Source organism: Callionymus lyra, chromosome 6 (assembly GCF_982586985.1).
Source record: "Callionymus lyra chromosome 6, fCalLyr1.hap1.1, whole genome shotgun sequence".
In the NCBI taxonomy this organism is placed as follows: domain Eukaryota; kingdom Metazoa; phylum Chordata; class Actinopteri; order Syngnathiformes; family Callionymidae; genus Callionymus; species Callionymus lyra.
This window is the reverse complement of record NC_141823.1, coordinates 28,296,688-28,440,866: the sequence shown is the minus strand read 5'-3', so window position 1 is coordinate 28,440,866 and position 144,179 is coordinate 28,296,688. Positions and strand designations below refer to the sequence as shown.

The 144,179-nt window shown below is 37.8% G+C and overlaps 1 protein-coding gene across 2 annotated transcripts; it reads left to right on the top strand.

Annotated features, from left to right (window-relative positions):
* The first annotated feature begins 60,840 nt into the window (after positions 1–60,840).
* On the top strand, positions 60,841–129,395 carry shisa6b (shisa family member 6b). 2 transcript variants are annotated; one of them, XM_087794594.1, is made up of 11 exons: positions 60,841–60,900; positions 61,116–61,875; positions 63,905–64,065; positions 77,785–77,886; positions 108,741–108,779; positions 120,076–120,138; positions 121,915–121,935; positions 124,986–125,138; positions 127,277–127,380; positions 127,629–128,304; positions 128,356–129,395. In XM_087794594.1, the coding sequence occupies exons 2-11, from the start codon at positions 61,355–61,357 to the stop codon at positions 128,535–128,537; spliced, it is 2,022 nt and encodes a 673-aa protein (XP_087650720.1). In that variant the 5' UTR covers positions 60,841–60,900; positions 61,116–61,354; the 3' UTR covers positions 128,538–129,395. The 2 variants fall into 2 exon arrangements, with proteins under 2 accessions (XP_087650720.1, XP_087650721.1); XM_087794595.1 differs by lacking the exon at positions 60,841–60,900 and having other exon boundaries at positions 61,058–61,875.
* The last annotated feature ends 14,784 nt before the right edge of the window (positions 129,396–144,179 follow it).

Below are 144,179 nucleotides of genomic sequence, written 5' to 3'. Positions count from 1 at the left end.
CTCCATGTCAGGTCGTCCTCCAGCTCGATACCCAGAAACCTGAACAACGGAACCCTCTCCACACAGGCCCCACCGATGACGAGTGGTTGAAAGTCAATTGTCTTCTTCCTTAAGACAATGACCATCTCCTTCAATTTTTTGGTGTTAAAGAGCAGGTTGTTGACTGAGCACCGTTTCACCAGCCGCTCCACCTCGTCCCTGTATGCTAGCTCACCCACCTCGCCCAAGATGAGTCCGATTAACGTCGTGCATACTCGTAGCTGAGGTAGATGGAGACACAGTCATGTGTGTAGAGAGTGTAGAGGAGCCAGTCTAGACATTGTGAGCAGGCCTTGGATGGACCGTCCCACCAATTTTATGGCATATAACAGGAAGAAGCGGAAAAATGTTGCAGATGATACGGGAGATTAACAGGAGACTTTCAGATTGTGTCGGACGATGTTGTACAACATGGGAAGGTGCTGCGAGCCCATAAATAAACTGGGCTGACTTTTAAAAGACTTTTACGAGCCAGACTCACTTTTTGAATAAGAGTGACTGAAGACACACTAATCATCCCTCAAAATCCCCAGCTGTAGCTGGGAACAGAGCAATCCTGTGACCTCTGCGTGACCATCAATGCTTCACCTCAGCACGTGTTGTCAGGATGCAAAACTGCCCTGACACAGGGCCGTTTCTGACATGGCAGCAAGACCAACTGCTCAGGAAATTGGCAGAGGTGCTGGGGAAATGTTGCCAGGAGGCCAACAACCTGAGATCAACCAAGAGCAAACAGAAATCAGCACCACTACATTAAGACCAGATGTGGTGCTGTGGTCTGCAGCTGCAAAGTCAGCACTACTAGCTGACAGTGCCATGGTACAAGGGACTGGAGAATACATTTGACAAAGTATGTAGCCCTAGTTGCTAAGTGCACGGAGAGCTGATGGTGTCTTACCCAGTGAAGGTTGGAACCTGAAGCAGCTACACAACAACCCTACTCAAGGACGTGGAGCTACGAGGAGCCAGACCAAGCTAAGCCGTCTAAGAACTTGAAACGGAGGCAGAGCTACTAGCTACTAAGCTACTAGCTCTGGATAAGAACCCGAGAAACTACTTTTGAGATATAAAAGGCCCAAGGCCGAGCAGAAAGACTATACCTTTGTATGAAATAGTGCTAAATAAATATTTTTAGTTTAATTTATTTTTTAGTCATTAATATTTATTTACACAATCCGAAAACTAATCCATCCTTATTTTAATGGTATCTTTCTGTGTGTGTCTGATTTTCTTTAACACTTTGATTATACAACTCCAATTACACAACAATGCAAGAAAAGACCTAGAGACTCTTGACTGAGATCAAAAGTCTTATTGCTGAGAGTCAAAATCCCAGTTCCACCTGCCTAATGTACAACATCTCATTAGAGTAAATATGATATTTATATCAATATGAAATGATCCCAATTCATGGCCACTCCTTCAAAATTAAAAAAAAATGAAAAATATGGTTAAAAATATAAAAGCATGGAGTCGTTCCGGCGCTCAAACACAACGTCACATCCGTCCCCGGTCTTATACCTCGATTCGTGGAGAACGATGACCAATCCAGAGTGTGTAACGGGTCGTTTATTCGCCGCTTCAAGTCAAAGAAAATACAAGCTTTCAATAACGATCGGACCGGACCAACTTCTACCGGGGACTTTACAGATCGGTAGCCCCGGACAAAACGGTGGTTCGCTCTAGAAACATCGCTCTATTTAAGTCAAATTTCCTGTCCACAGGGCCGTCTTTTTCCGTCCAAATTGTTCTTTCAAGTTCCCTATGTCACCGATCACCCGCTGAGAGACATCCTAATTTGTCTTCCTGTAATATGATTATTCAAATGTGTTCGGGCAGGGTTCACTTTCGCTTCAGTCTTTCACTCCCCCTTTCCCGGGTGTATCTTGCTTCGTGCTTTGATCTACAATTTAAGGTATGCTTTGCAGATAAACAGATGTTTGAATTTTCCGATGTCGTAACTCTTATTCTGTTCCAAGCTTATCTTGAAACCGTGTGAACTAGTCTGGAGTGGAATGTTGATTGTGAATGTGTAGTCAAACGTTCCCGCTCTTAGATCAAGCGAGTAATTTATACTTTATATTTTGATTATCTTTTAGCATTAATTTAAGTATGGCGTATACGTATATTATCATTTTAATCTAACAGGTGATGAAAGTCACAGAAGTTAATTAATGATATAATACTAGAAGATCATCTTAATTATGAAGAGACAAATGATCAAAGGCAAAAAGCCACTGAGCAAAAGCGTTAAATGCATGATGGATGTGCATGTAAATTTAATAAGTCTATGACATTACAAGTCCTCAAGTGCACTCTTGTCGAGGCCTAGTACTTTATTCTGTTGGACTCAGGTTAACAATAAATCTTCTCTTTGAGTGGGTGATGCAAAACATGTCGCGGTAATAAAGATGACAAGCTTAAACACTTTGGATCGTTGGATGGAAATGAGTGCAGTCTCAAGGCAGTTAAGAGACAAGTTGACAGTTGTGAGCAACGAGTATGAAGAGACAATATTAGTGGCGGAGAATAGATTTGGACAGCAACAGAGACAGTAAAGAAAAAGATTGACACGCTGTTAAAATAAATAAAGAGGATGAAGGAGAGAGTAGTAGTTCAGGTAAAATCTTGGAGGGTGAAAGAAGGTGAAACAGAAAAGAGAAAAGTAAAGGTCGGACAACTGCAAAAGTTTCATAACAAGTTCATTAAAATGTATCACTTGTGGTTATACTTTGACTTTCTACTGAAAAATGAACAGAGTGGAATTGCCATCCTTTTTAATGACTATTTTATAAACAAATGTTGGCACAAGTTACCGCATAATTATTCCAGTTTGCTTAGACAGTAGAAGTAAGCAGATGTTTTGTTTTTTTTGCTTCTCCATTCAGTAGATTCTTTTCCTGTCAAATTCAGTTGGAAAGCCAGTTAGGGTAATTGTGTGTTCTACCACCTAATCTTAAATTTGTCTCCTGAACTTTCTTGATAAGACTTATCCTAAACATTTTAGTTAAGAAAGATGTTTCCATTACCCAACAATATTTTTTATTTTCACATTATTTTTGCAATAGAACAATTATTGTTCTTTAATTGATCACAGTGTTTTCAAATGCTTTGCCAATTTTGTTGCAAGATGAATAAAATGACTAAGCAAAACAGATGTGTCCCTCTGTCTTTGAGTTTGAAGTTGAGTTGTATAACAATTGTTATTTAAAAAATGTTTTTCATACCTTTAGTACATCTGGTAAAAAATGTTGTGTAAAAAAGGTAATAGTCGGTAATAAAAAAAGTACCATAGGTGAAATGAATGCCATTTAATGTATATTCAACAATTATAAGATAGATTTATAAGCTATTGACAGTTGGTGCAGCGCTGTCATCATTAAAGAAGTGGAACATTTTCTTTAGTTTAAGTTTGAGAACTTGGTACTCTCGCGAGACCACCCGTTTCCATGCCAACGCAAACACACTCAAACAATGACTGATTCCTTTTTGTGGCTTAACTTAAGAACTACAGTTATGAACATGAACTACACAATTTGAAAAAATTGAAAATACTTTGGCAACTGCAGTGCTCTCATCCTAAATGTTTTTAGTTACCAAAGCAGGTATTCTTATTAAAAACAATGTCAGTACATCAGTGCTTCGAAAAGAATGCAGTTAGTCAGGGCTGATGATTATGCGCTAGACTTCAGAGCAGCTTTCAGCCGATGAACCTTGATTGGTTTATTTGCTGATGAAGACTCCTTCATCAGCAAGGTCAGTAAACTCTCAGCATGGGACTTCAGTGTTGCAGCACTTATGCTCTCAGCGGCACATAACAACAGATTTTAGGGGAGTAGACCTTCAGTGTGACCCATGAGAGGAGTGAAAAAGCTCAGTGAGCTAAAAGTTAAATAGATAAATAATCTTCGGTGTTGCTTGTTGAAGATCACACAGAGGTGCTTGAAATATAGACAAGCCTATCCACTCAAGTGCTCAAAGGAACAAACGGGCTTTCATCTCACCTACATGACATCGGGGTAAACTTCACCTTCAACTTCCTGTCTACAAAGTTATACCTCACTGCGTGAAGCAGTGATCTCACCTTTACGGTCTTTGCAGATTCCTACACAGATTTAAGACTTGATTGTAGCTAATGGATCAGTTTTTTTTTAAATGATAATTTATTGGACAAGGTGAAGTTTTAAACTCTGAAGCTTTCAATGGGTTATGAGTTTGGCGCCTTCCCAGTCACCCTTGTATTCCCATTGTCTGTTTTTCCTCTGCCCTTTTTGTGCCTATTTGCTTAATGGTTGGCCATTTCTTATCGATTCACCAGCTTCAGCAGTAATTGGATCAGTTTCTTTCGTGTCAGGTCAGATAATAGTTTTCTACATAATTCTATGATCAATGAACTTTCCTAACATAAATGCTAATATATCTCGGATAAATAGTTGAAAATCTAAACATGTTTTACTTAATAATGTGAGTTGTAAAAGAGACAATTCTGTCCAGGAGGATGGACTTGACCTGAGGGAGGAGATAAATGGTTGCGAAAAATCGAGTGTAATGAGAAGCTCTTAGACTTGGAATGTATGGGTTTGGTGTGAACAAGAAGGAATTCAGTAACCAGGGTCCAGAGTGTGAGTTGAGCAGATGTAGAAGTGAGCTTCAATTTTCTCTGAAGATGTTATGAAGAGGATACATGATAATAAGTAGAATCATGAATAGAGTAAATTATGGCCCTCACAAATGTAGGATTTGCATTATTTGTACTAAACAAATCTACAAAGGTATGAGGTGAACCCCAGAGAAGGCGATTTTGTATAGAGAAACAGGAATGAGGCAGGTTAGGTGGATGTAGTAGGAGTTTGCGTTCCAGACATCTGTGAGCTTTATGAAAATACATATAGTGAATTTGCAATTAGTTGGTTGTTATTCTCACCGCAGTAGACAAGTGTTCTGGTTCGGCCAAAAACCAGGTGCTTCATGTAAGATATTTATATTATATTAGTTGACATAGGCTTTATTAATCCCTCTGGAGACCTTCTTTGGGAAATTGGAAAAGGAAATTTATGAATTTATGAACCTGAGCTGCAATCCTTTTGTTCTCTCGTGTTGGACTCTACTTGAGGTGACGTTGTGGGACTGTACTTAAGTAGTCTATCCATATCATAATCATGTTTAAGAATGTTCGAAGGACTACTGTGATAAGTAATTGATTGGTAATGTATTGTTTGATGCCCCATCTGGATTCACATTAGATACATGTTCACAAAACATTGTCTAGATGGAGAGTATAGCTGTTTGAAACTAACCAAAACTGGTGGAACTACTATGGATTTTAGACACCTTTTCTTAATCTGACAGATTAAGAAAACAACAAAAATCAAGATATTCACTTAATTATTATAGTGGTTTCGATGACTAATGCAATGTGTAAAATATCTAAAAAATATATCGAAATATTGTTCTACCTGTGTTTCGTGGGTTTACTCCAGGCACGCCGCTTTCCTCCGACAGTCCAAAAACATACAGAGGTTTATTGGGAATTTGGGGAAATTGTATATAGTAATGAGTGTGTGTGTGAATGGTTGTGTGTCATCCCCCTGCGTCCCTCATAAGGGAACAAGCGGAACAGAATATAAATTAATGAATCAATGAATGAATTTGGCAGAAAAAAACAATTAAAAAGCTCTTGTATTATACTAATTGTAGATGTTTGTGCATATTTACGTTAGGGTTGGGATGATGCATGTTACTCATAATTTGATAGATTTGCGATATTTGGCCCACGATAATGATAATATGACAATACAGAATATTCGATACATTGCAAGACATTTCATCAACAAAATATCACAATATATTTGACTGAAAAAAATAAATAAATTATTAAACACTGTATAGTTTGAAACCTTAAAGTGTGATCAATAATAACATGTCAAACGTTACCAGGGACAGTGCTTTTTGATACTGAAAAGTCAGAAGCAACTTGTTTTATGTAAACATGTAAGATTTTTAATTAAAAACCATGAGACAGGTTGAGAATTACATAGAAATCTAAAGGAATATTGGGCACATTTCTCTATGTAACCAATTATGTCCAGAGTTTAATTCAAACATCAAGTATCTGGTAAGTATAGGACATTAAAGTGCGTTGGATCAACCTGGACACATTATGGCATATTAAATGTGTGGTAATATAAAAATATATCAAACCTTGATGGATAATGGTACCAATGTTTAATGTCAATTGGGACAATGCTTTGTGATTCAGAAAAGTGAGTAGTAACTTTCATACTTTCATAAAGTATGCAGAGATAGCAAACGCTTTTCAGATTCATAGTGTTATCGTTTTGTCGTATTTACCTTTGCAAAACAGTTTATATTCACATCGTTTTATATGATATCTCGTACAATATGGGTCCATGATTTCCTTTTCATATTTTTGCCACTTTTGCATTAGTTCTTCTCCTACGATTCTTCTTCTGTCGTTAACTTATCGTCTCTACTGCTCGCTGCTTATGCTAACTTAACTCTCTTAACTCTCTCTTTATGGGATTAACATCCCTATAATACTATAGTTCAAGAGAGATTAACTACTGACGGTGAAACAGGGTAAATCCATAATGTGATGTAATAATTTGCGAAAACATATCTGATTTAAAATAGTCTTTAGATTCTCATGAAACATATATTCTACCTCCTATTACACATCTCTCTCTAGTGGTGCATGCTAGACTTGGTGTAATTTAATAACTCTCCTCATTATTGTGCACTCCTGGTTGAAGATTCACCCCAAAACAAAACTTTATTCCCCTTTCTCTAAAACTTTGTTTTCCTGAAGTGCTGGAAGACTTACCTATAAGAGCCAACTGAGGCGAACGGGCAGAGATATCTCAGCTGTTTTTATTGACTGCAGTAAAAAGTGACATCATATATTTTTAATGTGTCTAGCTCTCCTCAGCTTCCTTGTTTGCAAAAACTTTCTGATTATTAACAAGGCTCATTATGCTTTTCTTAACACTTGAAATGCGACATTAATAATACATCACTTCTCGGCAGTTTGAGTGCCTTTTTGTACATTAACGTCGTTTGAATACCAAGTTGATTCCAGTTCCTTTTTGTGTGAAGAAAAAGGAGCTACCAAGAGGTTTTTCCATCATGACACTGTATTGTTCGACAGGCTGCTCTGAAAGAGGGTTTTGTCTGGATCCATTAGTGAGTTTTGTAACCTGCAGCTTTCAGAGTGAATATGGTGGCCCTGCTGTGGTGAGTATAGCCCCCATGCATAGTCACTCAGTGGGGGAAAATAAAGCTTGAGGTCAGCTGCCACACAGATGCTGTTAGCAAAAATGGTGACCAGCAAGCTGCTTAAAGGTCAGCGTCACTGTCAGTGACTACATTTGTGAAGGACAATTCACCAGGAGAGTTCATCAGATACACAACTGGATGATCAAATGGTCCGCAGCTTCACGGCAAACTGTCAAGCTGTTATTCCTGTCTGGGCGAAGAGACCTGGTAAGTGGTGAAATATGGGACAGGTCATCCAGTGAGTGGGAGCATTTGCCTTCAGGGGAGATTGCAAGTACTGAACTAACACACTTCAGTGCTTCATCTGACCTGACAGTCTGTCTGCTGCTCACACCAGTAAGGCTACTTTGAGACTGTCATAACTGTTCTCATCTCAGCTTCTTTATACTTCAAAGGGAGGTTTATTAAGATTATGCAGACAAGTTTGGAAAACCTATAAAGTGTCATTGGGTTTTCAAAAATTACTTTTCAAACTAAATCTCACAGTTTCCAAAAATGTTGATTTGAAAGCTGCATCTTGCAGGAAAACATTTCAGTTCACCACAAAGTAAGGTCCCCAGACATATTATTTATACATACTGTATATATAGTTCCGTACCCAAGGATCTCAGGGTGTTTTACACTTTTATCACAATATACACTTAAACAAAGCTGACCCAGCAAAATACAGATCAGACTTCGCAATGATGGCTTCAACGGAACCATATTGTTTATTTGTGCTTCAGCTGTCATAGGATGGTATTCTGTTGTGCCTGGCATCTTTCCAACTTCATCCTTTAATTTAATGGTGAAAATCGCTATCGACTCCCTCCAGACCACCCCAGCTGGTTGTACAAATCCTTTCCATCCCTGGTCCTCTATATCTCAAAATCATTCTTTTAAAATGGATATTTGATGGCTGTCACCACTAGACTGTCTACCCTTTAATGAAGATTTGAGACCATCAGGTCTCTTAGCATGCTCTGATTTAAGGTGGGTTAAGGTAAGCCTTTGACTTAAATCCAGGCGAGGCTGGAGGTGCAAGTATGATAAACTGCTTGGTTTTGTTGGTTAACTGTCTAACATTTCAGCACCTGGTTGTGCGGCTGTGTGAATCTGCCTTAGATTAAAGAATGAAGTTAGAATCAGAGGTCAGGCACAACGGAAAATCGGATAGAACCAAAGATGTGTTTGAAAGTAATATATGTTTTTTTATTACCTGATTACCCGAGCTATAGATAGTACGGGTGTGTATTGGCAAGAATCTGCCGATACAATATGTATCACAATACAGGGGCAAATATGTGATATATTAGGATATAGTGCGATACTGTTTGAACAATGATATATTTGTAGTACTTTCCTCTGGTTTTTTAAAATTGTAAACAGCAAAAGACTCTTGACAAAGTCATAACTGATTTAATTTGTTTTGAAACCAAAATATGTCCAAACATCAGCTTTTAAAGCTGCTGGAGTCAATTTTTTCCCATTTCCGATTTTGTAAAACCCATAATAATGTCTCCGGTTTTGAGTTGCTATTATTGTCATATTGTTTTTTCCAACATCCCTAATAGATAGTCATCCAACAAGAAATTTTGGAAAAGGCTATTTTATCATTTAATTTCCTAACAGTATCAAACACTTTCCTGATTTCTTCAATTCTGACTGAGAATAAATGACAATAAATAAGATGAACCTCAGATATTATCTTTCCATCTGTTCCTGTGTCTGGTGTTTAATCTTCAGTAAGATTAACTGGCTAGTTCCCTTACATAGAAAAGCTCTAGTGAATGAATGAGTTTTACTTCTGATGTTTCCTAACCTATGAGATCCAATTTCATCGCCGTTATCTCAGATTTCTTTTCATTCCATTATGACTCGGTGATTCCGATACAGATGAAACGTGGTAAGTATTGCCCTCTTTTTGTCCCCCTCAACAAAATACATAATAACCTACAATAAGAAATGCAGTGTAAATCTACACAAACTCATTTGTTTAGTTTATTGTTCAATTATTTCTGAAGCTGGTTCCAAGAGTCAGCATATATGTCCAATGACAAATGACTTCAGCCGTACACATAGATAGTATAGATATAGAACTGTTAAGCAATATTATATTGTGATAAGCAGAATGATTTGTATTGCAAAAGCCTCCATGTGGTGTAATGCAAATGTATTATTTAAACCCATATTACACATTCACATATTAAAATACATAAGTATACATTGATGAAATTAATAGACTTATATACCTATAAATATAAATGTTGCCAAAGAATGCTTGTTACACGTTAATACTAGTAAAGACCAAAACTGACATAACCTCCCTGTTAATCATCAAATGTATCACAATAGTAGTTAAAGTTGTAAAGATCAAAAGCAAAATCATTTTTTCTCAAGCCTCTGCCACATGATGTAGTGAACTGTGCATCTTCATTGATTCCACTTATGCGACTCAGAATTCTTTTGACACTCATCTTCGGATCAATGTGTCAATCAGATGAAATCCGAGATTTATTTCTTTTGCTTGCGTTCTATCACAAATTGACTAATTTTACAAATACTATGAGAGTCAGTAAAATGCACTTTCTTTTATCTGGCATTCTTTTTTTACATTCTGTCACCAATGTTCCTGTACTGAAGACAAGTAAAGACGACACATTTATGCATCTATTAGTGTCAGATTTGTGACGTATAACTTTCAGACACATTTAATTTCTAACAAAACGACATGGTGCTTTAAATACTGTTATATTCTCCACAGCTATTTAAGTAAAAGAACATCACACCCAGCAGCCAGAGCAACAGCTACAACAAGCAGAGCTTCGCCTCAGACAAAGAAGCAATTGTTGTTATTCCTTTCACATAAGCAGCACTGCATCAAACCCCAATTCTCTTTGACTTTGTCTCTGAACAAAAGTATGTTTCTTTGACAGCAAAACTGTAAATGAAAAATGTATCTTTGTGCTTTGTTTCAGGTTGCAAGCACGGAGACTTGCGGAAAACTCTTTAAAGTACGCGTGCAGCACTTGCTCTCTGCTCTGAGTTGTTAGCCTCTTCTGTTTGAGTCGCCTCAACACGTCTATTTATCACTGCCTCGCTCCTGCAGCACAGACATTTCTCAGTGTGAAAATATGGGCTAAATGTTTTTTGGGACGAAAGGAAAAGCAGCAGGCAGCCTGTTGTTTATGTCCATGTGATGTTTGAAGCTGGAGCCTTTCGGATAGAAGAAAACATTTGTCAAGTGTTCACACATGCTTCCAAAAAAATATCAATCAGACTTCAAAAAGCATTTTTCACGCCCAATGGAATCCAAAGGTCACGTCTAAAATTACAAACAACAAAGGAATACTAATTAAATAGGATGGAAAGAAGTACAACAATACCAGAAAACTGCTCTCTAAATAAGGACATAGTTAGAAGCATTAGACTTAGTTTATAATACAGAAAGCGATAAAACACCTCATTAGTTGATGCTCAGAAAAAACATCATCCTGGTTGTTGAGTTGTGGAACAGCTCAGTATCTTCGGCAGGATCATATAAGGTTGACAGGAGTTTGGCCGACCAGACAATACGTGTCTTGTTGATCTTCAGAAGGCATTTATAATGATTGGAATCTGTATGAAAATGATTGATTAGGTGCACCATTAAGTGGGGTCTGGTTTTGTTGTCTCAGGATTAGGTCACAGCTTTCTGCAGATGACGTGGTCATGTTGGCTTTATCGAGCCAAGACCATCTGTTATGGACTAGTTCACGACCGAGATTGAAGCAACAGGGATGAAAATCAGCACCTTTAGAGTCCATATAAGGGGTCAGGATGAGATCGTTTGACCGATCTGTGGTAGTAAAAAGAGAATGGAGGCATAAGACAAAGCTCTGTATAATAATTTATGGATGTTTTAAAAAATGCAATTAGATATGTACCATAGGAAGGTACTCTAGGTTGTAGAGGAGGAAGAATATGCTTTTACTTCAAAACCTTTCCCAATGAACACTACCTTAATATCTTTCTTTTCATATCCTAAGGTCAGCTGGTGTGAAGCAAACGCTGGCTGAGAAAATTAAACTACTATAGATAAAGTGTGTTGTTGCACCACAAATATTTTATACAAACCATTCTAGCCCAGGACGTTCTCCACCGCCAAAATGGAGTGTGAGAGAGATTAAAAGGAAGTAATTATCTTAAGGTTGGATGTAATTTTGGACTCGTCTCATCATGTCTACATCCGCTTTTCCAGGTTCGAGTTGCGGGGACAGCAGCCTTAACAGGGAGGCCTAGACAGTCGCCCCAGATACATCATCCAGCTCTTCCCCTGGGACATCAAGGCGTTCCCGGAAAATCAGAAAGACGTAGTCTCTCCAGCGCATCCTGGGTCTGCCCAGTGGCCTCTTCCTGTGAGACATGCCCTAAACAGCTCAGCAGGGAGGTGTCCTATAGTCATCCTAATCAGATGCCCAAACCACCTCAACTGACTCTTCTCAACACGGAGGAGCAGTGGTTCTACTCTCCTCACTGACCTTGCTTTTATCCCCATCTCCAAGAGAGAGCCCAGCCAGCCTATGGAGAAAACTCTGCCGGTTGTACCCACGATCTTGTCCTTTCGGTCTTTACCCACTGTTGGTAACCGTAGATGAGGGTAGGGGCGTAGATCGACTGGTATACAGAGAAATGTGGCTTTTGGCTTAGCTCTCTCTTCACCACCACGGCTTGGTGTAGAGTCCGCCTGATTGCTGACACCCTTCTAATCCGCCTATCGATCTCATGCTTCATTCTTTTCTTACTTGTTAACAAGACCTAAGATATTTAAGCTCGTCCAATTGGGGCAGAATCTCATTCTTAACCTGGGATTTGGAGGTGCTGATTCTACTCCCTGCATTTCACACTTAGTTGCAAAACTTTCCAGCGTGACATTTGACTGCTTTTAAACAACGATAAAAGGTTTGAAATAAGCTGCACTTAAACCTTAGAAATATACTACATTGTATATATAGCTATTAGTAATAAAGTACATTTACTTTAAAGAAAATAATTAATAATAATAATAATTCATCAAAGATTTGAAATAACAGATACCTACGACCATGTACTAGCTTATCAACTCACTCATTAAGAACATGCGGTTTTGAATCGGCATTTATTCTTAGAATTTCTGTCTTAAATCATCTGGCTGAGACCCTGGAATTGGAGAATATAACGTTAACAAGTCAAAAGATCTAAGAATAACTCCTCAAGCTGTTTCAATGTGCACATTTCAAGTTCACTTGAAAGCACTTGTTAAAGAGCCAGAGTGTAAATAATTGATTCCTCTATTCATCGACTTCTATTTATCTTAAGAGGATTCCAGACATCGTGTAACAGGTAAATAGACTGTTACATGCTTTACTTGTATTTCACCTCGATCCTGGAATTACTCTTCGATCTGTCACTGAATACAGTGTTACAATGTGTGTGTTTGTCCGTGTGTGGTTCACCGTACACTGGAAACACCAGCAAGAGGATCAGGGATACATGAAAATAGATTAAAGGGATTCATCCAGTTATCAAGCTGCTGCAGCTAAATGATAGCAAGCCCGCTCAAACAAGAGGACAACAACTCCCCCCACTCAGCTGTCCGGTGCCTCTGTGTGTGAGCGCCAAAGTGCCTCTACATCAGTAACTATAGATTTAATTAAACTCGGAAGCGGATTACTGATGAAACGCTGCAGTTGAGTTTAGCAGAGTCGCTGCGTGCCGATGTTCTCTGTTTCACTTTGAAAAATGTGATTGCTTTCAATTTGGACTATCAGTCTGTTTACTGCGATCCCATGTCCCACGACTGGGGTGGCTCTGCTTGATGGAATGTGATCTTGCTATTAGAACTGAGGCCATGCTGCAGAGTGTTTGCACACATTTCAAACAGAAAAAAAGAAAACACAGTTAATAGGGAAAATGGCCGTTGCTGCAGAATGCAAGACTAATTCCTCTATTCGCCAGCCCAGGGTCTGCTGAAATTACACCAAATAGTTTAAAGCGAGCTCTGATCACGGAGTCATTAAGGCTTCATTTTACCATACATTTTTCATAATAAAATACACCGCTGACAACGCTTGCCATCACTTTATATATCCTCAATGTTTTATGGATTTTAACATAGGTGGGTCAACTGGATGTTAATTGCACATTGCATTCTGGGTCGATGACGTCTATTAGTTGCTTAGTCGTCTATAACATTTACCAAAGAGAAAAGTCCATTTATTGGTTTCTCCATTTTGCTGACGAGACACAATTAAATTAACAATACTTACGTGGTTGTAAGTAAGTGCGAAATTGTAAATTGATGAAAATTCTCGAAATCTGAAATCCTAACCACGGGAAACCACACAAAACCATCAAAAGGTAATGTAGTTACTACCTATCTGTGGTCTTGGGTTCTCTCTGTCTCACCTTACATAATAGTGCTTTTGCACCTTAACATGCTTTTCTTGGCCTTGACTCGGTCTGGTCATGATATCGAAACTATCTGGTCATCGTAAGCGGCTTGAACTTCAAGCTTAGTGCTTACTATGACAAGCGTATCCAGTTACACTGAACTGTTACTTACACATTTCCCACAGAACTGGTCTTGTCCGACCGTTTCATACCAGTGCTTACTGTAAATTAAATCTCAATGGTCTGAAAAAATGGATGTGGTAGGACTGTGTTGGATGTATTGGCCTGTAAAATCATATTAACCATGAGCCGTGTTTAGTTATATTACTGTGGAAACTCCAAAAACACTGTGAGAGGGAAAGAGAGCGGTATTTTAGTCGATAAGAAAAAGAACATTTGACTACAGATTAAAACAAAATTCCATTAATGACAATAATTCACATTTATATCATTATTTATTTTAATTGTTGTGTATATTCCAAGGCTTAGGAGGAAGACAGGGAATTTAAAACGAAATCAATGCTTTAATCAATAAGCCTTTAGTCAAAATAAAATATGTAAGTCTCAAAGTCATTCTTGAAGTCAAATCTTGAAGGATGAATGAAAAGTAACTTGTTTTTGATTATACATCATTTATATTTTAGAAAACATACATAAAAAAACAATCAAATATATTTTGAGCCCATATGAGTATTTTATAACGTTTCAGTTCATCACGCCACATCTCAATATGAATCGCGAGCCTTTTCTCTTAATCTAATAACCAACATTGACTGTTCTAATTATTCAAACATATTCAGCTTCTGGTGAAACGACTTAACTATAGTCTTTTCAGTCAACCACATATCTGGCAAGGATGACGTGTGGATAATACATCAAAGCAATACAGATTGGCACATTCTACAACCGCCTATGGATTTTTGTGCGAATACACTTTTTGTTTCAATGAAAAGAAACAATGCCACATGCATAATGTTTTTAGTACAAGAACATATATAAATAAACATTGCTATTGTGTTAATTTACCTGTTCAACCAAACATATGTATGTAAGAAGTCAGTCCTAGACAACATGTATAAGAAAGTTCAGAGTAGACTGTACTTTCTGAGGAGGCTCCGATCATTTCACATCTGCAGGAAACTCCTCTGCATGTTCTACCAGTCTGTGGTGGCCAGTGTCCTGTTCTATGCTGTGGTGTGTTGGGGTGGGAATGTGTCCAAGAGTGTCAACAGGTTGGACAGGTTTATCAGAAGGGCTGGCTCTGTGGTTGGCATGAAGCTGGACTCACTGGTGACAGTTGCTGAGAGGAGATCATTGGACAAACTACTGTCCATCATGGATGATGACAGTCATCCTCTCAACACTGTCATCAGTGAGCAGAGAAGCAGATGGAGTGAACAAATGCTCCTTCCCAGATGCAAAACTAATAGACTCAAGGACTCATTCATTCCTTGTGCTATTAGATCTAGAAAAGGTGCTTTACAAATAACTATTACTTACTTACTGACTTTATAACTCTCAGTTTGGGGGCAGGAGCAGAGTGAAAGGATGATGTATTCTATGCTATGTTAATCTTAGTATCATTTTCTTTGCGTTATTTTCTTTGATCTATGTTCTTTATATTTGTACTTTGTCATTCCTTGCACTTTATTCTTGTTTTTATTAAACTATTCTCCACCTGCCCGTCTGCCTGCCTGCCTGCCCGCCTGCCTGCCTGTCTGTCCTAGAGGGAGGCTCAACTAGCTCACACCCTGCTTGGCAAGGATATCTATTAGTTGATGAGGCCTCATGATACAACACCAGTTGTTTGATAAACTTTATTTTGCAAGGCCACTAGATGGCACTCTCAGTTTTAAAATGATTCCAGGTTTCATTGAGTTAGTAGATGAGCAAAATATTACAATGCCACGGTTCATATCTGATGCTGTATCATGAGGCTGCGTCAACTCATCACTATCTCACAGATATCATCACAATTCAATCCAAGGAAAGAAGTATCAAAGTTTAAATTAACGCTCTCCAAGGCCTTTCAGTACGTGGCTACTTTAGGCTTAAAAGATCAAAATATTAAACGTTGTTACAAGAACGACGCCCTTGAAAAGATCTTTGGGTTTGTCCTGCTGTTGGGATCAGTTGTCAAAAAAACCCTTCTTCGTGCACATTGTAAGCTTTTTTATGGCAGCACCGAGAACTAGCAACCGTGACAACCATCTTTTCATTAATATATTGCAATTCTTAAAAGGTATTTCAAAAAGTCAAACCGACTGAGTAACAATGTGACTCATCAGTACTCAGTAATGTGACGTGTCAGCTGTCTCTTTGATAAAATGAAGATTCAGAGAAAAGAGCACTTTTGCTGAACACTTCTGCATGAAAAGGTGCATCCCAGTACATCAGAACATCTTTTTTTAAATAGAAGATCAATCTGAGTGATTCCGAAAATAACATGGACCCTTTGCCTCTACATCTTCCAACACTAAGAATGACCTAAAATCATGTGCTAAATCCAAATATATTTGAATAAGACAACATAGTAATCTCTTTAAGATATAATAGTCCTCAAACATGCCACTGACTTCTTCATTCAGTACCTTATGACCGCTCCAGGAACTCTGTCACAGGCTTTTTCTAGATCAACAAAGACAGAGTGCAGCTCTATCTGACGTTCTCTGAACCTCATGATCAACATCCTCAAGGCAAACATCGAATCTTACATCCTGACCTCAACACCTCTTTCCCACATCTTCATCGTGTGACTCATGAATCCCTCTGTAGTGTCTACAGTTCTGAGAATCCCCTAAATAAATTCATACCAGAACTAATTTCCTCTAACAGTCTTTGTGTATGTCAAACAGTCGACAACGTTGATAGCTCTCGTTCATATAGAATAAACAATACTACAAAAATAACAGATTGAAGAACTTTTTTACGCACACTTCTATGATACCCTACCTGAAAGCACCCCAAGCTATCAATTCATATAGATAATGTGAATATGCTGAGACATCAGACAACAACAAAAAAGTATGACTTTTATTTATATTAAATAATGTTTATTATAATGATAAAGTTGTGCTAATGCTAATAACTTTACTCTTGTAATATTTGACACCAACATTTACAGAAGTACAAAAGTCAAATGTATTTTCTGAATTGTACAACAATTTGTTTGTATTAAACTGGCATATTGTGTTATTTGAAACAGTATTGGATCAAGTTGAAAAAACACAAAATGTGGAAGTGTTTTTAACTCATCCGTTAGGCTGAAATAGATCAACTTATCTTTCTGATAATCTTTACTGGATAAAGTCATAACATGCTTAACAAAGCTTGACCTCTTACACCTTTACCTTTACACGGAAGCCTTAGGATGACCTCGCTAAATGTGCGCACATTACCCAGGTTGTGCTCCATCAGGTGTCAGCTTGCACATCAATGAACTTTGACCAAAAAAACCTTTTTACGCTGTTTGATTCTGGCGTCTCGCTCAGCTCCACGTGTCATCAGGCTCCCTTGGCAACTGAATCCAACTCTCTATGTTTCATTCACATATTTCCTGTGACCCAATTCTCTCTGGTTTAGGAGGCATGAAAAGAAGAGGCACAAAGACGATTTTTCACAGGGCTTAAAGCCCTTTCATATGAAACAAATTGTGCTGATGGATAAAAAGATCCCAAATTGCTTTAATGTAATCATCATGGGCACATGAATTAGGTGAGGTTGTATCACATGATGACGTTTACCCTCATTATGATAATCCAATAGTATTTCTGAGGTATTTCAGTCACGTTTTCTCAATGACTCATAGAGAAAAGGTTTACAGTTACAGATGTTATGGGCGTTTCACAGCAGGATTAGTTAACAGTGTTTATGATATTGCATAATTTTGAAGAAAATAAAATCGTAACATAAATATGAAAACCAACCTTTGATTTTCTGTTTTTTCTCGAGTGATCCAACCTTTTACGTGTCTCCTTTTGCAATAGGTTGAAGGATAATGTTTTCATTATTTTTTATTTTATTTTAAATTGAACAACATTCAAACTTTTACAAATAAATGTATGTTCTTTGACTTCTAAAATGCTCCCAATACAGACTAACAACTAAACAACAGACGGAAGTTTGAATGAGTGTCTGTGAGGAGATGTTAAGTTTTACTGGAGCACCCGATGGTACTGTCCTCGAACACTTTATTCTCTCTGTAAATTTTTATTTTAAAGATCAAATGAAGAGCATCATGTTTATCTCTCTGAGGAACTATGGCAGACGGTTAATACCTTCAGAGATTAAATGCTTCTGATGTAAATTTGGGCAAACAGCTATAGGAGTCTAGGTAGAACTTTATTGATCCCTCATGAGGTCTCCTTCGGGACATTGTTTAAAGTGTTATAACATTCTCTAACATTCTATATATATATATATATATATATATATATATATATATATATATATATATATATATATATATATATATATATATATATATATATATAAGGCGAGCTCAGGGAGGACGGAAACCTCCCGTGGAGCAGAAGGGCAAAAGCTCGCTTGATCTTGATCTTTATATATATATATATATATATATATATATATATATATATATATATATATATATATATATATATTATATTATTATTGTTATTATATATTATTATATATATATAAGTCTGTAACATTGTTCATGGACCATGAAGCCATGTTTATGAAACAAACTTCAAACTATTTGTTGACAAGGGTAGTTATGAGAAAGTTTGAATTCAAACTTTCTCATAACAGTGTGACAAAATTATGTTATTGTGAGAAGAAAACATCAAAAATGTAAAATGCTACTACTATACTATATAAATTGGCCAGAAAACAAGACAATACATTTAATCTAATTGAAAAAAAACACCAAACATATAAAAGATATATAGAGGGACTAGAACGTAAGTAAAATTCAAACAGGCTGACAAAAAAACAAACAATTGTGTACAATTACTAGATCTGTTCTATACTTGTCCTGTCTTGGTCTTTGTCTAAACACTATCTGCTATTGAGGTGGGCTTAACTACGTTAACTATGTGTAGACCCTTCTTAATAGGTTACATTCCAACCTAATAACAATAAGAATAATACAAATAGTAACTATTATTATTTTGTATCGGTGCAAACGCAACATTAATGGTTCTATGGTACATCCTATTGGTGCTCACTATAAAATCAGGCTGAATAATATCGGTTCATGTCAGTTAAAAAACTAACATATGCAGATTCTGGGTTCGCTCACTAGATACTGAGCCTCAGTTGGCTGAAGAATTAGAATGAGGCTTCACTTCTTATGCTCTTTGGCCCCCGAAACAAAATGATTATTCTTCACATTTCAGCTAATGACTTTGGCACATCAGCACTCTACGCTCTTGAACACATATCAATTAGCTCAGGCTGCATAAATTCTTAAAACAGTCTTGTAGAAAGAATGCTGACACCAGCACTGTTACCAAGTCATACTGGCGTGACTCTGAAGCAACTCTCATAACTGATTGCAGTCCAAAGTCGTAGGGTCCCAATTTAGTGAGCCAAAAAACAGTCCATTGGAGAGGGGAGTCAATTAGTGTAACTAATGAGGGCTGTTAAAGGTTTTAAATACCCATCTATTTTTAATGTAGCTGTATAGATGTATACGATCTTAACAGACCAGAGTTCTTGTCAATTAATAGCATTAATATGTTGTAATGTGTTGAGCAACTTCTTGTTTACAGCTTGCAGTCTTGTTGGAATGCTAAACCATTATCATTAAGAGTAATGGCAATGGTTTAACACAGCAAATAAAGCAGTGAGGGAGCTATACCTTACTTGTCTGGGAGCTTTCACCCTTGTCTTGCAATGCTCCCCCAGCTTACCGTGTAAAAGTCTTGGACCTTTGTCAAAAACATAACTCTTGTAACCATAAATCACCTTTGATCCCCGCCTTTAGGAAACAGTCCAGTCAGTTCTAAATAATATCTAAAATCCAACCCATATAAAGTCTGATAAAAACATATCCATGTGTTTATACTTTATCGTCTGTGCTACTGTAACTCTTTCCTGGATGTTAGAGAATAATAATGAATACAGGGCATGTTGCAAAACAGACAGTATGCTACAAATTACCAATGAGACATTTTCTTCAAATTAGTGACAGGAGCTGAGCAAGATTTTTAATTTGTTTGAACAGTAACTTCCTTCTTTATTTTTAAACCACCCTTGGCTAAGTACCCAAGGCGGTGAGTTATGTCTTTGCAATTCCTACAAAAGTTCCAAGTAGCTTAATTCTACAGACTGTTTTAGAGGCTCAACAGTGTGCTCAGACAAAACCCTGTATCGTAAAGATAGAAACAACCTAAACCACTTACTCTGGGCGATTTCTTCGGTCATCAAAATAGTCTTTCAATGTGTTTTTCCTTAAAACAACTGACAAGAAACCTATAGTTAGAGCCAGTTTAACATGAGCAACAGCCTGAAAAAGTCGGTTGGGTATTTTATGGAATTTTGCCTGTCAATCAGGCAAGCCCCGAATTGGTGCCTACAATTGTAAGGTGCTGATGGTTTAGTATCTGGGAGAGGATACATTTGCTATTAAAGTCTTCTATATAATTAACCCCACACAGTTTAGGGATCAATGTTGAAGGATCTTTTCAAAAGCATTAAAGGTATTTGGCCCCACAGACACCCCTATATATATAGAAACTATTAAGCAATGGATTCAACTTTAATTCTCAGCATTTATCGTGAAACATGCTGAAGCACTTCAATAAAACAAAGCACAAAAATCCACCTGAAACATTTATGAAAAAAATCAGGACAAATGAATAAAAAAAACACAAATTTAAAGATTGCTGGTTGAAAATCATATCATAGTGATGGTTAACTAACCCAGTTATTAAATGTGGTAATATGATTATTTATATTTAATGGAATGGTTTTTTTTTAAATTTCGTGTAGGATTATTGTTCATTTGGCAGCTCGGTAGCTAGCGAGCACATCATTGCTCCTCACTGGTGTCTCTGAAATAGGGAGGAGAGGCGCTGAGGGATTTTCTCTCAAATTGTCTCCATGACTGATCATTGCATTATAGAAATTTTCTGATGTCCCTATTTTCTTTAAAAGTATTTTGATGCTTGAGATAATGCTTAAACTACACAGACATAATCAAACTTCACATGCCACGGCAGGAGCAGAAGGAGAGCCTATTCAAACAGGCTCTGCCATAATTTTTTTTATTAAATATAATTTATTTTTGTGTCATTATGAAGACAGGAAAATAGTTTAGATTCGATTTCCTTTATTAGTCCCACAATGGTAATTTTTTTATACACATATTTTATTAAGTAAAAAGTACATTTAAGAATTGGAAAATAAGTAGGTGGGTAAAGTTTACAATGGCTGCTATGACAAAACTCAGGAAGAGTGTTAATGAGAACAGCATTTTTCATATAAAGAATTAAGGGGTAGTCTTCCCTCTGCAGGAACTGCTTTAATCTCCATTTCCATCTCTTTTAGTTTAGGCTTGATTGCCTTCAGTAATGTTTTTGTGTCATCTCTGTCGGTCTTTATCACTTCAAAATCTTCTGATAAAAATAATAATCTTTTACTTCAGATAGGAAATAATGGGACTCTCACAATCTCACAGGATTTGCCAATTATCTTTTAAATAAAAATAAAATCAGTCGTCTTGTCAGTCATCTTAATTAATTGTATCTAGCCAGAGACTAAAAAAGACAAATACAAAGCATAAATAATGTATCTGGGGAGTGTATTAATAGATGTGGAATTGGTGAAAAGCAAAGCAAAAATAGTAACTGTAGATGTAGCTGCGTTTCTTTTCCTTGGCTATGATCTTTCAGCTTCTCACACTGTGCCGGTGCCTGTTTCTTTTTTTGCTGGTGTATAAGCTCTATCTCTATCTATCCAAGCAACCATCAAGTACTTCCTTCAATCCATGTGTTCTAATTTTAAAAGACAAGACCAAGACAGTCGAAAAAGCGGGAGTGAAAACAAGTGTCAAGAGCGGAGATAGACTTTCGACATGTACCAGGTTTTAAGGAGGTCAGTCTTGTTCTTGTCCATCTTTGTTAGTGCAACAGTCTCTGTTTATAGCTTATAATAGCTTGAGGAAGAGAGGACGTAAATAAATCGTTACAAAGCAGTTTAAAGAATATTCATGGTATCTAACCGAGTGCAGAAACTTTTTTTTTTGTAACCTATATTTGCTTTTCAATAAACAATTTCTTGATTAAGACTTTATTCCATGCGACATTTTTTCAAGTTTACAGTAATGAAATTGCCGATAATGAAAACGATTGTTTCTTATAAAAGCCTAAAGGTGAGGACAACAACACTTATTGTGTTGCTCTAAATCCTTATTAGACCACATGCTACGAAGACAGTAAGCTCACACTTCCCTCTCCCCTCATAGTGTCTCAAACTGTCAACAGGAAACACCATTAAAACCGAACCATGTCTCTTTGGTAGTTTCTAATACCTTCTTAAAGATATTCCTGGAACTGTTTAACAGGTGCCAGATTCTTCTCAGTACAGAGTGATTGAACTCTTCTATTTAGAATAAACAGAAGAAACACCTTGTGGGGTGAATTTATTATTCTTGCAATAATTTGTAATTGCTATAATTGTGTAATTACAATTCTCATTAACCGGGAGAGAAGAAACATATACTGTCGGGTAAATCAGAAGCTTTATCTTTTCACTCGGCTGTCTTCTTTAGGAAAGACAGGGTGCCACCAAGACTCAACCCTCTGGCAAGTTCTTCCCGTTTCTTTCTTTTCATTTTAACATGAACACGAGCCGAACATATATGACGTCTTCCACCTGTGGCAAGACCCAATTTCTAACCAGGACAGGACATTCCATCCTTTTCCAGCTGAGGTAATGGTCTCTGACTTACACAAGGACAACACTAAATGAAGAGTTTGATGCCTTGACCCCATTAGTTTTATCATCTTAGGCATAACTCACACTGCTTGGGGGCGACTCACCACTATAACTTCATTGTGCACTAGTTCGCATCAATGCTAATGTCAAATTTAATACCAACTGTCTCACCGACTTGCCTTAAGACAAGATCTTTTTCTTCTGTCTGTCCCAATATGAAATTTAGATTCATAAAGCATTGGGATACTGACAACTTCAACAATAAGATAATCCTGATTGTCCAGTGAATATTCTTCACAATCGTCACTGTCTTATAGGCTAACGCATCGCAGATTGTTGCTCAAGACTTTTCATCCAGAGCGTAAGGTGACACCAATGACCGCTGCCCAAACCCTGCACTCCACATACGCCTCAATTGTGCTTCTAATACCTTCATGACGCCTTTATGACATAAACCATTCACTCCATTGGTGTGAAGACTCCTTTAGAGAATCTGATCCTCAACCTAGATGATTCCTGGGTTTATGTGCAGTCCCGACACAAGGAAGTCAACAAGACAACATCAGGGGAAATTATGTTGTCTTGTTGACTTCCTTGTGTCGGGACTGCACATAAACCCAGGAATCATCTAGGTTGAGGATCAGATTCTTCATCTAGATTTTACACGAACAAATGACACATTCATTTGAGGTAAAACATAAATCAATCTGAGCCAATTTCGAACTAGACATAATAAAAGTTAATGGGTTTTACCTTTATTTGTTCCACTACTCATTTAAAAAATAACAGTAAATGCTCTTTTCTGTGATCTAAATAAATTGATTTCGTACCAATGTCATCCATTTAGTTTTTACTTCTTGTTTTTATCAAAGTCCAGATTTGCAAATAAGTCACTGGGACTAATTGATTGATTGTGAGAGAAAAAAAAAGTCAAAAGACAAAAAGACAAAAAAGATCAGAGTAAAATGAAAATATATTAAATATTCATTGCTCCTTATCTACCGTGAGGTAAACTAAGATTGAAATAATTTAAATTACTATTTTGGGAGATTAAAAAAAACAACGTTTCAGTCAGATCCTTATTGCACTGCAGAGCAACATTTTTATCGGTGTTGTGCGTAGCGAGAACAAATATTTCAAAGAGATTATTACTCTAGCAAGGGATGATGGGTGCACTGGGAGCAGACGAAACAATTGAATTTGAGCTGTGTTAAACCTCAACTGACCCTCTGAGCTTTCAGAGAATAAGAGACGGATGATCAAAGTAACCAGGATAAATGATAAAGGAAGAGATAGTTGAGACATCTGAAGTCTTTTATATATTCCCCTACCATGCCAATTGCACATTTTTAGTGATACTACTCTTGAGGAAATATGACAGTTTTAAATTTGCAGCATTCATGCAGCGCCACCTAGGCTTCTCACTTGCCCGATGGTACCAGATATTTAATTTCATATCACCTTATTGCGAACTATATTTATTGGTCAATTTTACTATAGTAGAGATCAATATTGCATGTTGGTTTGACCTAAAAATCAAATGGCAAGATAACAAAATACTAAAACATTTCAAGATCTTCACAAATTGAATCTACTCCGCTTCATTGTTATCAAAACAAAGAAGTTATAAAGAGTTGTACGGCTACAGAACTTTCAACCCAAACCTTTTAAAGTATCAAGCGTAAGTGTTTATCAGTATATAGAATTTCTCCCATGTTGGTGTATTCCTGTGAGCTCTGATCCTCAGCGATGCTTGACATTGTAATTTGGAAGTGGGAGAGCTGGACGACAGTGAGAGTGACAGCAAGAAGGAGACGCGGTAATGAAAATGAAGAGAGGCAGACAAAGTAAGGACAAGGAGAGACTGAGGGGAGTGGGCTGATGTCTGAATGGCCTGTCAACCGAACAAAAGTGGAGCTGCCGTGTTGGTCACTATTTCAAACGCGAGCAGTAACCAACATCTGAGAAGCCACAGAAGCTTGAAGATAAAAACACAGGTAGTTCTTTTGTTTGCAGACAACAACATGGCAGCCCTTCCGCTCCCGCCTTCACTCCAAATGGAGCAGAAAGAGAAGTAAAGATTGGTCTGAAATCTCCCAAGCATCATTGAGCTGGCCATCAGAGTAATACACTGTCTGGCTGCATTATCTGGCTGCATTATCTCTCCCTGGCTGAAGCTCAGCTTGGATCCCATCCCAGAACAAAGTGATTGCGGGGCTGAGGTTGAGGGCGAGTGAGACACATGACAGGCAGGTAGGAACAGATATTTGATTTTTGCGTGAAGGAAAAAGTTGCAAGTGACTACGAGCATAAGAAAGAAGACGGTAGAATAAGTAGGATTCTTGGATGCATTAAAAACACATCATCCTATCAGCCTGAATAACTCCTTTCCTCTGCAGGAGATTTGAAAAGATAAAAGGAAGGCTTTTGTCTTCAATGTAATTGTTCACAAGCATTGTAGTCGCTGGCACCTATTTGGGCATGTCCTAGTGTTTGGATAGCAGGAGGATCTTCTACGATATTAATAATGAAGCAGACACAGAAACAAAAGCACTTATTTATAAGTGGTTGTTTACTCAGAGAAAATGAAATATAGTTTTGAGCTGAAGGCAATGCAAGAGAACGTCGTTTGTGCAGTGAGTCAAGAAACTCTTGCAGACATTTTAAGTAGTTGGTTATTCTAACTCAAGAACCTACAACATGCAGGTGCATTCATTAATGCAATAACACATTACTTGGAGCTCATATTTCTATGCAAGCTTGTGATTTCCGGCAACAATCAGATGAAAATGTTATCTTATCACGATTGAAATAACGTCCATGGGGTGATGATAGTCACACAAAGTTTGCTCCTGGCTACCTCCCACTCCAGCAATCAAAATAGAACGAACGTGGTCAAGAAGGCCCAGAAGGGTCTCATCTGACTGACACACAAGCTTCTCTTCAACATGTGTCACTGAACCTTCGAGAGCATCGTGACATTCAGCTGTGCCGTTTGGTACTCAAGCACCACTGCAGCGGAGAGGACATATTTTCGAAGAAAAAGTCTAAAAAAAGACTGCAGGCATCCTTAAGGACCCCCGACATGCTGTTGACTACCGGTATAACTGCAATGTGAGCAAGAACAAATGGGTTCAAGATAAAGCATCTTCCCAGCAGCTGTGGTATCACTATAAATTCCACTTTCTATACACCTGGAGTGCAAAAGCTTTATAAACTCAACTTTTGGTTCCTGTATAATATGAATTGACTAAGTATTTACTTCAATTCATTGAATATTGCATCTGCTTTGTTATCTTTTATACACAAGTGAGTGATTCACGATGTCCATCTTAAATGATACAGGGACTGAGTAGATCTTTGCAGAGGCTGCAGTGTGTGGGTGAGCAAGTAGAGCACAGACCACCTAAACAAGCTTGGGTGAGAGTTCATTGAAGAGTAAGATGGTTTGGACATTTTTCAATAGTAAACCATGCAAATAAACAGTATATTTTTTAGACACAAGACGCCAAAAACAACAATAAACAATCTTATCTCTCTGCTTGCCTACTGGTGCGTTCAGGTACGGTGTAATTTCTTGTAGAGCGTTCAAATAACAAAAATCATAGTTTCTGCTTCTTTAAAATGACCAAAAAATAATATCTAACATCATTGGAGTTTTGCATCAAAGTCTTAAACGGTAAAATGTGAGCGTGATTGGGTCGAGTTGAAACAATAAATGCTCCACAGAATTGGCCACGGACCGTATAAAACTTCTTAAATCCGGCAAGCAAGAGCCACTCCCTCGTTGAGAATAAGTTGCAGAGCTTTATAATAACCTGTGTCTGCAACAGAGAAGTAATAAGAGCAAACCTGTGGACTGAGACAAGCAGCCATTTTATAATGAGGGATGGAGGCGCTCAGCCATACACTCCTCCTGTTAAGATCCTTAAATTAAAGAAGCAAACGATGCGTGCCTCAAATTCTCTCCCTAAATATCCTGCGCTACCTTTTCATTCTGGCTCCACTCTCATCTGCTTCACTGAATCAACTCCTCTTCCCCAAAAAAGGAACAACCATCTCCGTCTCAGGTCGTGTCATTGAATTGGAGTTGTAAGCATCTCCAGTGGGCCGACGCATTTCATTATCCGCTGAAACTCAATGCGCTTGCAGAGGAATTTCTTCTTGCGTTGAAGTGTTTACACCAGTGCTCGTGGAGAAGGTGCTAACTTAATTTGAGACGCCAACAACACTTAGGCTGAGACGGCTGAGAAATTAAAGAGGATTCAGAACACAGTCCAAGTGAGTCCAAGTGCAGATGATTAGTGGTGGTATATGATCTCAAGTAATTAATCCAGACGTCACATTTATCCTCTAAAGTGCTGCAAGGACACCAAAACTGACATGCAGAAGAAAGTATTAACATGAGTTAGGACTGTCTAACAGCCTCATCTTCGCTGGAATGATGTTTCTGGCATCCACCACGGAAACCCCATTTACACAGATAATGTGATTTTTTTAATTCACCATGTAAAGAGTGCACCAGATATCCTATGATGAACAGATAATAATTACCTGTTGGGGCTTTTTTATTTTATTTGTTTCTTCTTTGTACATTTTAAATCAATTTATATTAAATGAAAAAAAAAAGTTGAATACATTTAAAGCAGTTCATCAAGTAATTGATATACTCTTTTTAAATCATTAATTCATTTTGCTTAATTTTCATATTTATTGTTTATTTTCTACTTCAAGACTATTATTAAACTGGTTCTTTGAGAAGGAATGGGGAAGAATCTAGGGACATACAGCCGCACCAATACCTTATACTGTGATTACTGTAGGAACAACAATATAACTGTCATTTCTTTTAATGAGTTTGGGGGCAGGAGTGGAGGAAAAGTATCATGATGTTCTGTTCTATGTTAATCTTTGTATCCTTTGTCTTTGTTATTTTTCTTTGATATATGTTCTTTATCTTTATCTTTAGACTTAGATTGTATCATCTTGTTATTTATCTTTATTTCTCTTTGTTCTTGTTCTTATTTTATTTTGATTATTTTTTATGAAAAATTACTGTATTTGCTGTGGATAATTTGGAAAAAAAAACAATTTAGTTCAATAAAGTTCTACCTAACCTAACCTAACCTAACCTAACCTATACAGTGCTGTCAAATATCAATACAGTATAATTTAAAAGAGTAATGCAATATATCGCCATTTTAAGATTTTATTTAACACCGCTACTTGCGAGTCGGTTAGAAACCACTTCCCCGATGAAGGTGCCGATGAAAATAATTTACGATGGGTAATATCGTACCCAATTTCCCGAAGGAGATCTCCAGAGGGATTAATAAAGTGTATCTTTCTAAATGGAAAACTGTAAATAAATAAACAAGTTGAATAAAGGGCACTATTGTATGTTCAGTTTGTCAAGTTGAACTATACAGTGGAATTTTATTTAGTTCTTCTTTTACATTCAATTTAATTAAGAGGAGGAAATTGATGCTTCAAGAGCTGAATTATCAGACAGCTCACGCATAAAGACTTTTCCTGAGTCGATTCATCTGATTTTTCATGCTCCTGGGTCAGATGTGCTGAAAAAAGGCCATCACCTCTGTCATTGAGGACTAGTTAAATCTTTTCAAGAATGACTGATTTGGCTGTCTGGGCCTGTCTGACGGGAATAAAAGCATAATAACTGAGGGAATCAATACTTCTGACTCTTATAATGGATCTCTTGATATTAAAATATCATATCATGATATTGTGGCTCACCTTGCTTGCCATTAATATTATGTCAGGTTGAATCACGTCAATATCCAAATGTCAGAGCATTTAGAGGAGAGTTCAAAAGGATTTACTAAATAAATCTGTGTACTTACAGTAAAAGTAATATAAGGAACAATTCCTCACGGACCACATGAGTGCACTTTAATCTGCATCCAATCTGACAGTCCAGTCTTAGATAGTTTCAAGTCAGTTCTGTGCGTTTCATGCTCAGAGCCCAAATACACATTTTCAAAGAAAAACTATAACATGTGATTATCAATTATATGTATCACATGACTATATCTATCTTATTGATATTTGACAACGCCTATTTATCTGCAGATTGAGACAACAGTGCTCCTCGTAAAGTTATTCCCTGAAGTTACTACTGACATAATGACCACAGTAACAAAAATGTTTATCTTTAAAGATGTTGTGTATCAGAGCAAGAACAACAGAAACACCTATTTTATTTATCAATGAACATCTTATTCCTCTTGATCTCAAATTATTTTCAAAGATAATTTACACTCAGTGCTTTTACTTGTCAGACAAAGGAGGGTTTTTTAAACGCGCAACAATCTAGGGGAAGAGGGATCAGGTGAGACCAAGACACAGGTGAATCAGGACAATCATGAGCACAAGAGGAAGTAAACAAGACAAGTATCAGGACTTCAAAATAAAACCAGGAAAAGGAGAAGAAAGGGAACATAAATGAAAGGACATGACAACCGTACCGTACTTTAACAAACCATATCGTACTTTACCGTACTTTTCCATACTGCATCATATTGTCTAGTACCCAACCCTACCATACTGTTCCGGTCTGTGGCGTACTGTACCGTACCATGCCGTAATGTAACATACTATAGTACCCAACTCTACTGTACCATATCACACTATTCCATACCATATCCACATCCACACTGTACCATTTTGTGATGTACCATACCGTACCATGCCTTAATGAATGTAACGTATCATAATCTATCATATACCCAACTCTACAGTACTGTACTATACCATACCATATCGTACTGTACCCTACTGTTCCATACCATACCGTAACTTACCATACCGTATCATATGGTTTAGTACCTAACCCTACTGTACTGTACTGTTCTGTGTACCATACAATGCCATACCATACCATTTTTCTTTATGAATCACTTCAAAACAACTCACATTGGCCACATAGTTATGTTCAAAAGTTAATAAAACAAGAAAAAAACACAGAGAGCAATAATAAATCTAATTGAAATAAGAATCATAAAATACCGAAATTCATTCTATCAAAAGCAAGTTCGTAAATGTTGCTCTGTCTAGGTGTGACTGGGCCTCAAGGCAGTCGTTTTTGTATTGATTTCATGGTAAGGAAACCAGAGAAGGATGTGACCAGCGAGCCAGCGTGTCATTCCGATCCTGTAGTTGCAACTCATTAAGTTTGTTAAACCTAAACCGTGATTATCAATAATCTGACAAATGAGACCAATTCAAAAATATTTACATCTGTTATGTTAAAAGAGGAATTTTATTTACTCTCTGCTGCCTAATGAAATTTTGGCATTTCACCCTCCTAACCCCCCTAATGTGAAGGCAGCACCCTAATATTCCTGTGGTGAGTAGTCCAAGAGGTGGACTTCTTCAATATGACTTGACATGTTTGAAGAGTTGCGGAAAATGTGGATAGACCAATGCGGGACCAATCTCACAGCAATCCACTGCTTTTCTGGAGGTGCTGACCTTTAGCAGACATCTTCACACCCGACTGCATTTTTATTGGTGCCTCAGTAAGCAGCAAGTTCACGTCGCACTGTATTTCCTCCATTGAGAAGTAAACCCAAGCTTGTAGAGCTGACACCTACACTTGATGTTATGATGAAAAATCAAATAGTCATTCCATTAGTTGACCCGAACCTAATTCTATTTCCCACCACCTTGTATTAATAAAAACGTTTTCTCCTCTAACCCCTTGCACAACAAACCTCTTTGGAGTTGGATAAATCTGCAGACGGTGGGACTAATGGAAAATCTTGTTGTCATGCATCACAAACTGTGAAAGCTCAAACCGTGGAGAAAGTGAGGAGAATGAAAATAAATGAGGTATAAACACCGCATGGATAAATGTGTGCTTTTGGAATCAGCATAAACACTGTTATTCATTATGGAATGGGCAGTTTAATTGGTAGCAGGAAACATGCCAGCAGACGGGAGTCGTCATGATTTAAACCGGGAGTCAAGTTGCCAGCAGGAGTTTACAAATAGGCTGGCATGCATAAATATGGTTTTATTGCGAATTTGCATCTGTTATTGATGTTAGCCTGGTATTAAATAAATAACAACTGACACTTGCTAAAGTTGAAGCTAATTACCTACATTCTTTATTAAGGACTGTGTGCAAATCCATCTCAAGATTTACCGCAGAGCAATCTGTCCAGCACACGCTCCAACTGTCAGCCAATCAGAGGCGACGAGTGATTGTTTTCTTGGAAGCACTTATTCAAACAACCAATTGTCTGTGCAAACATGTCTCGATGCTCTGTTGAATGAGAGCAGTCATAGTCAGAAACATGGAGCAAGTTTTCAAGTTTATTTCTGGTAAAAATGTAAGGAGTTTGGGATGTAAAAAAAACAAAAAAATATTTTCAGAGACACAACTTCCTGGTCATCCTGACAAAAAAAGAAAAAGAGAAAGAGAAACAACATTATTTTGACTTGTGAGTTATCAGTTTGAGTGGCCTGTGTGATTATTGTATGTAAAACCTTTATTTTTATCCTTCATGAAGTTTTGATACCTCAAGTTTACCTTGATATATTATTATTTTTCCTTATTTTTCTCATTCACAATTTTTTTTATAAATGCTTCTCATATAAGAATATTATAGTCAAAACAATGATTTCATTAGTACTTGGGCCAGTATTTGAGTTATTTGTCTTCATTTTAAGGAGGTGAGTGTAACATATTCTTTTATTTGTCACACAGTGAGTGAATTTGGAGATAATACGAGTAAAAAAAGGAGCAGCTTTTATGAGACTAATACTGAGAATGACTAGATGGATAGATAGATAGAAGAGATAGATTATACATTTATTATTTTGATAAAAATATTGCATTGTTAAACAATATGTTTTTCCTTTTGTCAGTGGATAATCAAAGCAAGTCCACAAAAAATGGTGAAAAGATCATTGTTAACCTCTCATATTATTGCCAAGGTGAGCAAGTTTTCATTTTTTCAAGGAGTTGTTTTTCCTTATAAAATAAAATGTATCCAGACTGGTCCCTGCTGGTTGCACCAAAGTCCATACTGAAGCCGAGGGGCCAGAGATCCTTCTCAAAGAGAGCACCTTTATTTACCACATGCAGTATAAATGAAGTCTTATTAATATCCATTAATAAGATGACAAAGAAGACCAGAATGACAAGCTGGTTTTATGATTATTGTTTTATGAATATAGCCTATTGATGCAAGCGGGTTCTAAAGAAGCAATGATAACACATTTTGCCAAATAATGATTGTTCTCTGAGCAAATTCATTTCAGAATGATAGAGTAGCCCATCAATATGCTAATGTGAAGATGTATATTCCTTAGCTGTAATCATCAGTAATGCATCAGTCTAATTCACCTTCTTATTTAATTAGCACATTTGTCATAACGTAAATCAAATTCCTTTTTGATTGGATAATAATAACCTTTTTTGTCTCTTAGAATACAATATGTTTTTTTTAACAAGGTTATGTTGATTTGTATTCATTTATTTGTATTGTTTTTTTCAATTGTGTCTTCACACTGCTCTGCTCATAAACACCACTGTGCCTCGATATTACACAGCACCACATACAGGCATGGCATGTGAACTACAGCTAAAATGTTTTAAGTGGATCATTAGAGTGCTCCACAAAAAGACCAGTAAGAAAATAATCAGATTGGGAAATATGTGACTGTGTTTGAGCTAGTGTGTGATTGCTCCATAATAAGAAAGGTGAGTTGCAGAGACATGAAGGGGAAATGACAATTTTACCATGATCAATCATCTTGCTTTAGTAGATGTTTAAATTATCGTTTGATTAGCTGGTTATGTTTCATATTAAAGTCAAATTAAATAATTTTGACCTTCCATTAACTTAACAGTCAAATGATCTCAAAATATCTCTGTACTCAGCTATAATTCAGTTCACGTCAGGCCTACACACGAAGAGAAACATAACAAATCGTTAGATGGTGCCAGCAAGTCTCTGCTCAAGGACACCATCAGCATAAGTCAAGTGATAAACAGATTCTCTCTAAAATAAATGCCATGTGGCACAGCCATCTTAGAAGCTAAATGTTGAGAGATGCTGTCCAATCATACAATCAGGAATGACCAGGAGCTTTCATCTAACCATTCATACTACTGTATAAAGGATCCAGTATTCTGTTATAACGTCCCCCTTAGCACCTGAAGACGTATCTGCGATCTCTGTTGGTTGTTTCTCTGACTTTCACTAAACAAGCATTTTCTTTTAAACTCTATGGCTGTGCCCTCTTTACCATCACCACGAATGGAGACTGGGGGAAGTTTCTCTTTACAATCACCAGCAGAAACCAGGCATGACCCCAGGTGTCAGTGGTTACCAGACCATATTCATGCAGAATTCTACCTACCAACAAAAATAAAATAATTGTCCTCCAGTTAAAGAAGCACATGATCTCTATCTTTCTTTCTGAGATTACTGTAGAAACTGTTGCATCCTGTGGATCACAGCCAGTCTTGACCCACATCGGAAGAACACTGAAAATCAACTGGAAGCTAAATCTCTGCCATGAAAGATGTCCCATTCAATCACAATCAAGAGCTCATTGAAGCTGCTTCTGTTAGTTTGTTTTTATCATTGATCCTATGCACAGACAGTTAACTTAATACAGATGTATATAAAGATTGTTTTTAATGCATGTTTTTGTGTTTAAAGAAATGCATATCATATTCTTGTGTTTTTTATGCATATCATGTTTTCGTGTTTAAAAAAAAAGCATATCTTGATGGGATGCAAGACCAGCCTTACCCCAGGCAAGTCAGCGGACAAGGGTAAATGCCATTCCCCCCAGCCTGCTTTGTTGGGGAGGGCAAGGGCCAAACCAGACCAACCACAACTCGACCAGACACCGGACAGCTGAGCAAAACTCAGGACTGGAAGCTGTTGGCAGATCAGGGCAAAAAGCTTTGTTTCCCAGCCCAGATGGCAGTCACCTACCTGTGACCAGACCTTGTTCTCTGGTCAGCCTCGCAGCCTCAAAGTTGTTTACGTCATCGAGCCCTGACAGGGTCCAGTGGAAGAGGCCTACAAGCGATAAAAATCTGAGGTATGCTGATCTCAGCAGGGTGTGCATAGTGCGCCCAGTGGAGGTAAGCTGCAGAAGGTTTGTGGCCACATCAACATCCAGGCTACACAGAAAGATTGATAAGCGAGGGGAGAGCCACAAAAATCTCTCCAGCGCTGTTGAAAAGGGCGGCCAGTGGCTGTGGATAAAGAAAAAGGACTCCACCTGGGCCTTCAAGTGAGCCAGTGGCATCCAGGGAGTGAACCTGGGGGATTCACTGCTAAACCCCCTGGAGGTGTCGTGGGTCTATCAGCGAAGAATCCAAGAAGGACAAAGAATGCCATCACCCACTTGACCATCCCACAAGAGTCTCAACAGTGCCAAAGGTGCAAGATGAGATGGATATTAACATCCAGTCCTCCACAACAGATCTGTGTTTTTTGTTTAATCTGTGTTTCTTTCACTTCTCACCTGTTGATGAATAAATGCACCCGTAACGTGAAAAACACAATAAACAAAAAGAAGAAACTCTTGTCAGATACAAGAATATTAGAAAGAATACAATGATTTAAATCAGTACTTGGGCCAGTATTTGTTTAACTTGAAAGAAAGAAAGAAAGAAAATAGTAGTTTAATACAGGTGGATTGTATCCAGACATTCAGGCAGACAGAAATACAGACAGAGATAGTACTTTTTATCATGCTTTGGATGTTAAATCACACTCAATAAAACCTTGGAGGCCAAATACCAACACGTATCACTGAGCAAATTGTCATTTGAGTTAAAAATGGTCCCATTTGCGAGTCATCATGGCTGCACCCATGGGCGATCAGTTTGAATAATGCAAGTTTCATTCACCAGGGAAAGTCTGTGTCTTCAAGCGATTCTCTCCCCTTTCTCATCGCTGCCATAAGAGATACTATCATCTACTTTGGTTGGGACTAAAGAAGCGTATAATCAACAGATTTGACAAGATGTATATCACACATTTCCTCATTATGGATTGATTTTCGAGAGCCACGCCTATTGCTTGAATTCACACTTTTGCATTTATCACACTTGCATGTTCAATGACGCCCCTCAACCATCTGCTACTTGTGGGTGTTTTATATCCCGGTGATCTCTCACAGCATGGTCGGCCCACCTGTATTCATCTACATATAGTATATTTCTGAACATTTCAACCAAAAGCAAAAGTTAACATTTAAACTGAAGTGATTTACAATAAGTTTTGCTGACGGCGATGAAAGGAAGTCCACACGTCGCCAACCTTTTCCTTTAGGAACAGATGGCAAACGTTGGCTCTAAAATTGTTGGCTTCAAAACTCTGCTTTGATTGAGATACCCGTCTTTTACATTAAATACTTGATGTATGCGAAGTATTAAAGACCATCTGGAGGTTTCCGGATTCAATGCATTTCAAATGTAGAGATATTAACTATTAACTGACTTAAGATAAGACTTTCAACCTGATTTGTACTTCCATTTATTCCCATATTGACCTGTCGTCATTTTTTCAACTTTAGTTATGAACCTGAAGGATTACTTTATCTGGCTGCCTTTCAATGGATCTGACTAACTAAGTTGAAAACTTGAATAAACAATGGCCAACCTGAGCTTCTCATTTGTCCCGTTGTTGTTGGCTTATTGATTAGTATGTCTTTGGTTGTTTAATTAAATCAAAAGTCCAAAGCCGTCTCAGGTTGCACTTAAGTTTGCTTTAAACATTACCGTCCAATCGGCCTTAGGTAATGTAAACATAATTCTATTCTCTTCTGACATCATAGAAAGATAGGCAAGGCCTACAATTGCTGTTAATGATACATTCAATTCATTTATCTGGTGCAATCTTTCCCACTGGGGGGGATAGTTCTTGATATCCATCCTGTTTTCTGGTGTCAGAGGTACTGCTTGTTGGCTCAAGGTGTTATTTGTATTGTGCAATTGTGGATGCTGGCACATTGCAGTGTGAGTTAGCTCAGAGATCATTTCGGCATGAGTGATCCAACACTCTTGATGGGATGCAATCTGTTTCCTCCCAGGACTCTTTGTCTGATTCTTCCTAATTAGTGGGAGCCAGAAAGAGGTCATTGGTTTCCCCGTGTTTTCTGTACAGTCTCCTTATTAACAACATCTTGTTCTTTTTTTTTCACATTTTATGGCATAAGGAGGTTGTATCTTTCATTTCTAATGTAAAGTATGTTACAACTGAGAATGTTTTCCCATTCATTTTCATTCGGATATTATTTGTTTCAAGACTCTTTCCTGAATCTTTGCCAAGCGGGCCATACAACAGACTTCATCTTCCTATACTGTGAGGATCAAATTGCTCAAGGAACTCACATCTGTTTGCTGTCCATGCCCCAATTTAGAGGAATGAGCTCCCCATTGAAGTTCTTACAGAATATTCACTTATTCTAACTTGACCTTAAAGAGAAAGAAACAAACTAAAACAAATGGTTTGATACCTGATGTTCTTCATCTGAAACTCCATGCTGGTTTATACACTTAAGTATGTTACTTTGGATAAATATGTCTGACAAATAACCTGTATGTAATGCCATTTCTCTGAATGAATGATTCACCAACTCTCATCTGTCTGTTCTCTCACTCAGTAGTTTCCATAAAATGCTCCTTCCATCGTTCACTCTCACCGTCTTCATTTAATAGCACATTTCAATCCCTGTCCTCGATCAACCCGACCTGCGGCTGCCTTGCTGTCCTGAGTCCTTCAGGCTCTAAGTCTCCACAACTTTATCCCCGCCTCAACTTCCAACATTTAATGCCTTGCATTTACTGCCTTCCTCTCCCTATTCACTAACACAGATCGACAGTCTATACTGCCTGGCAACACTCACAGACAACCACAGTATATCTTATCACATTTGCCTTTTTACATGTGATGCAATCTTTTTCACAGTTTTATTTACCCTTCTGTTTTCACTACCGTATATTCATCTCCTTTTTGCAAATATACATCCATATACCTCCCTCAATGTTTGACATCAAATCCTAACCAAACCTGCCTTATCTACCTTTTTTGTCTTAATCATATACGCTAACCTTCCTAAATTCTATGTCCTCACGTCAACTACTCTGTCCACCCATTTCTTCTATCGCCCTGTTTGTTCTGTCCTCTGGCAACAGCAGCCTGATTTCTGTACAGTCCTCTCACCTGAAATAGCCAATGGCAGACTTTCTTAATTTTGAAGGAGTAGGGGGTGAAGGTTAGCCACCACTTTGCTGACTTCTCTTACAGTGAGGACATGGCCAATGCCATTAAAAAGTTAAACCACAACTTACAATAAAAAACTATCAGCTTTTTAAATTATTGCACTATAAACCACACTAGTGTCAGCAAACCTGGGGAATGATCCCTATTCTGCCAATCATTTGTTCAACATAATAAAAAAAATAATTGAATCCGTATGGAATGCTACTCGTTATCACTCTACAACCCTCTTCATAATGTCATGTCATGCAAGACTTACTTTAATTGGATTATAATAAAGTTATTATTTTTATGGAAATCATGTGTAGCATTGACTTCCTGGCCCCGTCAAAACAAAGCTCAAGCTGCTGCAACAATGATCCGACTACAATTCAAATATTTGCTTTTGTCATATTTTTTTTTGTAATCTCAGTAGAGTGGTCAGAGGGGGAGATTTAAATGAAAGAAAGTGATGTTGCATCTAGCTGGGTGACCTTTTTCAAAGGAACTAATAAAAAACTAGAAATAATAAATGACTGTTGGGTGGGTGGTACACTTTCACACATCTATTCAGGAACTATACAAATTACTTACTTACTTCTATTTATTCATCCATTTTAATTTAAGTTATTATTTTGACATGATGTATTAACTAATTATGGTACTGCTCTGATTTTAAACATATGAACAAAATGACGCCAGAAAATTGTGACGGTTTGAACTCAGAAAAATGTGATTTAAAAAAAAAAAGAACAACCTCCACTATAAAAATCTTTAATTGTTATAATGCAGGAGTATGTATAGTACAGAGGGTTCAGTAAGTTTCACTGGCGCCTTCAAGTGACAATACTCTACAGAGCAGGTTTTCGGATGCCTCCCAGGGGGATAGATGTTTAATTTAAATCTCATTAAATGAACCTGCTGCACTTGTATACCTTTGTAATCAATTCATTTTAAGAGGCAGTGAACCTTCTACATTTAAAGGTTATTTTTCTTTCTTGCCAAAACACTTTCAGAATTTAAGGGATACTTATAATGAAGTTGCAAAGTGATTATCAAAATGGTATTGGCACGTGGGTCAAGATCGACAAATTTCATTTATTTACCCAAATCCAATTTGACTGAGCAGCTACATAGTGAAATGATATATAAATGAGAGTAATTCAGGAAATAAAATGACATGCAACTTACTTTCGATATGATCTTTCGGCTTATTATTCTGGTCTGGTGGGGAAATCATTACATTTAACTTGAATTTACTGCCATTAAGCTTTAATATGGTTCCCATATTGTGAAATGATATGATTTTTTTTAGGTTTGTACATACTTTATATCTGTGAGATTCAGTGTTTCTTTTGTGCATGAGAAAGAAAAAGAATACTTCAGACTACATATTGCTTGAAAAATGGTAAAATAGAAAAACTAAAGAATGAATAAACAGTTTGCAAACAGTGGCGGTAATTCAATGTACTGTGTTCTAGATAAAAGTGTCAGGTAACAGATTGTCTCACATATCTCTAACTCTCACCAATTTTAAGCTGAAAGGATTGCGGATGAAAGTGAGCAGTATCTGGTCACACATGAAAGGTGCCAGACGTCTGTTTTCAAGTGGATGAACAGCATACTGAGTAAGTGAAGGTTATCAATCTTTCACCCAGTGAGAAAGAACAGAGATCTGCCAGGTAATGTACTTTCGGTGCACGGAAGCATTTACAAACAAAAAACATCCCTCATGAACTGTAGATGATCATTTTAAGAGATGGATACAGTAAATCCAAGGACAGCACATTTGCTAGAGTTGTCCTCGAGGCTGCATGTGACTAATTCTGCATAATTTCAGAAAAGAGGGATTAAGAAAAAAAACAATTAATAAATAATAAATGCTTGGACTTAGGGGCTCTGTCTTTTTTGCCTGTTTTAACTAAAGGTGAAACTCACATGCATGTATTATAATTTATGTAATGTGTAAATGAATATGTTGCATTAATTCAATTGTCAATGAGTCATTATCCTATCCTACCTAAAATTAAAACTCATTTTCGACTCACGCTCATGTCTACAGGCTTAAAATATAGAAAAAAATCAGAAAATTTCTAATGTCGAGGCTTCAATACAAGATGGACGTTATAAAAGAGCATCATGGAGGTATTTGGATGTTCGACAATGAGTAAGAATTTCTTCTGCTACATTTTGATGGTAGGGTAACCATAGATACATCAGGCGTTTTTCAGAGTGGTGGTGGCGGCTTATGGTGTGAGGGATCTTTAGATGCACATGTTCTCTGTGTACCCATCATGTGATGGCTACTTACAGCAATATGATGCACCAAGGCAATTACTTGAATGACCCTCCGAGTAACAAGATCTCTATCCATTAGATGAGCTTTAGGATTTGATGGAACAGGGGTTATTCATCTCCAAGACATCTTGTCTTTTCTTATTCTTGTTCAGTCAGACGATGGTGATTTACCCGCTGAAGAACATATAAGTTCTCACTCTAAAGCGTAATGTGTACACCCAACCATACCATATCAAAGCTAAGCGAAACGCTCCCTATAAGGGTTGTAAAAGGGTGCCTCGGGCAGAGAATAGCGTGCAGATAGATGTACATGAGTGTGGGGGTTTTCTTAGTGTTTGTATGTTTACTGTGTGTTTGTGTGTGTGTTTGTAATATCCAGTGCTTTATTCAGATATGTGGCAGTAGATCCTAAGAATCCACAGGAATTATGTATACTTCCTATTTAAGATCATGTGTCTGTGCTTGGAAGTCGTACTTTTTTCAAGCGTTTTCATTGTAACCAGTGTTTGTTGTGAGTGGGTTTTTTTTTTTGCCAAAATAAAAAAAAATAGAAAACCTTGAATATTGAAATATATCCAAACATTTTCTTATATTACAATTCGTCGTTTACACGTTTGGTTAATTTTGGAAATCTGGATGAGATTTTATCTCTCATAAAATAATCTTATCTTGTCATGCTTTACCACGCTATCCCATATTTGAAAGTGCTGAAGAAGATTCCTGGAGGCTTATAGTGCGGGATGGGTTGGGGGAGTTACAACAGCAGCACTTCCATACCAATGACATTGATCCCACAGAAGGCCCAAGAGAATGCTGAGCTTGCAAAATGGGTGTTTTTATTCTGATAAGAAAAGTGCGTAATGTTCTAATTCCAAGTCTTCTCTGGGGGTGTTTTGATGAGCAGCGCGGTATTTAGGATGAGTGGGCCACTTATAGGTCCTTCAGTTTTAACCCAGCAGCAGACCTGACCAAGGACGTTATAGAAAAGGGCCCATTATTCTATTAAGTAGCAGTGATCCATACAAAAGAAGGCTTTGTGCCTCTGTCCCGGAAAAAGCCCAAATAATTCTATACCAAGCTTTTTTCTATAAAACGCTGATACAATGCTTTTATTAATAAAAATATATATACGTTTCCCCAATTTAATAATGTTCTTTCTGCTGCAACACTAGGGATTTACTGTCAGCAACGTGAAGGCCGCAAATCTTGGTAAAGGTCGATGTATTATTTCCTCACACAAGTACGGCATGTCTTAATAATGGACTGCACATTGACTCAGTCCCGATGCTCCCTCATGCATTGGAAGCAGTGCAGAGAATTGCATTCAAGATAAAAGTGTCTCGATTACTCACCTGTGACCAAAAGGCTCACTACTGTGAAGAACTTAAAATAAGGCTACTAGGAAATGCATCACTTAACGCGTTACAAAACGGCATTCAGGGCTATTTATGTGTTTTTACTTTTTTTTTGTTCTTGTATCAAAAAAAATTAAACATTCAGCCATAGGCTGCCCTAATTTTGATAAATTGTGACTCTGTTTACGGTTACATTAACTTTCCCCAAAAATAATTATATTCATGAGGACTGTAACATAGGTTACATCTTTATCACACATTCTTTATCACAGGGTTTTACTTTAGAGAAAATAATTGTTTTAACCTCTGCTGAAAAGAGACTTCTCATTGATTATGTGGATCTCTTTGATATGCATGCCTCTGGCACATTCCTTAAAGCTATGAAAGCAGTCTATCAGGGGGCCTTTTGTTTTATCCTAAACGCCAAATCTCTCACCCATTACTGTTTATTTTAAGAAGTCAGCTTTGACATCACGTTCATATCAGAGATGGTTGCATTGACACACTTTTATCTATGAAGCTATCTTATAGCTACTTCCTAGTTGGAGAACAGTACTGTAGTTTGTAGGTTGTGTCTTCCCTCGTATAAACAAAGCGGGGCATGATGATCTTATTTGTGCAGGCTTTTCCATGATTTTCTGGGACTTCTGTATTTGTCTTATGTGTCTTGGCCTTTTAAAGTATATGTTTTATTGTATTGTTTTTGATTGTTAAAGCACTTTGTGACCCTGGTCTAGAAAGGCGCTTTACAAATAACCTTTACTAACTTACTTACTTACTAACTAAGATAACAGCTGGCTGGAGGAGGAGTGAAGCATTATGCTCCTAATTGCCAAGACTTCAGAATGGGGAGAATTGTTTTAGTTATAACTTCAAAAATTCATCATAATGAGGGACTAAGTATATCTTGGAGATTTAAATCATGTGAGTAAGTCAGGGAAGTTGGATTTTGACATTAGTTGCCCTTTAACCAGTGTCACAATATTTTGTCCAATATGTATAAAAAGTAATGCATTACATTTGTATGATATTATCATACACATTAACAATACATTGTGTTACATTGTGTTAAACAGTGTTTAACGATTGTTTCCAGGACAACAATTAACCTCTACACCAGCTGGATTTCTGACGTAACTGTTAAATAATGGCGTCGATTACATGCAGAGTATGGAGGTCAACTCGAGACTGTTGTTTAACACAGAGAACTCGGTGACATACTGCACATTCATATCTGCTAAAAATGTTCATGCATGAATGCATTTGACTATGATTGAATGCAGACAGATAAAAACACAGCCAGCTCAGCACAGCTGGGTCTTGTTTTGATGTGAGCGCGCACGTCCACGCAGAAGAGCTTGTTTAACAGCATCACTCATGGGTGTAACCTTTGATCCTCCAGCACTGCTCTCTCTGTCACACTTTTCCTCCTCTCTCTGGCTATGTGCCTTTATCACTGTCCCTCACATTTAAACGGATCCAACACGTGTCATTAAAAGGTCAACTGATGCCGAGTTTGGAATGTTGGTATGTGTTTACTTTCTCACAAACGAACAAATGACAATAATCCACTATACGTATATTTTTATCCAGTGGAGTTGCATGACTAAGTAAGTAAGTAAGTAAGTAAGTAAGTAATTTGTATTTATATAGCGCTTTTCCAGACCAGGGTAACAAAGCGCTTAAACAATCAAAACAATACTCAATAAAATATATACACACAAACACAGTCAATATTTATTGAAAATGGTGTCTCCACGTTTGTTACTTAACCAAAAGAACCAAAAGAAGTGTTTGTCAGAGTCCATCAAGGCCAGAAAAAAGGTTTTACAGCTGTAGTGATCCACTCATGGCCGGTGTGATTTGTCGTCCTTCAAAAGATGAGTGTTTGTATTTGGTTGCATTTAGTCTCTTCCTTTCGTGTCCCTTTTTTCCCCAGTGTGTTTGCTTGATGAAACACGGCTTGAACCAATCTCATATTAGCAGTTGCTATTAAATCATTCTGGTTCCAGTCCGCAGTGTCAGTGACTCCAATTTCTATTTAGCTGTCTCTCATCCCCCTCTTGTGTTTCACCATTCCTTTTGAGTTTCTCTCGGTAATCTATAATCTGTGAATATTCACATCCTTTTGAGTTTTCACCTCTGATTTTTTTTTTATTGCCGCACGCTTGTGTTGACAGCCAACTTACATTTGGTCTATTCCTAAATATATGATCTTTGCATGTGTCCTGTTTGTTTTCCTTGGTGGTTGTTTTGTTTTACGGTTCTTGTATGTTATAGGTTTTATACCTTGTTTGGTTTCTTTTTACTGGTAAGAATCCAAGTTCTCGACGAAAAAAGAATGGTTTACAAAAGGGGATCTGTGACAGAAGAGTTGTAGCTACAGTGGAATGAAACTTTTATACTGTAGCTTTTTCACATCCTATTTTTCCAACTTTTTTGCCTTCATTTAAAAAGAGCAAAAGTAGAATGAACAGCAAAAAACAGACTTTAGTTGCATGAAAAATACAATAATACTAAATCAGTGGGGGCTCACGACAAGTTTTCTCTGCCACAAGATAATCCCTGATCCCATTTTGAGTTAATGTTTTACTCATTTTAATTACAATACAATACAATATTTTCAGGAACATTTTTTAGTTAACTTGACAGAAGAGGTGTCTTGATGTGTTAAGAGTCATAGGGTAATGTTACTTTGGAGAAAAGCCTGTCTTATTTCAAAATAAAACTAATTTGATACATCAGTAATCAGCATAATTCCGTGGGGTTAGGTAGCAAACCTTTGCGGACCAGCCTGGTGGTTGTGGACCACTGCTCTATAGGACAGAGAGAGATTTACCGTGATTGACTGGTTTAGAGATGCTGGCTCTGACAGGAAGCAGAGTCAGAGGTGGCTACTCGGTGGATGTGACAAAAAAGTATGGAAACAAAGTTTTTGAGGAGAGACTCTGAATAGGAAATACATGTTGATGTTGGATGAAGAATAATAAATGTTGAGGTGAAATATGACCTATGAAGTTCACGTATACAACAAACGAGGGCATGAATGATACAAGTGTGAACTAGGGAGATTGGATAATGCCGAAAAGTCAAAGAAAAAGAGCAGATGAAATATGGCTATTATTCTTCAATCCTCTTTGGTATGATAATGATGTAGTCAAACATGAATGCTGCATAAATACGAGCTTGTTACAAACACAAAAATGAACGTCCTCTTGTGCTCCTAGAGCACAATTACCATGCGCCCTCACCCTTTCAAACCCAGCCATCAGCATTCCAAGAGAGTGATCCACAGCGGCAAACATCGTCTCCATGTTGACAGCGGGGGCTCTGAAAAAAGTCCATTAATGTTAATATCCAAGTGAAGGCCAAAGATTGCAATCCATCTCATCCACTTACAATAAAGTTATATCCATCTATCCCTCTACAAGAAAGGGAAATACTCTTGTCTTAACCTCTGAAACACCTCAAGGTTAATAGGTAGCATTATTCATTTTGTGAAGTAAATTATGCAGCTTTTGAATATACTGTTTCGTTTTTTTTCTATACACTTTCTTTTTGGCTGTTATTTCCACGGCCATGACTCTGCAGCAATGTACTGCACATCAATGGCAATTTGAAAAAATGCCATTTAAATTTATCGGTAATCAAAAACGGCAAAGAAACAAAAATAAAAAAGACTATTTCAGAGCTGAAAAGTGTGACCGTATCGTAAGGAAAGAAAGTCTTGCCAAGTTGAGGCCATATGGCTGTTTGTAATATCTGTTTATCGCAGACAGACAGGCCTCGGGCAGATTTCCGTCCCAATAGCAATGAGGCAGAAGTGCTTGATGGGAACTACAGTAGCTCAAGCAGTTTCATCATGTGGATGTGGCCCTGAACATATGGATGATGCAGAAGTAGAGAGCCTGGAGTGCTCATTAGTATCTAACTAAACTTAACGTTTTCCTCCAAGCATCCATTCCTCTATTGTCCACGTCGTGACAAAGTTCATGTTATTTTCTGGTGGCCGAGAAGGACATACGGTCGTCTCACGAGAGGGACTGGAGATTGAAGTAAAACTGGCTAATGAACTGGAATAGTAAAGTAATGTTGACCACATCTCACAGTGACTGACGCGGCTGATAAATAATTTGCGAGGTGTGGTCCCACTTTTGTGGATGCACACCTCACTCTTAATATTCTGCAGTGTACCAAGGCTGTTTAATAATGCAAATGCATGGACAGAGAGATGCTGATGGAGGGTGGATGGAATTGTGTCTATAACTAGCTTAAACAACAAATGACTCTAAAGGTTAATTAACAGAAGATGGATTGAAGAAGATAAAGTTTTATATAATATATTACAAATTGTATTTATATAAGAGTAGTTGACCAAATCTGAATGTGCTCCACCAAATGTGCTGCAGTGGAAATACTAGATGAATTAATACTGGCTGTCATCGAAAGGTTTCAGATCATACTTTGCATTTCAATGCAGAAGATGGCTGAGAAGTTTTGTATCAGTCACCATGGCTATGAAAGCAGAGCAAGTCGACACATACTTGTTCTATGTAATACACAACAACGGCATATCAACAACAAAACATGTAAAGTACATCTAATGAAATACAATTAAAATCTATTTTCAACTTATTTACTCGGGGCATATCTACCATCACCAAGGCTGCATTAAGAGCACATTCATTATAAGAATTAACAACCAAAACATCATCGTGAAGGGTTTTTACTGAATGTTCAGCTGTATAAAAACGTTTTCAATTCTAGCTCATGTTCATGTTTATTTTAAATGATGCTATATCTAAATATGCCTCACTGTAAAGATTTAGTGATGACGAGGGGTTTCAACAAAAAATACTAAATCAAACATATCTCCATGTTTCCAGCCCAGTCATGGGTTGCCCTTTATGTTATTTCAAAGAAAAATATTTGGAAAAAAACAAAAATGGTCACAACAGCGAAACAGAAGAAAAAGAACAAAAAAACGAAAAAACAATTATTTATTTAAAAACAAATACTCTATTTTAAATGCCTTGCAGTTAGCAGATGAATTGAAATGAAGCATATTTATTGCCTCTCTTCAATAAATATAGAATGGATTTCCTGGAAAGTAATAACATGCCTTCAACACTCTTCAGATAAGTTAAAAACATATTTTCATTAAATAACCCTAGTGTTGCTCATCAAGATTTTACTTAGCCATACTGCAATTTCTGAAATGATCAATGAAGGTATACTTATAGAACAAAATACACATCCTTCAAACTTTTTTTTGAATTTAGGATTTTAAGAAACCTTTTCTTGACATAAGAAAACTAGTAGTGTTGTTTATTTACTCAAAATTATATATTTTTTTATGATACTGAGGGAGTTTAAACTGTAAATAAAATGAAAAACTTAAGTAAGGTATCATCTTTGTTTCTTGATAGGTCTTTTTTTTTATGATTGTAAATCAAAACTAAGTATCGCTTAATACTTCCTCGCCTTTACTCCCAAAAAGTAACGATGGGCTTGGTATTGTTACAAGATTTGACCCTGAACTGAGGAAAGCGTCATGTATTTTTTATCATTTGATTGTGATAAACATCATCATTTACTTCAGCCTCTGTTTTAATTCCTAATAACAGGGTCTCTTGTTCCGTTGTTGTTTCTCCGTTGAATAAAATGTGCCTGTGAAACCTATTATGCATGATTGGGTAATGATTACTTTTTTCACTTATTCCAAATAACGTTGCTTTAGTTTAATTGCACAACAACCTATTTAATTAACTTGCATTTGAGAAATGATGATCATTCATTTAAAAAAAACAAAACACAGATTTTATTATGAAGGCATTTTTAGTGTGTAAGTTAGATTGTTTTTAGATGAACAAATGTGTGTGTAGCCAGGGGCCACATTACCAAATGTCACATAAACCGAACATTCTAATGATAAGTCATAATAATGCACACAGAGAAACATCTCAAAATCGATTTTCAGTTGACGTTAAATCTTCAACAAAGAATTTCTGTTACCTGAACCAAATATTCCATGCTGCTGTATGTTCAATATTCAACAATCAGCCGGACAATCCGAGGTGAAATTGAAAACGTTCAGCAACAAAATGAATTTTTCTCAGCAACAAAGATATGAGAGGCCTGGGAAACAAGACGGAGCAGATATCTAAGAGGAATGGAGCGGCCTATATGCAATAGAGAGCAGGAAACAGAACAGTATGACAGCCTATTTGGAATATTTATGCCTTTGGATTATCGCCGTCTTCCTTCGGGTTTCATTGCAAGGAGGATGTGGTTTGTCTTAAGTCTGGACTGACTGGGACTACTATGATTCACTTCTCTGTGCTCAACAAAATAAGGGTATTGAGCAAAGACTGGACTATTGGCAGCTGTGACCCACATTCAGACGTTAGCTATGAAATGCACACTTACATCCCTGCGCCCACACATGCACTAATGCATCAGTGAAGAGGAAAACACAGGCATCTGGAAAAGTCGTCCTCTGGGAGCCATTGACATGATTTGCGGGGGCTTGGTGTGTTTCCTATAGCGTCGCTTCTGCGTACATCTCCTAGGTGACTTCCAATGTTGTGGTGAGCGAAGGCTGCGAAAGTAATTGGCGGAACAAGGCCGACCTGTGCAGAGATGTTGTACAGTAACACGTTACGAGGAGGCTAAAGAGACCCTTATTGTATTTAAAAAATGGCATTTTAATGTTAAACGCTCATTTACGAGTCTGCACAGGAGGTGGATTTGCTTAAAAGTGACTCTCTGGAATAAAGTAGTGACGGTGTGGTTACATTTTTCAGTTCATCAAAAGCTCAGAAATGACTTTTAACTTCAATTATGAGGCTCTTGATATGAGGATCTACATAGTATGAGCCTCATGGTAAGATCAGAGGATCTAAGTCTCACCATATCTTGTTTATGCCAGATCATAGGCTTCTTTTTTTTATAAGTTGCTGGCAAATTAGCATTGTATGTAATAAATAAATAGAAAATAATGATTTGATAGAATCAGATAAATATCAAGCAACAAATGTGTCAACCTTTTAGAAAAATGTTCCATGTTCTTGATCTATGTTGATCAATTTTTGAAATCAATCCACCGTCAATTTTCTGTTTAACCTCCCACTTTTCTTAAAAATGTAATTTATTGAGTTACATTTAAAAAAAAGAAAGACTAAGTTATCCATTTCTAAAAATCTTTATTTTATTCATAATAGTTAGTTTTTTTTTACTCATTTTGTACTAATGAGTATTTTATTGTCGCCCATTATCAAACTTTTCCCTAGAGTGTTTTAAATACGGGAAATACAAATACTGGAAAAACGGGAATTCATTGTTTCCTTTCATATAATTGAAAATATATCGATAATTTTCTGTATCAAATTTCGGGCTCAATAATCAAAACCACTTATTTGGTTAGTGGTCAGCACAACATTTCCAGAAATTCTTGACAAAGCACTTTACAAGTACAGCTCAGCAGCACGCTAAGTTGAACTCAGGGGGACAGTTTATCTTAAAAGCCCTTGTACTGGCGCAGCAATTTGGTGAACAGTCCTCAGAAGAAATTGGGTCATAGCACCGGCAGAAGAACACGGCATGTAGGAAGAATCAGTCGCGGATGAGGAACCACTTCATTTATTATGTCACTATGTAACAGCAAAGTCTTGTCATGTAGAGAGCAGGAATTCCTCTACCGCCTCAGGTAAAACAATTCAGTGCAGGGGCAGGTCCGGAGTCATGTTCATAAGTAACACAAACATAGGAAGGTTGCTTCGTATGGAATCTCTACTGCCTTATTATTGATGACAGTCTGCCTCAGCTAATACAAGCACCTATACACCTGCTGGAAGTCTCTCTGTTTGAACTGTCAGCTTATCAATAGTTTAAAGAAACAATGAGCTTTTGAACTTTTAAATATTTCTTTGTTACAAGGAAGTCTGTTGAAAGATACATGATGACATTTTTTAAAATATTTGAATGGCACTTGTTATTCACAATTGTATTGTGGTTTCTATGCTCCGAGATAACTCTTTCAATTAACTCTCAACTCAGCATAAATCCTTTATCTGCCCGTAGTTCATTCTAAATAATATCCAATGACTACATAATACATTTCTTACATGTTTTCAATGCCTAGGCTAGAAATGAAATACCTGTAACACAACATTGATAAACCTTAAAATCCAGTTCAAATCCAGTGAGAGGAAATAGGTGTATATTATATGGTAGTACTATTTGTGATCTGTCTCCTGACTGAACAAAAATGTTGAAGGCAATCTTGGCAATCTTATCATGCAAATTGAAGAAAAATGATTATTAAGAGTATAATCAAAGAAGAAATGTATTTAAAAAATGCACCCACTACTTAGTTATTTTCACTAAGGGGATAATGTTGAACAAGACTGTAAAAATGTTTTTTAATGTTGTGAAAGTCTATTTTTTTGGCTAGGCCTGTGACGTCTGGTCTTCCTCATTGACTTTACTTTTTGATATCGGATGTTGCCCCTTGAGTACATTCCACTGCAAGTCTTCGGAGTAAAGGGTAGATTTAATTTTAGATTACAATCGTTTTATTTAAGAACAGTCTCCAGCAGACAGTTGACAATAAAAGGGTAATACCTCAAGAACATATCTCCCAATACTGTGCAGTTAGCAACAACACCCCATGAAGGAGAAATGAGAGATGACATGAGAAAAATAAAAAACCTTTTGACCAGAATGGAGGCTACAAGATGTGTCGCCGGATAACTGTAGCACAATGGTACAAAGATGAGACTGCAAAAAGGCCAGGTTGAACGTTGAAGTTAACAGTGAAATGAGCATCTGTGTTCAAGAAAAATGGAATGCCGTTTCTTTTAAAAAGCCAAATGAGGTGACTAATTCCCATGACACATTACAGCATGTTGAGAAGTATCATGCATGGATGCCCACTACAAAAATAAGCCTCTACTATAGTTTTCTTACAAAAAAAAGAAAAAATAAGTTTGTTTAAACAGATTGATGCTGCAAAATGTTGCCGACTTGATCATCCCATAACTAGATGACTGTAATTTAAGATCTTGGAGATAGTGAAGGGTTGATGAAGCCTAATGATAGAGCATCAGGTTATAAAAATCGCAAGGCGGGAACTTTTATTATTATTTATTTTAATGTACCACCACTCATTGGTGTGTACCTCTATTGGCCTTTCAAAAGAAAAACGCTGCATCATGATACATCATCAAACAACTGATACTGTATAATGAGGCTTCATCAAACCATTACTTAGAGTATCAGTACAGGATTGCACATTTTCCTAATCACTATGGGTCTTTTTCAGCTGAAAACTCATCCACACCACGGACATGTTGACTGTATATACATAGGCTAGCATGCCCTGGTCATGCTGGATGCCATCTTGTGAATATTATATATATATACCTGTATATATATATATATATATATATGTGTGTGATACAGCATCATTTTTTTAATGCTGTATTTAAATATTGGGCATATTGCATCATAATACAACAAAAAACAACTGATGCTGTATCGTGAGGCCTCATCAACCCATCACTAACTATTACCATTAATTTGAGTTTCAAAATGTTGCATTTCAAAAGGTGTTAAATATTGACATGGAGGAAAAAAAGGAATGAAATGATGAGGGAATGACATGAATAATGGCACAATCCAATCCAAAGAACCTGACCAAGTTAATTTCTGTTGAAATGTGACTGGAATGTTAAGGATGGACAGCAAAACCGAAAGGTTGCCTAATTGACAATTTGCTAAAAATATGCAAATCTGGCCATATCCTTTTCAACCAGACAAGACCAAATTGCAGCCTCAGAAAAGAAAAGCTTGTAAATTGCTGCGATTCCAGGGATGGCAAAGCTGTTTATAATGCATGGTGATTGCACAGGTGTGTTTAACTGCCACAATAAAAGGCCTCCGAAAGATTGCTCGCATCTTTCATACAAGTCAATTTCAAAGGGGCTGCAAGGTTTGCGGGAGCGTGTAATTGTCATGCTAAGTGGAGGAGTAGCCACCAGGGCCGTTGCAAATCAACTGGATTCTCATAATCTGCCTCCTCTGCTGTTTCAGAGACACAGCGGCCCGTCCAACCGAAGACACCTGGCACCTGGACCTGAGAGATCAGTGACAGCTGACAGAACAGTTGGTTTTCAATAATTAAGAATATCTGGACAAACCAAGTGAGGCTTACCTGAGCCCTCATCAGCATCATCGCGTTGGTTAATGGTACATACCGCCATTAGCCACAGATAATAAACGGACGATGACGGAACTCTCCTGGTCATTGTCTTGACAATTATCATTTGCTACACACACATTATCACACTATGAGACTGCATTTTGTTGTGTTGAAAACATATTTTTTTTAACTATTCTCATATTTCAAACCTCAGAAAGATGGTGTGAGGCTAGAAGCACTAGTGAATACAAACGAAAGAATAACTGGATTAGATACATGTTGCATTACAATTGTTAACAGATGGATTATTTGTGTGCACTTATGATACTGTTACAAGACAGGATACATGGTTATAAATACGTTATAATATAGAATGCATGTCATGCTCAAATAGAATACATGTGTGTGTCTCACCCTAGAAAATCTAGATACATAGAAAATGGGCGTGTCAATAAAATACATTTTAGTTCATTGTAAGTCGAGGCAAATACCGTTAATCTATTTGTGTGGTGAAATAAATGCAAGATAAACTCATCATGTTAAAATAATCTTTGTTTATTTTTCAGACAGACTGTTGCTGCATTAATTTTGAATAATAGTAACGTTCAAGGGCAACTGATGATTCAAGTGTCTCTTAAATAGATCTCTATTGTATCATCAGTATGTTTGTACAAAATTCTATTTTCATTCAGATATTAACATAAGAAAATGCCCAGAGGAAGCCCTATGTTTTTTGGGGAGTTTAACTCTTGGTTACCCCATACACACCAACTCTGCTGTGATTGGTCAAACATCTATCCAGGAAGTCTCCACTTCCAAGGGGCTCGTTTTATGAACACAGCAGTGAGCGTCCTTATGAGCTTCACTCTCGTAACCTCTGGGTCACCGAGATTTAAGACACGGGAGAACTTTATAAAGTAATACCTTCAAAACATGGTCATGATGAGGGACTTCATCTTAGAGAGGAAGACTTTGAAACCTGTGAGTGAGTCAGGAGAGTTGGGTTTTCACATTAGTTGCTCTTTGACATCTGCATTGCATTCCAATCCATTACCTTTGAAAAAATCTTTCAATATTGAAAACAATTAAATGTTTACAAATGGCACAAGATATATAAAATCACATAGGTAAGGTATACATTTCTTTTTATTAGTTAATGTCCTTGTACTCCTGTTTGCTCAGACAGTAGTATGAATCTATACAGTAATCAAGCTGTGCATCAGGAAGTGTTTAAAGATCACAGATACATAAGTGCAAGATGCAGTAAAGTGACAGACACAGATTGTCACCTCTATTGGTGTTTGAATGTTGTCTTTACAAGTGAGATCTCAGATCAGCCATGGTACTACTGCATGCTTCACAAATTTCCAGATTTTTATCTAACTTCCTATTCTTCTATAAATATTTGGTTGGTTCATTGCTAACTGTGCTATGTGTTCTCTCTTAATACGTCACATGGAAGTCCTGTGAGATTAGAGCGATCCAAACAACTGCCAAATGATATACGGTGGTCCCTCGCCACATACTTGTTCACCTTCTGTGGTTTGACTACTATGAATACTGCATACATCAATATTTTTAGATTCTAAGTCCATGATTATGTCTAAATCCTACTGTATGAATCGGCACACTGTGTTTTGTATCATGATTGGGTCAGTGAACATCAAAGCTGTGTTCTAAATCTAAATTATTCAAGTTACTCCAGTAAAAAATACAGGAGAAAAATAATATTCTGCGGAAAACTACATTAAAGACAAGTGTTGGGACGCAGCAAGCAGAGGAGATGTACTTTTTTGTAGCGTTCTCAACTACTGAGGCTACAAGACTGTCATTAGTTTTAATAACTTTATTTGGTAACTGATGCCAAGGCCACAACCTTAACCAAGACACAGACACTCTGTCGCGGTGTGTCTCGTCTTTACGTTTAACTAATTTGTTTATGCTTCCTATTGTTCTTACTTGAGAGGTAATCGTTCTGACTGGAGCCAACCGGCAGTCAACGTAACTGCAGTTACTATCTAAAGTGACAGTTCATCCAAAATTCAAACTTTTCCCATTTACCTGTCGGTGAGCTTTTTTTTCAGTTTAAGCATCTATTTTCTCTCAGATTGTTTACTTTTATTGACCGCTGTGGTATTTTTGGTTTGTCTTTTAGTTCATTTTTTTTTCCAAGTGTGTTTCAGCTTTGTGATCGTCTACGATTGTTCACATTTCCTGGTCAGTGGACTGTTTTAGGTTTATTATATCTGTCTCTGTCGGTGTGTTTTCCTCCCAGTCTCGGAGGCGCCCATGGTCATGTTCTTTGACCACCTCCCGAGCTTTATCGTTCAGGACCTCAGGCAGCAATGTTCCCCCTTGAATTTCTGAAACTAATGCATTCGTGCTCTCACAGCATTATCTGCAAAGGCTGGATATGCTGCGACTTGAGCTTCAGCTGTGGCCAGGCTCACCTTAGAGTCATAAAGCAGACAACACTGAATAAGCTGATTCGACATCTCCATGTTTCCCGGCAGCTGGTTGAACCATGTCTGATCTATGTGTGCCACACACCTATAGTCATCAAGAGCAATACCTCCAAACCTCTCCACAGCCTTTCATCCACCTACACACTTCTATTAGAAAACAACAAGAACCTTTACAGTTACCTTGAAGTATCTACCTATTTTTAAGTTGTATCATAATATCCCAAGGGTTTAACCATACCACATTTCTTTCTTCCACTATTGAACCGTCGGAAAGCAGCACAGACTGTATTATTAAGAACAGTGTGTGGTGTTGGTATTCAAATCCAACATCACACAGGGCACATCCTCTGCCACGAGGCAGGAAGAGAAATGGATTTGAAACATTTATGTAAACTTATCCCAGTTGGATCCACAGATGTAGTCTTCCCTGGCTAAAGCAGTTCTCTCCCTTTAGAAAAAGACGCTGATTATGGAGCCGCTGGTATCTGGGACTATACTTTAATGGTTTATTTACAAAAACAAATGTACGTATGCATGATTTTTTTTGGTACAGATGGTGAGATTTTAATTTAACTCTGCTGCGGTTCTCTCACTGCTTCATCAAAAACCTCTCATGTTGAGGTCCCACAGAATATTTGTGTAGTGAGGAGTAAATTTTTCATTACAAGTACATCGTAAAACACGGTTACTTAGCAACTGCTTCTCAGCCCCCCCAATCAGCCGGTGTTGATGCCTTTGCAATTCAGGCACCAATATCGTCACATTCTCTTTATCTACTCGGCGATTTGCAGCAAGTGTGAATGAAGGAGTTTGACACGTGGTAAAATCTCCAACAAAATGTTGTTGATCAGAGTGTATTACAGTTCAACCTCCAGCTGAGTGAATCATCATTTCAGGTGAGGAAACTTCAGCCAGATAAATAGAAATTGTCTAAGTCATTTTAACAACACAGGAAGTTTTCTTGAATAGGCTTACACAGCAAAATAGGATCTGGTGAGTCCCACAACTAGTGGAAAGTCAGAACACCGTGGATGGATAAAGAATATGCAGATAATTTTTCCCCAACTCTTTCTGTCAGGGAGTTTTCTCTAATGAGAGCCAGCATAACACCTGCTCCGGATTCTCCACCATAGAAAGGGCTGGGTAGCCACAGCCAGCCTCAGCTCAGCTCATATATACAGGAAACTATGACATATGACATGGTGACGTGTGAAGGGGTATATGACTTTGACATCCCTGATTCTACTAGCCTTGAGAAAATAAGTTCCACCCTACTCCTTAAAGTGGTTGAAGTGCATTTTCGGATTTAATAAATTAGTGGAAACAGTGTCTGATTAGACATAGGTGTCCATCTTATTTGTCACATGCGCTAATGCTAGATATTCAGTTTGTACAGACTTTTTTTTAATGATATTTTGAAACGTATCTTGGTTCCCTTTTAAAGCCACATCATAAAGCACTAGATGATCTTCCATTATGTGCAATAATAACAATGGCTCTGCGTCTATAGATACAGTATTCATGCATTTAAGAGATACAGGGATAGCTTAACTCTATGTTCAATATGTTTACTTTGATCCATAATGGAAGCCAACCTATAACCACATAACTGAGATGAATACAGGCAACAACCTTGACATCTCTTTGAAAAAATACTGTGTTTGTTATTAATCCTAAATCATATAGTCTTTCAATACCACATGAGTTAATGCATATTCATATTTGGTAATTCTGTTGTTTTCTAGCTAACAAAATATGTAGCACATCTAACAGCAAGACTTCTAATGCTAGGGGGGGAGTTATAATTAAAAGGAGGTCCCTAAATTGGTCTAAATATGGATATCACCATGTCTTAAGTCATGATGTAATCTGATTTTAAATTTTTGAGCTGGCTTAGAATCTTTTAATCATTGTTCTACTTTAAATATGTCCTTAACATTTGTGTCTCCTGTATAAAAAAACGGATTATTTAATAGCATAACAGCATGTTATGGTAAGAAACCAGATCAGGACAGTTTACTAACCCGAGTTACCCTTTTTATTGTGATTAGTTTCTTGGACTGGACTCCAGGGGCCTTTTTCAGGAAGTTTGACACTCTTAACTGTGAGGCAAAAGGAAAGTTTCGAAGTCAACTATAGCCTGAGTCAATCCTGGGGATAACATAATAAAAAGTCTTGCTCCTCCAACTTCTCCCAACAAAACATATGTAGAAAGTGGTCATAAATAAAGGTAAATCATATTTTATTTTTTAAATGCTCATTAGGTCAAAATGTGAATATTAAGGTTACAATAAGCAAAGTAAACAGACAGCTGGCCTTAACTAAATATGAAATATAGTACAAATTAAAATAATAAGATCATTTAACTACAATATATAGTGTTGTTAAGCCTGCAGATTATCTTTGTCATTGATTCAAGCTAGTATGATGGAACGTGTTTTGTTTATACTTTCGGTGTTCTTTTTAAATTTGCTTGTAACATGTTTAAACCTGCTCGTAACAGATATAAACTAAACCACAAATCTCTGGCCCTTTTTTGTCAACAGATTGAACATTAGCTCAGAAAACAAAAGTGGCTGCTTGTGTTTTGATCTAATGTTGTTCAACGTGGATGCTCCATTTCTTAGCAAGTGAGATAAAACAGCTGCTCAGACGACTACGCTTCCTCTAAGGGATCCTGAGCATGCACTCAACATCATGACGTTTGTATCGGTAAAACGAACTTTGACATGAACAACTGTGAATGCATTGTGTAACAGGGCAGAGTCAAAATGCAAATGGGAATAAAATCCTCCAATTTGATCCCCAGGCATCAGCTTTGACTGACCTCTAGTGCAATTGCAATTCATTCAGGTTGCATCTTTCTTCAAGATCTTCTGCAAAAGCTGATGAGATCTTTGGTAACACTCATGCTGCTATTTCCATATGTTTGGGGAAAAGAATAAAAAAGCCCGTGAGATGGTCAAAGCCAGGCCATAGGCCAATAGTCGTCTGTGCACACGAGCGAATGGGAGAGCGAGTGAGAGCAAAGCTGCTGCTCCTGTGAGAAATAGATAAAAAATGGCACTCCAAACCTTCTGACCCATTACCATGCTTAAACACACAACCAGGAGCCTGCCTGTTTTCAGATGTTCTTTTTTCAGTTCGCAGGGCAGAGATATTCAAAAGATGGGCTGTTAAAATGGAAACAATCTATCTAAAAAATATTTTTTACACCCAGTCAAGGGCTGGATAACTCACTGTCCTGAAGTCTTTGTTTCAGTTCCTTAAAATGGACCACTGAAACTCTAACCACACCTTGACTCTGAAATCACAAGGCTATGTAGTGTGACAATTGCTTTTCACACTTGTTACCCTCGATTACACCCCCATTCACACCTAATCTGTAATTTGATTTGCAGCTGGTTCATCTATTGTGGAACACATTACAGGTTTTAATAATATTTGCATTGTGCTGATTGTGCTTGAAAACATGCACGAGGAACACCTACTTTAGCGCCTCCGTACAAAGTGAAAACTAAAGTTTTCTTTCTTGATTGTTTCTTTCAATAGAATAGCTCATAGTTACAAACACAAACATAAACTTTGATTTCCTTGCGCTCAGATTGTACACATGAATATTCATTCTGACACAGCACCACAGAAAGAGTTTCTTATAACCTGCTTCACGTCGTCTTGTGGTTGGTGAACAAAAGTAGATAAAAAACAAATCATACTTATGATCATTTAAAACCGCAGGCACACTTTTACAGAGAAAAATAAAATCTCGGCTATGATCATTTACCACAGCAGCTGGTGTTCAAAACCCCTTTTCTAGTAATTGAATGTATTAGTAGTGACAAGAACAGTATTGGAAATTGTATTTATTATTATCATTTGCCATTTAAAAATTTTAGCATTACTGTGCTAATATTCCAAGTTATGTCATTTGTAAAATAAGGTTAGCATTATCATGTGGTTGTTCAAAGTATGGGTCCTTGATGAATAAATGAATACTCTAGGGGTGCACAGTGGTATAGTGGTTAGAATAACCACCGCACAGAAGGGAGGTTTGCGTCCATTTTTAGGCAACCTGCGACCTTTTTGTGCCCACACCCCTCTGTGGTTTCTCTTCAAAAGTTGCAAAACAGACAGAGGTTAATTGGCTTCTTTAAATGATGTGACTCCGATAAGCATATAAGCGGTAATAAATAAATGACTGAACGAATAAACATTGTTAGGACAGACCTGCATCTAAAAAATATTCTTATTCGGAGTTTGAGTATAAACTTTTCTACTTATAGTGCAATTTGTGTTAAAAATCAACTTTCCTGACTCACTTTCTCACTCACAAGTTTCAGTGTTAAACTCTTCCTCTCCAAGATGCAGTAAGTCCCTTATCATGACCATGTTTGGAAGTAACTACTTTTTAAAGTAATGGTCTTCACTCCAACCCCACGGCCAGCTGTAATCATAGCCGCTTTGTTTATAAAATGAGTCCTGGAGGTGGAATCTTTCAGAATTGATGCTTTACCAATCACAGAAGAGTGGTTGTGGTTATGGTAAAGATGATTCTATTTCCAGAAAAATTAAATGTTTTCAGTGGGCGTGGCTTAAGCACATTTTCTGATGTAAATATAGATATAAATAAAGAGTTTTGTACAAACAGACACATACTGATAAGTAAAATAGAGGTCCAAGATCAATCTAAGACAGACTTAAATCAACACATTAGTTCTTCTTCATGTCTGCTCAATAAAATAATGGAGGCTTGTATCAATCCTTGTATCAAACCCAGTATAAAAAAGCAGAATGAAGTTAAAGATAACTACAAGATATGAGTATGAGATGGTGCTCTTTCAACAAATAGAGTTATGTTGTACAGTGTTTGGTCCTTGTTTATTGTCCGTTCATTTTTGTGAGCCTTGTGAGGAGTCAGAGTTCAAGATGCTCAGGAAGGACGAGGATGGACAGGATGAGAAACGAAGAAATTAAACTTACTGTGGAGGAGTTTAGTTAGTTAGGGTCAACTCAATTTGACACATGGAGAGAAGAGGCAGTGGGCAAGGAATGTTAAAAAATGAGGTACTGGATAAAAACGGGAACTGCTGTTCAATTTACGCTACTGCAAAAACACAAAAATAATTATCCACTTCAAATGTATTAAAACTTGTTTCCACACCTTTAACAACACATACATGATGTTAATGACAGGTCTCAACACGATATAAATGTTGCATAAACAAGAGGTTATCTAGTGAAATTAAGTCTTACAAAAATCAAAATAGAAAAGTCAGCAAAAAATAAATGCATAAAGATATCAAACAAACAAATGAGCTCATGGAGCAAATTCTATCCCACGGTGAAGTTGACACTGCTTTAATTAGTGTGCTCACATATCCTGCAAACACTATAAGTGCAAATATTTTAATTCTTCCGGGCGAACACAATCTCGCTAAAGCCTCAACACATAACTGGATGTGCAGCTGGGAATGACGAACTTAATCCTGGATTAATAGTTTTTTTTTCCCCACTTGAAAAAACATTGACACAATATCAATTTATAATACGCCCAGCGGCCTCGGAGCAACATTAGCATTCATCTGGACTTGTGCGTTTATGTGCCTAATGGATTTCTGAGAAAAATCTGCTTGTTTTGAGCTCTTCTGCACTTCCTGAGGGAAAATATTCCAATGCAAAAGTTTCACTTCATCAACTGATCTGTCTGTTTGCTGCATCGATGTTCACGCTGCTGCACTTGTACTACCTACATGTCGTGGGGAATTGTATGAGGAAGTCAAGAGGAGCAGAGAAGTCTGTTGTAGAGAGGCTGCTGGATTTTTGTGCTAGCGTTGCAGTTTATGCTTAAAACGAGTGAAACCTTCAGGTGGATATAAAATGAACTTAAGGACTGAAACTGTTTGAGAGTGAGTTTGTACTTAACATCTACTCTTTGCGACCAAACTACAGAACTTTGATTAAAAAGAAAAGAAAAGAACCTTTATTTAAATCAATGATTTGCACAAAGGAGTTAATCACACATGTTTTTTTTAAACAAAGTGATACTCACATTTAAATTAACACAGAAAATTGAAGGGAAAGATGTAATGTCATTTTTGCTATTAAAATACCTTTACTTATCTGTATTTTCCTACTTTTTCTTTATCAACCTGGATTTATTTACATCATCCAAATAAAAGAATGCCTCTTTTTGTTGAATGTGTGAACATCTCTCTCTCTCTCTCTCTCTTTCTCTCTCTCTCTCTCCCTCTCTCTCTCTATATATATACGTATATATATATTTTGAACTATTTTCATTCATTTTTTATTAATTCAGAGAAAAAAATTAAGTTTGACATGGCTTCACTCCTAAACTGTCCCATGGTAGGTGTCATGCTCGCACCTGGCTGTACCTAAAGAGTTGCTTGCCTAGAGGAAGTAGAAAATAGATTCAGTACAACTGGGGCAGAACGCAACAGAAGCCAAAGATTGCAATCTGCTCGTGGATAGAAAGACGGAGCAGAGAAGAATAGACTTCAGGCAGGTAGATAAGCAGTGAGTGGGTAAAGGAATCAAAATGCATTCACCAAAAATCTTTTCCCAAAAATATAATAATGCCTCGAAGTTTGAATGTGGAATTTAGAAAGTTAGGGATCGTTTTAATAGCATCAAGTGATTTTTCTGTGTGTTTTCACCTGCAGCTGCTGCCTTTTTCCCGTTCCAACTCGTAATGTTCAAGTGTAACATCCCATCGAACCCCTGTGGTTTAATTTCACACCTGACTCTAACAGTGTTTGCTGTGAATGTCCTTCTTGCACATTGATGCTGTTCAATATTTCCATGTCCACAGCTGCAACAACAACAACACCTGTGGTCGAATGTGTCCTTACTCTTTCATCACCACTTTTGCTTTCTCAGCAGCCATCCTTACAATCACTGGGCAGAAAACGTCCGGAAATAATGTGAAATATTTCCCATCCCGCAAAAGCCTATGATTAAGCTCTCGACCCTTTTGTATGTGACACTCTCAGTGGGTTTGATCGGAAAGCGCTGTAGCCGACAGAAAATCACTCCGGCAGATAAAAAAAAAAGAGGAAAAACACACATCCATCAAACCAATGCTTTCTTCTGCGGCTCAATCGGAATCCACTTCCATGAGTAAATGACAATTACAAATCACGAAATATGTCAAACTTTTGGTTCCTATAATGAAAAAGGAGCTTTTTTTTGTCTCTAGTGCGGGAGCCTCTGTTTTGATTATTCCAACAGAACGGTGTTAAAACATTGGATTTTCAGCACCAGAAACTCACATTTTAGGTTTTCATCTTTAATAACATATCTAACTGAAGCTAGTTATGCCTTTATCCTGAGAAAGAAAACGTGTTTTAAAAAAAAATATAAGCTCCTTAAGGTCGACTTTAAAATATTGTTCTTATATTTTACTAAATAAAGGTAATATTTCTTGAAATCTCATTCAAACAATATGCCTTAGTCCAAGGAGGAGGACAAGCAAGGGAGTCTGCCAATTCTTGACCGAGTTCTGACGCCAGCAGAGGAGTGATGTAAGAAGAGCAAGCGAGAAGAGAGAGAGGGAGAGAGAGAGAAAGATAGAGTGGAGGGGGCTCTGGTCCAGAGCTCTGATCGTCCCCTCACTTTCACTGAGTCAGACTGAGAAAGACTTCCCTGCGGGAATCCTCATAGAGGTAGGCTTGACTTCCACACCCCTCCAATATATTAAGGAAAGCAGACTGCAGTCAACTTCAGTCTGAGAGAGCATCAGGGAGGAGGTGTTGCGAGTTGTGTTTGCTGTACTTTATTACCTCTGAAAATGTCTCATGTTGTTAACTCTATTTTGCAGTGATGTGGTGCACTATGTACCCTGAAGTGGTATTTAGTTGTGGTTTATTTGCATCTCCAGCTCAGACGTGATTTTGGGTTCAGGACCACGGACAGCGACGGTGTCCAGCGCGCCCTCAGCCCGGGGTCTCCTCCTCGCGCCTGCATCCGTGAAGATGCTGCTCCACCACAGCGGACCCTCCACACGCTCCCCCCGGCTGTAGTCCACCAGCAGCTGCAGACATGTCTCTGGCCACACAAACTTCCGTTCGGTACCAGAGTTGAAGCGCAATCTCAGAGCAAGTAGATCGACAAACGACCATGTGGATCGCAAACCTGCTGTTGCTGCTAGTTTATCTGGACCCTCTCTGCGTGCTCGCCGCCGCCCCGAAGAAGCCCAAACAGCCGACCAAGAAGCCCGCCAGGACCACCCCGGTGCCCACGGTGGTCCCGCAGAAGACGCCCGCTCCGTCACCCGTCAGCAACCACGACACCTGTCTGGGTTACTACGACGTCAGCGGCCAGTATGACAAGATGTTCGAGTGCAACAACACCGACCACCGGTACTGCTGCGGGACCTGCTACCTGCGGTTCTGCTGCGAGTACAAGAAGGACAAACTGGACCAGAAAGCCTGCAAGAACTACCAGACTCCGGGGTGGGTGCAGACGGCGACGCCGTCCCCGGTACCGACGGGCGAGCCGTTCGAGTCGTACATGGACCAGACCAACACCGCAGTCTATATCACCTGTGGGATCATAGCCTTTATCATCGTGGTGGGAGTGTCCGTCAAAGTTGCGTACGATAAAGCCACGGAACCTCCGCAGGAGATGAATATACACAGGTGAGATCACGTAGAGTTTTCACTTCAAAACGAGACTTAAATGACGTTTCAGTGCACATAATCTCTACTTTGAGCATTAAAACGACGCGTTTTTCGCCCAAACTGTGAAAAAAACATTCACTTAAATGCTTTCCATGATCTATTTAAAAAAAAAAAAGTACGTCTGTGTTCAGGATAGTTATTAATAAAATCCGAAAAGTCTCAAGGTTTTTGCTCAATAATTGTCAGGGGGAAAAAAACGAAAAAAAAACGTACTTTAACCCCTTCATTCAAACGATCCGAACAAAAGTTTTAATTAAAACAAGCTCTGTCTCCGAAAATATATTTGGTAACACGCATTTTTTTCAATGACTTCTGAAGTTAACACATTTGCAGCAGTTACACAGAAAAGTGTTCTGTGTTCCATCAACCTTGACCTACGCTTTCTACGTGTGCTGAAATCAAGATCGTTTGACGTCACGAGCCAGTTAGTCACAGTGACATAGTCAGAAAAATGAACAGAAAAAAAGCTAAATTATAGTTCTACATGATTGTATTAATCCACAGTTAAGTAGCATTTAAGAGCATTTCTTAATATTTAGGCCAAATAAAACTGGAATTTATGCATTAGTAGATAATCAGACCATGATTGACATCAAAACCGAAGGCACCACTTACATGGACTCCTTCTAAGATGTGTCGTAGAATAAAACAACCAAAATTAACAAGTGAATTGTCTTTGAAATTATAGTTTTATCGAGATATCATGTATATACAAATACAGATTCAATCTCATGAAGTGACCTTCATTGTACATTAGATGAAGGACATTTTCAGCTCAAGACCTTCATTCTTGACAGATATCTGGTCAGTAACACAATGAAATCATTAGTCAACTGAACACATACGACATCTGTGGAATTCTTTGTTAGCTATCATTTGTAGTATCCTGCTTGGTAATACATAATTAACAAAAGCCAAAAATATTTGAATAGCAAATATACCATTTATACGACCATACAAAAGGATCAAAATTAGAACACAAGGTTGTAACATCCAATATCCATCAGGACTTCATTCTTTGTAAGACACTTTAATTAAAATAAAAAAAAAAGGCTGTGCGACTTAATAAACCACTGGTGAGCAGCTCCGAGGTCAAATTTCATTAGCAAGCCAATCCAAATTGAACCTGAATTAATCACCAAGTGTTCATCCGACAAAAGCTTCAGAAGTTACAATCTTCGTAGATGAATTCATAGAGTGGGCAGACAAGCTTGTCAGATCCCACACCTCAACTAGATCATCAAACATCAGCTCATGGCTGTTGCAGGGATTCGGCATATTTCATCTTCCTCGCTGCTCCTCCACATCAGTGTTATTGCCCCCGAGTGTCCGGCAGGATGAACAAACGCTGACACACATTATTTCCTCATGATTGAATAGTTTACAAATGCATTATTCAACACTTGAGCAATCTTAAGACGGTGAATAATGGATGGTGTTAATGTTGGGATGTATCAAGGTCGTGTGACATGCACGCACCAATGCACTTTCAATAAGGAAGAGCCAGACAAGACGAGTTAAAATATTCATTCAAAGGCAAAAGAGTGTTCTGCCGATACATTTGCCGAACAAAAGCTGCTCGCGTTGCAAAAGGAACAAGATCTCTTCTTCGAAATACAGAAAAAAAAGAAGGATTTTGAACTTTCTTTCATCATGAATGCTTCTCCCTCTCTTTTCCCTCGAGAGGGGAAGGCTTCCATATGCACCTGGTGCGGTCTGAAAAACATTCAAATCAACCTAATTAGTAGAGATACTCACACTACTAATGTGGTTCATCCTGCAAGTGAACGTTTTTTTCATGCCGCCCCCAAAAAATACGAGGAGCAGAAGAGCAGTGAATCAGACGGAATAGCTTCACACTGTCTTAACAATTAGCAGCTACTGGACAAGTGGAGAACAGACTTGTTGTCACTTCAGATCGGACATGCTTCATCTGCCAGTGTGAAAATGTTTTTTTGTTTTCTTTTTGGCTTTCTTTGACTTGCAGGGCCCTGGCTGACATCTTACGGCAGCAGGGGCCCATCCCAATATCTCAGTACGACTGTGAGAATTTTGCAGCCATGAATGGTTCGCCCAAAGACAACACGCCGGTCAGAACCTCGTCCAAGAACCACTACACTCCCGTCCACAGCTCTAAATCCAATCACGGTAAGAATACTTTATTTTTTTTGAAAGAGTTTATCCAGGATTTGTTGGGAAATATATAGGAATTGCTTCTAAATGATGTCATCATGGTCCAGACTGATAGATGAAAAAAGAACATTGTGTTCAATACAAGATATTCCTCTTTAGTATACATAGAATTTTGAGAGTAGCAATGCCTACATCATGGTAATTACATATCTAGCATAGTTAGATTTTAGTTTAATGCATTGGAAATAAATGAACAATACTGCTGTATTTGGTTAACTATGCTTAAATAAAATAAGATAAATCTCTTGTATTGAAGCTATCCTAAAAAATGACATTTTTTTCTCCGGCTTTCATTTCTCAGCTGGAGTTGAACTCAAACAATGTAGAATACACTCAGGGGTGCTCATGTAAGGTAATTCAACTTTAACCGAATAAAGACTGTCTTACATAGCGCTGAGAAATTCGGTTACACTCAGGTTTGAATATGAATTTCCTTGGACTGACTCACAGGTTTTTAATGATGCTGACGCACAAAGTGTATTTTCAGCCGCTCTAATCTATTAATTTAATCAATTCCCACATGCAAGAATTCGACTTGGAGTGAATCACGAGGAAGTAATTGGTCAAACCTCCAACATTTTGATACAGCTCACTTCTCAAAGACCTTTTCAGCAAAAGAGCAGGAAACTTAGTTCATCATGTTTTGATGGTACACCTTAAATTGACTTTTGTGTTATCAAGCTTACACATTTCAACCATATACAAACACGTGTGTGATAATACTTAAACATTTAAGAGTCAATACAAAAGTCACACAAACAGAACAATCAACCCAACAACCCCAACTATTATTCAATAAGCATGTATTCTTATAAATAAGTGGTTTTCTCTGGATGGTGACCAGCGATCAATTATTGATGCTGAGTGAGTTTATCTGCTCAGTGTAATCATTTTGATAAGCTGTGTATCTTTTAGAGGCAACAAACATATCAGGGAATCGCTTACTACAAATATTATCTCTCCAACCTTTACCGGGTTTTCCACTAAGCTCCTCATTCTTCCCATTATTAGAAACGAGATGTCGAGCGCCCTCGCTCACTCGTCGTAGTTTTTTACCTTAGTTTTTCAAGAGTGGACTTTGTGACAAAATGTCTTGCGATTCATGACAATGTACAGTTGTGTACTACCCATCGATACACAGTTATAGGTACTCATGTGGATGGAGAAAAAACAGTCCAATCAGTCCTTTTTATCTAAAAAAATGTTTTTTTTAACTAAAAATGTCTGATTTAGGAGAACTTACAACAATCTTGTACAAAATATTTTTTGTTAAAAGAAGCATATGGGTATTAATGAAATAGTGCCCATTACACGTTGCAATGTTTCAAGTTGCAATAGTTAAACATGAAAATAATAATCATATGAAAAAAACAAGGAAAAACTATTGAAAATCACAAAAATGTCACCTTAACCAAAGTTGGCATTTTATTGATTGGATAACTTAGCATTACAGAGTAATAGTTGGACAACAAAACAGAATTTATATAAACATGTTAGCATGGTATGTTAAACTGCGGAATCATTAATAACATGTGCGGCCCAAATGTGGCCCTTTGACTGTATTCATGTTGCCCTTATGAGACCAACTATTTATCTCTTTTACTTATTACACGTCCCTAAATATGACTATAGAGTTGATGTTTGAGGAATATTGTCCTCCACTTTCTTGATTTCTGTCAGTATTTATTAGACTTCAAAATGTTTTCAGTGAATATGAAAAAAGGTAACGTTTGTAACTTTGCACTCTACTGTTCTATAGAGATCTTTCTTGACATGCCATACACATACCTGACTGAAATAAACGTTCGGAATATAAATGAGAATGAAATATATATTATTAATTCGCATCACACAGCTCATAAAACATCAAAGAAGACACTGCTTTAGGAAGAAAATATCATCCATATTGAATGAAAGTCACATTTAAAGGTCACCTGAATGTCTAGATCTGGTGAATATATGAGTAATAAGAAAATATTTGATCAACATAAACAACCGCTTGTTTGTTGAAATGTAAGTAAGAGAGCAGGATCGCAATGCTATGTCATGACTTGTAGCAAAAGAGTGGACGAATCATCAATGTTGTCTCAGCTAAATAATACACAATAACACAATCTTGATCAAATTAAAAGTACATTGCGATCATCTTGAATCATCAATTACTCACAATGTGTTTTTTTTTCTGTGAAAACTGAAATCTGCATTCCACCTTCAAACACCACCCACTGCGCTCGACCTTTCCGCAGCGTGCTCGCTCCTGTTAACATCCAGCAAGCATTAGATATATGCGGCTTGAGAGTTTTACCACAGGAAATAATTACAGGTAGCAGATCCCAGTGATTTCAGTAGCTGAGACCGCACACACAGTGACCGCTGCAGACAGGAGGCAGAAATGAGCAATAAAGAAAGGGAGGAATAATAGGTGGGAGCAGACAGAGTGACTGGTGGATCATTTTTTTTCAGGACTCGGAGCAAAGACACAGATGAAAAACCGAAGAAACTGGGGAGTCAGTGAGACAGATGAAATTTATTAACCTCACAAACGGATCGTTATCTTTAGATGCCATCTTTCTGAGCCACGTAATGATGTATGAGTTTAGCTAGAAGATTTAAATCAACTATATCTCGTGTCTTTATATATTGTACTAACAGAAACAACCGCTAACAAATAGTATCTGTCGTGTTGCATCATATCTGTATCTTGAGGCCTTATGTCCACTTATCTGATGCCTCTTTCTTCTGTATCTCGTTCCATATCACAGTTATTGCATGATCAAACCTACAGTACAAGATACACAGGATATCAAATCAAATGCTTTGTATATCATAATAAACGATGTTATTCTAACATGTCTTCTGATAAGTATAAACAAGAACACAAACAGTATTGTGTTGCATAGTCAAGTATATGTCAGCCCTGGTGGGGTCTTCAGCAACCATCTGGAAAATAAACCCTTGATAGTCAAATTAGAAACAGAAATCCTCTGAGTTATCGAAGCTTATACCCCTGGCACTGCTCTGCTTGTCATAATGATGTGGAAGAGTCAATGCTCGTTGCTCTTGCGGCTCTGAATGTTAATTCTAGCCAATAGCCCATTTCCTTGTACGAGACCCCAGAGTTCTGTTAACCGTTATCAAGATGTCCTTTAAATTCAAAGAAGCCACTGGATTTCATGAACTGAGTATGAAGCTGGTAAAAAGAGGAAAGACTTTAAACTGAATTAAAAAAAAAGAAAAATCAAAATCAAACACGAACACTTTAACCTATACAACTCTAAATCATGTAAACAGTTTGAGTAAACATCAGCATTGTGAAGTTATGCCAATGGGAACAATTTCAGTTATTGAATACAGTGCTGCTGCAAAAAACCCTACGAGCTACTGAGACAAACAACCGTAAGCTGCTGTAGCTGCTCAGTGGAACTAAAATAAATACAATTTTAGTGGCAGCTCTCATGGATACAATATTGTTTATTTTATTTATATTAAGGCATTGCTAGCCACATTATAAACAGAAGGACTAGTAACATCTGAGATGACGATGATGCGTTGAGCTAGCGAATAGCTAATTATTAGTAAGTAAGTAATTATTACTTGTAAAGCGACTTTTTCAGACCAGGCTCACAAAGCTCTTAAACAATAAAAATCAATACACAGTTAATATATATACTTTAAAAGGCCAAGACAAACAGAACAGGCCCAAGAAAATTAAGCACAAAAAAAATGTCTTAAGATGTTTCAGTGAGTCAGTAGAGCCATCAAGCGCAAAGAGAGAGGAATATCTTTCCAAAGCTTAGGAGCAACAGCCTGGCAGGATTTCTCTCCTCTGGTCCGGAAACGTGTTCAGGGACCATCTGTAGATTCTGGTGCACAGACCTAAGAGCCCGAGCTGGGGTGTAAGGCTGGATCAGATGTTGACATGTACTACAGCTCATGTGCAACATTTTGAACTGGATGTCTAGTATAAGAATGTAATCTTTCTTATTTTAACCCATTTTTTAAATGTGACTTTTTACATGCTTTAACAAGGTAGTTTCAAAGTAGTTTCTGTGCCAGAGCAATGACAAGGGGATGACAAAGTTAAAGGGATGAAGAAAATACAAATAAAAACCATAAAAGAAAAATAAACAATTGCACTTAGCATACCCTGATACATACAATACAGTAAAAATGTCTGGGAAATTATCTTATACAGTCTCTAATAAATTAAGTATAAAGAAAAACAGTTATTTGAGTAAAGTTTCTTCCAACATGGTTGTTTATATCTCGGTTTTACAAACAATTCTTGTTTTTAGATTATACAAGATAGACTTTATTAAATGTATTTTGTTAAAAGAATAAAAAGACTGTGACTGAATGAATTAAAAGACATTATGCTCTGAAAAAAGACACTGTGTTCTTTCTTTTATGTTCATGAACATTAGCACATTTACAAAAATATAATATCACAAACATGACTTGAGCAGGTCACAAGTACAAGTCATCATCTGGTTGATGAATTCCAGCAACAAACATTTGTGGAGCCACAATCATGACTATTTGTGATTCGCCCATAGCAAAGACTGTTTCATAATTGCCCTGTTTTAGATGAACGAGGATGCTTTGCCCTCTTTCCCCGGCCTCAATCAACTGCTTCCAGGAATTTTGGTTATCTTTATGTAAATCCACAGACCACAGCACATTAGCTAAGTAATAATACTCCTCAGGCTTTTACGAGGTTGACAGAAAGATGGTGTTGATAAACAGAATCTCATGCATTACTATTATTCAGTAGTAAATATATATATATTTAGGTACAATGACACACGTTAAGAATAAGTATGATATTTGCACGTATTTTTAGAAATAGTTTCTTTTTTTTAATGGACAACTAGATTTTAATTTAACTTTGAACTTAGGTTTGAATCAAGCTTTTCAAGAATTTAAAGCAAACGTGTCCTTTCTGTTTGTAGTCAGTATGTGTCTCCCATTCTTGCATTGGCTTTTCATGGGTCACTCTAATCTCCTCCTACATTCCTCATGCAGTCAGATAGTTTGCTACCGTAAACTGCATCCATTAAGTTTGCCTTATGAAGGGCTGGCATCAAGGGAATGCTCACCACTCACCCAAAGAAGCTGGAATGATGAATAAAGTGAAACATTGAATTGAATGACATGAACAGTGCAAATAGACTACTGGTAGGACCTTGAAAAATATAACATTTGATCCAAAATATTCTGGATAATATAGATACTTTTAAAAATATCATCACATAGATGTGGTTTAATAAACTAGATCCTTTACAGCATGAGTCCCCAACCATTTCTGCCAACTGGTATTAAATTCACAGACCAACCTTTAGATAAAAACAGTAAGACACATCATACAGTTTGTGTTTGACTCATTTTCACTAGTTTATAGGTTTGTTTTTTGATAAGCTTGAAACAAACGAGCGTCTTATAGTATCCAGAGTGCCATGCTTATGTTACTTAAAATAAATAATTTATTTTTTTCCAAAGGAAACAACTTTCAGGCCTTAATAGTATAAAGAACTTTATAAATATAATTCACATTTTTATTTTTTGCTGTCCCGGTACTAATCCAGTATGAAAACTGGATACATTAGAATTAAAGCCTAAGCAAATGTGGCTGATTTTATCATGAATGAAAAGACAATTCCATTTAAGTTTGGCAATATCAAGTAAATTCAAATAAAAACGGTTCCAAAGGTCATCTACATGCAAGTTTCCTGGCAAATAAAACACTTGCCCCAGTTAGACATCATTTTTGAGCAGACCTTAAGGTTCTCATATATTTCAATTGCAATAGATGTAGTTCCAGTCACAACTTACAGCAGCAGTAAATGGCTTTTGAGTGAAAATCCATAAATTAATTGTTTGTATCCTTGCAATAATGAACCAGCATATCCTTGCCCCTTTTTATGATTTTCTTTCAATAGCTATTATCTTTAATCCGACCCCCAAAAAGTCCTAAAAGGGTCCAAACAAAATATCCTATAAGGATCAATATTTCACATATGGCTTTCTTGATTGTGATCATCTCATCTTGTTGTTGAGCAGTTTCTCAGTGAGATAATATTCAAATTCCACAATTGTTTACCTCCTCAGCTCTGCCTGAGATAACCAAATTAAAGACCAAGAGGACAGTCCCTTTCAAGAACGGACTACTTTCTGTGTTTGCAGCCCCACTTGTTAAGAGGGCTCATTCTGTAACGACCATCCATTCAGGCCTTTATGAGGTAAATAGTCTTGACATCAATCAATATCAAATATGACACAACATTATTCAAAATCCTTCCATTACCTAAATGTCAGTGAAGAGTTATTTTCGCGGACGGATGTTTTGCGGCTCATTGTGAGCGGACGACCTTGCATTTATTTATACACATTAAAGGTTGTCCATTACTTTATCTTTCTATTTGTCAATACACTCTCCTGACACTATTTAGCCTAGATGCAAGTATTGCTCTTTTCAGTCCAGCCTGCCAACACACACACACACACATAGTCGCCAGCACACAGACACAGACCAGGGAACGCCGCAGTCCTGCTAAGTTTGGACATAAAAGGCAGTGACAGCAGTGAAAGCGTAACTAATGCAGGCGTGTGAATTGTTAGAAGTGTCACTGCCCCCATCCAATTGCTCTTATTGCAGATGCTTATACATGTGCTCTGAAAATGGGAATTTGGCAGAGAGTGGGACATCTTAGAGACAGCCATTTTGCACTTTAGTTCACACTTTACTTCAGATTCCTTTTTCCACTGAGAAGGAAAGTCGTTTTACATTTTTCTCCCAGGGTTTCATAGTAGATATGCCACATGGTTTGGGGCCAGAAATACCATCATGGGGATGAGCACATCCGTTTTCAGAAGAGAAATATCAAAAGGGATGCAAGACTTTTGTGTGTTTTTTCATACTCCATTATGGATAATGTTGTATAAAATGTATCAAATCACATCCCATTCGCTTTTTATACGTTTTACTGCATTTAAATTACATTAGTGCTCAATGGTTTAATTCAGGAATCCAACAATTTATTAAAAAATATTTGTTCACAAGGCTTTGTTACTAAAGGGATCATTACTTCTCATTTATTTACAAGCAGTTTGATTGTAAATTATGACAATTTTCAAATATAAGCATAGTACATGTTTTTGAAGACATTTTGAGACAAACTCTTGGAGGTAAACCTAAGGAATGTCAGGATCTAATGGGGGAGATGAGGAGATCCAGCGCAGATGAGTGACCAGCAAAGGGTAGAATATAGATGGTAGATGACCCTTTAATAAAGTCCAATCAATACAATCTGAAATATCAGAGTCCAATATCCCTTAACACCCAAATCAAAGTGTCTATTGAACCAGTAAATAATGAAAATGAAAAAAAATGGAAAAATGAAAAGTAAACAAAATGATCAAAACACCCGCAAATGAATAAGAGACAAACTAAAAAAATACCAAAAAAAAGGGAAATCCAAAGAGAGGCTTGAGAACAACATTTTTACCAGTAGAGGAAACTATTCGATCTGACACCTCAGGAGGTTCAAGTAGGTCTCTTGATTGCTGATGAGGTCTGGCCTTGTTCCATCAGGTATCTCTCGGGGAAATGGGAAAGGAGTGAAAAGTAAGTGAAAGAAATCAAATAAAACCCAAATAATAAAGAATATATTGAAAAAAAAGAGGTCACGTTTTAAGGGTGTTGCCCTTGAATAACACTTATTTTTTAGAAAATTGTTGATTCTTTTTGGTGATACTGGTGATTAAGGGTTCATCTCTCTAGCATAGCTCACAATGAATGAGAGAATACCACATTTATTTTATAGAGTCCCTTTGATGTCAGCTGGAAGAACCCCAAATTTTATTAGCTTGCACTCATCGGTAATGCACAGATGCAACATAAATGCTTATAAATCAAGATGAGCCCATTACGTCATAAAAAATCAATGTGAATCCGACTGAATTATCGGCGTTAAACAAAAAAGATTCATCCCAGAGTTTCGACCTGAGATTCGCTTTCCATGAGCACATCCGAGTTGAGGAAGCAGAAAGATTTAAACCAAGATAATAAAATGCTGTGATTATAAAGTAGAGATATTGCTAGTAGTAAATGTACTGTAAGTGCAGAAACATAAAAAAAATTGCACATCGCATTCAACACTTGGAGGGCAACAGATACACACACTTAGTATTATTAGAGATATCAGAGGCCGATAGTGTGAAGAAAACCTGATGTTGAAAATTGTAGCAGGGATTTAAAGGACAACATTATTTGGGGATGGACATCAAGTTCACAAACAGCTTTCCTCACAGTCTCTATAAAGGAGAAGACCTTAAACATGAAGCAGTCGTAAGTACTTGGGATCAACTGAACAGAATTGAGCCAGAGAACTGAAGGCACACTACAAACAAAACCCAATAGATTCCTCTTTGGAAGCAGACTTATTAACATTTGCTGGAGATGCTGTAAACTGAATAAAAATGGCGAGAGGAGTTTGGGGCGCAGCTGGTCTGTTTGGAGGTCATGACAGCGTAGAGAGTGAGAACAAAGCTGAGGGCGATCGTGGACGCCCATCCAAGATCGCCATCCATCAGCATTTTAGTCCCCGGCTCATCCAGCAATATACCTCCACAAGTTTCTACTTCCTTCTTTCCATCTTTAACCTTATGCTTTTAACCTTATACCTAAACTCATTTTGGTCATCTGTGCTTGAAAATGAGGTCAACATCTTCCCTATATAAATCTACTATATGAACTGTAGAATCAGATTTAATGATGCAAAGCAAAACATCCCTTTTATTTTAGAGCTCTCTGTATTTTTTGAAATGGAAAAAAAACAACACACAACAGGCCTGGAGCGAAAAACAGACCAGATGGCATAATATGATACCAAGTGCTGCTATTTTTCATTCGCCCTCCGCATCCTTGTGCAGCTCCAATGCTCTTTTCAAGCGGGCTGTAAACACATTGCACCCCGCGGCCATAACATGGAGCGCACATTGGAAAGTAGGACCAAGTACCTGTTCATGAGTTTGCCTTGGGTAAGGTAAATAATAACAGTTTCACTTTGTAATTCGGTCTGGCTCACAGCTGCAGATGAATGTTATTTGTTGAGCGCAAACCACCGGCAAAGATGCTCCTTTATGCTTTTGCATTGCCGGTTCCTCGACACTTTTATAATATGCAGTATGATGAAAAATAGCACAGAGAGTGAGGATCTGTTTTGCCCAGTCGACCGAAATACCACGGGAAAATACAAAAAAAACAATTACAACAATGCCGCAGCTCTGCAAGAAAACACAATAGGGAAATTGGATTATGAGTTATGGGGCTGCAGAGGACGAGGAACAACTGTGTTAGATGCTCCAGTGGAGGTCACAAACGTCTCCGCAAGTTTATGTGTATGTGTGTGTTCAAGCTTTTGGTTATTATGGAAAGGATTTGAGCGGTCAGTTCCTTTTTGTTTGAGATGTCCAGCATCCTGAGCTTAAAGGTCGACCGCCAGGGGCAATTAGAGGTTTTGATGATAGCTTAACATTTCCAGCTATTTGACGTGACCTTCAGATATTTGATAGCCCATCACATTTTTACTTTCCTTTGCACAGGAGTGTAGCTCTGAGTTATTAAAATATAAACAAACAACAGAAAATCAATTCAATCGGAATATTTTACCCATCCATGATCTTCCTGTGACGGAGATGAAAATAAGTGGATTTTTTGAGTTTACGAAAGGAATGGAGAGGTGGAGGGATGAAGAGGTGCACATGGAGCCAGGCGGATGGAAAAACTGTTTGGCCAGAGCATGACAGCAGAGCTCATCAAGGGGTGATTAGTTGGAAGGTTAAACGGTTAAACGAGGATTGAATTGTGTGAAGGGCGAGGAAGAGGGTGAAATGTCAAATGATTTTGGTGTGGATGCAAGATAGAGCGAGTTGATGGATGCAGTAAATGTGTAATTATAATGGCACTATTTATAAACACCCCCCTTATTACTTACTTATTAATATATAAAGCTTTATTTTAAAAATCACCGATGTGAGCCTATCCTTCACTGTAACATGCACACACAATTTAAGTGTACAACATTATCATGAATACAGTCCATTGATTTATAGGTGGATGATAATCTGAAGTCAAATAGCAATGTAGTTGAATTAAAGCTGGGTTGAAAAGCTAATCGGAAATTGTGTAGTTTGATAGATGTAAGAAGTGCAGTTTGAAAAATTGAATCATTTTTTTTGATTTATAGATTTAAGACACATTAAGTTGCTATTACTTGATTGCTTACCTTTGTTTAAGGAAAACTACATAATAAAGCTGCATTTTAAAACTGCCTTTTCTTTTTCTTTGACGTCCTGGTTCGGGTGCAATACTCATCAGTCTAACAAACAAACAACATAACCTGAGTAGAGATGAATATTCTCAATAATCATAATTATGCTCTTTCACATTCAAATATGGTGAACTTTTCAACTCGCCGCCACCCACAAACACATCACTGCCTCCCCTCAATTATTAGTTAAAGTGATATCACATCTCAACTACCACTTCATCACCCACATGTGTCAGTGAACAGCATTTTTATTCCGGACGTGTTTAGATGTATCGCCGGAGCTCGCTCCACCTCAGCATGTGCGTCCTTCATACCTAGCTCTGCTCTTTGCTTCTGATCACGCGTCCGGGCCTTTGGTAGATGAAACATGTGTGACACGTTCAGCTTTGGCTTCACGAGAATGACATTTAGAAGCGTCCTCATTTCTTCCAAGGATCCTCTATCTTGGGGAGAAATCTTGGCGAGATTAAGAAATGAAGACACAGTGCTGCAGCTTCGTGTCCACTCCAGCAGATCTGCATGGTGATAGTGTTGTAAAGTGCCTGTACTCAAGCTTTAATGGACCTTGCTGGGTCACCTCCTCAATGACAGCCGCGGAGCTTTCCAGCCGGCCGCGTGCGTGATCAAATTACATAATTATCCGCGTTATTTCCACTGTGTGTGGTTGTCCACATGTAGCATGTAGCGAGGAGCAGTAATTAAAACAGAATCATCATATGAAAGCGAGCTCAATCAATGAGAATTTGTTCAGGTAAAACACACTTTTCCTCTTTTCTATAATGGATACAGAATTCATGATGCGTAGCCGTTCCCTGCGGCAGTTTCTCTATACCGTCTTGGCTTAATAGGCTTCCACGGAAGCATCAGGATTAGTGCGGTCATTCAGATTCAAGGGGTATCGGAGTGAGTCATGGAGCAGCAGGCAACACAGGTGACAATGTTCGACAACAGTGTTTGAATGACACATGGAATACAAGGCATAGCAGAACAGCAAATAACCCCAGTAGATATGAGATCGTAGATGTAGCCACGAAAGCAGCGTGGGGAGATTTGTGATTGAGTTCAAAGTTCATTGCTATGTGGGCGGTTGAAACATATTGCTTTTTTTCTTTGCTGAAGAGCAGAGCGGCTTTGGTTTTTATTTATTTTCACTATTTACTCTGATTCCAAAGTAACAGACACCAGAGGAAGAGGATGCTGCAAAAAAAAAAGTCATCCGTATAAGAGCAGCGATCTTTAAATCATGTGAAGGAAAAATCAATGAGAAGGATTTGAACAAACACCGGTATGACGTTTTTTCTGGTATCTACATTTAAATGAAACCCCAGATACCAAGGGCGAGAGGCAGGAGTTACTCTGGCCAGGTTGCAGATGGAGTCCACATATGCACTAATACCCCTTTCAATTCCTATTTTGCCTACAGCTAATGGTTTGGTAAGAATTCAAGGTCAACAGTTAACATAGACTCATTCAAAATCTTGCGTTGGGTTAACTTCATTTAGGAATAGTCTTAATCCACAGCAGGAACTTTTACTTTATTGATTCGATAGAATCAGAGTTAGGCCAAGGCTACAGATATCCAATGTTCAAAAAGTCCAACCTATTATAGAAACTGAAAAGATAACTTTGTGTTCGAAAGTAAGAAATGCGTAGTGAATACAGAGAAGTTAACCAAACTCAAATAAAAAGTGATGAATAATGGTTTAGCAGCAATGGGAGGAAAGAACGTAGCAGAATCACAATGAGACCCAACTGGAGTTTTCTAAATAAAAAGACCATTTTTGCAATACCGTGTAATACTCTCATAACTGCACAGCACATGAGAATGTGAATATATATGTGTTTGTGTGTCGACCTGATCATTAAGTCTTAAATAATTCTAAACCGCTGGACATGACTGTTAACATTTTTGGGGAGGGTAACTTGATCAGGTCTAGGGAAATAAAAAATAGTCCAATTATTGTGTAATTTACACCATATATATTATATTAAAAAAAGATACATTCCCATTTTCCTTTCCAAATTACTGCTTATATGTCTAATTTCTTAATAATAATGAAGTTATTCAGTACATACTAGACAAGGATCATTTTCAGAAATTCTTTTATCTCTCTTTCTCTCTTCTTGGTTTGGGTTTTTTAACATCATTCTTTGTGATTTATATCTTTGTCTTTTCTTTTTAAATCATTTCTAAACAGACATACTAGACTTACTCACTTGTTTCATAACATTTTTAAAACAATTTATTGGAATCATTTTTCTCTCATCCTGAAAACTCCCTGAAGATACATCTTATCTTTCACCTCGTAATATTAGAAGTCACCCTCACACATCGGCTAACATCCGTGTAAAAGGGTTAATCGGCATGTTTAAGGGTGTGATAAGGATCTTACAGGCCATCTTCCATTTGAGCTGCTTCATGCATGTCCAATTAGCAAAAGAGTAATCACAGCGAGGATTGTCACCACTCTCTGTGGGACAGTAGTTTAGCCTTGACTGAGTTTACTGGGTCATCCCCACGACACCTAATTTCCAATCCAGTGCTTTTAAAGGGGGGAAGGTACTGCAGCGGGACATTGAAACACAGTCTTTATGACATTTCTGGTCTTTACGATACCAGGAGGCCTGTAATGTGCAGGCAAATACAACAGACATTCAAATATGAAACCTCTGGATTGAGGTCAAAATCCTCTGAGTCAATGGTCAAATCACTAAAGCATGAGTATTAACAGATCACAACTAAAACATAATATTAAGGAGTAAAGGTAAATATATTAAATATATTAAATATATATTTGTGTTAATGTTTTTTCACTGGATTTAAGGGCAAGTTTCCTATATGACAATAAACTAATTTTAGATTAAATGTTGACACACAATGATAGGTACTTGTTTATCGTAGTGATGGGTTGAGGAGTCCTCTTGATACATCATCATATGTTTGATGCTGTATCATGATGCAGTGTTTTACTTTAAGACCATTAGATGTCATAAAGTTACATCTAGTGGCCTTTTAAAATGAAGACACTGCATCATGAAACAGCATCAAACAAATGAGACCTCACCAACCCGCCACTTATTTATAGAAAAATGAATTCATTCTACACAGGATTTAAGTGTATTATTGTCATGATCTATATAAAATAAAATAGTAATCTTACAAATGTTTGAAAAATAAATTGCATTCAACGGTAAAATAAACATGATCCCCAACTATGGAATTGATTAAGGAGGGTTCTCTCAAGGTCTTGGTTGTGAAATAAAGAGTTGAGGATGAATATTTCTCTTGGGTAATTTGAATCGAAAAAGCTGACGGTGCTGTTACGTCTTTGTTTGTCACCAGGTCTTCATTACGGGAAAGAAAGCGTGAGGAGCAGCGGCGGCGCCGACCTCCACAACTTCATCTCCTCCGGCTTTGTGACGCTTGGTCGAGGCCATCAAAAAGGTAAACCACAGTTGTCTTTTTTGTTCTTGTTTATGTATTATGCAGGAGATTAAATTAACTCCTCTTATCTACCATTACACCGGCTGAATGTTAACAGCTCCCCATTACAGTCTCCTTGCAACACTAGCGCTCACCAACGAGTCACGATGGGGGTGAAATGTTTCCAGATTCAATTTCCCTCCTGAGCAATTCATGTGAACTCTTTGCCTCGGTGTTCGGCAATTAAATACAAGCAAGAATACACTCTACATCGCCGAACGGGGGGGAGGAGAAGGTGACTCCAAAACAGGCATATGCGCCACACACATACAAATCCAGCCATTAGTGACGGGCCAGAGTTTTCCCATGAGTGTATCGCTGATTAGTATGCAGCCATGTTGGCCGAGCTCTTGTGATTTATCCTCATCCATTTTGCCTCCACAAATCATGTGCGGGTGTGTGTGTGTGTGTTTGTCCTCCGTGGGGGGTCGCAACGCAATTCCTTTACCTGCTTGTATTTCCCGAAGTTTAATTGGAAGTGTTTCTGCTAGAAAAAAAAGATTGCTTGTAATGTTTCACCGCAGCTTCTGTGAAGAAAAAAAAAAGATTAATATAAAACACAGGATATTGATGTCATTAAGTCGCACCGCTGTGCTGCGTTTGCACCCCACTTATACTTCCACTCCTCTTCCTATTTGCCATCAAAACCCGCTGGTTTCCCGTTCATCATCATAATTACTGCAGCTGATGACCCGTCATTGCTTTAATACATACCGGTCGGATTTATGCGCCTCTTTGGGTCTTGCACAGGGATGGGCGACGCTCTGTTGCAAAGGATCATGGGTATCAAAGTATACAAAAACCTACGGGGGGCAGGAAGCTCCTCTGCACACTTATTTCTAATGATTATATTTATGTTTACATAAAATGAGTTGCAATTTATTTTTGCTCTTTGTTGCTGTTGTTTTCATCTCCTGAGGGGGCTCATCCCACCATGAAAGTCATTCATGTTGGGAATCAAATGAAACTGCTGATGGTTCTGCGGCAGCAAACAACAACCGCTTCGACTCGATGATGTTTTACTCTCCTTAGACGGATCATTAATAGCTTCAACTGTTTACCTCACAGCAATTTACAGAAATGGAAAACACTTTATTTTTTTAAACTATAATTCAGTTCTTTTTACGTAGCATTTTGATGACGTTTTAATCATATTTAGTATATTACATTTTGCCATAATGCCATATTTAAATCAAGTAAATACGTTTCAAATATTAAATCTTTTCATACTTTTGTTATTTACTCTTTGATATATATATTTTTATTTCACATATGCATTCATTTGCTGTTGCGCAATAAGTTTCATCATTTAATATATATATATTGAGCTATTTAGACAATAAATATAAATATATATGTACTGTAATGATATTGGTTAAAGAAACAATGAATGAACAATGAATAGTCAATGTTGGTAAGACCAATCATCTCTATATGCATCCTTCAATAATCATTTTTCCAATATAAGCTTTACAGAAATGTTGTTGTATCATCATCAATAGACAACAACAACAATATAAAATAACCAATAAATCATTTTTTGCCCTGGATGAAACCTATGATACTCCAAGTCTAAACTTGTTTTATCCAGTCGGTGGTTAAGGCTGGAACTCCTAAAACTTCTTGCGCCCGCCTTTTTAATCGGACTGTCTTGTGCCTGGAGCTGTAACTGCGAATTGAATCTTAAAAATCAATGAAACACGGGTTGGTTATTTGGTCTGGATTCTTTTGCAGCCTGGGATTTTTATGTAGCGTCTCACTAGTGAACAATCAATTCCAAGCAGTCGGGGGAAAACAACAACATAACGCAAACTCCTGCGCGGCTCTTTCATACTTTGCTTTTAATGTTTATAGCTATTTAATGTACCATCGTAGATGAAATGTGTGTATAATTACCCCCAATGGAAATATAATGTATTACATTTCATATTTGAAAGCTGTATTTATTAATAAGAATCCCTTGACAAGACTGTGATCCTCATGACCTGGCAACAGATTAGTGTGAGTAGATGAATGGATCACTAATACCATATACATATAACATAGAGACTAGATTTATTATAGCTTAAAAATGCATTTTCACCTTTTAGGTCTACAATTATTTCAATGACGTATTCCTGTCTACCGAATTTCTGCATTGGTAAGGTGTTGAATTCAGTATATTAAAGGATGCTGCTTATACAATTTAAGATCACCTTGGAAAAATAAACCTCCAGTATAATAAATTTGGTGACAATTGACAAATGTGAATATGCATGAATACGGTAAGAAATCTTTAATCATTCTGTGAGCCTCTCATTTTTCAGAGATAACATGACACCCAATTACTTCTCTGATGTACGTGCTCTTTTGACTAATAGAAATCAGACAAAGACTGTCATTTTACATAATAGTGAGATACGGTGATTTACAGCCCATTTTGCGATAAAACTGATCAATTTCTGAACTGCAATTTGTCATCATATCTCAGGAAGGCATATATAATTTCTGCCATTTAAAGTTGTTTGAGACCAGAGGATGATGAAGCATCTGCATTCTGACTTTGGTTTGCAGAAGATCTGTATTTTTTTTCCCGCTATACATAAACTAATCATTACTTAAGTATCCAAATCTAAAAACATTATATTGATGGATGTTACTGATGGTCGACATTTGCCCAGGTGATCTTAAAGGGTCTGTGACAGGTTTTGGAAACTAAGTGTAAATATTTAGTATGAAATTATCTTATTTCCACAATAAATTTACTTTCATTGAGTTTGAACAATAAATAAGTAAATTATAAATAAAAAATGTTTTGAGGTAAATGTACTACCGGGAGCTGTTTCATTTATTTCCGATGTGAAAAACGTGTATATTATGTCTTGTAGTGAATTGCAGACAGTTGTGTGGCAATCTGAGTGTTCTAATTGCTTCTGTCAACATGTAATTTTGTCTCTTAACTAAAAGATAACAATATTTTTTTTAATTATGAACTTTATCGTCTCTACTCTGTAGCGATCGTTTCACTGCATACATTTTTGGGAAGTCTAAAGTTTGCTTCAACAAAATGGCTATACCGTTAGTTTAAAATAACAACCATTAGCTCGAGAAGACGTCAACATTTCAGCAACAATATTGAAGGAAAAATGTTTGAAATGTAACAAGCATTTATCTGACAGTTCTTCTACGAACGTGCTCCCTGTGCCTCAGTCTCAACAACAGCAGTTTCACTTAATCGATTCCACTGTAGCCGTCCGCCCGAAGCTAACCTTTGAGCGGAAATATTTCGGTATAGCAGGTGACTATTTCAACTGTCAGCAGTGATTTGACCGCTGCACAGAAGAGATGATAGTTTTGGTTGTCCCTTGTTCTCTGTACTTGACTCACTCATGTTTCAAAAAGAGATTGTGATGTTTAGGGCATGAGAACAGGCTTATATGATCACAGGAAAAACCGGAACACCCAGTTTTATAAATGCACATAAATGCACGTTCATCTGACTCTTTAAATGTAATGTATGATATATAAACTGCGACACAAATGTATCTTATTAATTGAATTGTAACCACCTTTAAGTACAACAATTCCACATATCCAAAAATGTCACAGTACAATTAAGAATCATTTGTGACTTAATATCCATCTTCAATTGACATCATAGCCTCATTATTTCTGAAACGATTCCAAAGCTTGGTCGGCTCTGGTGGAGACTAACCAAGCTGGAAACCACAGATAGAAACAACATCTTGCCAGTTGCTCCAGTTCAGTTTGACGCTCAAAGCAGACGTTCAAATTAAACTTTTGTCATGTTGGCAGAAGACACTGAAGGCACCATGATGAAGTGATTTGGCATCTGGTATGGTGTCAAGTTGTACCGGCACAGAGTGTTCTTTTCTTATTGTGCTGGGTGAATCCTCTACATGGACGCCTTCGGGGGGGAGGACAGGTGAGGTCAGAAGTTTCTGTTGGGTGTCAGAGCAGACAGATGCTCCACATCTGTGTGCTGGATAATTAAATGTACACTAAAGACATGATCAGTTAAAGTAAGAAAAGAAAAAAATATATAATTTCAAAGACTGTGTTGCTATTGAGCACTTCAACACTAATCAAAACCTGACCTTTTATACATGTGTAAAAATAAAATGCACACCTGAATTCAATCCATATGATGTTTTTCATACCAAAGATTGAGATCTGAACTGTAAGTTGTACTACACAGCACTCCCACTGTAATGCTCAGCACCAAGTAGTTTCCTCAGTTACTGTGAAAACGTTTGAGAAACATTCAGACAATTTGGTACAGTTCTGCTTGGTTAGCTTTAAATTATCTTGGGGGTTTCTGTCAGATAGAAAGATTGCTTTGAGTTGGCAGAGGAGGGAAAAAAAGACAATATAGTGTCTTGCACACTCTGCTGGGTAATTCTGAAGGGTTTGAGTTTTGCTACTGAAATGTCATCTTGTTTTCATCTGAGTTATTCTGTTCATTGATTATTACCAGATGAGTTCAGTGAAGACAAACCCTGTTAATTACTGAAACATTATTGAAACAAGGAAGCGTTATGATGAACTTTTTAAAGATGGAGTTTAAAAGTCTACAAATCCGTTACTCAGGGAATAATGTTATTTAATAAAACTGGTTTTAATGCAGCAATATAACAGATTTTTTTTCCCAGTTTTCTCCAGTGATTGGTTTAAATTGTATTTTGGTCAAGTATAACTCTTTAAGTACTATTTTTAGCAATTCTCTACTAATTTCCCACTTCATAACTCTACCAAAGATAAAGATGAAACGATATACTGACCCACCACTTAGACTTTTTTCAACAATGGACAATCACACAAGAGGCTTCAATGTATTGTGCGAGTTGAATCATACATTTTCATTGAGAATATCTGCTTGTCACACTGGCTGAAGGCTGCCATTTCACATCAACATTAATCACGAGAGATTTCAACACATCCATATGCTTTTCAAGCTCTCAGGGGCCACAGAAAAGAGGCAAACTACTCTGTCACATATACTGATAACCACTCATTTTCATAACCAGATGAAGATAATTGCATTTCAATACTTTAGGCAGAGCTTCTACGATAGTATTAATAGGTTGCATTGTAGGATTAAAATGTAATTTAACAACTTTTTTACAAAGTTTATACTTAACAAAATGATATGATAAATGCATTTTTGTCATCTTCATATGCATATGTAAGTTCATTGCAAAAATAAAATGCGTTTTATCACTCTCAATGATTCACTGCTTCCTTTACAAGACGTTAAGGTCCAAGCATAACGGAAATCCTAGCGTGTAGCATATTTGAGACGAGAGGCATTAGTGTTTTTCTGTTGTTAAACTTTTACCACATCAGCATGAGTACACCCCAACTTGCATGATTGCTGAATGTGCTCTTGATGTGCACTCGCCTCCTACAATGCGATGCCCAGCAGCCACTAACAGCTGCTCAAACATTAACGCTGCGTCCCACTTTTACTCACTGTGCAGTCAGTATGTTGTTTAGTTACTGGCATCCTAATGTTCAGTGAGGAGAACATTATCACAGCCTTTTATTTTGGCTGATTGGACTTTATTGTGTGAGTTAACATAAAGAGACGTATAAAATAACTTGTCTTTAGCACAGTAATAAGAAGAAATACCAAATCGGTTTTGTTGCGATGGTTACCGTTTTAATTCTTTAATGTTTGTTTCAAAAGACAAGAGACGCCATATTTTTTTTGATTGTATATACCATAAGTTTCTGGCTACTTTTTTTTTCATCAGCACATTCGCGAAAACATTTTAATCTTTTAATCAACCCTACCCCTTTGTTTAGATCTTTGTGCATATCCATATAATAGAAACGTCCTTCTTCTCTAAATCGTCAAAACAAATATTTGTGTGAGAAAAGGTGTTAAAAGTTTCAACCATCTGCCCTGGAATCTTTGCATTTCTTTTTATTGAAACCCACAAGAGGAAACATGTTGTTCGTGGTTCTTTTGAATCATGATGACAGAGCTGACAATCCTTCAAGACTGCTAAACTTTATTTGGCGTTCACAGCTGCCCACCTTTCTCCAGCCCCCACAGCCATCTGCTTGTGCAAGACTGAGCCGTGTCTGTGTGTTGTGTTGTCCAAAATTAGGAGGCAGCGGGGTTGAGACGTCTGTCAGACTCAGCTAGACTAATAAGGATGCTCCCTGATGCACTATTTCTCCGCCTGCGGTGTGAAGCGTCAATCTAATTGTATAAAGCTCTGTGGGAAAACTGATCTCAGAACAGAGATGAGACGGGGCTGGAGTAAGTTTGCCTCACTTGTTTGCTGGTAGAAGTGATGCAATGGTACACCGCATCATTGTTGGCAGCCTAAAGCCCAGCAGCAGCCTTATATTAATCGTGCTTGTCACAGAAGAATGCGCTGTACTTTTCTATTCACTCAATGTCAGCCAGAGAAACTCTATGCCGTAAATCACTGTCACATTGTCACACATTTCTCAGTGATGTTTAAGAGGAGAAAAGCTGAGTGCAGACGGCAACTGCATCGAGAATTCCTGCCATTGATGTAGCCAGATTAAAACTCACCCTCTGTGATTGACGCAAGTTCCCCAGCTCGGACAGCAGATTGGATTGAGCATACAAATGTGATGGCGTATTAAAACTACAGCTTGCCACATTTTATTGGTTGAATGCGTCCATTCTAATTATTTCCCCATATGTCATTTTGTTGATATGAGCCGAGCGACGGCACCAGGAGAAGTGATTACCTCAAACAAAGCCTCCATCCTTGACTTCATTACCTTCCTAAACCCAACTTTTAATTCAGCCCCGTGGTGGAGCTCAAACTTGTTGTGTTTTTAATTAATATTGCCAATGTGTCGGGAATGATGTGGGTTCGAGGTGGGCAATTAATTCTCTCGAACGGAAATCTCTGACGGACAGAAATATGCAAAATTAAGGACAAAATACGAGCAATGTAATGGGAATGATCGGCATTACCTGGCAGCAGGGAGTGGGGTGTGGAGGATGGCCGAGAAGAATGTCTTGTGGTGGTAACCCATTATAGAAGACAATGTGGAGATGTTTCTTTGTTTAAAACCCTTCATCTTTGTTGTCTTTTGTAAATAGTGAAAGCAACTATAATTCCCAAAATGTAATTCACAGAACAATTAAATGAAAAAATCAGTTGAAACTGTATCAAATAAATCAATATGTTGCATAAAATAAAGTGACAAATAATCCAAATGAATCTTAAAAGCCCTCATAAAACCAATGTTCGCATTATGTGTCTAGACTGAGACCACCCTGAACTGATGGTGGCTGAATAAATGAGCAACACAAATCTTAGTCACTGTCAATTGCAGTTTTGCTCACTTTTGCCCTTTATCAGAATGACACAACTACCTCCAGATGCAAGTGCTTTTGGCTCATTAAATAAGGGACATGTTTATTTTGGTTCGGAACCAGAGTTTGTCACTGTGTGTGGTTGCCGGAATGGAACATGATGGGAAAATCAAAGGCCTTGAATTTTGGAAAGGACTCCAAATTTGTGTAACTCTACCACTGCGGCTCAGTTATGTTTCATCATGTCAAACCATTGCTTAATTAGAACTCCTCTCCAAGTTTGTACTTTGGCTGTGACCACACAGAACTTGGATAAACGAGCATAAACATGTTTTTGGTAATCAGTAATCATTAAAAGTAAAGGGAGCATTAAGCAATTGGCATATTTAGGGCAGGAATCTCAAACTCAACTGGCCTCGCGGGCACCAGACTGGGCCACAGGTTGGGGGGCGGCAGGTTGCAGTTTTTTTTAAAACATCTTTGACAAAATCTTTTTTAGATTTTGCCATTTTTTAATGGATTCTGTTTTTTAGATAGATTGATAGATAGATAGATAGATCCTCAAGACGGAACAGACCTCTAACAATAAGTCACATATAAAATTGTATATAACTTGCTATAACTTGTATTGGTCTCTGACTTTTAAATATAAATTTAAACTGAAGAAATGTATTATTCGAAAGTCAAACAAAAAAAAGTTGTGTCGTGCTCATAAACGCTGTGCACCTAGCTTCTTAAATGCCCTTGTAAAATATTTAGAAAATACTTCTCAGTCCCACTTCAGGGACAAATCTAAACCCCAAATCACTTTAAGAGGCTAAACTCCCATTTACACCGCTCGCTTTTTGGCTCAAAGGCAGTGTTTGATTGACAGCATGCTCCTATCAGGCGCAGGGAACCCGCTCAAACAAATTGATGGCAGGGTTCAGGTAAGGTGGTACGGCTAACCTGCTGGCTAAGCACTCTGCAGAATCACCAATAAGAAGGTGTTAATAAGGTCTCTGAGACTGCGGTTCTGGGGCCGTGGCACTCATTAGCAGAAGGACAGATCAAGACTGATTTCTCTGACACACAATATATAAAAATGAGTGGACACCTCCGGTCCTTGCTCTGTCTCTAGAGTTCCGGCTACTGAATATTCAAAATGTGTCAGGATGAAGGTGAGCCGGGGTTTGAACCAGCAAGCACTTTACCTGCTGTTTTCTTTGCAGGTGGATGGAGAAGGACGCTTTGACATTCCACATGCTTTTTCTTTTGAAGCCAGAGCTCAGTGAAAAACAGTTGCAATCCCTTTGTAATTTTAACTTTAGATATTTATACTTAAATAAGGATGTCTACTTTTCCTTACATGTAATCCTTTAGATATTACTTCTGTTGGACCTGCTATTGTTCTACTCTGGTTTGTTTAGTGTTGACCAGATCTGGCATTATTTGAGGGAAGGAAGCATAGACCATATATTATTGGATGCTTTGGCATTTAAATATATTTTAAATGCCCACAGGCGAGTCTACAAATGTATTTGGGGAAGAGATTTAAAGAGACACTATTAAATATTTAACATTATATAGGGAATAATTAATATTTTTACAGTGTAAGGCAAATTAACACTAAAACAATTGTTGCCAACAATTTAGAATTAATTTGGCAACATTATTAATGCCAATAGGATGGGTGTTGTAGTAAACCACAAAACCAAAACTGATAAAAGTCAAAGGCTTTGTCGTTAATTGTGAGAGTCCACTGTCCTTCACATTTACTGGGTGTGCACATGCATTAATGGGCTGATGCCGTCTCCGCGATACCATCCTGATCCCAGCCAATTACAGCAGCTGGAACTGAGAGAGCGTAGCCACAATTGACATATTTTGCAAGCTCCCTTTTAAGTGCATGACTAGATGATACATGGAGAAATCAATTTGTGTTAAAAAGAGCAACTTTTGACAGGCAAGAACAGAATAGCCCGTAGTTGTTTGGTCCATCATCCGTCTGTCGCACACCCACTGACAGATCTGTTCCAAGCACCATGTATCACATGTTGAAATCTCACTTTTATTGAATTACCACACCTCAATTACTGGTGTCACCTTGTGGCAAAGTTTTTAAGCCTAAATACAGCCACAGACTTGTTAAGGTCAGCGACAGACAAGCCATCCTACCATCACCGACAATACTCTTGGGGCTGCGGCGGAACATTAGCACTCACAGATGCACCGCAGTCAATTACAGTGGTGTGTGATGTGTGGGCAGACAGAGAAAATGACAGTGGGAAGACAGCTCTCTTATCACAAGCTCCGGCGTTGTGTGTGTGTGTGTGTTGTGGACACTTCAAAACAAGTGGAACAATTTGTCTGCAGGTATTCAGGAGGGAAGGGCAGCAGGACTTTATCACAAAGAGGGGCGAGACGGATTAATATGCGCCGGAGAAAAGAGGGTGAAAATAACAGAGTTGATGAAAAAACAGAGGAAAGTGCAGAAGAAAGAATTCTGACAGAGAAAAGGCAGAAAGGAGGAAAGTGGTGAGACACTCGGTTAACAAAGCTGCTGTGATGTTTGCTCAAGCTTTGTGACTTTCCTCTTAAAGTGCAGCATCAATCAAGACGGCCCGCTGCACACCACGGCAACTTTTATCGCCACCTCATTAAAGTAAGTGCAGATATTTATGCATCAGTTGGAATGCAAGGACTTTTTCATGCTAATTTTCCTCTTTTAGATTCGTTATTCATCATCTTTGATCAGCAGGGTCCTGCACACAAATAAAGGGTGCCAGATGAATCTGGAATATGCCATGTGCTGAAGCATCAACTCTGTGCAACAGCTGCAATTTGAATTTATTCAGCAAGCTCAGGGATTTGAATGAATGTGTAAAATAAATATAATCCTCCTTAATTTGTTTAAAGCCTTTTTGGCGTTTAATTAAATCAACTTTAATTTGTTTATCCACCCCTTGTCTCTTTCACCTCGAACTTTACCGACAGAGAATTGCCTTCAAAAACTTGAAATCGCAGCTTTCTTGACCCGTTTTACTTCAATACCCTTCTACTTATACAACCTAAAATGATAAGACTACTTAAAATGCTATGGCTGGCTCTGAAATAGAATGAACCTCTGAACTTTGCACACAATTTATATCCCCATGGATTTATTTTTTTCTTGGAACAGATGGAAGGTGTTTGGAGTTTGAGGGTTGGCAATTTCATTTTGAGACTTCTGCTCACCTCCTCATCACAGCTCTCTCTTGAGAGTAGAAGAGAAGATTAAAAAAAAAAGAATCATTAGATTACTCAAGATTATACTTATTTACAGATGTATCCAGAATATGTCATGAACATCAAATCACATAGTGTGCAGAGTGAAAGGAAGAGTATGCCTTATATTCTATACCAAACATTAGGTGAGTGAAAGATACAACATTATAGGTCGCACAAGATACAAAGGCAGATTCTCAAGTCAAATATTCCATATCTGATCATGTATTGACTTTGTTCATCAGACTCATGTGTGAATCTCATCAAATATATATTTAGTATGTCATTAATCCGAGGTTTCATTAGACAGCTCATGCTCATTAGGTGGAACTGTTGTTGAAATACGAGTTCAGAGTCGTGATGGGTTTCATCAGAAGCTTCATGAATCAGTGTCCTATCTGAAGAGATCAGTAGTGGACGCCGTCAGTTTAAAATAACGTGAGGTTTCTATAGAGTCTCTGTTCAAAGCAATTCATCGGATTGGTCGGCAAGAGCTTCAAAAATGAAACATGCAGGAAAAATAAAAAGGAAAGCTGAAGTCTGTTTTCGACTTTAAGGATAAATCGTAGTCTAGAATTCTCTGATAAGAAGGTTAGCTACACAATGATAGTACTGAAAATGCTTAATGTTGTTAAACCATTTCATTATAGTGTAGACAAAAAGGGAGTTTTATATACACACACACACACAGAAAGCAGACTGGTCTCCTCAAAAAGTGTCAGAAAATGTAAAAAAAAAGAGCTGACAAATTGGTTGTCAAATTGAAAAACAGCTGGGTGTTGAGCAGTGGTGTCCTTGCTTTAAGTGACAAATCACCTGTTATAAATAGTCATGCTGAGGGCATTTTGAGGATACCTCTCCAAGTGGTTTCCAAAGTTCTGGCAAAAGACCAGTCCGGGCTTTGTCAGGCCGACCTCCAGCCGTTTTATATCCACCTCCCCACAAGGCAAACTCCTGCTCTCATCTGTAATCTATTATTCATAACCAAGAGGCAGAGATGAAGACTGAAAAAAGCCAGATAACTTGGTCGCCTTTTTTCTACTCCATCCACCCTCATCTCCGTATAACAATTATCCAGGGGCCATTGTGTGGGAAAACACATGGAAGGATTGCTTTATGTCAAGCAGAGTTGGAGGGGAGAAGAGGGGGATTATGTATTCAGTGCAGATTTTAAACATGGACTTGCCATTCAGAGCACATAAGCTTCCACTGCCAGTTGCATTGTGCAAATAATGATGTGTGAGGGGGATGAAATTATAATGTATCTACGGTACTGGATCCATCTTCTACTTTAGATTAATAATTTGAACTATCAGCAGGGATGGTTTTAGTCTTTACATTTTACAACTTTTATTAATCATTCATATCTGGTCATTCATTAAAGAGATTGTTGACACAGGTTTGGTCACATCTGTTTAGAATTAATTTGAATTCAAATGGTTTCTATGGCGGCAGGTTTGATGTCGTTTTACATGAAGCTATTTTAGCATTTTAGTACTGGAAAAAAAAGTCTGGTAAAAGGGCAGTTGACCCAAGTCCGCAAACTTCTAAACTTTACTATTGAATCTTTGATGACATTGCTTTACTTGCTTTACTTGTCCCTCAGCTAACATCCTTAGCTGAGGGACAAACTTTCTCAATGGTCTTTTATTTCTTTCTTGTAAATGGAGTGAAACTAGAATAAGATTAGTCTCAAAACACCCTTGTGGTTTGTCAGTGCAGCTTTGAATGACGGTAAAATTATACAATTAACAGCTTCATGAGACTGACGGTAATGGGAAATATACCAATTATGTTGGCTTCAGTCAAGTTAAACAACTACACAAGAAACAATTAGAGAAAATCCAGTTCTAATCAAGTACAGAAAGAAAGTATTATTAACATAAGTCTTTGTGAAAAAAGACGAATTGAAAATCCGTCTTCCCAATTGATGTATTTGTTTGAAAAACGCTTATTTTCTCATGTATAAATTATTTCAGCCAAAGAAACTTGCTACAGTCCTCCATGGGGGTCCAATATCATTCTAAAAGCCTCTGAAATGAGCAGGATAGGGCTCCTTTAAAAAACAAATAAAGTGAAATGGTGCAATAAGATTTTAATCCTGATACTGTGTACCAATTTATTTTCACTCCAGGCAGTCATCAGTTCTACATGTGTGGCCTGGTGGGTTTTTTTTTTCTCTCCATAATTGTGTGCAATCGGCAAAATTACAACTGAAAAAGTAAAACCTTTGAGCATTATCAAAGAAATAGAAATGATCCCCTAACAGCACGACACCTTAATAATAATAACGATGAAACATATCAAACTTCCACAGACACTGCTCGGTATCAAAAAAGAGGGTTGAGGATTTGATCTGCTAGATAAATCAGATATTCACATAAGAAAATCCAAAGAGATATTTTTAAGCTGTCCAAAAAAATAGTGTGTTGGTGTAGTGATAGATTGTTCAGAAAAGTCAAATAAGTATACAGATTTAACACTGGGACTAACTCCCAGCGCACAGCTATTCCGCATATCCAAAAATGCTTAATTATAGTATTCTGCCTTTTTAAACAATACTGTCAAACAATAATACTAGAATTTATGATAACTCTGTTGTGTTTTTGCCATTAAAACTTGGAAAATGGATGGATGCCATTGTTTGCGCTCTCACACATCTTGGCAGAAGGACATTTCAGAACATAGTTTAAAGAGACGGCACACAATATTTTACCTTAAAAAATGTTCCCATAAAGAGTAAGCCGTCTCAAACACAATCTTTGGAACCCGAAGCTGATCTAGGGGCAGAAAAAACAACTGTCTTCCCTGAAAACCAAATAATCATCAATGTAAGATTTAAAAAAAAAAAATCAAGATCTACAAGAACTAAGTGACACTAAAAGGGTCAAATTCTCCCATTTAAAGAAACAAATTTGTATTCTTCTCATCAAAGGAGAATGATGAAAGAAACCAAAACATTGTTATGCTTGTCATTAAAAAAGCAATGCTTGCTTAGAGGCAACAGATCAACCTTTCTTATGAGCCCCCATCCACATCTTCATCGCTATGCTGGGACTTGCAAATCGCGAATGAATTAAATGAATACATAAGGCACATTTTAATATAAATGGTCACTGTTTTGAAATCTGCAAGACGACAGTGCAGCAGACAGGGCCGCCATGGTATTATAATTGAAAGTCCACTTTAAATGTGATAAATAATAAAACCTCCCTCGGGGCCATTAGGGTGAGGAAAGGGTGAGTGTCGGATGGCTGAGACACATTTATATTTATATATATATTGAGCCAGCCTATTAACCCCATGCAGAGAGGGCCATGTGTGAGTATGATACACGTCTAGGAACGCAGAAGGGGTCTCACTCAAAGGGCCTCATTAGAGATCAACTGGAAAAGCCTGGTTAATAACAGGTATTTTAAGACCTATTGTTGTCGTTAGCATAGCTTTATAATGCAAACACATTTGAATTCAATAGCAGTTTCAATTGTCAGATATTTTCCTTGTTAATTGAATGATTAAATATGCCAATATTGAAGAATTCATTTGTTGAATTGATGAAATGTATACAACCAAAATAAGTATTATAACATAGCCTGACATGAAGATGCAGTACTCTTCAGAGAAAAGCTAATATGAGTAAAAATCAAATGTGGAAACCTGTTGTTTTTTTCCCTCTCTCTTCTCACAAACTATCCATCTTAGTTTTGCCAATTAAGCAGGGTGTTCGGAGATCACGAGTCCCAAAAGAACCCTAAATTCACTTTTACTTAAAAGTGGTAAAAAAAACAAAAAACAAAAACAATTCTGAGCAAGTTCCAATTCCAAACACCGATCTTATCTTCATACCGTCCCCTGACAGCCAAGCCTTGGAAACATGTGCTAAAAAATCGCAAGCAAATTAAAAAATAGCTTACATCGTGGGCTTTCAAAATGGGACATCAGTGCTTGATGGAGTTTTATTTGATTGCTTCACTATGAAGCATATTGATTTGGATGACCAGCGTTGGGGAATAATTCAACTAATCTACTTGTAGTTGTCATGTTGACTGATTGATAGGTAGTAAAAGAATTGATTACAAACAAGTTTTGCCTGGAAGTAAAACAAGTCTTTTATGGTGATTGAAACACATTTTCAAGATCAAAGGATCAAACTTCTAAAAGAGTAAATGCACATACAGTAGCAATAACTGCATCTTATAATTGGCGTCCTCGCAAATGTGAGTGAAGATGGATACGAGCCTCCCTCTTTCTCCTCGTAGCTGAGTGGATGAGTTTCTGTGTCTTAATTACTCCACATTTGGCTCGGTGCAGAAACTGTGGCACTTGTGGGAGATGGCAGGAGATAGATAGACAGTGGTTGGTGACAGAAGCCCAGGGAGGACACAGTGGAGAAATGGCTCCCAGCTAGCATGCTTCGGATGACAGAAGCTGTGTGGAGGAGCTCTGGGGTCCCAGAGGAAGTGTAGAAGAAAGAATAAGCAAGCTTGAGGGAGAATTCCCCTCAGGCACAGAGAGCAGGATTGAAACATCCATTCTACGCAGTAAAAGAGATATTCATTGTGTCCTGGCATCCACTCACTAGCTTTCTGTGTTTGAAGACAGAAAGCAATGGACTAGATGTTCTTTTATTTTGAAGCCCCCCAAAAATGTTCAAAATTCTTCCAGAACTTTTGATGGCTTGGTAGCATAGACCTGGACAACCATGGGCCATGTATCTTTTTAACGTGTCATGACACTGGAACCAGTTTGAGTTATTTGTTTCTATTGCATTTCTTTGCTAACACTGTCCGACTGCCAGGAACTAAAGAATACCCCATTCTCCAAAAAAAACAACAATCACACAAATCTCTTCTGTTAAGCCAGGGTTGTCCAAACCATTTTCCTATTGCGCCACATTTGACAACATAGGTCGCTGAGATCATCATATATCTTTGACAATTTCAACTCAAAACATCGTTTCTGAAAGTAAATTTCCAAATAAAAATGGCTTTGTTCTTCTTATATTTTCAGTTCACATGCACATGTCTGTGTTCATTCCTAGTCCTTATGATGACACAACACTGATAGTTACCTGAGGCAGGGACTGGCAGAGTGCAGCGTTGTACAAAAACTCTTTGCTGTGCTTAGTGTAGCATTTTGTCTTTGGGTTTGTTTGTCTGACTGATCGTTACTGATGCTTTACAGTGACCAGCTGTTCTAGATGAACTATGATAGCACTAAAAACAGGTGCATTGTGTGATTATTTTATGTTTCCTAACATAGGAGGGTAAATTGGATTTCCCTAAATCGCTAATATACTCAGTTAATCACCCACAATCCAAGGTCCAGCCCTAATTCCTAAATGATGTGCACTAATGACTATGTCTAAATGACAATCCTAGTAATTCTAGACTTTTTTGTTTGTTTCTACAGATAGTAATGTATGTCACCCAATTGACTTTTGTTTTCATCTGGATACACTAGATCAGTGGTCCCAAACTTAACTGGGGGTCAAGACTTAGGGGTCCTTCTGCTGTCTTTGATCCAAATTGAATTTATGTTGTTGTCATTCTTTAAATAGGAAAATGTATATCCTATCTATAAAGTCAAAGCTGCGTAATTCATAACATCTGATTCCAAATCCAGGCGAGTTTATAAATCGAGTCGCTTGCTTGATCCGCACTTAAAATTTCAAGATTAAATTAATGGACGCAGAATACCGTCTGACAGGTCGCAAACTGAGGTGTGTTGATGATTTGCAATTTGCTTCCTTTGTTAAGAGTAACAGTTACTACTAGTAAACTACTTGGGATTAAACTACAAACACCACATTAACGGACATTTTAATGGACAGATGTGCAGCTTTATTCATAAATAATTATATTCGATAAACGATTGATTTATATGCCAAAGTATCATTTAATTAAAAATGTTTCAAGGGATGCAAGTTTTCATGCAAACTTGTCTCAAAAAGATCTCAAAAGATAAAAGGATGACCTAAAGTCGATATTATTGAATGGAACTGAGAGATCAGACTCGAAACATTACGTAAATATTTTCTAATGCTCATTGAATAATGTTGCACTGTTGAATTGAAAAAAAATAATCGAAGAAAGAATTACGGATCACACTCATTGCCAACCACATAGCAATCTCCTGCCATGTGTATGCACTGCATGAGCATCCAAGCATTCCCAGCATGAAAAAAAAAGGATCTGAGAAGCATAGAGAGGCCTGTATTTTGCAGCCGTAGGCAATGAACCGTAAAGGCTGACAGCGCAGCACTAGTGCTATAAGTGTAGAAAGTGTTCGTGTTCTGCTACCAACGCCAGCGTTTGCTTGCTCCATCGTTTGCTTGCTCCATCGTTTAATTTAAAAAGTCAGCTGAATCTGTGTAAACCAAACATGGAAACAGCAGCAACACTGATGTGAGATGTTGTGACAGTGCAGACTCAGTCATCCATGGATGCAAAAAAAAAAGTTCTTTTAATAGTATTAGCCCACAGAGAGCTTCGACATTCACCATTGATCCGTCTGTTTCGGGATTTCGTCTGAGTCACAGGGACATCGATATTGTATCAGATCCCTCTAAACAGCACAGAATTCTCTGCAGTCCATCTAGGGATTGGTAACCAAGTGCATGGCTGTCTTCATTCCCTCAGCGAGGAAAGTCACATAGTGCCTGGTCTCCATTTGCAGCTTTATTATACACCTCAATGGACACACTGATTCAGTTGCCAGGAGGTTAATTCTTCACGAAGTTGCTTTTACAATATGACCATGTGGTAAATTAATCATTAATAAACCCGTGTCATTGCTGCTTGATCCTTTCTACATACACAATCAGTTTGACAGATTATTTTCACAGAACAGTGAGATAACATTATTTTGCTTTAAGAAAAAAAAAAAACTAAAAAGAAAAAAGAAGTTAACATTTGCATATCCCCCCATAGATTTAAAGTTTATTGTACACTATAGTAGCACTTAAATAGAGGCTGTGATGATTTAGCAATATTTACATTTGTATTGTCAGAGCAACAAAGCTAGAGTTTTTCGAAACTTTATGCTCAAATTTCTAAATAAAAATAAGTTGATGTCAAGTTTATTGCAATTTATAATAATTAGCTTTACATTAGAGACTTGTCACATATGAACACAAATATGATGGGATAATATTTTCAGTAGTGTTTGCTTGAGTATTGAGCAGATGGCACAATCTGCTAAATAATCAATCACTATTTTCAACAGATGTTCTATCAAAACCTCACGTCATTTTTAAACTGAAGTTTCATGAAGTTTCATCAGCCCATCACTAGTAATTACAAACTACTTATTCAAGAACATGTCACATGCGGTTGTAGAAGGACCCAAACGTGGACAGCACATCCGTAAAAAAAACATTTAAAAAATAAGAAGCGTGATTATTTCTTGATTCAAGTTTAGCGGCTGGAAGGTGTGAGAGTGTTTTCAGTGCAAGGAGGAGGTGTCACTCAGGTGACTGCAGACAGGTGCGGTAGAGATGACACATAAATTTGATTTTAAGCTTGCAGTTAAAGAAACTGGCTTCAAAACCTGAGCCATGTTTATATTTACAATAGTAATTATATATGATTTACTACTTACTTACTATGTTATTAAGTTCACTATTCTATTTATCTTGTATCCTAAACATTCCACTCTGTAGGGTTTAAAACACTATAGAAAGTATGAGAAATAAAAAAGTTTCATATTGCTGCTTTAGGTCATTTAGACCACAACATTTAAACTGGAAAAACTGAATTACTTTTAAGTTTACTGAATTAAATATTCAAACAAATCAATAATGTTATTGTTAATTAAACGTCTAAACAGGAGCACTGGCCTTTTTTCCCCTCACCGTTTGCAGATCAATATTTCTGAGTAAAACATTGCAGCATTGTCGCAATTGAAACCCAACCAGAGATAAATTCACCTGAGAGCATTCAGTTTAAAACGACGTAGAGACGGCAGTGGAGAGAATGCCTGCAAACAACTTCATTAAGTCTGATCTCAAACGAGACACTTTCAGCATTTTAACCGTTTCCCCCTCAGTTGTGTTTATAATCCTACGGAACATGGCATTATTTAGTTAATGCTTTAATGAATTGTTGCTCCAAACTGCATCTGACATGCCGGGGCTCCCTCGTGAACTCCATTGACTGAAGTGGTTTATGTGGCAGATGCAGTAAATCAAGGGCGGCAAGAAGATATTAAATGTAACCAGAAAGATGGGCCACGCTGCTGCTGCAGTACCCCAGAGGAAATCTCTCATAAAACCGTAACGGCTTCAGAAGCAGGATTTGTAAAGGCATATTGACTGCTAGCGTTTTGACTCGATTAGCTTTTGGCTGTATACCTGAGTGTTGGTTGATGCAATCCTATTTTAATTAATTACTTTTAGTAAAAGCTCAATTTGCTTTCTTTGATGGGATTAAAACGTAATTGGAGGGAGTTTGTCACCGATTCACGAAGCACGTGGGAGGCTTCGTTAAAGGGACTGACCAAGGGCATGGCCTATTTCCGAGGGCACCATGGTTGAATTGACTAACAAGCCCATCTAATGGTCTCACCCCTGGCTACTCTCTCATGCTCCATTTCTGAGACTCTAAAGTAAAATAAATTAATCCTCTCAATTAGATTCGACACAGTACATGGCAAAAGATATAAAAGATACATATAAAAATGAACAAAAAAAGAATTGGAATGGATCTTTGAAGTCACTCTTTTAATCATTAAATAGGGCATAACTAATGCACTCTAATTTGGTCTAATTGTTTGAAGCAAGAATATGTCCATGATATTGTCGTAGTCTACATTTTGAGCTTTAGTTTAGATTTATATATTTAACTGTTTTATTGACATGAAGTTGGTTTGGTAACAATTATTATTTTATCCTACAAAACTGAGGCATTTATTGAATCTTAGTTACAACCTTCAACAAGCTTCTTTTGTTCTATTTTAAGTTGTGGAATCCCTGACTTACTCACATGTCTCAAACATTGAAGTCTTCCTCTCCAAGATGCAGTAATTCCCTCGTCATGACCATGTTTTTAACGTATTACTTTATAAAGTTCTGCCTCGTCTGGAATCTCGGTGAATGAGAGGCCACAAGAAAGGAGCCCGTTGAGACGTAAAAATGGCTTCACTCCTCCTCCAGCCAGCTATAATCCGACCAAGCTTTGTTTATACTTGGAGGTAGAGACTTCCCGGGATTGATGATGCATGATGACAAACGCCGATGCCCGACCAATTACTGCAGAGTGGGTGTGGTTATGGTATACAATCTGGGTTTATTTAAGAGACACTTAAATCAACACATCAGTTGCTCTTTAATGAAGCAAATCATAACAACAAAGGAATGCAATTTGATCAAAATCAAATAACTTCAAGGTTTAAGCTTTAGACCAGGCTATGAGCATTTTCTTTCTCACCGTCAAAGTGGTGTTTGTCTGGCATTAGTTAAAGGGTCACACCACCAGTATATCACTGCTTCTGGCACGCTGGATGAAAGCAACTGTCAAGGTTAGAGAAGACAAATTCCTCCTCAAACATGTCTGGAATTGAACACAATGGCATTTAAGAGCTAGAATGTGACTCCATGAAAGCTTTCCAGCCTGCGTTCGGCGTCGCCTGTCCGTCCCCTGCACCGCTTCATTGGCTGAAATGCTGATTGATATGATTCTCACAATCTGTTTTTTCCCCCCTTATTGATTGAGTCCGGGCAATTGCGGATCAGTGTTGTAGCAAAGGTAACCGGACTCTACCTTGAGTCACACGGGCATGAGCCGAGGTGTCAGCTGCTAGGCCTACTTATCACCTGATGCTGTGAGTAATGGCCATGAAAGCAATCACGGCGGGAATGCATCATCCCTGCACACCCTCGATCTATCAATCTGACTCGCTTTCATTTGACTGAAACGCATGCCAGCTTGAAATATGACACTTTGTCAAAGGCAGTGCGCGCACATTGGCTCGGGAACTGCAGAATGTAATAATTAAACTAACTCACAAAGACTTGTCATATTTCATCTATTGACATGGACGTGGTGTGCATTTATGAATTTGCTAAGCTGTTTCCCTCTGTACACATTTCATGCTCAGCCCCGATGCATAATTACAATGCTTCACCGGTTCATACAGGGTTACAATCTACTAACAGTAATTTTCCACTTCAGTCATTTTTCAATTTGTTTCCCCACATGATATTAGCGGCATGATGGCTGAAGACCAAAGAAATGCCTCGGTCGCACACCATCAACACACTATTTGTCTGGAAGTTTGACGTGTTTCACCCAAACAAAGGCTACATGCTGTAGTCTACGGCTGACAAATCGCCATGTTGCTTTGCAGGCTCAACCTGTTCCTTGCTTTTCTCCTCAAATGTGCCATGTCTGGAGTTTAATGGTGGCACAGATGGAATTTCACAGCGCTGAAACGTTTCCTGTCGGCACAGCAATCTTCACACCGGCCCTGTCCTTTAAAGAGCCTCTTAATTATACAGCAGGTTGGGAGTCCCGACAGGTGCCACCGATATTTTTACTTGAATCACGGTGTTGAGTAAAAATAGCTGAACAAGATTTCTTAAGTGATGTCTTTTGGTCCAACAGGCTTTTTTTTTTAAATGGTGATTTCCATACGGAGTCGCTGAAAAAGAAAGAAAAGATAGAAAATATTCTAAAAACAAAAACCTATTTTACCTAATTATTATATTTCACCTGATTTAAGAATTGTGTTGACTATTGTGAATTATTTTCTGAACTAATGCAGGTATATGGTTACTGGTATATGCCAAGTTGTTAAACTAGTTGATCAATTATTTAAATGAATGAACAAACTCTGACTTTGGAGTTAGGTGGGGTTTTAAGCGACAGGTAAAAACAATACATAATATGCATCATGATAAAAACAGCATATTTTTTGTATTATGTAGGGCTAGCTGAAGTACTGCAAAAAAGAGTTCCAATACAAAGGACATATTTGATTGTCCCTTTAACATGTTTTAATGCGCTATTCCAAAGATTCATTCTGAGTTTTGTTTTTTCATTATACTCACTTTTTTATGGTGTTATACTCTGTAATATGCTATTAAACTCATTTATAATAATATGGGAGTAGTTAGCGCACAACCATTTCCAAGCTCTTGTTTGCATATGAATATTGCTAAAAACTAAAAATCATCTTCGTCCACAAAGAAGTTCATGGCGTTTATTTAATAGATACAAGATTTCTGGCTTCAGACGAAAATTGCATCGTCATCCAGATGTATTCTTGTTCACTCAGATTTGATTACAGAGCACTGATTTAAATTGAACTAAATCTCAAACCAATGTGTTACGCCTCCACAAAGACAAACAAGTTTGTAAGAGTGATTTTTGCAAATCAAATGCTTCTAAATAGTGTTTTCTGTCTTTCTAGCTTGTGATAAAAAGAAAGGTATAAACTGCTCTAAATAGCACTGAGGATGAAAACCTGTGGCACCATTTCTAACTGTTAATTCAGCTACTTTGAACAGCTGACTATTCTCAGTAGAAAGCCTGCAGCCGGTGGCTCCACACTTAATCTCAATGACTTTATTAAGCCATTACCATGAGTCCCAGCATGCCGTACCAACAGCAATTAAAATGTGACAGAAAAGAACGCTATCCCTGGTACACACAGGATCTACTTTTCTAGATCTAACAAGACATGTCAATAACAGCGAAGGTGGATTAAATGCCCCCCATCGATATCCAGATCTTGCCCACTCAAACCTGTTTACCTTGAAGTATTATTGGCAGGAATACTTTGGAATGACCCAGGATGAATTAGTGACTGTTGAAGAGTTTCCGAAGATAAATACAACTCAAGGGTACCTAAGGAAACTTGTTATTTGTCGTAATATTCACCAAATATTAAATAACATTGCACATTCCTTCTCTCATCGTCATTTAATAGTCAGTAGTAAACCATAATGAATCGTCATAAAATATTTAGTATCTGCTTAATACACCACAAGGAAGGATCAGTCATAAGCATTCGTGGAGATTTGATGAAGACTTTCTGTCAAATTGTGTGTTTATGTCCACAGATGGACTGGCTTTTCAGACTGTTTTCCACTTCTCTTATAATGTTGACTCGGATAAGCTCCTGCTAGCTTTGCTTGCTTGGATAAGAATTTGTGGAACAATGAGTTTTGTATCGGATTAGCGCATTTTTTTCAAGATTCAGTAAATCTACTGTGAACCTGAATAAGCTCTTACAACTCATGTATGTTTTATCGAACTCAAGCAGGGATAACTTTCACATCCGAAACAGAAATATGGGATTTCAAGTGAGACAATGGAGACTATTTTATTCAGACATTTTCTATTTTAATATGTACGTCCACTGAATTAAATACTAGGTTTTACAGCTGTGTCCACATCAATGTCAATTACCTTGAACAACAAGTTCAGATCACTGCCAAGCAGCACATTTCCACCCATAATGTGATTTTCAATGTTGCCCTACATTTAAAGCTCACTCTTGATGGGCTGATGGTCTCCAATGAGAGTGCCAGTTGCCACGCCAGAAACATGTTGGCAAGCCTCTAACACTCTTTTTTAAGCAACTCTGAAACAATATTGAATGAAGTACAACACAGTTTGGCAAGACCGCCATAGAAGATTTATTTATTTATTTGATCACATGCAGTTTTTTATTATTTGAATTCCTATTCTTCTAGACAAATATTGTTTTGGTTTTATTTAATAGATTTTTTTTCAGCAAATAAAGTAAAACAAAGATGATTATAACACTAAGATAAAAAAATGATTGACTTGACAAACAATACAACTTAATGAAAAATTAATAAAATGATTGTGTTTAAAGATAGAGACACTCAAGACAATGTTCAAGCTACACTCATATTATATAAACTAAAACAGTTCATAGTGAACCAAAATTAACAAGTTTGGTGACAAATATACTTTTAACAGACAGACAGATGCCCCAAAAACACAGCCTTCTAAGTGGAGTTAGATACTTATTTAAATATAATGATTTTTTTAATGAAATGCACATTTATGCTGACAAAGCTACTAATTAGAATCACCAGTTAATGACGCAAGCCTCAGAGTTCAGGTCAACTGCACCGATACCAGACTGTGCCAAAAAATAAGAACTGTAATAGTCTTTATCTATATATTGTTTGAATCCTGCTCTCAAGTATTAATGCAGGGTTACCAAAAAGAGTCAGCCTACAGGGAAAATCAAAGAGCAGAAAAGGTCTTCAACATTTCCCCCAGACTAGTTTATATTCATAAGACACTTCTGTCTATTCTTTCAATGTCCAACCTTAAGGCGGGGGAAAGGAAAATCTAATTTTCAATGAGTATGTCAGAGTTTGAGACCGGCTATGTGCGTGCTCTTTTATTTAAACACATTTTAATTCAAAAATTCTCCACGCTCATGTCACTGCCTACTCCTGTTTCATGTCTAGAAAAATGCTAATTAAAATTGCAAGTGCAGGTCTTCCCCCTCCCCCCCTATGTAGACGTAAAGAACGCTTTATCTCCACAAATGACTGACAGTCAATTATTAAAAAAAACCTTTCCATTTTCTCGTTTTTTCATGTGCAAAGGCTGTCCACCCACATTCTCCTTCTTTGTGCAAACTATTGTTATGTTTCAGTTATTACATTTAGTATTAAAACCGTCTGTAATGAGTGTCGACGGAAGCCATGGCTGAGTCTGATTGTGCAGCGGAATGAAGACAAGAGAGAATTTATGTTCAGTCACAGGTGTTCAAAATGGTCGACTGAGAGATACAGTTGGTGAGCTTGGAGACGTGACTTTGGACAGAAATCCCTGTTTCTGGATGTGCCTGAAGAACAGGCTACTGTGCATCTTAAAATATCCGACTGAACATGAACATGTTCAAAAGACCAGTTTGCAATCTTTTCCTGTCATAACAGCAAGTCATGTCAGTTTCATGTCAGTTGTTCTTTCAATAAATTGGACAGAGCAGAGTCACTCGGTGTCACGACAATGAGAAAAAAGCAATTTTTCTTAACCTATGCTTGAGGCAAGTCAATTGCTTTTTTTTCTGATATGGCCTTCTCAGAGTAGAGCTGATGTTTTTTGATTTTGACTGACACGAGTCACAAGTGTTTTGAACAACTGGTCCTGACCTCAGTTTGAATGGCTGGACGTGGGCGCATATATGGTCTGTTAAATCTATTGATTATTGACACAGTAAGTGGCATTAGGAGAATACATACCGAATGAGTTGGCCTTAAATACTGCAGCATGAAAAGATGGATATTATATTACAAGGTTGTCTGTGACAAAATAGTTTCTGATGAATGCACAATTCCTAGTTTTTTAATAGTACACTAATTAAACATGTCAAGATTTCTTGGTTAGCTATCTGATTTTGTGGAAAACCTCTAAACACAGATGGCCCTAAGTCACGGAAGTTAATAGCATCAGTGATTTTGGAAGGTTTTCTGTAAATAAGCACATTTCAATTTGTTCATTGTTGCCTCATCGATTAAGTTAGGAAGGAAAATGTATCAGGATTTCTCTAGCTTTCCTACCTTTTTTCTAACATACCTGAACATCGCGGTGTTCATCCTTCAAAAAAATAGTCGTCATCCAAATTTGTCTTTTATTCAATAACAAGGGTAGGAATAAATGTCTGTTGTTAACATTGAAGAAAATTAGGATTTAAACTGAACTATAAACACAAATAGACTTCCAGTGTTAACCTGTTCTCTTAAAGGAGACCATCATAAGAACTTGCTCTGGCATCACCACATTATTGAGTGTAGACTAAAAGGGCTACTTCTTCAAACACAAGAAGGTCAGTTATCTTTCATTGCTTGTGGGAGAAAAGTTTTTTTTTTTTAGAAAAAAAAAAAGGTTATTTTTTCTGAGCTGCCTTTCGTCTTCTCTTCTGTCCTGCAGCATAATCCTCCGTAACGAGCTCTTGGACAGGAGATGAGATATGATTCTTGGAATTAAAACAGCATTTTGACTTTGATCATCCAGTAGAGTGTGAAACGCTGGAATAAGACTCTCCCTTCTTCATGGAAACTCTTACTCCTTAATCTCTTTCTCACTCTCTTTCTATCGGAGCTTGGGGGAAATTGCTGGATGCGATGAAGGGTTAATCAAGAAAGGTTGTTTTTTTTTTTTCTATAAAAAGTGAAGAAATAATTTAGGCAACTCCCTACTCTGGTTTTGTTAATCGCGTCACGATCGGCTTTCATGCTTGACAATCCCTGCCCCTGAACCACTTTGGCATAAATATTTAAGATCTCACTCCTAGGCACTTCCTAAACAATCACCAAAGCTGCCATACACATGATTATATTCTCTTGCTGCTTAAGTGGACTCAAAATACATTCACTTTTCTTCTGAACCCATTTTTTTTTCCATTTCATTACTCACTAATTTTCACAGTCTTAACAGCAGTCAGGAGAAATTCTCACGCAAAGGCTCTGTTCCTATGAGCGGCGAGTACAAAGCAATGTTTTCAGAAAGCCGTTTAAGATGTTTTCATCTAACATAGAGTGTAACATAATGCAATACAACGCTGTTATGTAATCAGCTTTCGCAGTGACTGATAATCCAATACACCCGGCAAGGTAGTTCTGCTCGTTGTGTTGGGATGAGAAACAAATCACACGTAGGTTACAGAATATTGTACCTGGTGATTTGCAACAGGTACACTAAGACACGTAGCTTCCTGCCAAATGACTGGATAATATGCTAATGTAATGATAAACAACATTAGCCGCCACCATCCTGCAAGGTGCTGATTATAGGGAAAGAAGGAACAGAAGCATTGATGAGGAAGAAAAACAGTCTGAAAAGTCAGATTGGAATTATAAAGTATTTGTTGACATTTTATCTCAATGCTTGGATGCACATGATGGGAGATGTTGGCCTTTATAATCATCCATTTGTTTCCCTTTCATAACACTCATGTACTTCCACAATTCAATAAATGTAGATGAGTTTCTTTTCTCGTCGTCCATAAATTATCACTTTCAACATCAGAACAAGTACGAGACGTGCTTTGAAAATGTTCTTTCTAAATATTGAAGGTTCTGGAGGACGGTGTCAGACATATTGACTACCAAAACGTAACGTGTATGTATGTATGTGTGAAGCATCTTCTATTATGCAGGACTCCAGCACAAATCACCCGTCAGTCCTTGTTTACCCTCTCGCCTCGCAACACAGTGCATGTAAGACAGATTGGACAGCCTGAGGACAGTTTGGCCTCAGTTTGTGTTGATCATTATGATCCTGCTCCCAACAGTGCTTTACAGACCAGACCATGTGCACACTCGATGCTCCCAGATAATGCCAGTTGTCCACTTATTCCTCTTACAAAAAAGTGAAAATAAAATCTATATTCCTCATATGTTCAAGGAGGATTGAAGTAAATAAACCTCCTCAAATGTTGGTAATGAGTACATTGTTTTAAAAAGTAAAAATGACTTTTGTTTTGTTCAAAACCAACTATCGGCTCATCACTCAAAGGGATTGAGCCACAGTGTGCAAGACGCAACAGTTGCAAAACATATTGCAAGTGTCGGGTCATTTGTCAAGATTATAGATTATAATAATTCGATATTTCAGTTTTGCTTGTATGCAAGGTACTGCAACTATCTGTGTAAAGAATTGGGAGACACAGAAAATCTCATATGCAGTAGCATTCAGAAACAGGTTTTTATTAATAAATTCCAATTAGAAGCGTATAGGAATCATGGGAGTTTATATATAGCTGTACTATAAAGTAAATACATTGACCAATGAAATTGTAAAACAGAACACAAACAGAACAAAATGGAATGGATAAAAAAGGTTTAATCACAATAGTCAAGTCAAAAAAAATACCCAACAAAAACAAAACTTTTTAACAAAAGCCAAAATAACTTTAGCTAAAGCAAAAAAACACACACGCTGGATAAAATGACAAAAACTATCTTAGGCACAAGGAGGACAAAAATACTAAGAACAACAAAAAATAAAATCTACAGAGAGAACAGAGAGCGTACATAGCAGGGAGTGACGATTATAATCTGGTGCCTGTTGCTGCAGGAGAGGTGGCTTTAAGCTGTTGCTGAGATGGTGATTGCTTGACAAGTTGCAGCTGCTGTCAGAGCAACAGGCGCCATTGACTCAGACAAACAAAACATGACAAACATATTCAACGTGTAATTATTGCAAATTTTAACAGAAAAAATAATAACTGAAGATTTAAATTTGATTAGGGCTTAATGTTGTCTTCCTAAAATGTGGAATCAACTCATTTAATTAGATAATGTGCAGAAAGGTTCAAATTATTTTGAAAGGGGAGAGAACAGTGGCAATAATCTCCAACTTTCTACACTCAGTCAGTGTGATTTAAGCAATGGGTGCCAAACAAATAGCTGCTATGAATTTCCATCCATTACAAAGCTTTGATTATTATTTTTCAAACATTCCCTTGCATGAACCTTTAGAAGTGCAATAGTATAAACAACTTCATTTTAAAGAGAAAGTGATTTTAAATTGCTCTAGGTATCTAGTCATAATTAAGTGTCGGAAGATAGATTAAAAATGATGTTACTGAATCATCAAGCGTGTCTGCTCACGTTGATCAACTACTTACAGATATTCTAGTCAGTCTAAAAGCACAGAAGACGTTTTAGAAATGAAGTTAAAATCACTGTTAAGAGATTAAATATCGCTGCTGCACATTTAAACTGGATACTGTATACTTAATAATGGATCATACACATGTTGAGATTATCAATATTATTGCTAAATCTACGCTGAAGAAAAAATACAGACTTTTTTAAACTTTGTTATTTTTGACTCATGTAGTAGAACTCTCTATGCAGCTTTGACTGGACGACCTTTCTGGAGAGGAGTCAAAATGTTCGATCAGTGGGTCGGAGACTGTTTTTATATAAAGTACTGAGAGACTAACCAGTAGCATAAAACAAGAAACACAACAAGACTCCTTATTTTGCTTTAGAAAATACTACAGTGTGGCGGGCACTGAGGGTTTTATAGTGTGTATGTAGAGCATTTGAGCTCTCTCTGATCCATCGCACTGTTAAATAAAGACCTTGATTTGTACCTCGTCTCTGCGTTCCTCGTCTTGCCACAATAGGAACTTTAAAGGAAAATAGCTTATTATTGGCTCATGCTGAACATTGGGCATTCTACAAACATTAAGGTAGCACTGAAATATTTTGTGTAGTAGAATTGTAGTACTGAGACTAAAAACCTGTAGTTATCAACGAGTAACCAGAGCCACATACATCTCTATACTTAAAAGCAGCTGGAATTGAATTGTAAGCAAATTCATGCAACTAAAGAGTATCACTCAGGCAGACTTACACCAATATAAACCTCTTTAAATCCTAAACACGGTCATATCGTACCCCCTCCACTCTGTTACATGACAAGGAATCCTGCGGGAGAAAAACACTCTCACATATCTATACGTCAGCATTCCGTTATATGTTAAACAAATGTATCAAACGATCAATTCATTATTGGCTCGGGATATGGTCTCAAGGTCATCAGGCAGGAATCTCCAGCAGCTTTACTCGAAGCACTCTTGCGCCGGAGATGTCAATGTTTCCCTGAGGTGCAGTGAGTTCATATTTCTGTGCATCATGAGGTTTGAATAGCCTTAATAAATACACTCATGGCTGCCATAACGCGCTGATCAATACTCCATTATGGGAGCCTACGGCGGCAAAGTGTAAAAAATGGAGTGATTTAGTGGAATTTTAATTTAATTTGCCAATTTAGCGGCTTGCTTCTTTCAGAATCACACACCCATTTGATCCTGAATACCTAAAGAAAAAAAATCTTTGATAATTTTTGGATCCAAAGTCTATTATTGGATGGTTTGGTGCACGTAACCTTGTGCTGACAAACCCTTCAAGCTTCATTTTCTGCTTTAATCTTTTTTACCGAGGAGAGTTGCCTTTAGTCACATTTGATTATTTACTCAATCATTTTGGATCAATAGTAGGGTATGACTCAGCACAACTTTCTTGTATTAACTTCACCTTACTTAGCACCCAAAGCCTTTTGAAAAATCACTTTTTAAATGATTAATAATATTATTTATGCTGTTTGCAAAAGCATTGCATTGCGCTCATCCCTTTGAGCTGCTCTCAAATTAAATCAAGACATTCCTTCACATGTGCAGGATGTCTTCTTCTTCAGTGAAAGTCAAATAACACAAGCCACTGATCGAAACTTCAAATGATTTTGGAGTTGGAACAGGACAGACTTCATTTTAATTTCAAGGCTGACCTATTATACATGATTTTCAGGATAAATTAATAAAAAATTGAATTGTTATCAAAAATCTTTTATTGAATTATCGTTGGGTTACAGGTTGAATTGAGCCGTTTAAATACCGTCCAATAACATAGCTTCGATGAGCCTTTACCTCGACCCGTGACTGTTGTAATTAGATATACAAATGGTAACGACATATATATTATTATCTTAAATGCTTACTCAGCAAAGAAGATGGTCCACACACCGGTGTTAAGCGTCCGTCTTAAGGACACATCGACAAATTTGCAGCCTGGATTGAACCAGCATCTCAGCTATACCGCCCCTCCATACTTATCGTCCATTTGTATAGCATCCCTACGCCTCCGGGTTAAAGGTCAAAACCGATTTGCATATTGGTAAGAGATCGGTGACACATCTGCGTGGGAGGCAGTGGCGATGAGAGGATGATGGCAAATCAATGGAGATGGATCAAAGCACTGCTTGGCTTGTGTCCTGCGGTGTCCAGGCGCTGAAGCAACAGCCAATTTTAACACTCCTTCTTTCTTGTCATTATTGTCTCCTTCTCTCCTTCTGCCCTAATCCTCCCTTTAATCTCTTTACTTCCTCAATGTCACTAGTCGTGCTCTAAAGAACATTAGGTGTGTGTGTGTGTGTGTGTGTGTGTGTGTGTGTGTGTGTTAGACCAAATGAGTCAATACAATCTATAATGGTGTCAGGTGACAGTGTTGTTGATGGGAAGGTAAAAGGAGCAAAATCAATATCAAAGCACTACAACTGTTTTCCACGAGGCCTTTTTTTTTGTTTCTATGTTCATGTCTACCACTGGAGAGAAACACGTACATGTTATTCTAATGTGTTAACATTCCTGCTGTGCCGCTCAAGCGAAGTTCTCTTTCATGTGACTCATTATCTGTTGTGCATCCCTTCAAACCAACAGTCGTATCCAATAACCACTTGGTTTTGTTTTCTAGGAGAAAAACATTGGCCTGCCCGCTCCCAGAGTCACCATGGTAGGGATGGCAGCTTTTATGTCGAAGGCTCAATGTTGCCCCAAACACTTGTGTGTGATTTCTCTCTCTCTCCCTCTCAATAATCTTTAGACCAAATTGAAAAGAGACCGAGTATCTGATCAGTGTCTGGAGGCAGCTTGAACCTCGAGTGTTAATTGTAGTGTCTTCCCTCCCTGTTGACCTTTTGTCCAGATATCTAAACTGTGTATTTTCCCTGACATTTAGCTCTCTTGTCTCTGTGTTGAGCCCATCTGTACAACATGTTCTCTGTGTTTTAGTCTCAGGGGTGTAACAGTGCATGGAGTTTACTTAATGTACTTATATTATATTGAAGCATCTGTCAACGTGTGCTGATGTACAGGATAACAAAGAACAAATACAGCAAACCAGTGGAAGAGAATATTGGCATCTGAAATTAACATTATCTACTTTTTGTGACAAATGAAATCCTTATTTCACTGATGTTTTTTTTTCTTTTAAAGGTATTGTATTTTTTTTATGTATTTTTTATTTTTTTTCATAAAAGTATTTTGAATATCGAATAGTTGGTGACACATGTACTGTTACATTCCTTGAGGGTTTTGTTCAAATCGGTGTGTTGATGTGGGCTAGCCATTGAAAAAAAAGTATTTTTGTTGTTTTTCCACCCAAAGAAATGTGAGCAGACAGTTTTTGTTTTTAAATCAATGACACATTTCTTCAAAACAGATTTATGTAAAGACAAGTGTTTCTTCTTGATGTTTCTTGCAGCTGGCCCACATTGTGTTTTTTAACTATTGTGATTTGCTCTGAACCCAACTGCTCCCATTTCACTTCTTTCTTCTGTCCCCCTTGAAATGTATGTTTTGTAAAATTTCACTGAAGTACTTTTGTGTGTTGCACCGAAAATGACTGTCCTAACTTCTTCGGTGTGCGTGGTCTTCGACTATGTCCGTCTCAGTGGAGAGGAGGGCTGGTTTATGAAGGCATGGATAAAGGCAGTTTTGATGATGTTACTTCTTTTATTTTAAGAAGACATCAGATAAATCTGTGCTTATCCTTGCTAACGATATGCGGACCCTCCTCTTCCTCCTCTACCTCTTCCTCGCCCTCATTGGAAGTCTGCTTTTCAACAATGGAGTCAGTTGGTATGTCTATCATCTGTCGGAGAAAATGGCTTTTCATGAGATTGTTGTTATGATGTTTGATTTTTCCAGAGTTATTACCTCCTGACCTAAAAGAGCGACGTGAAAGCGTACAGGCTCTGTAGGCGCCGCTTCAATAAAATGGATCTCTTATTGCCTCTTAACACGCCGGGTCACACAAGTCGACAGTGGGTTCACTGTGCATCACATTTCAAAATGAACTTGATATCAGATCCATCTCAACCTGCTGCCCTCCTGCATCCCTCCTGACACTATCACTGCACATTTGTCAGCCTGGAGAGGCAGATAATATGTCAAGTTACCATTTGGCCTATGGTGTCTTGTGGGTGATTGTGAGTTATGAGCTAAAGAGCAACAGTTACTGGAAATGAGGATAGAAAAAATAGAAAAGAAAAAGAAGCGGTAGGATTTTACTGTAGGCATAGTGACTCACATACACAACATCTTTGGCTTGAGGAAATCTTTATTTTGTGTTGGCACTGTTATTCAGTGTGTAATATTGACACGAACAACAGAGTTTTAATTGAATGACTAAATAACCTCAAATCTGTGCTCAACATTTTATTGCATTTACATATACACTTTTAAACTACTGTATTTTCACTATGCATACTATTGTCTCTACTAGTACTAGTGCTAATTATTATAATAATAATAACATTAATAATAGACGTAAGAAAATGGTGTCCAACAAATTCTGCAGTTCTTGAACTAAATGCTGCCTTCAGAGCAGATTTAAATTAATTTAAGTACTTATTGAGAAGAGCCTATAATTGCTGTAAAACTTTAATAAGGATGTCAATAAGGATAGTTTAAACAACATACTTCTTATTGAGTGCTTTATCTCATCAGGCAGGACATGCAAAAAATGTTGCAGCAAAAGCTTTTCAGCTACTTCTCAGTGAATTATTTTCTGTGGTTTTCTATGCCAATTATATCCTGCTTATTTCTTTTCAGATGTTTTATTCCGCTTGTGGGCTCATATATTGGGGTTCAACTTTAATTTATGATTTCAAAGGGCAAAGATTTGTTCATGTTATTGTTCTTCTCTATTCAAGTCTATATTCAAGTAACCATTTTTTAGACTTTCTGTAGAATATTGTTCGTCATGTTCTTCTATTTTTATTTTGGGCTTCTTAAACGTAGAATTTGTATCATGTGTATGAATAATAATAACCACCGGTATGAGAGTGTATTGTGTGAGTAATCAAGAAGCTTGGTCAGTACAATAAATCAAATACATAATGGACTTTCTGAAGGTGACTGACACTTATAGCTAAAGTAGGTTAAAGATCAATCTGTTGAACCAGATTGAAGAAAGGTAAGCTAAAATCTTTGAGCTAAAACTCGGACTAATAGTCAAGGTTAAAGCTCAAATTGCCAAGACACTTAACTTTAAGCATTGCGATCAGCATTCCTAGAGTTTCTGCTGTTGGAATCATCTGTGGGTCGTATAGTTCTATCGAGAGGCCGGACGCTTTATCTCCCAGATAACCTGAGTGAATCGAGGCTATAATGGCAGTTAACATTAAGCGGTTAAATGTGAACAGTCTTTGTCAGTTGTTAAATGTCAAGCCCATAGTGGTTTCCCTTTTTCTCATCCTCTTGCTACAAAAAGAGAGCAGGGGCGTACTGGTGTCGCCGGGCTGTCATCCGAGTCAGTGGGAGAGAGATATCCACATTCATACCTGTCACACACACACACACACACACATACACACACACACTGTGGCCTCTGTACCCTCTCCACCACCACCACCTCCTCCACCTCCTCTGGGTCTTTCAAAACTTCAACAGCTCCACTTGGCAGGGCTAATGGGATGGCAGGGCTGTTGGTTTTAGAGAGGCATGTCGTGTGGAGAGTGGAGCACAGAGGCGAGGAAGACTCTAATAGATGTCGGGTGGGTGGTGTGGAGGCAGAAGGCTAGGGGCCTGCTCCGTGGTCACTGGCCCATGCCGCAGTTTTCATCCTAGTGGTCCACCACATCTGCTGTTTTAACACATCTGCTTTTCTGATCTTCCCTTTATCTCATTTTGTGTTGCGCCTGCTGTGTCTTTGTGTTTTAAGGTAGCACTCCCTCCTCCCATCCTTCCGTTTGCACTCCCTGTCGTGTGTCGCAGTCAGATACCAGTGTTTGGATGTAACATCAAGTCCGTTGTCTTTGTGTTTGAAGTATTTCCGGTCTCACCAGCATTTATATCACATCTGCACTTCCAAAGAATATGATATCTGCAAATTCACATCTGCTACATGAAGGCGATGCTGAAGCCGATTTGGAATGAAAATCCTGTATCAACCTCGGTCCAGGAAAGGGAAGATTGAAGACGGTTGACTGAGCCAACACTTTCTTAAAGATGATAAAACCATCTAGTCCAGGATACTTCAGCATTTGAAACCATGTTGAGATTAAACATATTTATTTTTGACTAAACTAATTAATTTTTTAGTGTTGAAGACAAGGATGTTGGCTTCTTTATAATGCAAAATTAAAAGCAACATATTGACTACAAATGAAAGCGTTTATGTTTGCTCAGGCCTTTCCAGGGTTAATGTTTATTACCGAATGTGGACCTTAACACATTTTACTGAAACAAAACACAAAGAGCTCCAAGCAATATAGTGAAACTGAATCCATTGATAAAAGTATATGATATTGGATTTTTGCAAGCATCTAAAAAGGTCAACTCCTTAATGGGGATGTTAAACCACAGGGTTCTTCAACTTTTTGCAACCTCAACATACTCGACACCATGGGCCACCATCAGTTTGGTACACACTTGGAATAACTTAATATATATTATTATGGCTGAGAAATGATTTACCTCTAATACACTAATCAAATTATTGATAATCTAATAAGTACATATGAGGCAAGAATGGAAACAAAGAACAAAAACATAATAAGATGTATGAAAAATATTGCCTGTGGACTATAAGACATTGTTAAATAATCTGCAGATCCTTTAATGAATTGACTGAATTTCATGCTGAAATTGTGCCGCTACAAGAAATGGTCATAAAAATCATAATAAAAAAATAATATAAAATGCAAGTTTCACTTCTAACTGTTTTGTAATAGTTCCCCCTATAGTTTACCCTAAATTCTTCAAATCTACAACAATTCAATATTCTTGCCTTAATCTGCATTCCTTTTGCAAGTGGGTGACCTTCATCGCTGTTGTCAGGCGTGACTTTTGGCAATGCTTGTCGGATGTGACAACTTGTTCATGCTTAAATGTCTGCCCTCCAATGTGTGTTAACAACATTTCGTTGATTTGCCCTTTGGTGGCCACCGACTTAGATACCCTTCCGCTTTTAGATCCAATTACAGTAACACTGGTTAGAATATGTCGTTTTTCAATGGTATTATAAAGAGTTTTCAATTCTGAGCATAAACTGATCGACTTTTATAAGTGATTGAATCATCATAAGAGTGTTAATGTGGGTGTGGAGCTCAGTCATCCAAGAAAGCCTGGGATGATCTTCAGAGTACTCTGTACTGTACTATTCCTCTTTAGAGTTACAGGAAAAAATGTATGTCCACTTTAAGAAAGCAACTGGAGCTCAACTGTCGTCTTCTTCATTTTTGTTAAAAAAGATACACCTAAAGGGTCCATGGTGCTTGTCTGTAATGTCCATCTTGTATTTAAGCCTCAATACTAGAAATTGTTCCGAAATGTTCTTGTTAGCGGAAGCAACTAGGCCTTCAGTGTGAATTTTGCGAATGCAGGAGGATTGTGGGATCTTCCACTACTGACAAAGTTAAACTCAACAGATTTATTTTAAGTTTTTTCAGAAGAATTTCTCATGTTGAGGCTTTAATAGATTACAGGCAAACAGTATTGAGTTATTTGGATGATTTTAAGTGCGTAATTTAGGATTAAGATGTACTATATGAAGTTGGATATATGTTTTTGCCTAATACCCTTAAGAGAAAGGGATTGCTCTGAAAATAATCCCAACTTTTAGTCGACTTTGCAGTAGAAAATGAGAGAAATTTGAATTTTGGCCGAACTATTACTTTAAGAGAAACATGTTAAAAACACTAGCATTGCACCCGGAGTCTCTGTAGTTTTGACAACGCCAGAAAAAAGTGAGAGGAAGTGTCAGGGAGAAGTAGGCCTCTTTGTCACTTGAGTGCTGCCCCAGTAACCAGACCTGGGATAAACAAAGAAAGAGGATGGATGGAGCAGAACAACCATCAATCAGTCATATCAGCCGTCCACATTGGCCATACCAAACACAAAATTACAGCTCAAATTTACAACTGGCAAGCTGTTCAACGGTTTTGACAGACCACGAGTTGCAGGAAATCAATCATCCCCTGGTTTCCATAGTACCTTCCGGCATGCGGGAGCAATTGATCCTGCAAATGCTTAGTTAACCTTGGCTGGCTTTGTTTTGTTGCCACCACAGTGTGCCTCCACACACCTCCCCTGTGTGCTATATGTGAACATGATGTATGGATGTGTGAAGAAAAAAAAAAAAAAAAATCACCACAACAAATGTCAGATTACTGAGTCACTCGCATGCCATCTGGATTCTATTATGCAAACTGGGTACTGAGAAAAGCGCTTATAACAGTCGTGAAATAAAATGAGTAATCAACGGGCAACTGCATCCAGAGGATAACGCCTGAGACCAGCTATTGCTTCCCCCATGGACTCATCATCCGACTGACACCATCTGACAAACACACAGCTGCAGTCATCAACACGGATATAGGCTAAATGTATTTAGCAAGTTAGATTGAGTCCCTCGGTTAACCCTGCAATCTGAAGAAAGTGTCGATCATGATCAGTCACTGAATTAGCGAGTGCCTTTAATCCCATGTTGAAGTAAACGTATCAGAATATGTAGATTTATTTCAATGTGAAGTCATCAGCAAAATAGGATGGACAGTAAAGTTACTTTTATAAAGATAAAAAGTATACTACTTTGGTCTTCCTCTTTCCAACAATGATACATTATGATTGAACTTAAAAATAACAAATTATGTTAGAGAAAGGGAATGTGTTAAGTGCTGTAAACCAAAATCACTTCCCATGACTTAATCTGGCACTCTTAACTCAAATTTTCTAAAAACATTCCACACATTTTCTCCAAACTTTTATTTTTTTCTGGACATTATTTGTTGTCTATAACTCAGTATAATATTTATTATATATGATTATTATCTGATTATTTTGTGTTAAACTAACTAGGCTCTATATCCACTACAACATGACCAGTTTTAAGAAACCATCTGGCATATTTTTACAGCCATATGAAGTCACAATGCTACTTGAATACTATAGAGCTGTATTGTATACCAGCATGTGATACTACAAGAAGAAAAAAAATTGTATTTAATTTCTGCTGTATTCATTGATTGATCAGTAATGTCTGAAAGGCATTTTAATTTTTGAAAAAAGCCACATTTTTTCAAAACATTAGCCTGACTCTTGTTTCTGTCATGTTCCCTCAAAAATAAGCAAGATATGAGAACTTAAAAAGCAAACTCTACATGGAGCCATCTTGCTGCAGAGAAACCTGATCCATAAAATAATGTAGACATTAAACTCGTCCATGTGGCAAAAATAAGGCCTCTTGTTTTATACCATTACTTTCATGTAATTGATGGAGACATTTTATGTATACTTAAACATGCTGATACTGATCAAAGTAAGGAATTGGCAGTGGGGGTGTCGTCCCTTAATGTAGCCAATGTCAGCTATCTGAAATACACTCATAAGTTATACACATACTCAAAATACAACTCTAGGTCAAGTGACACTGAAATTAATATGTTTAATAATCCTATATTTTTATAAGGGACCGATAAAGATGTTCAGCACCCAGAACAGTAACAGTAGGAATATCTCATTCCTAGTAATCAATGGCATTGAGGTGACATTTGTTGGCCACCAACATGACCATGAATGTGTATTGGAACGAATTTACCTGCAACTGTAAATATTGCTAATTGTGACTCTGTGGCCATTACTGCTTCCTTCTTTTTCAACATCACTGTCTTTGACAAGGTTACCAGAAAATAATCCCCAAAACAAAGTGCTGAACAGCATTAGTAATGTTCAAGAATGAACAATCTACTAATTATAATGATTATATTGTCTTCTTGACAAAATATAACCTGAAATTTGTAAAAATGTTTCGACATATTTTCAGTTCCATCCACCAAACAAACAATGGAGCTGGTGACTAATGGTCTGTCCTGGCAGCTTCACCTTTCACTGTCAACTATTTAATCATTGACAAACAGCTTTGCTTCACGGTTTTAGGGCAACAGTAGATTTGTCTGTGTAAATGAAAGTTATTTTCCAGGGTCAGCAGGCGATGGTTTGGAGAATGATGTCCGGCTCTGATGTGAGGGCTTACTCGTGCAGGGTCTTGGTCTTGACCAGAGCTAATTAGTCCCTAGATTACAGAAAGATTGCTGAATGCAGCTGTCCCGGCACTTAATGAGCTAAAAGTTTTATGCTTCCACTCCGGCTCCGGCTGTCTCTTCGGACACCAGGCTTTCGAGTGGAAATCACCAGATTGAGACAAAAGTTCTTGAAGAGTAGTGGTCCATGTCTGGATTCTTATCAAGCACTTTTTAAACTTTTTAATGATGAGGTATGGTTGTCATCGACAAAGAAGTATTCTTGTATAGTCCCACAACTTTTGCATTGTTAGAAGCCCTCATTTCTCCAACAAGAACCCACAGAAGCATTTACTGCTTGCACTGTTTATAACAGGGATCTTCGCAAATCTGCCACATAATGGCATAGATTATTTAGTCGAGGCTTTTGTTTACACTTTTGAGTAGCAGTTTTTTTATTATCCCAAATATCACATACAGACATATGACAAAACTTTAAAGGGTAACTAATGTGTTGATTTGAGTGTGTATAAATTGATCTTGGTCCTCTATTGTATCATCAGTATGTGTCCGTTTGTACGAAACTCTCTTTTCATTTAAATATTTGCATTAGAAAATGTGCTTAAACCTTTTTCTGGGATAACCATAACCACTCCCACTCTGATATTAGTGGTCAAGCATCAAGGTTTCTTATCGCCTGTCATCAATCGCTGAATTCTCCCCCTCTAAGAGATTGGGGTTGTATAAGAAAAGCGGGGTGTGATTACAGCAGGCTGGAAGTCCATTGTTATGTCGTAATGGTAACCTCGTAACCGCTCGTTCGCCGAGATTTCAGATGGGGAAGAACTTTATAAAGTAATAAGTTCAAAACATGGTCATGATGAGGGACTTACTGCATCTTGGAGAGGAAGACTTTAACATTTGAAACATGTAAGCATGTTAGAAGAGTTGGAGTTTCACATGAGTTGCCCTTTAAACTCTTGTTTTGTAGATATTATGGTGGATGGCTGATACATGGTTTGATGGTTGTCACAGCCGACGTGTGTTTGTATCAGAATAAATTGAACATATCCGGCTTAGACGCCTGTGAACTGAATACGCACTACTTTGTGACTCACCGTTTAGCATTTGAATGAACGAAAAGTGATGAAGGAACACACTCAGAGACACATCCCATCCATCTCCACACACTGAGCAAATATTGAAAGGCATGATGGGAGCGCACTGGGCCTTCCTCTCCTCTTTGTGACATATGTAGATGGATGTTTCAGCAGTTGCCACTAATGTATTTTTAAACAGGCACCACAGCAGACAGAAAATGAACGCCACACTTCACAACACGGTCTCTATCTACCTGTTTCTCTTTACTCTTTCTATAAAGTCATGTTCGATCTCACATTGTAAAGAAAGAGGTCAATCTCTCACTGAGGGTTCCGAAAAAAAATTACACAAACACCTCTGCATTCATTGAACAGGAGACAACAGCATTACTTATTTTTGGATTGGATAAATATTTTATTTGCAAGGTATAAGACACAAATCGCAAACGTAACATCATTTTTTAACAGTGTAAAATATTTTGTAACCATGAAATTATTATCACATTGAATACTGTAGGAATATGGGTTGGCAAAATCAAACCTTATCAAATCGTAATTATATTTCATAAATATTCAACTAATGTTTTAAACCACATGGTTGAAAACCTATAATTCATAAAATAGATGTTTGTGATTGATGTATTTGATACAGGTTATCACTTGAATAATGAATGCTATTAATGCACATTTCACTTTACTTTAGATGTTTTCTTTTCAATGAGAAGATTAGAGAGGAATTAAATATGTTCTTTCAGTTATTTCTTTACCATGAAATAATTCAGTGGACTAAAATAATCTAAGCTAAATAGACAAACTGATTTGACATCCGACCATTTTGTTTAACCCTGGCGTTTCCTCTGGATCAAGGTGACCCGGTGGCCGAAAACGGGAAAGTAAATAATCAATATTGTCCTGATGCAAAGCTGAACGATGTCTACTCTTTATTTCCACTGCAACACTTTTGCCTCTATATTTGTCTGTCTTGTTATTAATCCTTTCTCATGGCACTGTCCTACTAACATTTTCCTCAGGACAGTCATCAACATTTGGTATTACCTCAGCATCTACACTTACTACTTTCAAACCTGTTTTCATTCACCAGTTTCCACTGTATCTTCAAGTAATTACTTTACAATTTAAAATTTTCATTTTCTCGTCAGACATTAGTGCCGCCCTGTAATATAATTTAATGTTTCACTATGTGTGTGTGTGTGTGTGTGTGTGTGTGTGTGTGTGGGGGGGTGTTTGTGTGTGTGTGTGTATTAGGGGCTCAGGTGCTCACGTTCACAGACTGCAGTTTGGAATAGAATCCAAATGGTGCTCCGGAAAAGGGATATTGAGGGATTTGCAGTTGAGTCGGTGGATTTTGTAAATATTAAAGGTTACCGCAGGCCATGGAAGGGGAATCGGGGAGGAGATGATATAACACATTAAAAATAACTTGACAGACATGAATAGGTTTTTCTGAAGAGGTCGACTCATAAAGCTGTTGATGAATTATAATGGTATATGTAGTCAGATCAGTCTTGCTATTCATTTAACACACAGCTGGCTTAGACAAAAGGGTTAAGAAATAGCATATTTTGTGCAAAAAAAAGGAGACCAGTTTAAAAAATTAACTTTTAATTCACAATGTAAATGAATGAAACTCTCCCCTTCTGCAAACAAAAGAAACATCTCTGATTTAAATAATCGTGTCTCCAACTCGTCTTACAGTATTGTAGACTGTACACTTGTTCTTGGTAACTCACCTGTAACCTTTGGATCAGCCATACCTGCTAGTATGTGGGATCATGGTAAATCATGCCCATTGTGTTTGTTTGCCTCATGTACATGTCAGTATATTACAAACGGTAAAGAATGTTAACCTGTGAAGTGGATGATATTAATCATAATGACAGATTTGTGTTTATTTTGCACTAACCTATGATTTATAATGGCTTTTTAAAGTGTTTTCCAATGTAATGCTGCTAACTTTAACCCATCGTTTGGCATTTTGGGGCATTTTTTGTCTCAGTTCTCCTCATTACAACTTTAAAGGGCAACTAATGTGAAAACCCAACTTTTTTGACTTACTCACATGTCTCATATGTTGAAACCTTCCAGTAAGTAACCAGTTAATACTCTAAAAATTCTCCCCCACCTGAAATTTTGGCGAATGAGAGGTCAGGAAAGTGGAGCCTATTATCACTTAATAATGGTCCTCACTCCTCCTCCAGCCAGCTGTTATCATTCCCTGCTTTGTTTATAGAATGATTCCCTGGTTGGTCTAAGATTTCCGGGATTGAAGGCGTGTAGTGATGAGCCTCAATTCTTGACCAATCACAGCAGAGTGGGTGTGGTAATAGTAAACAGGCATTTCCAGTAGGCTGGGCTTAAGCAAATATTCCAATATAAATATGTTAATCAAAAGAGAGTTTTGTACAAACAAACACATGTCGATGAGTACAATAAAGGTCCAAGATGAATTTAGGTTACACTTAAATCAACACATTAATTGCCCCTTAAAGACACATTTCATTAAGGATATATCATGAAATGGGACTTTTAAGCATTTGCTAGAAATGTTTCCTCATGACACATCCTTTTTATCCTGCCATTCCACTGCTAAAACTCTGTATTTTGACTGATACAGAGCTTTTCTCATTAACACTGAACAGCTTTTCCGTTGCTTTTGTCATTGCAGGTACCCATCAGCACAACTATAACCATGTGGCTTTAGGTAGCCCCACACGCACAGCTAAAAATGGTAAGAAACACTAGCGAAGTGTGCAAAAGGACCGAGAATATAAAGCAATTAAATCTTTCGCTTATTTGAATTTTCTGCACTGATAACATCTTCTATTTCTTCCACCTGTCTTCCTGTCATCCAGCATATCGATTTATACACATCCACTGAACTAACTAATTTAGCTTTATGTCTTCATATTACTCAGTGTATAAACTGGACAACAATTACATTTTTATAGGTAACTAAATAATGCAAAATGAAAAAAAAGAACCATTTATTAAATATGTTATTATATCCATATTTTTATAGTTCCACTTAGTGCCTGATGTCAAGTAAAATGTTAAAATTTCAGTAACCAAAACCTAAGCTGAAGTCTCCAATTTTAGACACATTAAATTAACCTTAAAAACATAAAAATGCAGCCAATACTCTGCTACAGGTATAGTAGTTATTTTAATATTTGTAGTGTATCTAAAGGTATATGTTTATAAATACTTAGTGCAAATAATGACTTTCAACACATTTCAATGTATTTCTTGAATTGCATTTTGGCACTGTTATTTAAACTCTTTAGGAAAAAAACATTAATATGCCAACTAAGTGATAAACTCATTTTCATACTGTAAGTCCAATGTTGAAACGTGAAATCTGAATTGTCATGACCTATAATCCAGCCCACTCCTGACCATGAATGAACAACACAACTTAGTGAAGACGGTGAACCAATTCCGTTTGACATTTCAGGCTTTTTGCCTGAGAGCCAAGTGCTGATCTTTCCCCATTAACGTGACACTAATATGAACAATTCAAATAAGAGTTCACAGCTTGATGCAGACATCCAGGCCACATGATGGGTGAAGAAAAACACATTTTGACAAGAATGTTTTTACAATTGTTTATTCAAATTCGGATGAAGTCCATTCCGGACTGGTAGTGGGTTTATTCTTGATTCCCAGACATAGTTAGGGAAGCCTTTTGCCCTGAGGAGCTGATCTTGCAAGTAGCCCCCATTGAAAATCCAAAAAGCAGTGACCACTGCCTTCAGATGTGTTGCCTTTATCTAGTATTCAAACTTGTGCATTTCTTTAACCTTACACAACCTCTCTGAAGATGTAATCATTCTGGTCTGATTTTGTCATTTTGGTACTTAAGAAAGTACATTCTGTCCTGTGGCTGTAAAATGGCAGAAGTGAAGAGAAGGTTAGACGAGGATGCAGCATAAAGGCTCATTTGAAAAAAACACAGATGAAAGGAGGAAAAGAAGGACATGAGCAGAATATTGAGTGACTCTTTTATTCGTTGCACTCTGATCTTCACGATGTCTCTTCTATTTGTTAATTGTAAAAAATCTTAGACAAAAAATCTTTTCAAGAAACATGTAGACCAAAAAGCCATAATTGACCGCAGGTCTGATTTTACACACATTAATACATAGTGAGAGAAAGAGGCAGGCGGGTTGAGCGAGAGATAAGTAGATCACAACGGCAGAGAGATGCCTCGGAGATGCATGAAGAATCAATTTCAACCCTACATCTAACAGACTTTGATCAAAAGTCTGTTGAATGCCTCAAAATTTCAGCACAAAATGTTTTGATCAGGTCCACAACCATGAGAAAACCGAGTGGCCTTGGTGAACCCAGTTTTGGAAGAAGTGTGATTCTATAGACACACCCACATGGACAGTCCCCCCCGGCTGATGTGATTAAGTGTGACTGTCATTATAATGCAGTAGTTTGTGCTGTTCTATCCATCAACATGTCTCTGAAATATTTGTTTCTCGTTTGGTTTTGGTAGCTCACAGATCTTTGCGACGTGGTAAGTTGGACAGAGACCTATTGAACTTAGCCTATGATCATTCATCACACCCTTAATAAACCTAGACACACGCTAGACTCCCACCTCTGTGTCTGTGCTTCCCCCGTCATGTTTCCAATTTTTCAGATCTGAGGTTGTGTTTTAGATTGTGGTTCCACCCAAAAGCTGTTGATCGTTTCATTTTGCAACAACTCACACAAATACACAATACTAACGGTGTGCATTAGGAAAGTCGTGCTACTGATTCTGACAAGCTGGAGGGTATGTTGGCAGTGAAGGTGAACTTCTATCTTGTTAGCTGTGTTAGATTAAAATTAGCTTCTGGTCCAATATTTCTGCTCGGCGTTACAGATCTAATTACACTTTATGAATGTGACTTTTTAGGTACTGATGTTTGACTGCCTTTTTCCAACCTCTTCTAAACCTTTGTGGTGGATGAGTATTGGCTTGGTTCTGTAGTGCGTCAGCGAACTGTGCAATTCTTTCACATAGAATCTCCTCCTCTCCAAAATCCTGAGTCCAAGAGACCAAGACGATGCCATCCATGCCATCTGCTGGCAACACATTTGCTGTCAGTTTGTTCCTGTTTCTGTTATCACCACACAAAATACCAACCGGCCTCCCCAATCTGCATGTCTTACCTGGACGATCTTTTTGTTTTTCCTCATGATTCCATCCAGGATATGTTTATAAAATATACTAAAATATATCTATATATGTATTTTTGTCATTTGTGACCACAAAATTGTGCAGTAAACAATTATTAGGAGAATTAAACTTCCCAATAATCCCACATTTTCAAGTATGTCCTTTGTCCTTTTCCCATAGACTGTGTAGTTACATTATTTCAATAACTGCAAGATAAAAAAAATCCATATATCTTTAGTAAAAACAATAAGAAGACCAATTTAAACCATTTTCTTTTCATCTCACCAAACAACAGACATCATTCTTTTCGCCTTAAAAATATGTTTCAGTTGAAAAAGTGTCTCTCTCTTAGAAAAAAAATCAGTAAACGCAACAAGGGACAACTTCCATTACAGATATCATACATTATTATTTCACCGATTTTCATCATTTCCAATTTCCCACCAATAGGATTTCAGCTTGTATCTTGTAACAATTCCACCTCAGTTTCTGTGAAGAAATGTTGTTCCTACTGCAGATATTGTTAATTCCAAAAAAGTGTTTAACAGGTTGAATCATTACCCAAGTTGATTTTGAAGACATCGCATCACAAGCTCAAATGATTATCTGGACCGAATTATGAATGTCGACATGGTGTGAGTCTTAATATTGTGAACCCTTGCAGCCTCTGTAGCTTCCAGGAGCCTGCAACAATTTCCCAGCCACCCACCAGCCAACAAGCTTTATTCCTCTTTTCTGTCCCTTGTTTCTCAGTTTATCCTTAAAAGTTTTTTCTTATCTACATCTCTTCTCTCCTCCCGCTCCATCCTGCAGCAGTTACTAAAGCCCTATTTTTATCCATTTATTGAAGACTGCTCTTGAGCCGCACCCATATCTGCTGCTCTGCACTGTGTGACAGACACTGTTCGCTGGGGAAGGCCAGATAGAGTATAAGTGAGAAAGAAAATGAGAGAGGGAATTCTAAAAGGACAAGAAAGAATTAAGCAGGGAAGTCAGAGGCAGCATGGTGGAGCAGATAAGATTGACGGAGCGTTGAAGACAGCAGTGCAGGAGATGGACTTTTTACATTTGCAAGGAGAAAAAAAAGGCAAATGTGGGAATAAAATGTGAGCTGAGGTCATGTCATGTCAAAGACATCTGGTCCAGGTTGTGATCCCTTCCCTGTTTGTGACTCACCACTGTTTCATCATACCCCGGCACATGTGTAAAGTTGGGCACATTTTGTCTTCTTCACCTTCCTTTTCTGTCAAACTCTTTGTCTATGCAGTCACAAGCCAAATCCAGTAACCGATGTAGCAACCTTCATCACAGTCACCCAAGTTGGAGTTTTAAATATGCAACCACTTCTTAAAGGCAAATGCAACAAAGTAAAGTCTTTCTTCAATGAGCATTTTTTTAATTTACTGGCCCTGTTAATATCAACTTTGCTTGTAAGCTCTTTACAAAAGTCTTAATAGAGCAATGAGACTCGGATACACAACGGAGGTTATAAAGCAAAGTTCAATAACAAGGCTTAAACCAAAGAATGTATCAAAAAGGTGACTTTGCCAGCATTTTTTTATGCTTTAAGCTCTGGTAGTGTGTGTTTAATCATCACTCCAGAAATGAATTCAAAGATTCTTGTCTTCAACCAGTCATAAAGATGATCTAATATCTTCATTGTTTACATTATTATTTTAGTTGGCTTGAATTTGTCTTACCATGACTTTAAATTTTGGTGCGTCTAGATTCTGCATAAAGATTGAGACAATAGGTGGAAAATGATTATCTTAATGTTTTACCTTCAATAGGGATTTTATATGAAAAACCAAAACAGGAAAATTACACAATATATCAAGGAAAAACAACAAGAAAGATTGCATAAGTTTGATTTGTAAAATTATAGTATTTCAAACAGAAGGGAAATATAGTGTGTGGACATTCAGCCATGTGCAGTGTCGGAATCATGGTTAGAAATATGATTTCAAAGTCCATTTTCTATAATAACAGTGCAAAGATATTTCCCTACTCATAACAACTTGTTAATCTGGTAGTTAAAAAACTCTATTAGCTATTCACGCTTACAAAATATTTAAGAATTTAAATATTAATTTTAAAAGATCATAGTTTAGGTTCCTAAACATCCACTAATGAAGCACAACCCAAAACCATACATGAAAACCTTTCATTTAATGTAAATAATCATAAGAAGAATAATATGATAATATGCCTTTAGGAAATGTTCGTACAACTAAAACTCCAGCTTTATCCGTATAACACTTGATTAATACCAGGTGGTCTTCCAAGGTGGTCCATCTACCCGAGATTGGGCAGGGTTTTGGACACGAGTAGCCAGCCTTCCCATTTCTTTTTTTTTTCTTCTTTCCTCTTCTGTCTCTGTATATGTATGTATGTGTCTCTAGAAAACAATCGGATAAGCGGCATCCTGACCTCGCAGACGGAGCCCTACGACCTGTCTTACTCACGCTCCTTCCAGAGCCTGTCTCACCTGCCACCCTCCTACGAGGCGGCCGTCAAAGCCGACCTCAGCCGGTTCTCATCCCTGAAGAAACTCAGTAGGTCCATGTTCACTGCACAAACGCAAGAGTAGCCTCCCTGCCCTGGTGAACTGCATGACGAGAATACTGCATTAAAGTGTGACTCCTGAACCCAACACAACCGAGCGACTAGAAAGATTTTATTGCAGAGATGAATCAAGGCATGCATCATTACAGGAAAACTAAAATGAGCTTTTCTACCATGTACGAAACTTCTTCCCTTAACTCTCTGTGCTGCTGCTTTTAGCTTATATCAGGTAAAAGAAAATAATCGGTAAAATGTAGACCCCCAATTTCTCTTTGAGCTCGTACAAAGTCATCGTGCCCAGCCAGGCTTAGTATCGATTTATAGAAGCTAGACTGGATTTATGCAGTGTAATGATCTCATGGCTTTGTCTGAGAAAAGCAAACAGTCCTTAAGGCATGTGTAATTTCTTCCATGCCCGCCCTACTTCACTGCTGGCTCACAGTCAAAGCGAAGGATGACAATCTACAACTCATTCGAGTCAGCTCTCTCTCCCACACTGAATCCAGCTTTTAGCTTTTGGGCAGCATCTCAAACAAAAGGGCCGAACATCATCAGAGATTAAACTTTTGTTGGTTGCACTTGCTTCAGGGAATCTTGTGAGCATTTACATAGTATTTGTGATGGACAATAGAGGAAACCAAATTGTAAAAGTGAGCATTGCCCAGAAGCAGACGGGGGTAAAAATATTACAACTATTTGAAGGCGCACATCCGTCAACTTCTCATTTTGCTTTCAATGCAAAACAGACAAAAGGCTTCCAGTTTCTTTTTTGCTGGCCAACAAGCGTCTGCACACTGATGTATCATGTTGGATAATGCTGGAGTGAAGATAAGAGCTTTTTATTGTGGGATTCACAAAAGAAAGGAATACGAGCGCATATTAATGCAAATTGGTGTCAAACTGAAGAAAAGCTCTGCGCCTCATAAAACACAGGAGTGTTTGCCGTTAAACAATTCAGAAATGTTTCTGCTGTCCCGCACAGGTCTGGACAAGACAACATCTCTCTCTGTTATAGTTTCTTATAATAAAACAATTTGCATCCATCAGCAGTGGATTTTCACTCAAGGAGACTTTGCCGGAGTACAATGTTGACACAAGGTGGACAAAAAATATGGCTGTTATTAAATATATAACAAAAGAGCGAGAAAAAAAACAAAGGTTAAAAAGTTGGAGCAAATGTCTGTGGAAACATTGTTTGTCCCATTGCTGATGTCTGGAACAATAAAATAAAAAGAACACGCATTTTTGTTTCCATCGCTGAATTATTCATCATGTATCATTTGGTCAAAATGTCTGACAAGCATTATGTAAAAGCTGAAGTTTGGACACTGCAGGCTCTCACTCAAAATTGTCCAGTGTTGAATTTTCGTGAGTTGCCTTACTTTTTTATTCTCTGCGTCTACATCACATAATCATTTTGGAGACTTTTTTCAGACATGACTTCAAACCTCTATATCTGGTTAAGCACTAATTGGGGGTAGGTTCCCTAACCTTTTGCCTTAAGACTTCTTGGATTGGAATCAGCAATGCATCCTGGCTCGCTGTGAAAAATACAAAATTTAAAAATGGATCAATGAACAAACTGCTGGAGGTTTGAAAGCACACGACTCAATAAGTGAATCAAAAATCATTTTAAAGTTCTACAACTACATGAAAACCTTTCTCTTGCACAGTCAAACTTCATTTTGGGACAAATTTAAAGTGAGAACATGTCACGCATGTTATCATTAGCATGTTGTCTCTCGACCGACTCCCGACTGTTTATGAAAATGTACTATCGTCTTCCTTGTGTGTCCATGTGCATGTGTTTATTGTCTGTTTAAGGTCTTACTATACATCATGTCGACTTCCAAGTTGTGGTGTGAAGTGATAACAAAATCAACTTTCCAGCATGCCAATTTTAGATGCCTGTGGGTTTTCATCCTTATCACATGTCATTATGAACGATGTCACAAACTTTTAAAACGATTTTCCTCACAACCTCCTCTAGAATTCCAGATGAAGAGAATATCCGTGCCTGGCATGTCACAATGGTCACAACGGGAACAAATCAACTGCATCCTTGTTCTGGGAATTAAAATTTGGACATTTCACGCATCTCTTGTTTTCTTTTCTTTCTCTTTTGCAGCAGATAAAGACGTTGATGATTACTACACGCGTAAGCGCCACCTGCCAGACTTGGCTGCGAGAGGCACCCTACCCTTACATGTTCTAAAAATGACCCAGGACCAAGTGAGTACCCTTGTTCAGTTTAACTGGCCAGTTGTGGTTGAACTCAATGAAACCTGCCATCAAAAGTAAGAAACTGCATCATGATACATCATCAAACAACTGATGCCGTATCATGAGCCCTCATGAACCCATAACTACCAAATGGGATTCATTAGTCTTGGCTTATTTTTAATGCATTTTCATGTAAGAAAACATCAGGTGGTGTGTGAGTCTGCTAACAAACATATTATTGTGCTATTCCTTCACAGCATCGAGAACCACAGCAGCCCCATACAAGCCAGGCCCCACAATCGTCTATTTCCCAGGCGCCACCGCAGTCCCAATCCTCCCAGCAGCAGTCCCAGCAAAGGCAGAGACCCCGTCGAGTTCAGAGGGCCATGTCCCAAGACCGGGTCTTGTCACCAAATAGGACCCCACAGCCTGAATACAACATGTCACCAAATGGTGTCTCCCCGTATGGGGGCCGGATTCTTTCAGATGAACAGCTTCTGTCAGCCGAACGCCTTCGATCACAGGAGCGTCTCCTTCCACAGGACCGCTACACCTCACAAGACCGGCTGTACTCTAAAGATCGTGTGTACTCTAAGGACAGAATACTGTCACAAGATCACCTCTATCCAAAGGATCGACATTACTCTCAAGACCGCCTCTATTCACAAGAACGCCTGTACTCACAAGACCGCCTTCTATCCCAAGATCCACTGCTCTCCCCTGACAAACTGATGATGTCACTAAAGCGAGGAATGGTCAGCAGCATCTCGGGTGGCTTTTATGGCAGCGACAAGTCGATGTCCCGAGCCATCTCCCACACAGATGTGTTTATCCCGACCACGCCCCTTATGGATCGTTACAAGATGACCAAAATGCACTCTCATCCCACTGCGTCAAACAACAGTGGCGGTGGCGGTGGCGGTGGTGGTGGAGGTGGTGGTGGAGGTGGAGGTGGAGGTGGAGGTGGAGGCAGTGCTGCACAAGCAGGTGGAAGCACACCGCACTCCAACACATTAGCAATGAACCAGACTACTAATAAAAGACAAGCATTTGCCTCCAGACGGACTCACACTGTGGAGCAACTCCACTACGTCCCACAGCACCACCAGCAGCCACAGCAACCACAACACTACCGCACAGGCAGCAAGACCGAGGTTACTGTGTAATATCAGAGGGTCCACCAGAACTGCACACAGAGATGGTTAGTGCCGAGCTTGGGTATTGATTGACACACTGGCCTTCTATTAAAGCAAACTGGTTGTGAATTCACTTTCTTTGACTGAGGTTCCTGCAGAATCCACATTTCCAGGACCAAGATCATCCATTAGCTTAATGTAAGAGACCGGGACATCAAGCGACACTGTACAATACATACAGAGCATCATGGAAAGGGGTATATGTTGTATTTTCAAGCTTTTTTGCATACTATTATTTTCACCTTCTTAATTGTTTAAATCACTTTCAGGCTGTGGCCTCATTTTTTGAGCATTTTGAAAATGAAACAGCAACTGTGTCTTTTAAAAAACCTTTCTATATTCCCTTTGTCCAATAACTCAACTCTGTGACCTTTACTGACAAATCTCAAAGGGCTTTGCATGGTTGAACTAAAGGATCGACGACCTCCTGTGGTGCCACTACAGGTGATGAACCAGAGCATAACAACCTTATAAATATATACATAAAGTAGATGAAAGCTACATGCTCTGCCCGACTCACAGCTCTGAAGAATGGATGTTAGCACTCGTGATAGTTGCCTCTGATGAGTGGTCCATTTCCGAAAAAAAACATCTATCGGTTTTGTGGGTTATAAAGCACAATCAATGAAAAAATATATACATATATATCTATATACATGTTCTTTTTTAGTTTCTGAATTGTGATGGCTAGCTTGTTTTGTTTATCAAAGCAATTGCAGTATTTTTATTTATCGCTTCAAGTAGACGATTGTAAATAAGCTAATTTAGAAGCACTAACATGGGGAAGTCTGAACTGGACTGACTTTCTATTAGTCTGTTTTCAATAGATACTTAAAAAAATAACTATAAATGATCACTGTTTCGTGAGTTCAGAATAGAAACCCACTTAACCAAGTATTTGACAGGATCAATTATTACTATACTGTGCGTCTTTGCAAATTATGGGGGAGATGGAGTGAATGAATGTTTTGTTAATAGCAGATGTACCACTGTTCAAACTTGGATGTAGACTGTGTTCCATTAACATCAAAGGAGTTGAGCATCAAGAAATGTATTATAATGTTTGTTAAAGAAGGGTCTAATAAACATCCATATTTTTCTAAGCATTGAATGTTGAGAGTACTCTTGATTGATTTCAAAATAACCAGACTGTGCTTCCAACGTGCTTCAACCTTTGCCATCTGTCAGCTGACTCAGGTGGTCCTGTCTCCTGGATGCTAGACCGCTTCGTCCCAGAAGAAATAGAATGAAAGAGTGCATGTGCCCTACAGCTAGAGCTCACACTAAAGCATTTTCTTAAACGCTAACAATGATTAATCATTAGACATAAAAAAAATCTTAATTAAAACAATGAGTCACAAAAGATTCAATCTATTAAATTCAGCTCTCTTCTTGCTGTCCTTCAAAGCTTCTACCAACCTCAATAGTTGTCTTCCTTTTTTTCACCACTTCCACTTTAGTCGGAAATATACAAATAAGTCTTTGGTAAAGAAACCAAAAATAATAACAAATAGAAAAAATGTCCTTTCCTTCATCACAAAATAAGCGCCATCCTTGGATCTGCAGCTGCTGCGGAAAATAATTCCATTCAGCCAAGGCCCAGTGAACTCGACGGATTCAGTGTTGTTGGCAGACATGGAAATGAAACGCATGCAAGGTTCTCACAGTTTTTAGCCATAATATTTGTATTCCTCTTCATCATTAACTTTGAAAAAACACCTTTACATTTTCTTCAAGAAAAGTAATAATCAGGTTTGCCTTTTTTTTTTTCATTGAATGATAGTAATATTGATTAAAATATAAATGCATTGAATATGTTTGACGAGTTTTATGTAGATTTGTATGTCATGAAGAATGATACAAAATTACTAATAACAGTTTGAGTGCTCGATGGTTTGCACTTTTAATAACTGTAATGAACTATGCTTTCTGGAAGATCATCTTTACAAACTCATCAACTACACAGGATCCTTATCAGCATTCTATGGTCAAGAAACACAGGTCCATTTGCATTTTTAAATAACTCACAGCCTTCAACCCTGAGTACCACAGAAGGGATGCTGAGAAGTTTATGGCTTGAATGGCCGATGAACTTACGCTGACCCATTCAATATCACGCTCTTGGAGTAAATCTGGCCAGCAGGATCAGGTAGTTTGCGATCTATAGGCCTTATGGAGACTTAGAGTCGGTGAAACTTCTCACCTCCGCTGATAAGCATTAACAGACGCAACCAAAGGAATGTGTGTCTTGCCAAAGAGCCGTATCTGACCAAGTTGTCTTTGATGCCACTCATTGAAATTTATTAAACTTGTGTAAGGAAATGTACATGTAAGTGAATGTAGCTATGTGCAAGGTGTTTAAAGTTATCAAAATGAAGAAAGAAACCAATCTTAAGTGCATGAACCTGTAATAATGTCCGAGATAAGAATAAATCATTTTGTTTGTTTTCATTTTAATGCCTGAGGGCCGATGGAAAAGAAGCAAGAAAGAACAAATCTATTTAAAGCATTTTTAATGTATGTTGAAATTTTCCTGTTCCTGTTTTCCTGATCGGCGATTTGGAGGATTCTTCCCCCCTTAGAAACCTGAATAGTAAACAATCCCATGGTATTGCCTTTTATGATTGCTGAGTTTCAAGATAAAAATTGAGCCTCAACTCAGCGAAAGTGTGTGCCACGTAACATCATCTTGACCATTCCGGTCAGATTCTTCAATTAACCGCAGCACGTCTCCCCGACTGCAAGAAGCAAGCAACGGTTTGAATCCTTCGACTCATGAATCACCTGGTTCTTCTTACCTTCCGAAGAGAAACAAGCCTTCCTGTCCCAAAGACTTTCTTTCAGCGAAATGAGCATTCTTGGAGCTCAGCACTGCTTTTGTTGGGTTCCGTCTCCAACCCAGGAAGCCGACACTGTGATTCACAGGAACCGTTCAGTGGACCCTCGTCGCAAGAACTTTGATCACCTTTCACTGACTGCTTCATCGCCATCAGCATCGTCACCTTCTTCCATCCCCATCTACACCTCCATCTCTGTTGGCATCTACTTACTTGCCACCTTCATCTGGTCTCCAGCTGCGGTCTAAACCTCCATTTACTATCTACAGTCAAGTAAGAAGCTGATCGCTTTATGTCCTGTCGTTTTCATCTGCGGGTAGTCCACTAAGATTTCATATACGATTATTTCCCTTTTTGTTTTTTTATTCTCGGTTAAGAAACTTGCCATAATATACTAATTTTTTTCATTAATCATCCATTTCCGTTAAATAAATGTATAAAACGTTACTTTGTTTCACGCGTTACTATTTTGGTGTGATTAACAGTCAATTTAAGAGCCTCTTACTCAGTAAAGAACAAATAATCAAGACAAATAAGTAGTGACTTCAGTTAATGAGATTGATTCAAATAAGTGTTTCATACTTAATTAATAATAACAATTCATTATTTATTAGCCACATTAATTAAATAGTTTCCTTTGTACTATAAATCAAAGGTGGTACCCCAATTTCAGGTATTCTTACCTATTTTAAAGGTAAAATCGACCAGAACTTAGATGTTCGGAATGTAAACCTTTTTTTTAAGGTCTATAATCACTACATAACACAATAAAATTTTTGTCCTATTTTAACAAATGCAAATATTTTACATTTCATCACACTTAAACTCATCAAGCCTGAGAGCTTTTAAGGCAGCTTTGGAATATATGTAGGTGCACTGTTTGGTTCATTCTCAATGCTTGGTGCAATGATAATCCTATTTAGGATACTGGAGCCTATCCCAGCTTCTTAATGTAGAGGTGGGGGACACCTTCAATATATTGCCAGCATGTCAGAGGACTCACAAACATGAACACACTCACACCTACTGGGAATTCAATAAATTTAGACAGAGGTTTCACGCTACCTCTAAGCAAACCGACAACTAGCTAGTAATGGGCTGATGAGTAGTTATGGGTAGATGAGGCTTCATGATCCAGGTGATGCTGTTTCATGATACAGTTTAAAAGGCCACTAGGTGGCAATCTTAGTGAATATTATGCCAGGTTTCGTTGAATTAGTGGATCATAGCCAAGGGTTAGAAGGCAGAGAGGGACATTTAGTGGCCTTTCAAAATACCGTATCATGATACAGCATCAACAGGATCATGAGGCTTCAACCCATCCCTGCTGATGACTCTTCATGATACAAGATACTTAATGTCAGATACCACTATAGGGGAGTCTCACCTTAATAATTACTAATAATAATAAATATGAATTGTTTTCAACCGCTATTCAGTTAAAGCCTCACAGCATTTTTTTTAATTAGCTCTATTAATTAATATTAAACAGTTTTATGAAGATTCTTCAACCTATCACTACAGCTAGGCCGATGAAGGAGATGTTACATCAATAAAAGCAGACACACAGGCCAATTGTAATCCTCATTTTCATCTTTCTCTTTTTTTTTCTCGTTATACTTAAGGTGGTTTTAAGGTGTTTTTAATGAAGTGAATCTTTAATAAATGCTAACTTTGTTCATCACCATCCATCCTTGTTTGTGCTCTTCAGAGCTCAAAATGTAAGCTCATTAAGGTTTATTATGTCGATTCGTGGTGAGTAAAAATATCTCTTTGAACTGTTGCAAAACTAGACAGTATGTTTCTTGGTAAATTACAAGTCATTGACAATCCATTAGACACAAATGAAGATCTAAAAATCAGCCTCAATATATGCCATGTGGGTTGCTGCAGGATTCAATCAATGAATCCCTTTATTTTTCTTGACTATACCCTGTCAGTGCTTAACTTTGACATCTGACATAATGTTATCCACTTTAGTGCTGGTCATTGCAATTTAGGATTCTCTTAAAATTCATGAAAATCTACCCAGCAAGCATCTATGCCTCCCACATAAACACATCATCACAACGGGACTAGGGGAAAAACAGAATAGGTTTGCTTTTCCAATTTACACTGATCCTCAAGCCCATCAGCATTTAAATGGAAATATGAATTTGCAATCAAACAGAATCTATTGATGGTGACGCCGCTGAAGTGTGAAGGTAAGATGGTGCTGGTACGAGATCTGCAGTTCAAGCAGGGATATGAGCCGTAAACTGGCCAAACTGAGAATTCCATGAAAATATGATCAGCACCTGTCTCTCCACATCCAGGCGGAAATGGTTCCTTCAGCTTGTTATTTTTTAACACATCTCCTGCACTTTTAATGCAAAGCCCATTCCGGGCGGAGGGATTACTTGGCTGCTTAAGTATTTAGCATGTCTTTATTTATTGTTTATGGCAGTAAAAATGGAATTGAAGAGGAGTAACATGGATTGTTTCAAACATGTGCACCAAAAGAATCATCTGCAATCCCCTGCTATGCATACGTGTAATAAAACTGTTTACTATCTCAGTTAGTTTTATTAGTGAGAATCTTGAATACAACCTAAACCCATACAAATGTGCATGTACATGTAACCAACCACATCCTTTACTGACTGAATATTGTTTCAAGCCTGTTTCCTGCTGAGTAACTTAGTGGCAAAATGTGTCGTGTTACTGAAGCTTTTATTTGAATCAATAAGAGTGTGTCTACTAGATGAGCCATAGCGATTAGCTTTGCTAGATATACGACATATGTATTTGTCGATGGCGCTTTTTTCAGAGCCAAGTGGACCTTTAGGCCGATTTTTGAACATTTGATCCAGTAAAAGTAAAACAGTCTTTAAAACATCTAAGCAGAAACAAACAATACGTCATATCTGGCAACATGACTTCCAGTGTGAAAGACAGCAATCACTTCCGTTGATACTTGACATCATGGACAAGAGGGAAAGAACAACCATGTCAGAGGTGGATAAGTTGAGCTTAAAGGTCTGGAAGGTACAATCCCTTGGATAATCTGTGCTTGGTTCAAGTGGGGTAGGGCTAAGGGGGTATAAGCTTTTTTGTGGTCTGTTGCACTTCATTTTTTTTCAGAAGCTTGGTTGTGAACATGACAACAAATCCTCTGCACCTGACCTCAACCAGAAGTACCTGGGCATGCCAGTCATGTTGTTCTGCCTCCTTATCCATGTCAGAGTACTTTGGAGTACTAGTGCTAAAGTCAGTTCCGTTCATATGCTTCACCATATGATGCCCTCCATGGTACAGTTAGCTCCACAATGAATCCCGTCTGAGAGGTTGACCACATGAGGTTAGTGTCTCAGTTAGGAAGATGAATCCCTGGTCTAAACCAACCTGCATTCTCCAGTCCTGGATGTGTCTGAAAGCATTGCTTCCACTCTTGCATATTGCTTTGCCGGATGTTGACCAGCTCTCACAAAAGGGGTGATGTGCATGTGTCACAGGTGTAGGGGAGTGCATTGTTGGTAGTCCTACTTCATTCATCCAGGAAGGCCCAGTTGTCATAAGACATGGTTGTAATGGAGGAACTAACAGAACCACGGTGACAGCCGGGCACACTATGGCCTTGTTCTTCTGTAACGCGGTGCAGATTCTCCTACCTTTGAGTTGCTACATGTTAAAGTGCAAAATATGTTGCTTGCTCACACCTTGAAAGAATAGAGCCTACAATAGAGCAATTGTTTTCTTAGACAATGGAAGCTGCAACAATAAAGTTGCCTTGTTCCTAAACACTACGTTCCATTCAAAAATGAAAGTGACTAGAGAAGTTGTTTCATATTAAAGCACACAATGCGTCTATTTTGTCTGTCTATTTTAGATAATAAGATGATCAATACATTTCTTCAAACAATTCTGGTAAAATAATTTGTAGATAAGTTGTTGCATTCATTCTGATTGTGATTGTTTTGTTAAACATTATGTGACTGAAAAAACATTTCACTTTGTAAGTACATAAACACTTCCTATAATTTCTTATTCAATAACTTTGCTATGTCAAACATCTGCTATGATGAACATGGAATTTCTAAATGTATTGAGCACACATCTCTAAATATATCCAATATTATATTTCCAAAATACAAAAATACAGTACAAAATATATGTTCCTTCGTCTAAAAATCGTTGAGGCCCTTAACAGTTGGCTTCCATCTTTTACACTGCCTCTTTTGTATTTATGAAGCTGCTCGGTATAACAATAGCTCCGAACATGTCCCAGATTTACTTTCCAAGCCTTTGCTACTTCTGCCTTAACCTAAAATTGACGTTAATTCCAGTGAAGCAATGCCCCTCAGGAGCGTTTTCTCCATGGGAAAGGCATGCTGCCTGGAAAATAACTGCTAGACTTCCCCACCTTCCGTTGGTGACAGCACCTGCACCCCGTTTACCTCATCAACAGCAGGATGAAGAAAAACATCTTAGAGATCAGATGCTACAGAAAGTTTTGTGTAAGTGACCCTTGGGTAAATCATTCTCATTTATTTGTTTTTTTGTCTACTGCACCTGTGATCTGCCGGCTGCATTCAGATGCTCGTGTTTTGCTCCCACCCACCACATTGGGCAGCTGTGCTTTGCAAAAGACCCCTGCCTACTTCCTGATTCTCTTCTGGGCCACAATTCAATGTCCACCTTTAAATGTGTTCTTATACTGGAGGAAAATATGAGAGTTCAAATACTCAGTACATGGCATCTTCTGTCTCAAACTTAAGTGGAAACATTTGTTAGCTTATGTAAGAATCTTCTGCCTTTGTTTGTCACTTTGGTTTGATGAGGCATCATGATACAGTTTCATACGTCTTTATCACTATTAAGAAATCTTGTATGACAATAAAGGTCTATTTTATTCTAGTGTTCTAGTAATTCTCTTTATATAGGTTCATGTTTAGAAAATGTCATACTATAATCATATGCCATTGAATAATACATTTTAATTAAAGTGAGAGGGAACAAACCTAAAGATCTAGTGAGGTAAAGTAAATTTGGATATATAATATGATAGTATATAGGATTAGAAAGATGAGCGAGGGAATGAAGGGTTAACATCAATGTGCATTGGATTTATCTGATGTCAAAATGAGCATATGGTACTAATGCCACACTGTGTCTCTATGTTTTTCATATAAAATTTGAGGGCCTCCCCATATCCCTAGAATGAGTAGTGTGGACACAAAATAATCTTAGTTAAACCTTAGTAAATTTAGGAATTAACAACTAGATATTGTTACACTCACCTCAACAAACAGTTCAAGCTCTAATACTGATCTACTTAAATGGGGTTGAAATCTCTTCAACTTTGATCGTCGCTCTTAAGCGTAATTTGGGGACCACTAGTCAGTAGAGACAAGGCACTGTTGACCTCATCAAGGGACATCGTTGGAAGGTATATCCTCAATCCCAGTGTCAACTGCTCTACTGAGGAGGTAGAAGGAGAGGCTTGAATGTCAGATTTCAAGTGGTGAAATCATAAATAAGATCGCTGTTAAGGACACAATAATAACAATAATAAGATTTTCAAAAATCCATAATGTCAGCCACAAACCTACTAGGCATTTTGTCAAAACCCTTCATTTTTACCAGAATATTATACAGATAGTCCTAGAATGAACAGCTGTTTTTGCATTAATATATACCCGCTGACATTATCTCTGGTAATTATTGACGATTGCAAATGAAACTTATACACCTCATGGGTAAAATAATTTGAGCAAATATTTGAGTAATAGTCATAAATGCTGCATCACTTGAATTTTAGGACTTTATTATTATTATAAACAATGTCGCCTCCGGGGTTGTAAACATTAGATGCCACAAAAGTAATTGAATGGTTGATATTGGTCTTTATGCAAGACAGATTATAGATTATAATATCTGTATTTAGTAGACACATTTTTAGGGATAGTTTATTTTTTTTTACCTCACACTGTTTAACCTCCATCTTATGAGTACTATTATTTATTGTAATGTAATTTAAAGGGAATATCAGGGCTCCTGGCTATTACGATTTTAACTAAAACATGTAATTGTACTTTTATTAAGTACTAACATCTCCACATTGTATCATTCTAGAGCTTTCATGTGTTCATGTTATGCAAATAAATAGAGAGAGCGGATTTAAAATTTGGATTCGTATTTCCATGGTTTAGATATTTGTTCAGTTAAAATCAAGTGCCAATTCATAAGAGTTTTCTCAAATACTTCATCATCATGGGTTGAAAAGATTAGCCGAGGTTGGTTAAGATTTAAGGTAAAGCTGTAGTAAAGGCTGAGATAATCACTGCCATTATGAGACACAGTCAGCAGCAAACAATAGTTGCTCCTCCTGCCTGTATGTGCCAGTGGAGGTCCAAATCAGCGTCTCCTGACAGTTTATCTCAACGCAAACAGGACTCAACCCCACATTTTTTTTTGGCTTAATCTGCAGATTGTAGGCAGCTAACAGACATTTTTTTATGACAGATGCCAGCTAAAGATAAACATTTAATTAGCATCTCATCAGCTCTGTCAAAGCTAATTAGCCTCCATTCCTGGTCGTAGACAAAATCTGCTCGTCTCCCAGTTAGTCGGCACAGAAGCTGACCGCTATGCACTGTAGCAAGATTGTAAACTGCTAATCCAACTATGACTGGTTTCTTTGGGTCAGGACAGCCCGGAGGAGGCTTAGACCAAAATAAAAACTGAAAACGTCAGCTTAGTACATTTGGTATGGCATTCGAATTTCAAAAACACATTCAATTAGAAAACTAGAAAGCTGTATAATGCTATAAATTTTCCCACACACTCACGAGAATAACCTTCATCACGGTAAGATTACAAGTGATTAACTTGTTTATTATCAATGCAAGGAAGTGTCTGTGATGTTCTGTTCAATTAGAAAAAATACAACTATCATCATCATAGTACATCCTACATAATGATATAATTGTCTTATAGGAAGTGTGAGAGAATATTTCTGATTAGATCTGGTGAGCTGGGTCGCATTGTATGTGTAGGAGGGAAAATAAAAACTTCCTATAGGAAGAGAACAGTTCAAACATTGGCTGCAATCTTACCTGCAAACATGACGTCTGCAGCCAAATACCACAAAGTAATCAGTGTTATTGATCGACTATGAATGGCAGCTGAATGGCTCCTCCCTCCTCCCAAATGTAACAATAATACAACATATTTCCCATTTTTTTAAGCCTTTTCACCCGGGTTTCCATTCTGTTTAGGTCCCCCCCTCGGACGTATACCCATAAAAATGTGTGATCGTGCAATAACAGTGCGGGGGTCGGTCTTGTAACACCGTCGATCGTCCTCTTCATCATACTCTGACCCCCACTAGGAGGGACGATGCAGCTTTGCTCGACCGGCCTCCGACATCTCCCGTCGCTCTCTGATAGCCGGCGGAAGCGCCCGGCAGGCCACACAACCTGAAACAATGCTATCTGGGCCCGAAAATACAAAAACAGGATGCGTGGGTGTCCTCTCGCTCTAGGTGAGCACCACACACACACACACACACACACACACACACACACACACACACACACACACACACACACACACACACACACACACACACACACACACACACACACACACACACACACATACACACACACACATACACACACACACACACACACACACACACACACACACACACACACACCTACACACGCACACACACAGATGTCCACATCAGTATTCATATCACTTGCCATACTTGATCTTCTTTCTCTCACCACCACATCAGGAGTTTTCAGGCTGAGTTGAAAAGGCAGAAGCGGGCAGTTACCTCCTGCCCTTTATGGGGTAGGTTGTTCTGCACTCAGCTGGGTGGCTGGTTGATTGAGCTTTCTCATCTGTGAGGCAGAGCCTCGAGGATAAACTAATAGCCAATGTTTGCTTAGAGGGCAAAGACCTTTGATGTACACCAGTCTAACATGATTGCAATTTCAAATACTTATTTACCTGAATTTTAATGTTAAAATAATTATACATTTCTTTTTGACTGATTAAACTACAATTTTAAAATTGAAAGTTTTCCTCGAAATAAAAAATGGTTGGGCAGGATTGAGCCAGCAACCTTCTAAGAACACTACCATCACATGCCATCTGTTAAAAACAATGGATTAATCATAATCAGAAAATCAGAAACATCATGTAAGAAGAAAACAGGAATTTTGTAAAAAATAAAAAATAAATCGTGTTTTTTTGGATAAAGTGAGACTGAAATTAATAGTTTGTGTGATTGAGAGTTGCATGAATTTCTGTTCAAATTCTTGTATTTAAATAGACCCTCAACTGGCCCAGAAAAGGGTTTGCTCCTGAGATAAAAACAACAACAACATGTTTAAAAACCAAACCTCCACTCCATCGTTTATAAAAGTTCCATATGTGCTATAGTGTCATTGAGATCTGTTGTCCTCAAATGTGTCTGATAAACTCTCACATTGAAATGTGTGTCCATCAAAAAGGTGTGCATGTACTTTTCCCTGATGAATGAAAAGTGCGTGAAGGTCATGTCATGCTGACATATCTACTTCATATCAGCACTTACTATCCATGTTGAGAAGTGTTCGTCAGGGACACATTAATGATGAACATAGGGCTATGTGTTTGCAGTCACATGAGTGGATATCAAAGTATTCACCAACTTATAAATATGTTTCACATTCAACACACTTGTTGATTATTATAACATGATCATTTTATATTGCATTTTCTTATGAGCTACAGTATTTCACGCAATTCAGGTACAAATTCAGAAATCACTGAAAATCCAAGCGGATCCAGAAAATGTTATGCAACTGTGAACTAATTCTGAAATGTTTACAATTTAAGATCTTTAATTCATCTTTTCTGATCACAGAGAGAGGAGTCCCTAGTTCTAATTCATTCAAATATGATTTACATCAGGGATCCACAAAACTATTCCTGTGGGGCAGAAAAAGTCAGGAAATATAATTTTAGGCCATAACATTTTGATATCTTCCAAACCAGACCTTCTTAAAGAGCAAAACAAAATATACAAAACAATCAAAACAATAATTAAACAGTCGTGGTTTTGGCTTTGTATGAACACACACTTTCATATATCTTAATTGTTTCGTGAGTGTGTCATTTTCTGATTTGAATGTACGCCAATTTTTAGTTGTAAATCCACGCAATGCTTAGTAAATGAGGCCTAGTTGACATTTCGTCTTAAAAATAAAACAATAATAAATCTGGTTTGTAGTTTAGCTTCAGAGAGGCATTTTCACATTACCACCCTCTTCGAACTGACCTGTTACCTAGCAACCACCTGATATATTGCACATGCATCATAACAAATCAGTTCCTTTTTTTTATTCAAGGCATGGACTCCCGCAAAGAACTCCTGTTTTCTTCCCTGTGAGGCCAACATTCCGTTCTCAGCAAGGAGCACTCATCACAAGGAGCCTTGATACCCTCCATTACCTGGACTCTAGAGCTGTGATGCAGCCGTCTTTTCACGCCACAATTGCAGATCTGCAAGCCTTGGCCTCTGCCTCTTGATCCTCAAGGTGAAGCTGCTCTAGCCAACAGATCTAAGTCAGCAAAGATATGAGTTGTGATCCCACAGGGATTAAGAGATCAAGCAGGATTGAGAGGGTGTTGATCTCATGATGTGTTCAGCAGGGGAATATAAACAAACAAATAGCTATGGTCTTCAAAACATCTGTTGAAGTACAAATACTTTGGTTGTATTTTTCTATGGATATGTTTGTGCATTGAGCACCTTTGCTCTGCAAAACAAATCGCACTCTGGTAAAACAGATGGAAAAATCCCTCATACATTTATGCATCACTCAGTCACTCACTCATTACATGCTACTTTTCATGTATCAGGCTGAGCAGGTGGCACTGGATGAATGAAACAGTGCTAGCAAACTCACCTGCATGTGGAAATTGATACTCACTGCATGCAACTACAAAGTTAATAATTGAGAAGGTAGTTCTGGTTGCTGTTTATTGCCCTTTAGATAGCTTGAGTTCTGAATGCAAAGAGGCATGGAGTGATTATCATTATATTATTAAGAGAGCCCTGTTTGGCCAACAGTGCTATTTTAACCATGAAAGGCTTGGACACAAGATTATGATTTTTAAAAAGGGTTTTAATGTTGTGAGGTAGAAAACTGACTCGCAGCTAGACCCATCTTTAGAGTTGGATTTTAATCGTTATGAGTTAACTAGCCATACTTAACCAACAGTAATCTCAGTATAACAGGTCCCAGGAAATCACAAGAGCAACAATGGCAAGGAAAAACTGTCTGAGAGGCAGAAACCTTGAACAAAACCAGACTCTTTGTGGACAGTGTTTTGCTGCAACCGGCTCGGACAGAAGTCGGGAAGGAGAAAAGGAGGAAAAAGGACTTGAAGATGACTGCAGAGATGAGGATCAGAATTTTAATTGGGATGAGGACATGTATGCATCTGCAAGAAAGACTGACAGGTGACACTGAATTAAACTGGACAGTCAGTGATGATTGGTCTACGGAGGAGCTGTGATCATGTGACTGGATACGATGAGGGTTGTGTAGCACCAGTCTGCAATAACAGTGATGAAAAGAATGAATGGAGAGAAAGTTCCAGCTGATTGAATGAGTTGTGAGAAGCAAACAGAAAATCTTCCTGATTGAAATTTATCTCAGCTTCATTTGGCCTTTTAGGCCTAGTCCGTCCAATCTTCCCAGTAATCACAATTTGGTCTTGAAACTTCAGCTTCCTTTCCAGGTCCCCTTCAGTTGCCGGTTGCAAGCTAACAGGTTGAGACCCTGTTCGCAGCCTGAGTTGACTCTCCTGCCCTCAAAAAAGGTGATGTTGTGCCTCGCAGCTGGTGTCAGCCATTGCCCTCAGAACCAGGTCAATAGACCAGTTGTAGCTCCCTTCTTGCTATGGATGTGTCCAAGATAGCCTGTAAGTGAACACAATATTTATGAAAATGTTTCTGTTGGACCCAAACAACATCATATGCTGACTATATTAATAACTTGAGCTGATTTTTAAAAGCTGATTCTAATGTCTGGGTTGTGTGCAAGCATTTTACAGTTTTCTAGTCCAGACCTCTTTGACAACAAACCAGTTCCCAGAGATGATCAAAGACATTGTCACCAGTCTGGAGACAGTAAAACATGTTAAGTTGGATGTGCGTAGATGAAGCTTCTTTGGAAAAGATCTAAATTGAGTATGAGAAGGATGAACATTTAGGACATAACAAGTTGTCAAACTTACTATGAAAAATGTATAACATACTTTTACGAGTACAGATTTTAGTTATTTTTACTCAAGCAGCACTTTTTAAGTACCTCATGTACCTCTGCTCATCCTGAAGATTTTAAAATATTCATTTGTATATGCACTTTTGTCACTACTCTGATCCAGGCATCAATCACATCGCCAGCCCTTTAAATACAAAACAGGTTTGTAATACAGTGATAACACCCACAACCGTTGCTGAAGTGCATTAACAGTTTGCACCTGTACAAAATAATCATAATCAAACCGGCACCTCCAGACGTCAGTGGGGAGTTTTACATAAATTAGCTTTACAGTGCAGCGGTATATTCCACCTCCACTTTCTCACTCTTCCATGTCTCTGAGCGCATTATTAAAGCGTTCCAATAAGCAGTTGAAGGAGAGGCCGGGGATCTAGGGCTGAGAAATCCAGAGACAACAGTGCACAGCTGCACTGTAATGTGCGCACATGTCTACTGTACTCAGATAAAGCGACAAGACTCTTTACTTCCTGAATGTAGGAGGTAAGTGTAGGAAGGCGATTGCTTGATGTAAAATTGAAGAGGTGGGACTGAAAATGGGAAAGCAGGGAAATCACGTCAAATGAAGGATTAGAGAAAAGAATGGAGTTCAGGGGACACAGAGGTAAAAGCACAAAATGAAATAACAATGTAGAACATTTTGTGAGGATGTTAAGATTGTGTGGGTGGTGCTAAACATTTAAATACATGTTTCTTTATCATTCACACCGTTATATTTCAATCAACACCTAAAACATTTATAAACACAGTAAATACACAGTCTTTTTCAGCTTTATATTAGGTTTGAAGAGTTTACGTGTATAAATGATATTAAGTGTGAAAATGTTGTAATGTAATAAAATAAGAGTTGGCACCGTGATTTGTGTGTATGGGAGATTTAAAAGAAAGAAAGACAGCATGACTTACAGTCCAGATGCAAAAACATCATCAAATCTTTAATATCAGTTTGGTCTACAGTGCGACTCTGTTTGTGCTTCGAGACATATTGCCACGTTTTAACAGGGTTTAGCCGTCTTGTGTTATTATTGCTATAAAGTTAGATGTAGAATTCATTTTGAAAAGATGCTATTATACATCAAACCATGTTGAACGATTGTGATGGCTGATCAGGTAACATGGAAAAGTTTATTAAACCTCATAAAGACATATTTAACAATGTAGCACAATATATATGTGTATGTGTGTGCGTACCAGTGATGGCTTGATGAGTCCCCATCAATCCATTAATAGTGTGTACATAAAAAGTTTTGGTATGTATACAAGTATTTTAAAATTGAGGGGGAAACATGTATTCAACTTAATATAAGTGTGCTTATTAATTAATCATTATTAAACAAATGGATACAAAAAAAAGAAGCATGTGGCTAGTAACTCAAGGATTATTCTATGCACCAACTGTCTGCCATCGAGAATGCTCTTAAAGAAGATAAAAGGCTGTTTACTAA

Coding starts and splice junctions, on each gene's coding strand:
- shisa6b (XM_087794594.1), top strand. CDS start 61,355: ATGTGGATCGCAAACCTGCTGTTGCTGCTAGTTTATCTGGACCCTCTC. Junction 64,066..77,784: donor CAGCTCTAAATCCAATCACG/GTAAGAATACTT, acceptor GTTTGTCACCAG/GTCTTCATTACGGGAAAGAA. Junction 120,139..121,914: donor CACACGCACAGCTAAAAATG/GTAAGAAACACT, acceptor TGGTTTTGGTAG/CTCACAGATCTTTGCGACGT.